Source organism: Eretmochelys imbricata, chromosome 11, assembly GCF_965152235.1.
Source record: "Eretmochelys imbricata isolate rEreImb1 chromosome 11, rEreImb1.hap1, whole genome shotgun sequence".
NCBI lineage: Eukaryota > Metazoa > Chordata > Testudines > Cheloniidae > Eretmochelys > Eretmochelys imbricata.
The window spans coordinates 83333774-83475483 of NC_135582.1; the positions used below are offsets into that span (position 1 = coordinate 83333774).

A 141710-nucleotide genomic window follows, 5' to 3' on the forward strand; every position below is an offset into this window, starting at 1 on the left:
CTGGGGGCAGGAACGGGAGGGGACTCTGTACGCTGCCGTCCCCCCTGCTGGGCTGGAGCCCTCCCCGCCTGAGATCATGTTGTTTTAAATTAGGAAAACACTTGTACATGGGGGGGGGGGCGAACAAAATCTAACAGCCCCGGGCCCCCAGAAGAGAGACTCCGGCCCTGCCAGCGGGCGGTCTTGCCCCGCAGGCAGCAGGCGTGGGAGGCCAGCTGGCTGAAGTGGCGGTACGTGCCCCCGACCTGTCTGCGCGTGTGCACCCTGCCGCCGCGTCTGCTCCGCGGTTGGGAGTGGGGGGCAGGAAAGCTACAAGCTTTTCCATGCGGCGCAGCCCGGGCCTTTGGGGTGGCGGCTTTAGGGAAGCCCTTTCCCAGCATGCCTCTTGGCAGCTGGCCCTTTAAAAGTGTGGAGAGAGAGGCAGCTGGTGGCCCTTTGGCCCGGGAAGGCTGCTGCAGGCCTGGATCAGCCCCTGCCTCGGGGCCAGTAAGTGGAAAGTTTGGTCCTGGTGGTCTCTGAGCTCGTCTCCCTGAGGGGGCTGCCCATCCTGCCTCCCCCAGGGCCTTGTGAAGGGGGTGACGGGGGAGGGCGTGGGCATGGGGGGCAGGTAGTCCCATAGGCTGGGGGAGGCTCAGCCTCCCAAACAGCCAAGCGTGACCCCTCCCCCTGCCACTACTGCTCCCTGCGTGCGGCTCCAGTTCTCTGGCTCCGGCACCCCGCTGGTGGGGCTGGGCCGCCGGCCTTCCCACGCTCTGGGGCTAGGGAGGCTGAGGCCAAGCCCTGGGCGCCCTCCTCTGCTTGCTGGGGGTTGCGCAGGACTGGGCCAGTGGCCGCGGTGCAGGGGCGGCGGCTCTTGGCTCTGCCAGGTGTGGTGCTGGAAGGGCTGGGGCCTTGGGCAGAAGCGGGGTTTCCAGGAGCGAGGAAACAGCTGGCCCCGTGCAGGAGGGCGTTCCCAGGGACGTGTGAGCTCTGGTGAGCCCTAGGAGGTGGGAGCAAACAGAGCGGATTGGCCTGTGAGCTGCTAGAGTTGGCAACACTCCCAGACTGGCCTGGAGTGCCCCGGAGTCGGCATCGATCTCCCCGTGACTCTTGAAAGCAACCCAGGAGATTTTAATAGGATAGTTTAAGAAAATGACACAAAGTCCTGTTGGGGCGTGGGGGGAAAGTCCTGCAATAGCTGCAGTCAGAGTTGGCAACCCCACAAGCTGCCCCCGTGGGGTGCGTGCACGTGAGGCAGTGCCGCATCAGCGGGTGTGGGGGAGGCAGCCCCGCCCCAGACGAGGCCTTGCGTCCGGGGGAGGCGTGCTGGGTTTTGTGTCGGGGGTGGGGGTGGCGCTTTTGTGCAGGAGCAGGCTGAGGAGAGAGGGCTGGGTGAGGGGTTAGTTGGGGGTGTGTTTGGGGTGGGGTGGGGAGGAGGCGTAGCTGTGTGGGCAGGCCGGGGTGGGGGCTGTGGAGCGTGGTGCGGGCGGGGTGGGGCGATGGGGTGGGGAGGCAGGCGGGTGAGAGCTGGCAGGAGGGAGGCGGCATTGATTGTGTGACGGAGGCAGGCGCAGGCTGTGGACTCACTTAAAGAGCGGCAAAGCGGCAAGCAGCAGCATCTACGGCTGTACCCCCCTGCACACGCCCGATCTCATCTGCTCTCGGAAGCGAAGCAGGGTTGAGCCTGGTTTGTCCTTGGGTGGGAGACCTCCTGGGTGCTGTAGGCTTTTGCCTGCCCTTGCCACGCTCCCTGATGCTGCCTGGCTGCAGAGCTCTCTCCACCACATGCTTTTGCCGCCTCCTCCTCCCTTCCTTCGGCAAACGTCTCCCAGGACAAGGGGTTTGGGCACCATCTTCCAGCCCTGTTTTTCTTTTCTTACCAGTGGGCAGGGCCAAAGGAGGTTGGAACAGAGCAGAGTGGATTGTCTGTGAATTGCTAGGGTTGCTGGTTTGGTGGTGAACCTAACCAAAGCATTCATCACCGTCAGCAGAGCCGGTCTATTTACAATACTAGGAAAGATAGGATTCCCACCAACCCTGTAATGGCTTATACGCTCATTCCACAACAACATGAGAGCAAGGAGAACTGTTTAGTTTGACGGGTCCACTTCGGACAGCTTTGAGATGAAAAACGGAGCGAAGCAAGGATGTGTTCTTGCCCTTACACTCTTTGGAGTCTTCTTCTCAGTACTCTTAAACTGTGCGTTTAAGGACATGAAAGATGGAGTGTATTTCCACACAAGATCAGATGGGAAACTCTTCAGCCTGTCCCAACTTAAGTCAAAGACCAAAGTCAAAGAGGTGCTAATCAGGGAACTTCTCTTAGCTGATGATGCTGCCCTTACAGCTCATGATGAAGATCTACCACGAGAACTCATGGACCGCCTTTCAAGTGCCTGTCAGGCATTTGCTCTCATCATCAGCATTAAGAAAACAGTTGTATTAGGACAGGGGGCTTCACAAGATCCTTCACCTTAAAAGCAAACCAGCTAGAAGTAGTCCAAAAGTTCATCTATTTAGATTCAACAGTGACCACCAACCTCTCACTGGATGAAGAAATGTTCACATTGGAAAGGCCGCCGCCACCTTTAGCAGACTAACTAAAAGAGCATGGAACAACTCAAAGCTGACCATCAAGACCAAATGCTAGTGTACGAATCCTGCATCCTCAGCACTCCCATGTATTGTGGGAAAACATGGACAGCTTATGCTCATCAGGAGAAAAGGTTAAAGAGTTTCCATTTACATTGTTTAGGCCACATACTCAACACCAAATAGCAAGATGAAGTCACCATCTCAGAGATTCTTCAAAGGGCAAATTAGCAAGCGTGATAGCCCAGCTCAAGCAAAGACAACCGCACTGGTTGCGCCATCTGAGTAGGTTGGAAGACGGATGCATATCCAAGGACGTGTTATATGTCAGGGGGGATTGTCACAATCAGTGTAACATTCTCAACTGTGTAGTGTGCATTGGCTGAGTCTGGGGCAGGGGGTTGGGGTGCAGGAGTGAGGGGTGCAGGTGCCGGGTCTAGGAGGGAGTTTGGGTGCAGGAGGGGGCTCTGGGCTGAGGCAGGGGATTGGGGTGCAGGGTCTGGGAGAGAGTTTGGGTGCAGGAGAGCGTTCTGACCTGGGGCAGGGGATTAGGGTGCAGGAGGGAGTGTGAGGTGCAGGCTCTGGTCAGGAGACGTTTATCACAGGTGGCTCCCGGCCGGCGGTGCAGCAGGGCTCAAGCAGGCTGCCTGCCTGCCGTGGCCCCACGCCGCACCCAGAAGCGGCCGGTTGCTGGCACGTCTCTGCACACCCCTTGGGAGGAGGGGGGCAGTGGGTCTCCGTGCGCTGCCTGTGACTGTAAGCACCGCTCCCACAGCTTCCATTGGCCGGTGAGATTAACTTCGTTCCAAATACCAGAAAGGGGTCAGTCAGGTGAGGAGGAGGCTTTCAAGTAGCTCCAGCAGGACTGACAGGTCAAGCTGAATGTCTGAAGAGGTATCACCCCACCTGGAGAGAACTAGGCTAATTATTGGCATTGAAAGAGCAACCAATCAGAGAGGGTCAAAAATCATACATAAGGCAGAGAGCTGATAGACTTGAGAGTGTGTGAAGGTGGTTAGCAGTTGGAGCAGATCTGGCGGAGTAGAGCAGAAAACAGAGATTGAAGAAGCAGGCAGAGGAATCCATCAAAGAGCAGAAATCATTTTGACTGAGCAGAAAAACCAGCAGATGGGTCAGAGGGATTGAGACGATGGACAGTCAGTTTAATGATTTTTAAATATAAGGAATGCACAGGTAGAATTGTCAATAAAGTTGGATGAAAGCCACCACCTGCATTCCCGCAAGTGACCGATCACCACTTGTGGAATGTCCTCAGTCATGTCCTTTTAATGGGTCCTATTGTAATGTGGCTTTATCCATATGTACAGGGGATTAATCTATTGTATTGTAATAGGTTGTGTACTGTGTTGTAACATTGGATTAAGGCTTTATATATATATATATATATATATATAATGTATGAAGGGTCTGTGTGTACTGTATTATGCAACACTGTGTCTGTTTTGTGGTTTGTGTAGACTATTGCATTGCCTTACTATGATTGCAAAATGCAATGAAACTGTTTTTTGCTAGGAGTCATGTATCACAGCCCGTTCTTTCTTTGATTATTAAATACATCGTGACTAAATATTTCCTTTAAACAAATGTTATTTTGTGTTTGAAGAATTACTGCTTGAGTGACAATCTTTTGACTCTCCTCTGGGGAGAGGACCACGCCCAGTTCATCTGAACAAGTCGCCGAATGCCAGGCTCTATGAGCGACTGGAAGAGCAAATGAAAGAGAAGTCACTCCTGGGACACTGCCTGGTACCAGACCAGGAAGAAGGGAGCTCTGGCAGAGCAACCAGAACTCAAGGGGGGAGAACAGGACCTACGGCCATGCTCCCAGGGCCTGCCCTGTTATGAGGAGCTGAACTGGGGGTGCCACCACCAAACCTTGGCATAGGAAGTGTCTGGGCAGTGACCCTAGATACTGACTGGGAGGTGGTTTTGCCAAAGAGCTCGCGTATCTCTGCCTGTTTGAGCTGGGATGCTGGGTGGTGGTGAAGTGCCTGAAACCCAGGAGCAGACCCAGCCTAACACTGCTGCAGACGGGAGCTCCACCACGCCGCGTTACGTGCTGTATTGCAGTACAGCTGTACAGAGGGATTTAATAACTTTTTCCAGGGACTTGCGGGGCGCTGCCATGTTGGGTGGATGAGAGCTGGCTCTTTCTCAGCCTGCTCTGCTTCCCACTGCCTGACCCCAGAGTGCTCAAAATGACATTGGCACCAGAGACTTTAAGATCTGAACGGTTTAGTTCCCAGAAATATTAAATCCCCAAACCACTGGCCCAACTGGCCTTCCTGTGCTGCCTGGTGCACCTTCCCCTTCCATTAGTGTCTACGGGTCTTGCACAGTTAGGTTGTAATCAGTCCTGTGACCAGCCCTTTTGCCAGCATCCCGAATTAGGGGGAAGGGGGAGGGACAACATTCCCAGGATGGGAAGGGTCAGGGTCTCGACATCCACATTATTTTATCTTTGTGGGCATTTACTTTTAGTTTCAGGGTCATCAATATTGCCCTTTGTTAGGCATGGATGTTTTCCAATAAGCTCCTGATGTTTTCAAGTCTCTCCACTTCTCCCTTGACCATCTGGTGTTAATGATGGCCTTCATGCTTCTCTTTTTCCCTTTGCATGAATGTGGAGAGTATGTAAACAGTTTTACAGAGAACATACTTTCTTTGTTATAACAAGGCACATAATACAACTTGTAACTCAACCTCTACAATACTTCTCAACAATCTAAAATATCTTGCTATTATCTTGTATAAAGTGTGACCAACCCTAATTAACAGGCCACACACACAGGGTGCTGGGAGGTGCTGTGATGTTGTTACAGTCTGCTGCAAAGAAAATCTCCCTACACTCCTTCCCCACACACCCTAATCCTCCAGGGGCAAGTTGTCTCTGCCAACCTCTCCCACCACACACACCAACACACTGCACGGAGTGTCACTGTTACCATGGACACACTTCTCTGGGTGTAGTACAGGTAAGGGCGGGGGGTGCAAACATTTCTGGTTTTGGAGAAGAGCCGTCAACCAGAGAGAGTGGTGGCATTTTGGGCTAAAGGACCCAGACCTGGTGCCACCAGGGCCTGAGGCGTTGTGATGCTCAGGCTGAGTGTGCAATGAGCAGGAAGGCACCTAAGAATGGGATGCACACCACATTTTGTGATGACAAGCCAGGAACCCTTCTCCTGGAGCCAGGTGGCCCTGGTGCCTCAGCTGTTCCTTGTGAGAACAAGTTCGGAGTCTCCTCACCCCACACCCAGTGGCCGGCGGAGGCAAAGGTGGTGCCCACCGTGTAGCTCTTCTGGGTTAGAGAGCTCAGCTTGGACCTGGATGAGCCAGGTTCAATCCCCGCTTTGCAGCCCAGGAGCCAGAGGAGTTCCCTCTGCCCACTGCGGCCCCGGGGCTGGGAAAGTTCGCGGTCCCTGGCACAGCCCCAGGGGAGAGGAGCTCTCGCACTCTCCCTGCCACAGCCCAGGAGCCTGCGGAGTTTTGTGCCCCTCGCCAGGCCCCATTGCTGGAGCAGTTTGCTCTCCCCCTCCCCAGAGGAGTTTCACATCCCTCGCCAATGTGCCCCACCCCAAAGCAGTAAAATTTAAATTCCTGCACATGCCCCTGCTTCTAGAAATTGCTGGGCACTGCCATGTTGGGTTAGGTTATGATCTACTAAAAAGAAAAGGAGTACTTGTGGCACCTTAGAGACTAACCAATTTATTTGAGCATAAGCTTTTGTGAGCTACAGCTCACTTCATCGGATGCTGTAGCTCACGAAAGCTTATGCTCAAATAAATTGGTTAGTCTCTAAGGTGCCACAAGTACTCCTTTTCTTTTTTGCGAATACAGACTAACATGGCTGCTACTCTGAAACCTGTCATTATGATCTACTGAATCTATTCATCCTATTTGTATGCATGTGTAATTTTTTATTTAAAGTTATGAATATTGACTGTGTACTTGTTTAATTTTAAGTAGCCTCAGTGAAATAGTTGGTCAGCTTCCTGAGAAAAGACTATTCTCAGTAAGTGCCCAATCAAGAAACACTTAAGCCAGCAATGAACTTGGAGACACCAATCCACATCTGGGCTTTCCCAGGAATGTGGCCTGGCTGGTAAGGACTCAGTCATGCATAGACATGTGACTTGCCCAGGTGACTCCAAAACTCCATCTTGGAGCTGAATTCTGGATAGGAGAGAGGAGGAGGTCTCCACCCACAAAAGAAAGTCTATTTAAGCGCCTGGGAGACCCCTCCATTTTGTCTTCAGCTGGCTCAAGAGATAGCCTCTCCGCCCCCAAAGGTTACCTGAAAGAGACTGGAACAAAGGACAGTAACCACAGGGGTGAGAGTGATTGCTGGACCCAGACTAGAAGGAGACTAGTCTGTAAAAGAAGCTTACTGGAACATCTTTGAGAGTGAGATTTCATCTGTAATCACTTTCTTACTGTATTAGGCGTAGACGTGCATGTTTTATTTTATTTTGCTTGGTAATTCACTTTGTTCTGTCTGTTATTACTTGGAACCACTTAAATCCTATGTTTTGTATTTAATAAAATCACTTTTTACTTATTAATTAACCCACAGTGTGTATTAATACCTGGGGGGAGGGCAGGCAAACAGCTGTGCATACCTCTCTATCAGTGTTATAGAGGGCAAACAATTTATGAGTTTACACTGTACAAGCTTTATACGGGGTAAAACGGATTTATTTGGGGTTTGGACCCCACTGGGAGCTGGGCACCTGAGTGTTGGAGACAGGAACACTTCTTAAGCTGTTTTCAGTTAAGCCTGCAGCTTTTCAGGGATGTGGTTCAGACCTGGGTCTGGGTTTGTAGAGTGTCTGGCTCAGACAAGGCAGGGTTCTGAAATCCCAAGCTACGCAGGGAAAACAGGCTCAGAGGTAGTCTCAACACATCAGGTGGCAGTCCCCAAGGGGGTCTCTGTGATCCAACCCATCACAGATACATGTGTACAAAGAGGATAATCATATTCAGTAAATCATAACCTTTGTGATGCTACCTCAACATGGCCCGGCTTGCATAAAATATGTTATGATTATGACACAATTATATCATAATTTTACTATGAAAAATATGGGAAGCAGCATCACAGGAGGCTCCTCCTCCTTCCTTTCAGCCTTCCAAATGCCCATTTCAGTGCAAATCTGCATTGACTCAGAGTAGAGTTAAGCAGCTCCTTTCTCCTGTCCCAGTGCCCAGGACAATGATTCATAAGCCAGAGATGCAGACGGTTTCCCAGAATGACAGGAGTATGAGGTACAAAGGGGTTGAACACCAGATAATATTCAAAGTAAATTTACAAACAGAATGATACAATTATCAAAACTGATAATTAGGAGATTCAAGAATTAGGTGGAATTATTAAGTAATTGCTTCTTATCTGAGTGGTTCAAGGAAAGCAAATGAAAACATGGAATTACTGATTATGGTTATTAATGCATTAAGGAGGTAACCACAAACGTTTACCAAGGATTCTTTTTCCTGTGTATTAAGGGAAGTCCAAAAATAAACAATTGAACTTGGATTTGAAATAGAGAAATGTTTATTTCAGTAATCAACTGGTTTGTCAATTAAGAAACCCGTAATCAATTAAATCAACAAGATGTATGCAAACAAGATACACCAGATAAAAAAGGTAAATAAAACAAGTGATACAATGTAGCAAAACTTAACCCCCTAACTAAACATGACATTCTAAAATAAGACCATGTAAATGAAAAGAAGGTTGGTTAGCTACACTGAATGGACGAGTGGTATAAAATTGGGTTTAACATTCAAAAAACTGTGTGTGATCCATGAGTGTCCCCTAACAGCATCGACAGGTTGTATTATGCTAATTAAGATGAACTAGTAGTTAAGCATTATGAAAATAATTCAACAGCGGACCTTTACGAAGAAACAGTTTCCGGTAACCAAGAATAAGCTCAATGACGTGATTAGATTAGAGCAACTCTAATGCAACTTGGTATTACAACTTTTGAACTGTTTCAGAGTAACAGCCGTATTAGTCTGTATTCGCAAAAAGTAAAGGAGTACTTGTGGCACCTTAGAGACTAACCAATTTATTTGAGCATGAGCTTTCGTGAGCTCACTTCATCAGAGCTGTGGCTCACGAAAGCTCATGCTCAAATAAATTGGTTAGTCTCTAAGGTGCCACAAGTACTCCTTAACTTTTGAACTAAAAACCAAGTTAGAGGAAACTGGATATTTTGGCTAAGATAATACAATTGAAAGGAGGGCCAAGCACACAAAAGCTAACACGGCCATTATTACACTGTTTATTTTTTATTAAAGGCAATGCCATACATCAACAGCTGAACACTCTGTTGCTCAAATACAGAAAGAGAACTACCTCAAAGTACCCTGCTTTTGTTATTTAAAATAGGCAAAGGTAAAATAGAAACCAATGAAATTCCCACCCCAGGACAGGAATGGGGCTAGCGTGGAGTATAAAGTAGGACAACTCTGTAGTTAGAAACACACAACGGCGCTGAAAGTAATGTAGAAGTATTCACCCAACACAAAGGTTGAAGTGAGCCTCAGAAGATGGCTGTTCTCGCTCACACATGCAGAGTGGCGTGCCAAGGGAGAGAGATGTCAGGATGTTTCTCTCACCAGCAGGTTATGCTGTCTCACACATGCAAAGGCAGCACCGGGCGGGTGTGTGTGTAACAGACTGACTGACAGAGTTGCCAGTTCTCAGTAGCTCTTAAAATTAGAAATTGAGTTGAAACAAGGCAACAACAGAAAATTAGCCCCCAAGCAATGGATTTCCACAAACCAAAGATTTGAAGGGCAGCTCGTTTAGGCAGTAAGATCAATTTAGGAAGCCCGCCCTAGTGAGCTGAGCACCACTCAGACAAGGTGGGAGCAGAAACTCTGGCTGTTGGGAATGCAAACGTGGCAATTGAAATTGGCACCACCTCAGTTTTAGTCACAACGTTGCCCGATTCAAACCCTGGAACTTCGTCCGGTGATGTTCTTAGGAGATTTTTCCTCACTGTTTTGTGCAGACTTAGTTGGCGTCTGAACCCACCGCCTGGACCAGGCCCCGTGGCAGAGGAGCATCCACCTTTCCCGCTTTGTCAATCCCAAACGGAGATAGGTTCCGGCAGCCGAGAGGGGGAGGGTTAGCACACACCCGTGTTCCCTCCTTGCTGCGCAGCCCCCCAGCAGTCAGTCAGCTACCAGCCCGCTCTGCCTTGGAGCCCGGGGCCAGCCGGTCCCAGGAGCATCCTGTTTGCTGCGCAGACCGGGGAGGAAGGTGGGGGTGCTGATGTCAGGGTGTCCCCCTCCCCCTGCTCATGTATCCCATCTCCGCAGAGCGGGGGGGGGGGGGGGGACACGTGGAAGGGAGCTGCTGGTGGCTGCTGTTGTGTCTGAACAAGCAGCCTTCAGACTGGTAAGTGCCGATCTACTTAAAGGGGCAGGGCATCTCTCATACCCTCCCCCTGCACGCACACACACGCCTGCACACACACACAGACACACACAGTGTCTCTCTCTCTCTCTCTCTCACACAGTGTCTCTTTCTCTCTCACACACACACAATGTCCCTGCCTCCCCCCTCTCTCTCTGACACACGCACAGAGTGTCTCTCTCTCTCTCACACACACAATGTCCCTGCCTCCCCCCTCTCTCACACACACACACACACTGTCTCTCTCTCACACACAGTGTCTTACTCACACACAGTCACACACACACAATCTCTCTCTCTCACAGTGTGTCTTACTCACACACACACACATCACACACATAGTGTCTCTCTCTGTCGCTCTCTCTCTCACACACACACACACAGTGTCTTTCTCTCTCACACACACACATCACACACACAGTCTCTTTCACACTCACCTCCCAACACATACTTGTATTATTGTTGTGGGTGTTACTTCTTGGTACTTCCCGCAATGCACACTTATTCTCTGCAATTTTATTCTTTCAAAGTGCTGTTGTTTTAGTTCTTTGACTGGTCTGTGCATTTCATACTTTTATTTCTCTCTTACACTTCAATTTAATTCTTTGAGTAGTGAGTTCTAAAATGCCCAACCTGTCCTGGCTGAAGTAATTATCCTATGGTAACTTTTTAAAAAGATAGATTATAGCTAGGTTTTTTGTTTCTACTGGTGGCGCACATCCACACATACCTCAGTGCACATAACAAAATTCATTCCACAAATGGATGCAAAATATTAGCGGGACCATAGCCAGAGAGCTGTGTGCCAATCTCCCATTGATTAGCTTAGGCAGTGCCCTGCCTAGTCTGCTGTCTTTTGTCAATCATACCTCTCTTCATTCATTGTACAGGGAGCCAGTGCCCCGAAATCAGGCTTCATTGCTCCAGTGTTGTTCCTGTGATTTTCTAGGTGCCTAAAAATTTAGTCTTGGCATTGCTGAGTGTCACAGCACCTAAGTCCCTTGGCGGATCCCAGCCTACAGTACTATCAACACTTAATGAGAAGTCAGAGCACATAACATAAGGTTGAGTTTAGGTATATAAAACCAAACATCAATGGAGAACCTCAATGAAAACTGGTTGAAAATTATACTCAGATCCCATCACAACGTGGAAGACTTATCTCAGACTCTTATCATGGAATCATAGACTATCAGGGTTGGAAGGGACCTCAGGAGGTCATCTAGTCCAGTGGTTCTCAAACTTTTGTACTGGTGATCCCTTTCACATAGCAAGCCTCTGAGTGCGACCCCCCCTTATAAATTAAAAACTTTTTTATATATTTAACAACATTATAAATGCTGGAGGCGATGTGGGGTTTGGGGTGGAGGCTGGCAGCTTGTGACCCCCCAGATAATAACCTTGTGACCCCTGAAGGGTCCCGACCCCCAGTTTGAGAACCCCTGATCTAGTCCAACCCCTTGCTCAAAGCAGGACCAATCCCCAACTAAATCATCCCAGCCAGGGTTTTGTCAAGCCGGGCCTTAAAAACCTCTAAGAATGGAAAAGGAGTACTTGTGACACCTTAGAGACTAACAAATTTATTTGAGCACAAGCTTTTGTGAGCTACAGCTCACTTCATCGGATGTATGCAGATTCCACCACTTCCCTAGGTAACCCATTCCAGTGCTTCACCACCCTCCTAGTGAAAGTTTTTTTCCAAATATCCAACCTAAAGCTCCCCCAGTTCTAAACAGCTCTGCTCCAGGCAAGTGATTTCATTTTCTGCTTTAATAATTATGCCGTGTCCTTGTTACATGGCCACTCCAGCCACATCTTGTCTGACCCTCTGAGATTTGCGGGAATTGGCAAAAGTGTTGTTTACTTGGCCCACTGCAAGCCAGGATGCTTCTTGGGTTTGTGTTGCCTGTGGATTCTCTTATGTGTTCTGAGGTTTGAGCTGTGACATAAGGCATTTCCCACAACCAGGGTACTTGTAGGGTCTGTCTCTCATGTGTGTTGTGTCATGTGGTTGAATGTGTGAGATCTGACTGAAGTTTTTCCCACAGTCAATACATTCATTGGGTCTTTCTCCACTGTGAAGTCTCTGATGTGTAGTAAGGGCTGAGCTCACAGTGAAGCTTTTCCCATATTCTGGACATTAAAGGAGTTTCTTCCCTGTGTGGATTATCCAGAGAGAAACAAAGGCTGACCTGTGACTGAAGGTTTTCCGCAGTCATGGCAGTTAAAGGGCCTCTCTCCTGTGTGGATTCTCTGATGTAATTGGAGGTGTGAGCTCTGGCTGAAGCTTTTCCCACAGATAGGGCAATTATAGGGTTTCTCCCATGTGGATTCTCTAATGTGATACGAGGTGTGCGTTCTGATGGAAGCTTTTCCCACACTCATTGCATTTCTAGGGTTTCTCTCCCATATGGAGTCTCTGATGTTGAATAAGGGCTGCTCTCTCATAGAAACTTTTCCCGCAGACAGGGCAGTTAGAGGGTCTCTCCTCCGTGTGGGTTCTCTGATGTAAGAGAAGGGAATATTTCCGAGTGAAGCTTTTCCCACACCCACTGCATTTGTAGGGTTTCTCTCCCATGTGGAGTCTCTGATGTTCAATAAGAGCTGAGCTCTGATTGAAGCTTTTCCCACAGTCAGAGCAGTTATAGAGTTTCTCCCTTGTGTGGATTCTCTGATGTGATAGGAGGTATGTGTTCCGACAGAAGCTTTTCCCACACTCATTGCATTTGTAGGGTTTCTCTCCCGTGTGGATTCTCTGATGTTGAATAAGGGCTGTTCTCTCATAGAAACTTTTCCCGCAGAGAAGGCAGTTATAGGGTCTCTCTCCTGTGTGGGTTCTCTGATGTAAGAGAAGGGAATACTTCCGAGTGAAGCTTTTCCCACACTCACTGCATTTGTAGGGTTTCTCTCCCATGTAGAGTCCCTGATGTTCAAAAACGGGTGAGCGCTGACCAAAGCTTTTCCCACAGCCAGAGCTGTTATAGGGTTTCTCTCCTGTGTGGATTCTCTGATGTAATAGGAGGTGTGAGTTCTGCCTGAAGTTTTTCCCACAGTCAGGGCAGATATAGGGTCTCTCTCCTGTGTGGATTCTCTGATGTGATAGAAATTGTGAATTCTCACGGAAGCTTTTCCCACACTCCAGGCATTCATAGGGTCGCTCTGTTGTGTGGGTTCTCTGATGTCTAATAAGGTGTGCCTTGTTCCTAAAGCTTTTTTCGCACTCAAGACATTCATAGGGTCTCTCTCCTGTGTGGGTTCTCTGATGTGATAGAAGGGCGTTCTTCTGACGGAAGCTTTTCCTGCACTCACTACATTCATAAGGTCTCTCTCCCGTGTGGATTCTGTGATGGAGAATAAGGATTGAGCTGTTCCTGAAGCTTTTCCCACACTCAGCGCAGTTATAGGGCTTCTCTCCTGTGTGGATTCTCTGATGTGATCGAAGGTGTTTCCGACTAATGTTTTTCCCACACTCATTGCATTTGTAGGGTTTCTCCCCTTTGTGGAGTCTCTGGTGTTTAATAAGGGCTGAGCGCTGACCAAAGCTTTTCCCACAGTCAGGGCAGTTATAGGGCTTCTCTCCTGTGTGGATTCTCTGATGCTTGAAAAGGGTTGACCAGTATCTGAAGCTTTTCCTACAGTCAGGGCAGTTATAGGGTTTCTCTCCTGTGTGCGTTCTGTGATGTGATAGGAGGTTTGAGTTCCGACTGAACCTTTTCCCACACTCATAGCATTTGTAGGGTTTCTCCCCTCTGTGGAGTCTCTGATGTTTAATAAGGAGTGAGCGCTGACCAAAGCTTTTCCCACAGTCAGGGCAGTTATAGGGCTTCTCTCCTGTGTGCAGTGTACGATGCCCACTAAGGGTTGACCTGTGTCTGTAGCTTTTCCCACAGTCTGGACACTTGTAAGGGCTTTCACATGTGTGGATTCTCTGATGTCTAATAAGCTCTGATCTGTACCGGAAGCTTTTCCCACAGTCACTGCACACGTGGGGTCTCTCTCCAGTGGGGATTCTCTGTTGAATAGTTTCCTTGACTTTCTTCTCTCCTCTTCTGCTGTGAGTGGATTTAACCAGTGTCTCCTCTGAGTGGTTTCCCTGCTGACTCTCTGTGCGGCTCTGACTCTCACGGGCTTCTCCCTGCTTGGGACTCTGGGAAACGTTCCCTTCATCTCTTCCCGATACCGTCCCATGTGGTTCCCCTTGCTCAGGACCTTCCTGCTGAGGATTCTCCTCCTCGTTCTCACTCACCGTCCCATCACCTGCTGGGACACAGAGAGAACCCAGACAAGAGTCAGTCCCTGTGCCAGGAGAGAGGGAACCTCAGAAAGGGGAACAGGAAAGGGGGGATCAAATCCAAATAACTGCTGGGGATATTGAACTATCAAGAACTGAATCCTGCTCCACCCATATCCTTCTCCAGAGGAGAGAGAAACGGATCAATCCTTCCTCCCCACCCCGAAGTATAGATGACAGCCAGGGCTGAAGGGTCAGACAGGCGTGATGAAAATGCATGAGTAACGTCTGCTAAAAGGAGACAACAACTGGTTTCTGAGTCGGATGATTCCTCACCTCTGTGGGGATTGCTTGGGATTTCCCTCTCCTCACAGCCCGGGAGATCGGGGACCCATGGCTCCTTCCCTTCTTCCAGCCAGGAGATGGTCTCTGGTTTGGAAACTGGAAATCCTGGTAAGGTGCAAGGAAACAAATGTTGATCAGGTTCATTCCATATCACTGTTACTGGTTGTACTTCCCTGGTCCAGCACTCTCAGGATCTGACTGGTGATGAACCAGGGAATTTGCTGGACCAAGGTAGGTCAACATCGGCCGGCCCCTCTGCAGCCAACAGGTTCCTGGCCGCCGGGCTTCACTCCTGGCCCCGACCCAGAGCTCCGCAGCCATCCCCAGCTGTGGTCCCAGCCTGGGGCAGTGAGGGGCGTGGACAGGGTAAGGCTGGGACCACAGCTGGGGGTGGCTGTGGAGCTCTGGGTCGGGGCCAGGAGCGGAGCCCGGCGGCCAGTAACCTGGCGGCTGCAGAGGGGCTGGCAGCTGCCATGGGTGGCTGCAGAGGGGGCTGAGGGGGAACTGGGGCCAGCGGCTGGGACCCCGAGCGGCTGCAGAGGAGCTGGCGGTGGGGACCTGGGGCCACATCTGCGCTTCTGGCTGGGAACTGCCAGCGCGCTCCATCTATGCCAGACAACGGATGTTGCCGGACCAGGGAGTGATGGTTTAGAGAGGTACGACCCGTACTACAAAATCCAGCGTCTGAGCAGCAAAACCCAGAGAGGTTCCTTCCCCTCCCCAACCCCACCCTACAGGGACTGGGCTATAAATAGTACAAAGCCCTTGATGCACTGGTCTGGAGCAAGGGTTCCTCCACTCTGCCTAGGGAATGGCCCCAACTTACTCCCCTGGGGAGCTGCGCAGTGTTGCTACCCTCTCTAGGTATGGGGGGGTACAACTATGTCCCCATCACTGACACTCCCCTGCCCCCACGCACATACTCCTATCCCTCCACAATGCCAGCCAGAATGGGAGGAGATCTCTCTGGAGTGGGGACTGTCTCTCACTACATGTCTGGGCAGCAACTGGCTGACTGGGGCTTTGGTCCTTTATTGCCGCCTCTCGCTGATGCCTAATTTAAGCTGTGAGGAAATCAAGAGAGCAACCTCCACCCCTGGCCTGGAAAGATGATCACTAGACCCCACCGCAGTGCAGCAAGGAGAGCAAAGAACTTCCTTGTGTAGTGTGTGTGATGTGGCATTTCATATGCTTTATGAAAATATGCTTATGACATAACTGAAATATAGTTTATGCAAGATGGCTCTTGCAAGGTATCATTGGAAAGGTTATGATTTACTGAATATGATTATCCCATTCGTATGCATGGATCATTTTTGTAGATGAAGTTAGGATACCTGTGTATCTGTTTTTCATATTTGCTGCTTTGGGTCACTTCCACTGCTGACACTTCAGGTACAACAATGGAAAAGCCAGACAGTGCTAATGGACCATCAGCACTGACAATGAATTGTAAAAGAGCTTCCTCTTCCTTTGAATGTGTGGGTCAGCCTGTGAAGAATGGCTACAGGGGCCTTGCAGAAGCATGGGACCACATCACCGGATGCTGGAACCCACCTGGAATTCTGTACTTTTCCATGAGAAGCGGGGGGGTGGGGGGGGAGGGGGGAGGAGAGAGGGCGGGGTGGTCAAATTAGGAAACAAAGGACTCCTACCTTATGCAAATCTTATTTAAGGGACAGGAGGAGTGTGACATTGCACTCCATATGCTTTATGAAAATATGCTTAGGAATATGATTATGACATAAATGGAATATGCTCTTGTAATATATCACTGAAACAGTTATAATGTACTGAATTTGATTTCCCTATTTGTATGCATGTATCGTTCCTATATCTGAAGTTAGAAATATGAGGTATGAACTTGTATTACTGATGTAGTCATAGCAGGTGAGGGCCGTCAATGGGGCATTAGGAACTTGATGGCTCCCATTTATCAGGACAATTAGCTGCAAATGGCCTTGTTTAACTGCAAGCCTGCCTGTATGCATGTGAGCCAGCCTGTGGGTAATGGAGACTGGGGTCTTGCAGGGACATGTGACCATGTCACCTGATACCAGCATCCATCTTAAACCTTGTACTTTTCCATGAGAAGCTGGGTTATTTTGTCAAACTGAGACAAAGAACTCCTGCCTTTTGCCAAATCTATATAAGGGGGTGGAGCAGGACAAAGGAGATGGTCAGTCACGAGAAAACCCCTGCTTACCACTTAAGATGTCCGCTGGAACTAACAAAGATTGAATCAGGGAAGGACTGGGCCCAGACTAGGAATGAGTCTAGTCTGTAAAAGAAGATTATTGGAACATCTTTGAGGGTGAGATATTACATGCCATCAGTTTCTTAGCGTAACAAGCTTAGCCTTGCGTGTTTGTTTTATTTTAGTTAGTAAGTTACTTTGTTCTGTCTCTTATTACTTATAACCACTTAAATCCTACTTTTTATACTTAATAAAATCACTTTTGTTTATTAATAAACCCAGTGTAAGTAATTGTTCCCAGGAGGGGCAAACAGATTGTGCATATCGCTCTTTCAGTGCTGAAGAGGGCGAACAATATGAATTTATACTGTATAAAATTTTATACAGTGTAAGGCAGATTTTTCTGGGGTTTAGATCCCATTGGGGCTGGGGAGCTGGGCGCTGAAGACAGGTACCTTGCTGAGCTGTTTTCAGTTTAGGTCTGCAGCTTTGGGGGCATGGCCCAGACCCTGGGTCTGTGTTGTAGCAGGCTAGCATGTCTGGCTCAACAAGACAGGGTTCTTCTGGAGGCCCAGGTTGGCAGGGAAAACAGGCTCAGAGGTAATTTCAGCGCATCAGCTGACAGTCCCAAGATGGGCTCTTTGACCAAACCTGTCACAGTGAGGTAGTCCTGGTGGTCAGTTCTCCCCTGCTACCCAAACCAAGATGACTGCTGGAAACAATTAAGATGAACATGAGGAAAGAACTGGACCCACCCTGGAAGGGCATCTGGCCTGTGAAGAAGATTATTAGAACAACATTTAGGGTGAGAACTCACGCGTAACCAGTTTCTTTAGTGTATTATGCTTAGTTTGCAAGGTCTGTTTTATTTTCTTAGTAATCTGCCTTGTTCTGTCTGCTACCTCCTTAACTACTTAAAATACACCTGTTATAGTTAATAAATTTATTTCTGGTTTATAATATAACCCAGTTTATGGCGATTTCTAACTGGGGGATGGGGGTGTGGGTGAGAAATTTTGCATAATCTCTTCCACACTGAGAGAAGAGGAGAATTTCATATAATGTGTGGTTTGTACTCCAAAGGGGGAGTGGACATCTGGGTGTTGTGGCAAGTCCCTTAAGCTGAACAGACTCAGAGCAGATCTCTGTCTCTCTGTGCAGCGGGGTGTGGCCCTGCCTGTGTGTGCTTGGCTGGAAGAGGCTGGGTAGACTAGCCCAGCAAGTCCAGGTAAAGGGGGGCCCAGGCTGGCAGAAGAGTCTGACTCAATGGTGTCCCGGTGTCTCAGGTGACATCCCAACCCGCCACAGTGTGATCCTTTGGGGGTTCACTCAGAGCAGTAGGGGGTCCCTGCGCAGCCTGCCTCTGTCCTGTGCAGCTTGGCTCAGATCTCTGCCACCTGCAGCAGGCTCACAGAGCAATGGTCTCACCCTGGCTTCCACCAGCCTGGGTACTCCCTGCAAAGGGACCCCAACAGCCCTTCCAGACCTGAGTCTCCCCAAAACCATATCCCTGGCCATGCCCAGGCCCTCCCACTTCACCCTCACAGACGTCATTAAGCTTGTTGCATTCAAGGAGACAGAACACACACCAGCCTGGTAGTTTATCCGAATTCCCACACATCAGTTCAATAGAACAGCACTGAGATGCTTTTCTAGTAAAACCAGAGTAAGTTTATGATGACAGAACATAGGTTTAAGTGATTTCAAGGAAGCATGAGAGAGCTATGAAATGTTACAAACACAACATGCTTTCTAGTGATTCAAAGTTAACTGTGTCAACTTACAATCATTGTCTAAGCAGGTTTCTCACCTCTAGTAAGTTCCCAGAGATTTCAACCCCTTTTGACCGACAGATCCCCTTTTCTCAGAAGATCAGAGCTCTGGCCTCTCGTATTCCTCTGGTGATGGATGCCAAGATAGCTCTCTGGCTCTGCTCAAATCTCCCAAAGTTCATCGCCCTGTTTCCAGTGGCAGAAAGGATTCCAGGAGTTGCACCCTCCATCCCCTGCCATGATTGTTAAGTGGCATCTCCCCCACTTGGCAGTTTGATGTACTTCCATTCTTTTGAGCCTCACCTGCTTCAGTTTACACTGGAGACACAGTCAAGCTTTTGAAACAATTTTCCTTTGTCTAGGACAGGCTGGCTTTATGCACTGAAATATGTTTAAAGAACATATTTCAACACACGTTTATAATTATTTATACAGCACTCCTAGGTACATCACTCACTCATATTGATCATGACCACCAGCTTGTTACCAGGTCACCTAGGATTCCTCACATGACCCCTTTTAGATACAGATTATGACAGCAGTGAGCTGCGGCAATGAGCGTGCTAGGCCTGGTGTGAGTTAGACTATGGGGTTACCTCTGCCGGCTGGCATTGAGGGGCTCCATGGGTCACACATGAGTCATGATGGACTAGCACCAAGGCCATACTCCCATGCTGATCAATGGTCATTCAGCCCTTCCCCATCACCCATGGGACCCTGGCTGACACCACCAGCCTGGTGCTGATTCCCCGCACACCCTCAGCCTCCTCCATACAGCACAGACCCAGAGAAGGAAACTCTGAAGGAGAAATATCCAGTCTTCTCCCACATGGGCTGAAATGCGGGGGACGCTCCGTCCCAATGAACAACTGCACGTCCATCTGTTTAGTCTGTCAGGCACCCCTTTGAGCAAAGTACTTAAATCTCAGAGCTTGAGTCCCATTGACATTATCTGGAGTTAAGCATTTTCTGAGGTTTTTTTCTGAACAGGGAAGATTTTTTGGACCTGGGACCTGAATCCAGAGACAAGACTAACAAGTATCCAGGTAACTTACACACCTGCAGGTATAGAACCAGACATTTGATGTCCAAAAGGACCTTTATTTCATTTAGTCTGACCTCCTACACAACTCAGGCCAGCTATTTCTGCGTCAAATCGGCATCATCTCGTTAACCTAGAGCAGGGGCTCTCAGCCACTTTCTTTCTGAGTCCCCCCTCAACATGCTATAAAAACTCCTTGGCCCAGTGACACACAACTGAGCCAGGACTGGGGAGTAGCAAGGAAGGCTCTTCCCTAGGGCCCTGCGCCACAGGGGGCCCCACAAAGTGAAGCTGCTCAGGCTTCAACTTCTGCCCCAGGTGGCAGGGCTCAGGGCTTCAGCTTTCTGTCCTGGGCCCCAGCAAGTCTAACACTGGCCCTGTTTGGCGAACCCCCTGAAACCTGTTCGCCCATTCAGCTAGACCCCATTGTAACAAAGAGATCTCCAGATCTGATTTACATTTCTCAAGCGACGGAAAATCCACCTGGTCCCTGAGGAAGATGTTTCAGTGGTTAATTCACATCACTGTTCTGTATTTACACTTCATCTCTAGCTTGAACTGATCAAGCTTCAGCTTCCAACCATAGCAGCTTCTTTTCCTTTTATTTGCTAGACGGAAGACCCCTGTCCTATTTCCCATGTTAACCTTTGTGTACCAGGATCAAGTCATAAGAACATATGAATGGCCATACTGGGTAAGACCAAAGGTCCATCTAGCCCAATATTCTGTCTACCAACAGTGGCCAATGCCAGGTGCCCCAGAGGGAGTGAACCTAACAGGTAATGATCTAGTGATCTCTCTCCTGCCATCCATCTCCACTCTCTGACAAACAGAGGCTAGGGACACCATTCCTTGCCCATCCTGGCTAACAGCCATTAATGGACTTAACCTCCATGAATTTATCCAGTTCTCTCTATAGTCCTAGCCTTCACAACCTCCCCAGGCAAGGAGTTCCACAGGTTGACTGTGCGCTGTGTGAAGAAGAACTTCCTTTTATTTGTTTTAAACCTGCTACCCATTAATTTCATTTGGAGGCCCCTAGTTCTTATATTATGGGAACAAGCAAATAACTTTTCCTTATTCACTTTCTCCACACCACTCAAGATTTTATATACCTCCATCATATCCCCCCTTAGTCTCCTCTTTTCCAAGATGAAAAGACCTAGCCTCTTTAATCTCTCCTCATATGGGACCTGTTCCAAACCCCTAATCATTTTAGTTGCCCTTTTCTGAACCTTTTCTAATGCCAGTGTATCTTTTTTGAGATGAGGGGACCACATCTATACGCAGTATTCAAGATGTGGGCGTACCGTGGATTTATATAAGAGCAATAAGATATTCTCCATCTTATTCTCTATCCCTTTTTTAATGATTCCTAACATCCTGTTTGCTTTTTGGACTGCCGCTGTACGCTGCGTGGACGTCTTCAGAGAACTATCCACAATGACTCCAAGATCTTTCTCCTGATTTGTTGTAGCTAAATTAGGCCCCACCATATTGTATGTATAGTTGGGGTTATTTTTTCCAATGTGCATTACTTTACATTTATCCACATTAAATTTCATTTGCCATTTTGTTGCCCAATCACTTAGTTTTGTGAGATCTTTTTGAACTTCTTCACAGTCTGCTTTGGTCTTGACTATCTTGAGCAGTTTAGTATCATCTGCAAACTTTGCCACCTCACTGTTTACCCCTTTCTCCAGATCATTTATGAATAAGTTGAATAGGATTGGTCCTAGGACTGACCCTTGGGGAACACCACTAGTTACTCCTCTCCATTCTGAAAATTTACTATTTATTCCTACCCTTTGTTCCCAGTCTTTTAACCAGTTCTCAATCCATGAAAGGATCTTCCTTCTTATCCTATGACAACCTAATTTACATAAGAGTCTTTGGTGAGGGACCTTGTCAAAGGCTTTCTGGAAATCTAAGTACACTATGTCCACTGGATCCCCCTTGTCCACATGTTTGTCGACCCCTTCAAAGAACTCTAATAGATTAGTAAGACATGATCTCCCTTTACAGAAACCATGTTGTCTTTTGTGCAACAATTTATTTTCTTCTATGTGTCTGACAATTTTATTCTTTACTATTGTTTCAACTAATTTGCCCGGTACTGACGTTAGACTTACCGGTCTGTAATTGCCAGGATCACCTCTAGAGCCCTTCTTAAATATTGGCATTACATTAGCTATCTCCCAGTCATTGGGTACAGTAGCTGATTTAAAGGACAGGTTACAAACCATAGTTAATAGTTCCGCAATTTCACATTTGAGTTCTTTCAGAACTCTTGGGCGAATGCCATCTGGTCCTGGTGACTTGTTACTGTTACGTTTCTCAATTAATTCCAAAACCTCCTCTAGTGACACTTCAATCTGTGACAATTCCTCAGATTTGTCACCTACAAAAGACAGCTCAGATTTGGGAATCTCCCTAACATCCTTAGCCGTGAAGACTGAAGTAAAGAATTCTTTTAGTTTCTCTGCGATGACTTTATCGTCTTTAAGTGCTCCTTTTGTATCTCAATCATCCAGAGGCCCCACTGGTTGTTTAGCAGGCTTCCTGCTTCTGATGTACTTAAAAAACATTTAAAGTATTTGAAGTATAGAGAAATTTTGTCTCTGCATTTTGTCCTGAGGTGACATGTACCCAGTCAATATGGAGATAACTGAAATCCCCCACTATTACTGAGTTCTTTATTTTGATAACCTCTCTAATCTCCCTTAGCATTTCATCGTCACTATCACTGTCCTGGTCAGGTGGTCGATAATACATCCCTACTGTTATATTCTTATTAGAGCCTGGAATTACTATCCATAGAGATTCTATGGAACATGTGGATTTGTCATAACCATACAGCTAAAGATAGCCTAGAATTCCTCCTTTCCTGTAAGGGGTTAAGAAGCTCAAATAACCTGGTTGGCACCTGACCAAAAGGACCAATGGGGAAAGAAGATACTTTCAAATCTGCGGGGAGGCTTTGTTTGTGTGTTCTCTGGGGAAAGCAGAGAAGCATCAGGTCAAAAACTCCTTCTCCTATAAACCATCCTGTACAAGTCTCTGATATTACAAAAAGAGTAAGTAAATAAGGGAAGGCGCATTAGATTACCTTTTGTTTTCAACTTGTGAATTTTCCCTTTGTTAGAGGGAGGTTTATCCCTGTTTTTTTTTCTCTGTAACTTTGAAACTAAAGCTAGAGGGGGTTCCTCTGTGTTTTTGAATCTTTTGTTATTCTGTAAAGTATTTACCATCCTGATTTTACAGAGGTGATTCTTTTACCTTTTCTTTAAATAAAATTCTTCTTTTAAGAACCTGATTGATTTTTCATTGTTCTTAAGATCCAAGGGTTTGGGTCTGTGTTCACCTGTACCAATTGGTGAGGATATTATTCTCAAGCCTCCCCAGGAAAGAGGGTGTAGAGCTTGGGGGAATAGGACTCCAAGTGCTCCTTTCCCTGATTCTTTGTCTGAATCACTTGGTGGCACCAGCATACTGTTCAAGGACAAGGTGGAATTTGTGCCTTGGGGAAGTTTTTAACCTAAGCTGGTAAAAATAAGCTTAGGGGGGTCTTTCATGTGGGTCCCCACATCTGTATCCCAGAGTTCAGAGTGGGGAAGGAACCCTGACAGGATTCATTTAAGATTTTTATTTCATTTGATTCTACATTTTCTTTCACATATAGTGCCACTCCCACCCCCGCACCACCTGTTCTGTCCTTCTGATATATTTAGTACCCTGGAATGATTGTGTCCCATTGATTTTCCTCACTCCACCAGGTTTCTGTGATGCCTATTATATCAATATTCTCCTTTAACACGAGGCACTCTAGTTCACCCATCTTATTATTTAGACTTCTAGCATTTGTGTACAAGCACTTTAAAAACTTGTCACTGTTCATTTGTCTGCTCTTTTCTGATGTGAATGTTTCTCGTCTGATCTGGCCCATACTTTATCCTCTTCCAGCCTCTCCTCCTGACTAAAACCTAGAGAATCTCTATCAATAGACTCTCTGAGAAGAGACGTCTCTGTCCGATCCACGTGTGCCTCTGCAGCGATCGGCTTTCCCCCATCTCTTAGTTTAAAAACGGCTCTGCAACCTTTTTAATGTTAAGTGCCAGCAGTCTGGATCCACTTTGGTTTAGGTGGAGCCCATCCTTCCTGTATAGGCTCCCCCATCCCAAAAGTTTCCCCAGTTCCTAATAAATCTAAACCCTCCTCTCTACACCATCGTCTCATCCACGCATTGAGACTCCGAAGCTCTGCCTGCCCACCTGGCCCTGTGCCTGGAACTGGAAGCATTTCTGAGAATGCCACCCTAGAGGTCCTAGATTTCAGTCTCTTTCCTAGCAGCCTAAATTTGTCCTCCAGGACGTCTCTCCTACCCTTCCCTTCGTCATTGGTACCTACACGTACCATGACCACCAGCTCCTCCCCAGCACTACGCATAAGTTTATCTAGATGCCTCGAGAGATCCGCAACCTTCGCACCAGGCAGGCAAGTCACCATACGATTCTCCCGGTCATCACAAACCCAGCTGTCCTTGTCTCTAATGATCGAATCTCCCATTACTAACACCTGCCTTTTCCTAATGACTGGAGTTTCCTCCCCTGGAGCGGTAACCTCAGTGTGAGAGGATACCCCAACATCATCTGGAAGGAGGGTCCTCACTATGGGAAGGTTTCCCTCTGTTTCCATTGACTGCTCTCCTTCTCTGGGTCTTTCATCCTCCTCAACAGCGCAGGGGCTGTCTGACCGACGGTGGGACAAATCTACGGTGTCCCAGAAAGCCTCATCAACATACCTCTCTGTCTCCCTTAGCTCCTCCAGTTCCTCCACCCTGGCCTCCAAAGCCTGTACGCGATCTCTGAGGGCCAGGAGCTCCTTGCACCAAATGCACACATATGCCACCTGCCCACAGGGCAGGTAATCATGCATGCTACACTGAGTGCAATAAACAGGATAGCCCCCACTCTGCTGCTGGACTTCTGCCTGCATTTTCTCCTACAGCTACCTAGGTTAATGATAGGGTTTTTGTTTAAATCAAGAAGTTTTCATTATAGTTTAGTTAAAAGGTTTTAAAGAATGGCAAGTGTATCTCGCCCCCTTCCCACTCCCCTGCCAAACTCCCTCTCGAAACTCCCCTGGTCGCTTGCTCACTGCTTTATAGCAGTGATAGCCTCCTTGATAGCCTGGCCCCCTAACTAAGTCTCAGCCACTGAACAGAAACTTCTAGATTTCAAACCTTATTTAGAAGCTCACAGCTTCCAAATGCTGGCCACAGCACACAGTCCTTCAAACAAACAGACAGACAGACAGACAGACAGACAGACAGACAAAACACAAGCTCAGCACACAGCAAGTAACCCCCAAACACAAACACACACTACAGACAGCCACTTACTCCAAGGGTCCCGTATTTGCTCCTCCTTCACCTGGAGAACTCCCTCTCGAAACTCCGTTAGCGGTCCCTGTTCGCAAAACATCCCCTGGCAAAGAGTTCCACGAGTTGACTGTGCGTTGTGTGAAAAAATACTTCCTTTTATTTCTTTTTAAACCTTCTGCCTATTAATTTCATTTGGTCACCCATAGTTCTTGTGTTATGAGAAGCAGTAAACAACACTTCCTTATCTACTTTCTCTACACCAGTCATGATTTTATAGACCTCAATCATATCTCCCCTTAGCCGTCTCTTTTCCAAACTGAAAAGCCCTGGTCTCATTAATCTCATATGGGAGCAATTCCATACCCCTAATCATTTTTCTTGCCCTTTTCTGAACCTTTTCCAATTCCAATATATCTTTTTTGAAATGGCGCGAACACATCTGCACACAGTATTCAAGATGTGGGAGTACCATGGATTTATATAGAGGCAAGATGATATTTTCTGTCCTATTATCTTTCCCTTTCTTAGTTGTTCCCAGCATTCTGTTTGCTTTTTTGACTGCCGCTGCACATTGAGTGGATGATTTCAGAGATCTATCCACAATAACTCCAAGGTCTCTTTCTTGAGTGGTAACAGCTAATTTTGACCCCATCATTTTATATGTATAGTTGGGATTATGCTTTCCAATGTGCATTACTTTGCATTTATCAACATTAAATTTCATCTGCTATTTTGTTGTCCAGTCACTCAGTTTTGAGAGATCCTTTTGTAGCTCTTCACAGTCTGCCTGGGTCTTAACTAGGGTGACCAGATGTCTCGATTTTATAGGGACAGTCCTGATTTTTGGGTCTTTTTCTTATATAGGCTCCTATTACCCCCCAACCCTGTCCCAATTTTTCACGCTTGCTGACTGGTCACCCTAGTCTTAACTATCTTTACTAATTTTGTATCATCTGCAAATTTTGCCACCTCTTTGTTTACCCCTTTTTCCAGATAATGTATGAACATGTTCAATAGGACTGCTCAGAACTCAACCTTCTCTTTGTTGAGATAAATAGATTGAGCTCATTAAGTCTCTCACTATAAAGTGCCCTCAGAATTTCTTTAAAAAGATGAAAATGTCTAACTCCAAAGGTGTTACATCCAACACAGGGGAACTCTACGGCAGACTTCATCTCCATAGAGAAAGAGGAACTGGAAACAGAACAACAGAAATGTAAGGCTGGCAGTGACCACAGGAGGTCATCTAGTCCAGCCCCCCGCACTCTCCCCCCATGCTTAATGAGGATTAAGCAAACTTCACCATTAATAACAGGTCTCTCTCAACTCCTCTTTAAAACCTCCAGTGATTCCACAACCTCCCCACACCACCTTCTCCAGTGACAATATATCCATTAGCATTAGAAAGTTTTTTCTAATATCTCACTGAAATCTCCACTGCTTCATACCTTTTTGTCCTGCCCCTTGGTGAACATATGATACAATTCATCACCCTTCTCTATTTAAAGGCCTGTTACATACTTGAGGTCTGTTATCATGTGCCCCTACAGCCTTCTCTCTTATAGACTAAACCTGCCCAGTTCCTTCAACATTGCAAAAATTACCACAGTATAAGGATTTTACCCACCACCTATAGAAAAAGAAAAAAAAAATCTGTAATCGATCAACGTTTCATTAAACTCCTCTGTCGTAGCGTTATTATGAGCAAATAGCCTAACTCACGGTACACAGACATTTTGAAAAAGAGATGTTAAAGTATATGAAAGAGTTCACTCCTTCTTTGGTGATACTGCAAAATTCCATTACTTATTTATTTTATTTGCAGTACAATTTATTAACACCTTTCAGTTACAAAGGAGAATTTAATCCAAAGGTAATGCTCAAACATGGCAATGCAGCTCACTCCGCATTGCTCAGATTGCATTTGTTATGTGGAAATGGAACCAACTCTAAACCAAGAATATACCTATATCTATACACACATAAACAGACACACACTTTAGAAAGGTTTCAGAGTAGCAGCCGTGTTAGTCTGTATTCACAAAAAGAAAAGGAGTACTTGTGGCACCTTAGAGACTACCAAATTTATTTGAGCATAAGCTTTTGTGAGCTACAGCTCACTTCAGTTTCACAAAGCTACAAACAACTATGTGGCAAATCTGCTGGGAGAATGAACTTATAACAGACAAATGCAAACGCGTGTGTAGAACTGTTCAATAACATTTCAGTAGATTTCCAAAAAAGCCACAATTCTGCAAAGAAGAAGGAAGGACATATTGTATAGTAAATTAGCCAACAACCACCAGCTAAATGGGAAACAAAAGCATATATATATTAGAAATTGGGAATTGTAGAAAATTGATAAGGGAAGCAAAGTGACACAAAGAAAACTCTCTAGTCTGCAGAATAAAGGAGCATAAGAAGGAACTTTTAAAAGTACATTACTATATGGAAAGGGTAGAATGATAATGCAGAAAAAAGGAGAAGGGGTCAATAAATACTAAATTAACCTGGTATCCTTTTTTGATGAGATTACATGTTTGATTGATAAATAGAGTATGTTAATGTAATACAGTTAGTGTTCATTTACTGTACTCCCAATTGGAGTTGGACAGTTCAATATAGTTAAAATCCGGTCCTCAGACATTTTTCTTGGTAGCTCATGCCATTTTGATTAACAAATCTAGAAAAAACAAAATTAACAAAACTAGAATGATACAAAACAAATGTGGCACACATTAAAGGGGCTAACTGATAGGTCTAAATATGTAATTGCAAACTAGGGTTGTGCTCACAATTAAAGAAGGGTGCTGAAAAATTAGAGAGAGGCCTCAAAGAAGAGCCACAAGAATTATAAAAGGATCGGAAAATGGCCTATAAAGGAGCTCAACCTATCTAGCCTATCAAAAAAAAAAGATTAAGGGGTGACTTGATAACAATCTAAAAGTCCCTACACAGGGAACAGAAATTAAAACAATAGATCGTGCTTCATTCCAGCAGACAAAAGTACAACAAGAGCCAATGGCTGGAAGTAAAAGCTAGAGATATTAAAATTTGAAATAAGTTGTAAAGTTCACGGTGAGGCTAACTGACCATTGGACAAAACTTACCCAGGGCTCTGGTGGTTTCTCCATCACTGAAAATTTTTATATCAAGAATAAAAGGAGTACTTGTGGCACCTTAGAGACTAACCAATTTATTTGAGCATGAGCTTTCGTGAGCTACAGCTCACTTCATCAGATGCATACCGTGGAAACTGCAGCAGACTTTATATATACACAGAGAATATGAAACAATACCTCCTCCCACCCCACTGTCCTGCTGGTAATAGCTTATCTAAAGTAATCGTCCAATATCAAGAATGGAGTTTTATTCCAAAAGAATCACCTTGTTTAAACAGGAATTAATTCAGGTAACTCCTATTGACCTGTGTAACAGAGGAGGCCAGACAAGATTATCACAATGATCCGATTAGGCCTTAAAAACTATGAAACTATAAAGCAGGTTATCTAGTCCTCTAATCATTCTTGTAGCTCATTTCTAAACCCGTGCTAATTTGTCAACATCCTTTCTGCAGTGTGAACACGAGGACTAGACGCAGTTCCCACTAATGGTCTAATTAATGCCACATGACAAACTAATGAGGTGCCCCTCATTACTGCTACTTCATAGTCCTCTGTTTAGCTTCCCCAGGATCACATTAACTCTCTTAGCTACAGCATCACACTGGATGCTCATATTCAGATGGCTTCCACCACAACCCTTTGGCCCTTTCCAGAGCCACAGATTCCCAAAAGCTCCCCGTAGCAGGGGACAGAGACACTGTCTGACATGGTGATAAACCAGGCTCATGGTGCTGGAGACAGTGACAACCTTACAGACAATTCCTCAGACACAGCAGCACAAAACCTCCCCTCAGGTCTGTCCAGCTCATTTCCTTCCAGGAAATCTCTGCTCCCACAGCGCAGCCAGCTACACCCTGGACTGGGCACGGATGTCAAACGCCAGAACTGCCCTTTATAGCCACTCGAGCTACTCTGTGCTCCACAGCCCCAGAGACCCGGAGTAACTTCTCCGCTCACAGCTTTACTCCAACGCAGACACAAAGCCCTGTAAATCTGTTCCGTTCCCATCATGCTTCACTGCTGGAAATTCGTGAACCTCAAACAATGGCAGCATTGACTGAATGCAAACTCCACACAGCCACCAGGAGCAAAAGAATTAGCCAGGCATGACAATCAGTTCCCCACTGCTGCTGTCCACCGTCTGGCACTGCGGAGCCCCTCCATACAGACCTCTGCAGTCCTGGGGCTTCTGCAGCCCCTAAAGCGGGGAGGGAGAACAGAAGAGCATTGACGATGAGGAACCCCAGCAGAGACAGAAAGTTTGGCACAAGAAATTCTTATTATCCTTTGCCACTGCAGGAAGGAAAGAGAGTATCAACTACAGCAGCAGCTGGAATCCCCAGCTGGAATAAGGGCCCCTTTGTGCTGTCAGTGGTACTTATCTGTCTGTCCTTGTACCATTAGCACAGGGTCTGAGGACTACAAGACACCAAACAGAGATCTCTGGCACAGAGGGAGCTGGAGCCGGAGATCACCCACAGCCCACACTTGCAGCTGAGACTCCAAGGCAGAGCGAGACGCCGCCCTGCAGACGGGATTTAGGCGTTTCTTTCAGAGAGAGGGGCAGGGCTAAGCAAACACCCCTCTGTTGGGCATCTCTAGCTGGCGAGGTTAGGGGAGGAGCCACCTAGGCTGCTGGCTGTTGTGAATCCCACCCAGGTGTGCCATCTCTCCTCACTACAGGGAGCGCAGGCATATAATGCAGGCTTTGTGAGTCCCAGCAGCCAGCTAAGTTTCTCTCTGAATCTAGCCCCAGGTTATTAGCATAAGGTCAGGCACGATGTCGGGGCAGAGCAGGGAATTGAACTCGGGTCTCCAGAGCATCAGGTCAGTGCCCCAACCACTGGGTCACCCTTCCTCTGACAGCAGGCCCCCAACATTCACACAGTGAGACACAATCCCTGCCCCAAAGGGCTTTCGCTGTCTCCACTTCACAGAGGGGAAACTGAGGCCCAGAGAGATCACAGCTGGGACTTTCAAAGCAGCATAATGGGAGAGGTGTGCAAGTCACCTCCCTCTGGACCCTTTGAAACCAGCCTAAGTGACTGCCAAGAGCCCAGACAGGGAGTCTGTGGTACAACCAGGGATCTACCCGTCTCCTGAGTCCCAGCCCGGTTCCTGACACAGGAGAGCAGCCTTCCTCTCTTGTGTCTGTGCAGAGAACAGCCCCCACAATTCTTCTGCATCACTCTGGTCGCACACCTCGCTGCTTGTGCAGACCAAGCTCACTGCACACACCGGAGACTCCTTCCACCCCGTCACCCCCTTCCAGGGTGTGTGTTGTGTGCCCCTTTCCCTCCCCCTCCCATAGCAGGGCTCCTCATTCTACTCCATGGCAAAGACTCTATGTGTCCCCATTACCCCCTCTCCTCACCCCCCCTGCCCCCTATTGCCTATACGCCATCTCCCCCCACTCTCAAGTCATCTCTCCCCTGTCAGGGATTCTCTGTGCCCCCTATTACCCCTCCCCCTAACTCCCATTCCCCTCCACCTACCACTTGCCTTCCTGCATCTGTCCCCATCCCTCACCCCCAAATAAATTTCCATTTCTCCCCACAATAATCAGCTTATGGCCACTGAAGTACAGAACATTCCCTGACCCCGGGACAGTATCTTACACAAAGGGGCTGCAAATTACATGGCCTGATCCCCCTGAATTCCGGGGGACCAGTGAAGATTCCTGCACAGACTCTGACCCAGATGCTTCTCACACCCAGGGGACAGGAATCCTTACCCAGCCAGGTCACGGCCTCATAGTTCTCCTGCATGACGTCCCTGTACAGGGCCCTCTGAGCCGGGTCCAGCAGGGCCCATTCCTCCTCCGTGAAACACACAGCCACCTCCTGGAAGGTCACCGGGTCCGCCGCAGCCATTTCCCTTCCCGCGCACCTGGCAGGATGGGACCATCACCAGCGAAACCGGGACGTGATCCTGCAGCCTGGCAGGGTGAGAAGGGAAACCGGAGGTTTCAGAAGGGGCTTGTGTCCAGTGAAACCCTCCATTTCTCCCAGACTCTTCCCCTGCGGGCGGACGGTCCAGACTCCGCGGTCCTACGGAAACGGCTCAGTTCAGACTTGTGAAAAAGTGCTGAGGCTGCCGGACCGGGGTCCAGGTCTGAGAGCCCGGCTTGTCCCGCCTCGGGGTCCGGGTCTGAGAGCCCGGCTTGTCCCGCCCCGGGAGGCTCGTGGTAGAATGCAGAGCCGACGGCACTAACGTTGCTGGGACGGAAAAGAGATTTTTTTTAATTAGAAAAATATTACCCCCCCCCCCGCCCAAACCGCTGCTGTTTTGTACGTGCCTCCCACCTTCCAAGCATGCCTCCCGGGACAGAGGAGTCCAGCCCGAAGGATGCACACCGGGCTGCCTCCACCGGAGATGCAGCTGGGGACCTGGACGGGGGGAGAAGCCCATTCAACAGGCCCCTGCAGACGGAAACGCTGCAGCGGACACTGGCCCGGCAGGGACGGAGCAGGACCAAGGAGCCGCTCCGGGCGACCCCAGGCAGCTGGGACCGGGCAGAGGCAGGACCTGGCTTTTCCTCTCCCGGCCCCCAGGCCAGGCACTGCCCCGGGGCGGGGGGAGCGGAGCCGGGAACCTCCTTCCCCCCCCCCCCCCCATGGCTCCTGCTGCCTCCATCTCTCACCTGCGGGCTCCGGGTGGGGGCTGGGGCAGGCAGAGCCCGGGGCTGGGTCCCCCCGGCCGTGCCCAGAGGGGGGGTCCGTGCCGGGCTCTCCCGCACCCCCCGCGGGGTCCAGCAGCGGCTCCGCCCGGCTGTGAACCCAGCCCACAATGGAGGCAGCCGCGGGCTCCGTGTCCCGTGGAAACGGGTCCCTGAGCAGGAAGTGAATCGGATTCACTGCCGCGTTCAGCCCGGCCCCGCAACCCCGCTGCTGCTGCTGGCCCCGCCCGTGTCCCGCAACCCCCCCGCTGCTGCTGGCCCGGCCCAGGCCCGTCTCCTCGCGGGGACCCCCCGCGCCCCCCAAAGGTGAGCGAGACTCGGCCCCCGCCTGCCGCGGGGAGAAACCCGCCTGCCGGGGGGGCGGGTTATGGGGCCCCCGGGGGGGGGGGGCGGCGGCGGGTTATGGGGCCCCGGGACGGACCCCTCCACAGTCTCTGGTTAAACTGCCCCACGGCTAGGGCCCTGACTTGGACTTCGGGAGAGGGCTGCTGGGGTCTGAGCTCCGCTCCAGCCTGGGTGCGACGCTGGGCCATTCACTGGGCCCGGGGCCGCAAAGGTATTTCGGCTCCTATGGGGGTGGCCAGGTAGCAAGTGTGAAAAATCGGGACAGAGTGTGTGTGCGAGGGGCGTAATAGGCACCTGTGTCAGAAAAAGCCCTGAATATCGGGACTGTCCCTATAAAATCCCACCGTCTGGGATTATTGTCCCCTGATTTCAGTGGGTGATTAGATATTTTTGTGGACCTGGGCAGGCTGCAGACCTGTTTTTTTTTAATGCGACTGGGCCCCGCTCGGCTCTTGGAGAGAGGTTCCGAAATCCTGGGCGTAGGGAGGCGGCACTGCCCCCTGCGTGGGGGTCTCCCCTGCAGCCCTGTCTTGGCCTTCGGGCCTGTGCCGTGTTCGCAAGGAAGAGGCGGCGTTTAGCCCAGTGTCAGAGCGCTCAGCTGGGGTATAAAGCAGCCCTCCTGCGCGTCCCTTCTCCACCGAATGTAGCCTTATTGGGAGCGTTGCAATTAAAGGCATAAATATAGCGTTTATGCCATTTTCTGAGAAAAAATATGGGGATTCTGTACATTTAGTGCAATTCTAAATCAAGTCCAGCAGACAGGTGTTCCTTGTCTTAATGGCAGAAGAATACATTGCTAACATGCATTCTTAGCAAAAGCGAATTTTAATGCAGTCCGTGCATTTCTAAATAGTCATTAAATAATTGACAAAACCTTAGGGCAGGTCTACACCTAAAACCCTGCTTTGGCAGAGATGCAGTACTTTAATGTAAAGACGTTCTAGGCGGAAGGGAGAGAGCTTTTCCATTGGCATAGTGAATCCACCTCCAGGAGAGGAGAAGGGAGACCCTCCCACCGACCTCCCTTTGGCTACTCTAGGGGTTAGGTTGATATAACCATGTCCTTCGGGGTGTGGATTGATGTAAGTCTGTATTATAGCCCACACCTTGGTAACAGCAGCATAAAGAAGTATTAATACATATATAGAAGCATTAGAGAAAAATAATTTTAATGCGGTTAATACAACGAGCAATCCTGCGGCACCTTAGAGACTAACAAATTTATTTGGGCATAAGCTTTTGTGGGCTAAAACCCACTTCATCAGATGCATGAAGTCTGTGGTTAATGCCATTCTAAATAAAGTTGATTAAACAATTTCACAAAGGTGACCAAATATGAGTGATAGAAAGAGAAACTATAATCATAGACCTAGTTACATATTACAGAGGTACAGCCACTTAAAAACCTTAAAAACCTCCAGTGACGGAGAGTCCACAACCTCCCTAGGCAATTTGTTCCAGTGCTTAACTACCCTGACAGTTAGAAAGTTTTTCCTAATGTCCAACCCAAGCCTTCCTTGCAGCAGTTTAAGACCATGTCCCCCCAAATACCCACTCCTCTTTTTTTCTAAGACAGCCCTTCTTTGCAGCACCTTCACTGAAGTTGGCCCAGTAAAAGATATGACCTCACCCACCTTATCACAGGATCGTCGGTCAAGGGCCACAGTTTATCTTTGTGAGGCTGCCTGGGACGACGTGCCTGTGTTAAAGTATAATTTAAACAAATTACAAACGTGCTTGGTACATGCATGTTCATGGGAGGGAGGCCTTTCGAGTGATGCCCAACTCAGCCCAGTTCCGATGACATTGTAGTAAAAATGTCCAGCAACTGGAGGACCTGGGAGCCGGGTGACACCGAGTCCCCCCGCCACAGCGCAGAGGGTGAGACAACTGACATTACAATTCTGTAGATTGTTACAGATGGAATGACACATCTCCTACCTTTCTGTCATTTACTTGCACACAGAATTACACATGCTCCCATACCTTGGGGAGGGGGCTCCATGTGCTCTAGACCAGACTTTCCAACTTGTGGATCGGGACCCAAAATTGGGTCACTGGAATGTTTCGGCTGACAGTGCTTGTGATGGCTGCAGGGAGATTAAAGAACAGGAGCCTGTCTGTGCAGCCTGTTGCAAGGCTTTCTGCTGCCGCCATCTTTGCTGGGATTAACTCCTGAGGCAGAGACCCCCGGGGAGTGAGGGAGAGGTTGAAAGGGCTGGGGATGGGCAGGAAAGTGACTGTCTGCCCCAGGAGCCTCAGATCTTGCACCCTGGGGAATCAGCTCTCTTGTTAATATGTATGTAGGAGGGATCAGAGCCGAGGAAATGGGCAAGGGGGCTGCTGCCTTCAGCTAGGGTGACCAGATGTCCCGATTTTGGGATCTTTTTCTTATATAGGCTCCTGTTACCCCCCATCTCCTGTCCCAATTTTTCACACTTGCTGTCTGGTCAAGGAGCAAACCTGGGAATGGGAGGAAAATAGTGAGAAAGGGATGGCCGCGGGGTCATAAACAGGCCCCCGGAGGGGTTTCTCCGCTGTATCTCTGGGGAGCAGAGTTGCCAGGATGGGAAAGGATGAAAATAAGATGGAGAGAACAGGAAGGAAGGAAGGGGAGGGGAGGGAGAGACAGTTTGAAATGTGGTAGGTTTAACAAGTAACAGGAAGTAACAGGGAGAGGAGAAGAGCAAGTAGCAGAGCGGACACGGGAGAAGGAGGGCTTTATTCCTCCTTTATCTAATCTAACACCCTTCCCAGCCCCTCCACCCTCAAAGCCTGTGTTGCCAGACAGACAAATCTACCCAACATGGAAGTGTTGGCAGTGATGTGTTTGCTTTGTCCTACATGTCAGGCCCAGCATGACGTAGAGCATGTCTGTGTTTATGAACCTTTCCTCACGCACACCTCTTGCTGGGAATAATGCGACTGTCCTTGAAATGCTGCACACAGATCTCTTGGAAGCATCAGGGTCCTGCTCTCCCTCCCTCCCCCCCACATCTGAGCAAACTGACTATTTTTTATTGAGGCCACACACAGAGCAAAGGGGCCCCTTAATAAATCTCTGTTTGACACACCCAGGCCTTAATAGTGGCTTTAAAAATAGTGATGTTTTGCTGGGGAGAAAAGGTGTGTCACATTTCATCCCCAAAGGGAGACATTTCCTCTCCTAGTGTTGGCACTTTCCCTGTCCCCTCCGCATGCTATTTATTAGAGCGACTACACGGTGGCAGAGAGCTCTGATTACAAGTTTAGCCAGTTTACTTAGCTTCTGTTGCTTCCAGCCAGAACAGCGAGTCAGATGGTGTACCCAGGGTTTTTAAAGGTGGCCTGCCGAAGAACAAACTGGCCAGTTTTGTGACCCTTTTTGCTTTTTTATGATCAGTAAAAAGGTCCAAAGGTTTTTTTTCTTCTCCCCTGCTATGTTTGTTTGTAAATATTGTAAGTTCTTGTCTTAAGTACCCTAACGTTCCTAAGAGAGGCTGTGGCACCCTGGAGAACCAGTAGATCTGTAGCATTGAAGAAATAGAATCAATTTTAATTTGCCTTATCTCAGGATTTTTTTTAGCACTAATCCCCGTAGTACCTCAGAGCCAGATTTTCCATCACTGCACCAGAAATCAGTGGTAGTTATGAGTGCTCAGAGCCTGTGAAAATTTGATGCTGTATGACTTGATTGAGAGGAGAAGGGACTTTTATTCAGATAGTTTAAACATTTTTTAATTGGTTTGATTCTAGTAAATACTTGAAAGAAAATATCTGTTTGTTCAAAATTCAGCAATGCCCCCCATTTTCAAGCTGCCCTGATGTTTCTGAAGGGGGTAAAAACAGAATGTTCTTTCTTTCTCCCCCTCCTTCTCTCCCCCCTCTCAAATTCTTGAAGATTATCCCTCTGATGTTGCCTTATTTTCTCACTAATAATACACAACATATAAAAACCTTGGATTATGCGGTGTTTCCTACCCTTTTAATCTGCAACAATTTCCCCTTGTTTTGCAGAGAAAGTGTTGCCCTGAGTTACGATCGCAGATATGTGGAGAGGGCCTGAAGAAGGGGAATAAACTCCCCACTAATCAACTTTCCCCCTCATGTCTTAATCCCCCCACACACACACACTTTATGTACATTAAAATTGACTCACTTGCTGTCTTGCCCCATATGTAGTAAACATCACAGCCGGGAGCCTCCCCCCATTCAGTCTCTGCTGCTCAGTGGTCTGGGCCCAGGGGACCTAAATATCATTTGAAGCTTCAGGAGAAGAGCCATGGTCCACAGCTCCGTTCCTTGGGCACAGCGTAGCCGTGAGCAGGTGGGGTAGAGCTCATTGGGGCTGGAGATAGAGCTTTCTCAGGAGCTGCTCCCAGGCTGTGGGACAAGAGCATCCCCATGCTGCCTTCCCAGGGCCAGGTGCACTTTTTACACCTGCCTTCAGTAATTCGCAGAGACGACAGGCATCACATCCACAGATACACAAATAATAAATTACCTTTTAAAAAACCTCATGGAAATTCCCCTTTGGGGAGAGGAGGGAGCAGGCGAGAATCCCAGGGGATGAATGCGAGACGTGTGGCTGGTGCCCAGCTAGACGGTGCTGGGACCCTGCAGGCATGAGGGGCTGTAAGGACCAAATAGAACAGAACACGGGGGAGTGGTGCTGCCCAGCTGCTAACGGGGCAGTTGGCTGGACCCTGAGTGACTGGGTTAAACTCCCAACTACTCATTAAATACTGATATGAAATCCTCTGCAGACAGTGCCCCATTTCCCCAAATGATGGAATATCAATAAACTGCCCAGCCCATTTGCCACACCCCAACTCCACAGTTCCCCTCAGCCCAACTTCGATCCCCGACCCCAGCTGCCAATCACCGGCCCCTCCTCCATTGCTGGAGTACGGGCCATATTTTTAAAAAGGACTTAGGTGCCTAAACATGCAGATAGGTCTCTAGTGCGGTTTTCAGAAGCATCCATCTGTGTCTTTAGGCGCATAAATATTGCTTAAAAATCTGTCCCTTAGTGTCCTCAACTGAGACGAACCCCAGTTTGCCCTGACCCAATTTGCCAACCCCCTGTCCATGCTCCACACCTGCCGCTCCCAACTGCCCCGGGACCTTCCAGCTCATCCTGTCCCTGCCCCTGTTAAGGCAGCATCACCCAGAGGTCCCTGCTGCCCATGTCGGTGGCTGACCTGGGGCATCAGTTACGCAAGATAGAGATAAAATCTCCCCAGATTTTGTACATTTTCTCTCTAATTATCTCTTACTAATGCTGTAAGAAAGTTGGGGGTGTGGGTGTATTTTTGTTCAAAAGTCATGGCCACGGCTATTTAAAATAGCTGTTTCGGTGCAGTCAGTACCACAAACAGACACACACAAACAGGCCCTAAACTCTTGTTCAGTGTCAGGTGGGCGGCAGAGTCCTGTACCCTCCAAAGGGGATGGATACCGTCCCCCATTCCTCCAGTCCCCACAGAGTGGCAGCTCTGGTGGGCCTGGGCTGGGCCGGTGGAGGGGCACCTCTCCCCACCTGCCTGGGCGGCTCTTGAGAGCCTGGTGCGTGGCCACGCAGCTTAGAGGGAACGAAGGTGGGTGTTGCAACCTGGTGCACGGGGTCGCAACACCACTCACATTTGTGCTGTGTGCTAAAAGTTGTGCTTTCTGCAACAAAGCAATTTTCTTACCATCTTATCTATTACTTACTGAATTCTTCAATTCTGAGTACAGATCTAAATTCCCCTTGAGTCGCCTCTTTTCTCCCTAGTTACTGAATACGGATATAAAATCCCCTCACATTTTTCTCCAGTTATCGACTATTAATATCAAATCTCCTCAGATTTTGCCATTTTCCATCTCATCCTCAAAGTTTGATTAAAAAAAACAAAGCTCCTCACACCTTGCCCCCGTTCCCGCTATTTTAAAAATATTTATATAACATGTTCTCAGATCCCCCTCCCCTCGCATACATACACCTTTTGAACTGAAGGAATTTGTCTGTATTTGGAAAGAAATGTGACTGACAAAGACATACTGCTGAGTGTTTTTAGGATTGTACTGCTTTATAACGGGCTCAGGTTTAAAATCACGGAACATGCTTTGTGAGAAATATTCCGCAGAATCATCAGGTCTCGCTTGTTCTCTTTCCCCTGAGCAGGATTTCCAGGGTTGATGTGGTTTCCTGGTTGGAATGGGGTGAAAAGCCAGGGAAAGGAAAGGGAGCTGCTGAGAGGGTGAGGAATCAAATCACTTGACACAGTTAAGTACCAGCAAGCGAAGCTGTAATTCCCACCAGCGCCTTCTAAATAGGGTTGCCAGGTGTCCGGTTTTCAACGAGAACAACCAGTTGAAAAGGGACCCTGGTGGCTGACAGCACTGCTGACCGGCCGTTAAGGGCCTGTTGGTGAGGTGCAGCAGGGCTGGGCAGGCTTCCTGCTCAGCTCCGCGCAGCTCCCGGGAAATGGCCAGCATGTCCTACTCTCAGGCAGAGGGGTGGCCAGGGGGGCTCCACGTGCTGCCCCCACACAGCAGCAGCTCCCATTGGCCGAGGCTTGAGCTGCGGTCCATGCCCTGGAGGTGACCCTGCCCTCTGTCTCCCCGTCGCCAGCACCCAGGAGCTCAAGGTATCCCCATCTCGGAGTGCTGCAAGGGGCTCTGGGAATGGGGCTGCTGGAGGGGAGGCAGATGTGAGAGCCCCTCTCGGGGCCCTGTGGCCTTCAGGGACTCCTGCACATCCTCCCCTGTAGGGCCCCACATCCTGTCGGTGCTGCGTGCCTCAGCCTCTTCCCAGCTCACCAGTGGGGCCCTTCTGGTCTCGGACCTCTGGCTCTTGCCAATCCTGGGCCCTGGGGCAGTGGCCTGGCCTTGCCTGGGTCTGTGGCCTATAGCAGTGCTACGGGCTAACCCTTGCCACCCCCACTGTGTTTGCTAACCTCTGCAGGCCAGGGAGCAAGCTAGAGGTTGGGGATGAGAATTAAACAAGTGTCAAACCTGTTTGTTAAAGCTGCAAAACTTCCCAAATGAACTACAGTACACAAGAAATTAATGAAGGTCCTGTAGCTGCTGGAATGAAAAGCAAGTTTAATAGTTCCCAGATGTTCTGTCCTTTGGTGTTAAGGGCCCTGTTTGCTCTAGCCACCACAGTATCTGATATTCCTTCCTGAGATTTCCCTTTAGTGTTCAGGCCATATAATTAAAAACATGTCCAAACTTTAAATCCAATCAAGGATTTGGAAAAGTCCCACCATTGCTGAAATTGCCATGTATTTATGAGTGATATTACAAAGTAAAAATCACAGTGAGATTATAAAAGTCCTGTAATTTAGTATTTATGTGCTTAGATGCTACTGTGATGGGTGACACAGACAAAGAAACATAGCTACAGAGTGGAGCAGTCCAGCTCAAAGAACAGAACAATTCAGGCGGAATCATTCAGGATTTCTGTTTCCGCTTCTAAATTTGAAACAGCAAATGTAAGTAAAATTAATGTTCAAAAAGTTGTTTTTAGCACCAAAAGAGACATTAACGTGCAATCATACATGATTAAGAAAATATACATGATCTTTAATAACAACCCTGCTGAAGTACATATTCTGACAGAACTAGGACTTATATGTTTAATTTCTAAAATTCTTTTTGAGGACTCTTGGTAAAGGGAAAGCTCTTTTATAAGGAAAACCTTGCCCACACAAGATATGATAGTGTCTAACTCCCAACTCAGGAGCTAAATATGAACCCTTGTCTGGGAGGAGGTGGCAGCAGGCAGAGGGGTACTTGATAACCAGGTGGCAGAGCAGAGAACATGCTAAGGATGGGTGAGTGAGTAATATGGCCTTGTGGTACAGCTAATTACCTTGTATGCTAGTTCATTCTTGTGAGCTGTTTAGAAGCTGGTAAGTAATTCCAGCTAATTCAGTTTTGTTCTGTAGGGGAGCTCCAGTGGCTGTGAGAAATAGGCTTGGGGGACTCGGGGTCACCAGCAGTTTTTATCCCCCTGAGGTCGACCTGCTGAACCCTTCTCCTCCTTTTTTGAGAATTTTTATTTCCTTGGGATGGAATTTTTTCCAAGGGCCCCTGTTGTCAGTTCGTTTGGGGCCATGTTGGAATGTTACTGTCATGGACAGGCCAGGGGCTGTGAATGTTTGTTTACTGCCCGTGACCTGTCCATGACTTTTACTAAAAATACCCAGGACTAAAATGTAGCCTTATCTGTTAGTGTGGAGAACAGTCTCCCAACAATGAAGGGCTGGGAGATTAGGAGGCTCAGAGTACTGGTTAACGGGAGCCAGACCCTTTCCTCTTCAGGTCAAGGGTGTGAATCCAGCTGTAGGCCAGTAATTAGTCCCATTCGGTTCCATAAGAATATTCGGATGAACAAGGGCTTGCAGCATCACGCCCTAGGTTCAGTCCCACATTTGTGTTACAACTGGCACTCCCAGCAAAGAGACAGAAGTGGGAATCAAGAGCAACAAGATACCTCATGGCTGGGAGGCTCCACCGCACAGCTGAGGCACGTTGGTGAGGGCAACACAGAGAAGCTTGCACTGCCGTTGCTCCCCCTGTCTGTTCGCTAGATCCACCTTTTGTCTCATATGTAGACGGTAACGCCTTTGGGGCAGGGACCGTATGTTACAGATATGTACGTTGCTTAGCGCAATTGTCTGGTGTAAGTGCTACTGTCATACAAATAAATAATGTTTACAACATTACTTCAATGTGTCGAGCACTTAAGGTGGAACCATGTAGCACTTTTTATAAAAGATATAACCTAGAAGATATATCACTGGATTTAATCTAATTCTTTGTCCTCTATACAGCTAGTATTTTTGCACTGGAATGGTGAGACTTTTGGCTGGTCCCCACGTAATAGGAATGTAATTAATCCAGTATTTCAGATCCTTTTGTTTTTTCCAATATAAATTACTCGGTGGTAAAAAGCAGTGAGTAGCAGCTTTGTATCGACTGAGTTATGGAAAAGGTGAGCTGCATCAGCGATTAATCTTGCTTTTTGATTAGTCTGAGTCCTAAAGCGTCTACCCAGTATTTTGCACTAAGGTGGATGTTTAATCGTAATGATAATTAGCTAGCAGAATGCAGTTTGATGTTACTGAAATCTACCTAGGGCCATTTATAACCAATTTTACATGTAATGTACTGTTGTTTTCCTTTATCTATATGTATATAAAACCTTTAAAACATGGCTTTTGGGGTGTGTGTGGGGGGGTGTTAGTTATTACATACATTTTCTCCAGTTAACCGGTGTCCTCTTCTTTTGTACAGCATTTAGCAATAACCACTATTCTAGCAGAGGGTCCAAATCCTATAAATTAAGGGTTGCCTTCACTCCAGATTGTGCAAGTAAACCACCATTTTTGGTATGGCCACAAGTCTCAAGGTTACTTGGCACCCATAAAAATAGCATCCCATTGCAACTGCCCATCACCAATATGGCGATATTTTGAGATGAGGTGACAATGTAAGCGTCAGGACAGGATGATGACCATTGAATATCCCCGTCTTACATGTATATGGCAGATAGATATTTTTCAAACTATGCCCTGCTCTCTTCTGGGTGGGTTTTTTATTGTCTTAAAGGTTAAAACAAAATTCTGACTCTATTATCTTAATACAGTTGAGTTAATATATCAACAGGTTAGTGCCTTGTTTTGTGAATCTTGAGAGCAGCTGGTATCCAAAGTAAATGATATTGTTATCTTATAGCTCTCACATCATTTTGTCATGGCTTAATAAAACTGTACTAACCATGAAAAATGGTGACACTGTAAGCATGCCGTTTTCTGTTTGATGTGCCGGCTGCAGTTTCATGCTGTTCGCAGGGTGGTGCTAATTGAACTGATGCAAATATAGAGAGGTCTTTGCAGAACCGGATGTTACACACGCTGGTCAAAACACCTGTGTTAACTTTAGCTCCACTGAAAACAGAAAATAGCTTATGACAAATTATAGAGGCTAATATAATAGAATAGAATAGAATAGAATAGAAAAAGTCCAGTTTTAAGGGGACCTGTGCAATCAGAAGTATTGACCGGACACCATAAGTCCGGTTACCATAATTTTCTATAGTTTTCTAGTGTGCTGTAAAAGGTAAAACCTGAAATTAGCATAATATATCTGTCAAAACAATATATTTGATTGAATCTTTGAATAACTTTTTCAGTCTACAATCAGAAGCAGTAGGGATCAACTAGCCTTTAAAGAGCTAAGCCAGCCGGCATCAACGGTCAGTAATGTAGTTAGCGTTTCCCCATCCACAGTCAACACTGTTTTATCTATCAGCTAAATTGTGCTGCAGTCACACTAGTGCGAGGTGAAATGGCGGAACCCGAACAGAAAAGGATTCGAAGGCTGTGCTCTTTTAAAGACGAGTGGTTGCAACTCCCAGAGTATCAGAATTGGCTTTCAAAGGCAAGTGAAGAGTCGGGATACTGTTCTATTTGTCGTGTTCAATTCAAGATTCAGTTTGATTCTGTAAAAGCTATCCAGCATCATGCAGAGACAGCGGGTCACGAAATCAAAGTACGAGCACAAGTCCAGTCCAATATAATCGATAAATTCTTCGTATTGCCTGATACCTCCGAAGAAGAACAGGTGTGCACGGCTGAATTGCTCTTAACATACCATGGAGTTAAACACCACCACAACTACCATTCTCAAGACTGTGGAAATAAACTGTACCCCTCCATTTTCACTGATTCCAAGATAGCTTCCAAAATTCACTGTGGAAGGAGAAAAGCGGAGGCTTTGATTGAGAATGTATTAGCCCCTCATTCATTAAAACTGGCTGTGCAAGACATTGGATCAGCATCGTTCTCAATAGTGACAGATGCTTGGAATAAAGGGAACACAAAATTATTCCCAGTTGCCCTCCACTACTTTAATAAAGATAAGGGAAGCTGCACATGTATCCTAGACTTTTTCGAGGATGCAGATGAGACCTCAGAGGCAATCGCAAACAACGTAAGAAGTTGTCTTCAAAATGCTGGTCTGATACATAATAAAATTGTGGCATATGGAGCAGACAACGCATCTGTCAATTTTGGAAAGCACAAGTCTGTTTTGGTGCACCTAAAACAAATGTTGGATTTACCAAACCTTGTGCCAGGGCATTGCAGCACTCACATAGTGCACAACACAGCAAAACATGGCTTGAAAATGCTCTCTTATGATGTAGAGAACTTGGTCATCAAGGTTTTCAGTGAATTCTCGTCCAGTGCAAAGAACATTAGTGAGCTTAAAGAGTTCTTTGACTTCCTGGAGACAGACTATTCGGAAATCTTACGCCATGTACCTACACATTTTTTGACCCTTTTCACTGCCGTAGACAGGATACTGAAGCATTGGCCTGCCCTCAAATCTTACTTTGTGAAGAAAGGAGAGGAAAAAGTGAGCTGCGCAATATGGGCCTTTCTCTCTGAGCAGGAGGATGCAGTATCCGATGATGACATTGTTACACTTCCCGAGCTGTACGTCTACTTTGTGCACAACATTCTGAGCCAATTTAACAACACCGTAAAGGTTCTTGAAAGTGATTACATTCAGGTAACTGAACTGTATGGCGTATTCAACAGGCTGAGAAGAGAGATTCAGAATCGACAAGAGCAAGGCTTCTATGGGTACAAGGCGACACAGTTCTTGAAGAAACTGCCGCCTAATGAGCAGAATAAATTTGTTGGAGATGCCCAACGGGCTTACACACGCATGCTGCAGTACCTAGAAAAGTGGTTTGATTTCAGCGAAAACTCTTTCTATCTGCTGTGTGCACCGCTCAATCTAGACGGACCTCTTGAGCTAGACAAACTGTGTGCTTTGACTGCAAACTGGGACATTCAAGTAGACGGAGATGAACTATTTACAGAAATGTGCTCACTGAATGATGCGCTACCAGCCCTAAAGAGTTTGACAAATGATGCTGAATTGCCATTGTCCCCCCAGCAACAAGAGCGCCGCCGTCGAATCAGTGTCTCCGAGGTGTGGGTAGAATTCTTTAAGCGCTGGGAGGCCCCGAACTTACTTAAAATTGTGCAGCATGTGCTTGCTGTACCACCCACCAACGCCTTTGTGGAACGCGTTTTCAGTGTTATGAAGAACTTGAGGACTGACGAAAGGAATCGGCTCCGTGTGGGCGCGGTGAAAGCTGAGCTATTCGTGCACTTCAACTACACAATGACGTGTGCCGAGTTTGCTGGATTTTTGAAGACAAAAGCAGCGAAGGAGCTTGTGGTGGCAGCGAGACAAGAGCAGAAGTATGAACGTAAGTCACTTCACTGGCCACGCTCATTAAACCTGGTTTTGTTTTATTTTGTTTGTATCTTCGTTGCATTGCAGACGCAGTTAAAAAGTAGTGTTTAAAATCTCTCCCTGGTGAGGCGAAGGCTATGTGAGTCACACGTTCCGTCTCCCACATTCAAACTATTGCAGCTCCTCGCCTTCTACTGGTGCCTGCTCGGACCTTGCAGTGAAAATGAGCGAGTGAATGAAGGTGGGAGAGAGCGAGTGATGGAGGGAAGGGGGTGGAGTGAGCAGAGGTGGAGACTTAGGGCAGGGGGCGGGGCAAGGGTGTTCGATTTTCTGCAGTTAGAAAGTTGGCAACCCTACTTCTAAAGCCCCCCAGGGTCTGCTTCATCTTAGCCAGGTCAGAGTTGTTCCTAGAACTCTAGACACTTGGCAGTAGCGCCCTCTCTCCTGCCCTCACTACCTCTGATTTTTCAGATGGGATGTGGTGTCCAGATTTGTCCCTTTCTCTCTCTCCCTTGGGAAAAGTTTGGGGAGGATTTTGTTCCTGATTTTTCAGATTCTCCAGTGCTATTTGGGTTTGTTTCTCTCCTTTCCTCCTCCAGCGCAGGGAATGACTCATGTTTAGATTCTCTTTCTCTCTCTGTCCCAGCAGGTGAGGGAATGGTGAGTGAGAATGTGGAAGAGAACCCTCAGCAGGAAGATCCTGAGCAAGTTGAAACTCACGGGACGTTATTGGGTAGATCTGAAGGGACTGTGTCCTGGAGTCCAGAGCACGGAAAAGCCGGTGGGTCTCAGTGCAGGCCAGAGAGACAGCAGGGAAACCAGCCAGGGAAGAACGCGGGTAAATCCACTCAACGTGACGGTGGTTCGAAGAATCTTAGTAAAAACATGATGCACCAGAGATCCTCCAAAGGGGAGAGGAAAAACACATGCACAGAGTGTGGGAAAAGCTTCAGTCGGAGTTTATACCTTATTATACATCGCAGAACCCACACAGGAGAAAGACCTCATAAATGTCTTCAGTGTGGGAAGAGCTTTATTGGCATCCCAACCCTGAAAAAACATCAGAAAATCCACACGAGAGAAAAACCCTATAAGTGCCCTGACTGCGGGAAAAGCTTCGGTGAGAGATCACACCTTATTGGCCACCAGAGAGTCCACACAGAAGCAAAAACCTTCATATGCTCTCAGTGTGGGGAAACCTTCTGTAACTGGTCATCCTTTCTTAGACATGAGAGAATCCACACCGGAGAGAGATCTAAACCTCATAAGTGCCCTGAGTGTGGGGAGAACTTCCGTGATAGGACTGGTCTTATTAGGCATCAGACAACTCACACAGGAGAGAAACCCTATACCTGCCTGAAGTGTGGAGAAAGCTTCAGTCGGCGCTCAAACCTTACCAGGCACCAAAAAGTTCACACTGGGGAGAGACCCTATAAGTGCCTCAAGTGCGGGAAAAGCTTCAGTCAGAAATCAACCCGCAGTAGACATCTGAGAACGCACTGGGGAGAAAGTGAATAAGTGCCCTGATGAGGGCTGGCTGAAGTGGGTTAGACCGGAGCAGTTGCAGTTAAAGTTGAGACTAGCTTCCTTTTTAACTGCCAGTTTTCCTGCGTGCTCTAAAACCCACATGTGGACTTGGATTGTCTTGAAAATTGCCGTGCCTCATCTGGGCCGGGGGCAGAGCTAGTGGTGGGAGGTTGTGGTCGTTTGGTCTCGGGGTTCCTCAGATACAGCCTCCCAGTAAGGAGCTGCTTTTACCATTCAGATTGCTCTGAAACCCTGTGCAAACTTAACCCCCATGAAAAGCAGGAAATATTACATTAGAGTAAATGCTACCCCCACAACATAACCTTAACTCTGCCCTCTTTGAGTGAAGTCCCAACATACCGATAACACACATTTGCTCTCTACCTTTGCAGATGTGACAGAACACTTCAGGAACAGAGCACTGATGAGCAGTGTAGGACAAATTCGGCCACCTTCTGTTGCTAAGGGAAGACTCTGGGGTAGGTCAGGCACAGTGAGCAGCTCTCACTTACACTCAAAAACTGAGCGTGCCCCACACAAACCACCCCAGAACGACAAAATGTTCCCATGTTCCCATGGCTTCACCCTTGCCCTGAGGATTCCCTGGGGGACATGGCTTTCACTGGCAGAGTTAAGGTTGCACAGTGGGAATGACATTTACCTTAATTTCTTGGATTTTAGAGGTGTAAGTTTAGCCACTCTCCACATTGTGGAAGGGCACAAGGCAGCACCGGGCAACCTTAGCTCTGCATTAACTAAGGTTTTGGACAGTTAATATATTTGCTGATTCCACAAATGTCGTCACCGTTTGACTTTTCAGAGTCTGGTTACCCATCTCTGCTGTTAGGAGACAGCAGCCCTCCTCTGGCTCTGCCTGGGTCAGCAAAGGAAAAGGCCCAATCAGCCCGTCCACCTTCCCAGCTGCTGGGATTCCCTGCCTCAGCTGGAATCTTCTCCCCCATCTTGCCTGGTTCCCCAGCCAGTGTCCTATGGACTGGGTATCCGAGGAACCTTTTGTGCCCTTTATTCACAAAGACCTCCAGGCACCTGGAGCGATCCAGTGTTTAGGGACTAGGAGAGATGGGTGTTGGGCGGGGAAGAGCCTAAGTTTGAGCACAGGGGGATGGGAACCCAGGGACTGAGTGTGTGAATCAGTGAGTGATGGTGAGAGCGCTGAGACTGGAGAACTTGTTGCACTAGCAGAGCACAGCTCCTCCTTGCAAAGAGGAGCAGCAGCCACAGCCAACACCCAGAGAAGATAAGACAGCATTTGCCCAGCTGCAGATGGCTCATCGTTCCAGTCTAAAGGGATCTGGCAGCCCCTGCAGCTGCCAGCGGCTTGGAGAGAGACAGGCATTCAGCTCAGGGAGTTCAGCCAGAGCCCTAACGCGTTCTCTCGCGGTTGTAACCTTTGGTTAAGATGCCAGCAGAGTGCAGTGAACTCAAAGGGAAATTAACGAATGGCCGGGGTTTTGCCTCCTGAAGAAATGTCAAGAGCAATGAGGGCACAGTTCTACAGTAATTCTCTGCAATTGGCATTGGGCATGTGGTGTCCTGTGTGTGTGTGTTTGAAAAACAGGATCTGGATTATATAAATGGATGGAGAGGTACTTTGGACATTTAAATAAAACACAGTTACTGTTCCCTTTCTTTTCAGTCCCTCACTATAGAAAACAATCCCCAGCGATAGTTAATTTGTCTTCCTTGGAATCAGCCTGATGAAACTCCTTAGGATGCCTATAAATGACGTGCACATGGCTGGTGATGCCTTTCTCCAAATACAGGGCAGCGCTCAGTGAGGCTCCTGCGTGATAACACGCTGGTCACAGGGTTCAACGAATGGAGTTATTCTTTGACACATGGGGCCCGTTTCAGGTGACGTTTTGCCCCCTCTACTCCGGGTCGTCCTTCTCTCAGAACCATCATCCAGCCACTCCTGTTATTTCTCTTTATGCTTCGTTCTGGTGAAGGAAACCTGCAGACACAGACACATCTGGAATCTGTTTCTTCAGTCCCCAACCCATCTATGAGAGGAGCCGGGATTGTTCATTCCAGCCATGCAGCCCTTGGGATTCAGATCCAGATTCCTTACCTCCCACCTAGCTCCTCTCTGCCCTTCTCCCCACATCCTGCCAGCCCTTCCCCTGCTGTCTCAGACACCTCCTATCCAGTTCCAATTTCTTCCAGCCCCCCTAGGGATAAAAAGATTTGCCACAGTCCCACCTTGGTCACCTATTGCTGGGGCTGCTGCAACCACTTCTCTGAATTCCCCCTATTGCCTTGCTGTCCCCCAGGCCCGACCCCAAAATACCACAGCTGGGCCCCTCCCCTTTACAAATCCCCTGCTTGTATCTCCTGAGATATTAAGTTCCAGGGCCTGGTCCCGCCTCACCCGCACTGGCATCTGGCTGAGTCTGGAGTCCTGGGGAGACGAGAACAGGAATCACACTGGAGTCACACGAGGTTGGTTCCTCCAGGGCTCCATCCGGAGAGCAATAGAGCCAGCAAGGAACTAGCCTGTGTCACCAGAAGGGGCCCCAGGCCAGTGCCTAAGGGTCTTGGTGTTTTCCCATCTTCCCTGGGCCAGGAGACGGGGCTCAGCCCTCGGGGATGCAGAACCTTGATGTAGGTATCACACGGTCGTCAGTGGGCGGGATAGAACCTGGGGCCTCTGGAGCTTAGGGCCGGAGCCTCTGCCACATGAGCTAAAAGCCAACTGGCCGTTAGCTAAGGCTAAACATAGAGCAGACTCATTTTACCTCTGTCTCATAGAATCATAGAATATCAGGGTTGGAAGGGACCTCAGGAGGTCATCTAGTCCAACCCCCTGCTCAAAGCAGGACCAATCCCCAATTAAATCATCCCAGCCAGGGCTTTGTCAAGCCTGACCTTAAAAACTTCTAAGGAAGGAGATTCCGCCACCTCCCTAGGTAACGGATTCCAGTGTTTCACCACCCTCCTAGTGAAAAAGTTTTTCCTAATATCCAACCTAAACCTCCCCCACTGCAACTTGAGACCATTACCCCTTGTCCTGTCCTCTTCTACCACTGAGAATAGTCTAGAACCATGCTCTCTGGAACCACCTCTCAGGTAGTTGAAAGCAGGTAGTCTCTCAGTGGTCTCGGTGCCCCTAGATGGGCCAGAACCCCACACCCAGCAGGTGTGTGGGGGTTACATAGGCACCCAGCCCATTGTCATCGACCTGTCCCCCCCATGGGGGTCATGGCCTGTAAACCTCATTTCTAAGAGTTACACTCAGACAATCAGGGACCAGGAATTACAGCTTGTGACAAGGGTCAGTCAGAAACGGTTCCCACATTCAGATTGTTTCCAGGTTTATTTGGAAAAACCCTTGGAATAACGAATAAGTCCAGGAGCACTGTGCTCCGTGTCTGAGTGAGTAATATGTAGGGAAAGAATCTGAATTCCTGCCTCTCGTTCACTGCACGCTCTGTGCTCGGCGATGCTGGGAGCCCTTTTCTCATCCCCTCTCTGGGGTTCTGCCTCTTCCTGCCTTTTATTCCCCCTTTGCTCTGCCTGGGACCCATGAGCAGGGCTGCGGTTCCCACCATGTGTAGAGAGAGCCCTGGACAGGCCAACTAGAACTGTGGTTCCCACCATGTGCGAGCTCACAGACTTTTGCGCTGCCGGCAGGATTACTGTGATTCTTAATATCACTGGCTGCAGCCCAGACAGCCCCACAGACATGGCCCTGCCCAGGGAGCTCATGCACTGCACAGCCCTGGGCACTGACCCGTGTTTAAATGCTCCGGGCACAGAGGGAAGGGCTGAGTGTTCCCTAGAGAAGAAGGTTTGAGGAGGGGCGGGAAGGAGGGTGGAGGCTGGAGGAGCAGGGTCCAAGGCAGAGGTGAGGAGGTGTGTGTTTGTGTGGCCAGGGGTGAAAAGTGGGCCCATTGCTCACACAAGCCCTGGGGCTGGGCTCTCACTCCCCTTCCCCTAGTCCAGCTACTGAAACCCCTTCCCCAGCTCTTCCCACCCCTCCCTCCATCGCGCTGGGACCAGGTCCCCCCCAGTGCGGCTGAGTCTGCAGCGCAGAGCAGCCCATACAGCAGGGTCCCGGCGCTCTCACTCCTGCCCCCGCACTGCCCCTGTGGCCATTTTGCTCCCCTCCATGGGCGGAGATTCCCCCGGGCCAGGAAATGCCGGGACATACCTGCCGCTCACTGGCCCCCATCGCACTCACTGGGCTCCTGGGTTTGCCTTTTCTTTGGGAGTCTGATAAGGTAGTTAATAGCCCTGACAGGACCTGGAAATCCCCCAGTTCACCCCATCACCACCACCAGGCAATGCTGAGTAGGACCCTGTCAGGGGTAGATAAAGGTCTCTGTCACGCTGGTCCTTGTGTGTAATGGGGGTGAATTCAGTTCAATGGGCCTAGGGTGATCAGACAGCAAGTGTGAAAAATCGGGACAGGGGTGGGAGGTAATAGGCGCCTATATAAGATAAAGCCCCAAATACTGGGACTGTCCCTATAAAATCGGGACATTTGGTCACCCTAAATGGGCGTGAAGCACATGCTGAGGGGCTGTAGTGACTTGGCGAGTGGCTAGTTGCCATTGGTCCCCATGCTCACGGTTTCCTCTGTTCAGCCCCGGCTGGGTGGGAGCGTTTCTCTGACTGTCATTCCCACTTATTTAGAAAGAATGGGATCTGAAACATTTGCAACACGAGACACATATGCCTCACTTTTAACCCCTTTTAAACAACATTGGGTAGTGGGTGCAGGGCAAAACTGAAGTTTGGGCTCCTTGCAGTGAGGGGGTCTGAGATGGTAGGGCGGGAGAAATCACTGAGGCAGAGGGGCCCATCTGCCAGCAAAAGCCCTGTCTCCCCCAGCAGCCACCATGTCTCCTGCTACAGAGAAATCAGACCTGGGGTGAAGGAGTGGGGGGTTGAAAACTTCTTGTCCCTGGCATTTCTATGTTGCACGACCCCATTGTAACTCCCTTATCTCTGTCCCATTCTCTCTCTTTCTCTCTGCTAGTTGGCTGCCCCCCGTTGCTGGTCACTGCCCCTTCCCCAGTGTTGCCAACGCTCGTGATAATGGTTGTTTTCCTTAAAGCCCCAGCTACTGGAGTCAAGTGAAGAGGTGATGATTTCAGCCTTCATTCTCAAAGAAAAAGAACTTTCTTGCCCTCATGGCTGTGGAGGAAGCTTCAAAATGTGACCCCCAGTGCACCCTAAAGGCTCAAAAAGCAGAAGGGAAATAAAATGAACCCCAAAGCTGTTGTCCTTACATAATCTCATGATTTTAAAGCCAGTCTTCTGGGTTTTGTTGAGCCTGATTCATGATTGTTGAACAGTTGGGTTGGCAATCCTGTTTCCCCATCAGTGGCCTGTTCTCCCTCACCCCTCCCCGTCTGTGGGCCTGTTTGCACCATCAAACCACCAGCCTCAGAATCTGATCCCTGGACAGAACGACTCTGGCCCGGCTAACACCTGAATGGGGTTTGCAGTAGAACCCAGTTCTGATCCACATTCCCCTTCCCTCAAGTCATGCAGGGTTCTGAAGACCCCCCTGGGGTGGTGCAGCTCAGGTCTCAGATGGGAGCTGGGTCAGTCCTGTCTACACTGCGGCACCCTCAGGGTGTTGGGAACCACTATGCACTTACTGGCACTCCCAGAACAAGAGTGAGAATGCAGGCAGGGCCCAGACCGCTCCCACACCCTTCCCTCCTCCACGTCCCGCGCTGCTTCCTGCAGCCCCCATTGGCTGGAACAGTGAACCACGGCCAGTGGGAGCGGCAGGTAAACAAACTGGCCCAGCCAGCGACTGGATTTCCCGGATGGGCCGCGTGCCAAATGTTGCTGATCCCTGGTGTAGACATAGCCTTAGATCTAAAGGTGCTTATGCCAGTATAATATATTTCTGCAAAGGAAGGGGAATAATCCATACTGGCATAGGATACCTCTGTCCTGATTCAACTATGTCCTCAGTAGAGATTGTATTGATTTAACTATATCATATAAAATCACCCCTGTGAATGACGTAGTTTCCCAGGGCAAGGACTGGGTGTACACCAGCTCTTACTTTTCTTTAAAAAATGAAAGCTGAGATTCCCCTGTAATTACAAGACCTCCAAGAATAGGGGCTTAAAGAAAGACCCCCAAATATCGTGAGAAATATTCCATCAGAACAGGAGCCATTGGGTTTGTCCCAGCCAGTAAAATTTCTAAGTCCCCAAAGCTGCCTGTGTGAGTGTGTGTGAGAACGACATTCGGCGAGGGTTTCAAGTTGCAGTGGGGGAGGTTTAGGTTGGATATTAGGAAAAACTTTTTCACTAGGAGGGTGGTGAAACACTGGAATGCGTTGCCTAGGGAGGTGGTGGAATCTCCTTCCTTAGAAGTTTTTAAGGTCAGGCTTGACAAAGCCCTGGCTGGGATGATTTAATTGGGTATGGGTCCTGCTTTTGAGCAGGGGGTTGGACTAGATGACCTCCTGAGGTCCCTTCCAACCCTGATATTCTATGATTCTATGATTCAGCGTGGGCGCAGGGAGAGCGGAAGCCCATCTGAATACTCTTCTATCATGACAAATTTCCCAGCAGCCAGTCCTCAGGGAAAGAACTTGAAACTCATTCCATTCGCTGCTTGGAATATTGTGCTGAAGCTGCTAAAAACTCAGTCTCGGTACAGAGCCGTGGTCTGGTTGTGAAAAAGGAAATATTCACAATGGAAAAGCCCCTCCACGGTTGAAAGCGATTCATAAAACCTTTCAGTAGCAAATCTACCTCTGCTCTGAGGGACGAGCAAACAAACAGAGCGGAAAGTGGTAGGAATGATTTGGACTCGTGTGATATCAAACAATGAAAAGGATGTGAAAAGTCTGGCAAAAATCTGTCAGCCTTGTTTGATGTTTGCCTGCACTCAGAGGGTCTGGACAGCTGAAGCAACGTCTACGCTAGGAGCACGGTGCTGGTATAGCTTTCCCGGTACACCCTACTGGCAAACAGCCATTTATACTTTAACCGGTGTAGCGCATCCTAGCCCCCCAGATGAAACAAGCTCATCAGTCTTGCTGGCGTAGCTGCATCTGGACTACAGACTTCTGCCTGCACAGCTCTGTCGCTCAGGGACCACACCTCTTCATACCCCTGAGCAACAGCAGAAGTCTACCGAGTAGGCCTGGGCTGAGGTCTTTTTTGCTTAAGTAAGCAGCTCTTTTTGTAGAATGAGCCTGAGACATTATGTGAAGCCAGGAGAATGTTATAAATCCATCCATGAATTCTCCTTCATAGACACCTGTCCCAGATCCACAGAATTGATACAACACCCTAGCTTTTAAGCCATCCCTAGGAGGAACCCCTTCAGTGTGTCAGACCCTGAAGTGATCTCATTTTTCCTTCATGGTGGGCCAAATGGCCTCAATGCCTCCAAGGCTGAGCCCCTGGGCTCCAGCTCCCCCCTGCTTCAGACCCAGGGCCGGCCCACAACATTTTGGCACCTGAGCGGGGGAGCTCAAATGACGGCCCCATGCCCCTCACCTGGGCCAAAACTTTGAAAGGTCTCAATTCTGCCTTCTTCCTGTTCTACTCCTCTCATGGTACTGCTCTGCTACCTACCCCAATAAAGGAGAACTAGCAACTTAAAATGCCTTGTTCGAAAATTTTAAGTAACACTTAACTTTCAAATGCCTGAATGGCAAATGTAACTTTTCTTGTCTGCATAGTAAACACAGGCATTTTTATATGTTTGAATAGTCAAAGTGGTGCTTTCCATGCCTTCCTGGTTGCAAAGATTTGAACTGCTTCCTGCTGAAGGTCCACAGTCTGGGCCAGCTCATGCTCTATTGAGCTGGTTGCAAGGCCGACCAGCCTCTCCTCTGTCATTGCGGAGCATAGGTGTGTTTTTATTAATTTCAGCTAGGAGAAGCTGCATTCTCCACTGGCAACTGTTACAGGAAGTGTTAGAAGTATGCACAGAGCAACAAAAGCATTTGGAAAGAGGGTGGTCATCTTATTTGTGCACATATATTCCAAAACAGCCTTTGGAGTTGATCCTGCTGAAATGTATCTTGAAAGGGCTTTCAGTTCATCACCTAAATCACTTGCATCAATATTGCACATGTCATTATGTGTCAACACTGTCTCTAGTGCCCTGCATTGCTGGCGTAGGTCTTCTTCAGGTATAGTGAGGAGTTTTGGAATATCATACAACATCCCAAATATACTGCTGTGTTCCTTGAGCTGCATGAAATGTTCTTCAACTGACTGTATTGCACAATCTAGCACCTGGTTAAAGAATTCAACTTTGAATTGTTGTTTGGGGTCTCTTATGGGATTATCTCATGCCTCATAATCAAAATGTCTTCTTCTTCGGTGACTCTTGTATTCTTGAATGGGTGGGAAAATAGCTTCAGAGTGAAGTTCCTCTGCCAACTTCTGTGGACTCTTCAGAACGTTTTGAAATCCCTCATCTGACCGGTAAGATTGTAGGTATGACTTTGCTTTGTCCAGTTGTTCCATTGCTCCAGATATATCAAGATCAACACCTTGGAGTCTCTTGCTTACAACATTTATTTCAAATTGTCAAGGTTCCTTCCCCACTCTGAACTCTAGGGTACAGATGTGGGGACCTGCATGAAAATCTCCTAAGCTTACTTTTACCAGCTTAGGTTAAAACTTCCCCAAGGTACAAACTATTTTACCTTTTGCCCTTGGACTTTTGCTGCCACCACCAAATGTCTAACTGGGTTTATTATTGGGAAAAAACTGTTTGGACACGTCTTTCCCCACAAAAACCTCACCAAAACCTTGCACCCCCCTTCCTGGGGAAGGTTTGATAAAAATCCTCACCAATTTGCATAGGTGACCACAGACCCAAAACTTTGGATCTTAAGAACAATGAAGAAAGCATTCAGTTTCTTACAAGAAGAATTTTAATAGAAGAATAAGTAAAAAGAATCATCTCTGTAAAATCAGGATGGTAAATACCTTACAGGGTAATTAGATTCAAAACATAAAGAATCCCTCCAGGCAAAACCTTAAGTTACAAAAAGACACAAAGACAGGAATATCCATTCCATTCAGCACAGCTTATTTTCTCCAGCCATTTAAAGAAATCATAATCTAACGCATATCTAGCTAGATTACTTACTAAGTTCTAAGACTCCATTTCTGTTCTGTCCCCGGCAAAAACATCACACAGACAGACCCAGACGCTTTGTTTCTCCCCCCCTCCAGTTTTGAAAGTATCTTGTCTCCTCATTAGTCATTTTGGTCAGGTGCCAGCGAGGTTATCCTAGCTTCTTAACCCTTTACAGGTGAAAGGGCTTTTCCTCTGGCCAGGAGGGATTTTAAAGATGTTTACCCTTCCCTTTATATTTTTGACACAAACAGTATGTCATGCCACAACACTAAACCACACAGAAATTGGAAGTTATTTATGTTTCTGGTGATTCCATTTCCCTCTGCCACTGTTCTCCCATGAACAGTTCCTGTCATAGCATTATCCTCCATAATGGCAACTATGGCATCATCTATCTTCCCAATTTGGTGTTTGATAGGTTTTATTGCCTCCACTCGACTTTCCCATCGTGTGGCATGCAATGGTTTCAGTGTCAGAAAGGATGTTCCCAGATGTTGATTCAAAATTTGCCATCGATGAGTTGATGCAGAGAAAAATACATCGATGCTTTGAATTATGTTAAAAAATTCAGCAGCCTCGCTCGAAGCTGATGCTGCATCACTGACCACCAAGTTCAATGAATGAGAACTGCATGGGGCAAAAAAACCTTGAGGGTTTAACTCTCAGATCCGTGTCTGCACTGCTCTGTTCTTTCCTCTCATGTTGGCACCATTATCGTAGCCCTGACCTCTCATGTCAGCTATGGCAATTCCCGTATCTTCCAGCTTTTTAAGAAGCACATTTGTCACACCAACTCCTGTAGTATCATCAATGTCAATAAATTCTAGAAAATGCTCTCTGACAGTCACCACTGCAGGGACATTTTCACTAGGTTCTGTTGTTGTTACAAAATGCATCATGAACATCATTTGTTCCGTATGGCTGATGTCAGGTGTGCAGTGCAGAATAACAGAGTAATATTTTGCTGACTTCAGATCTGCCCCAATCTTCTGTTTGACTTTTGTTGCCAGTAACTGTATGGTCTCATTTTGAATTGTTTTTCCAAGGTACTGGTGTGTGTACATTTCATGGGTGGTGACTCTTCTTCGATGCTCCTGGAGTACAGCATCAAACGCAGCCATCAGCTCCACAATTTTAAGGAAGTTTCCATTGTTTGGCACATACGGCTGATCTGAAGTGCCACGCAGTGCGAGGTTTTGGGTTGCAAGCATTGTCACAATGGCAATGAACCTTTTCAGAACATTTTGCCAGTAAAGAGACTCTAATGCAATCTTCTCTTGTTGCTGATCATCTATGATGGCCTTTAACCTTAATCTCATCTCAAGCTCTTTCCACCTATGGAATGCTCTCTGGTGATTTGCTGCCTTCTCATGGCATGCCAGATTTCTAGCCAGATTTTTCCAGTCCTTTGTTCCTGTAGAACCCAGTGTGGCTGGAACATTAGACTGGCAGTTTGCAACAAAAACAGTATGCGGCATTCTGGGTTTTTGAGTACATAAGCCATGGCCTCTCTACTTTGTCACCACTGGGGATTTCACACCAGTAATGTGTTGGATGGAAACTTCTATTTTCATTGTCTTTGGGGAACATGAAGTTTTTCACTTGCTGTGGCCCACGCAGTACAAGGAAGTCCCTCAGGCTACTGCTCAAGTGGGTCCGCAGTCCTGGATCATCTAGACTTAAGGAACTAAACTCAGCAGCAGCTGTTTCTTGAGCCTCAACCACACTCTTCTCTGATCTACACTTTTCTTCAGGAATGTGCATAGTTACATCCATTTGAGATGGAGATATGGATGCTGCAGTAGCTGCTAGGTCACCTGCACTCTGACTAACTGGAAGATCAGGCATCTCCTCTCCACTCACATCCTCACTGGGGCCGGAAGGCTCACCGTGAACATTTGTGTCTATGTATCTCAGGAGAACTCCTTCCTGCTTAGATAGAAAAGCTTCCTTTGCTTTCTTTCTTTTTGCTGAATGCTGCCCCAGAGGGGCGTTTTCTTCTTTCACTCATGGCTGCTGTTCTGGGCCAGCTATAGTGGCTCCCGGCACTCAATTGAAGGGGACAAATAAGCAGGCTGGTAGGAGGGCCTGAGTGAGGGAAGATATCAGCGTCTTAAGGGCCTAACTGGCTCCTACTACTTCAGCTGACGGCCTGTTCTCCTCAGGTGGGTTCAGGGAAGTAGCAGGAAACAGGAAGCTCCCTGAGATGCTGGAGTTAATCAGTCCAGGCTCCTGGGGTGCTAGAGAGGTACATAAGAGGCTCCTTCTCCTCTCTCTCCCTGTAGCTCTGCTGCTTTCTGTTATTCCCTGTCACCTTTTCTCCTACATGCCTGTTATGTCTCTTGTGCCCTCCTTCCTCCAGCACAGCACTCCACCCTCTCTGTGCATCTAGAGCAGAGAGAATACAGATACACCAGCAGCAGACAATTTTCTACACTCTGGGTCCTAGTGGCGCCCCCCCCACAGTCTGGCACCTGAGGCGGCCACCTCAGTTTGCCTCATGGTAAGGCCAGCCCTGTTCAGACTGTCCAACTTCTATCACACTCCTTATTCTCTGAAGTGGGAGGATGAGCCTTGTGTTAGGAAAGTGATAAATACACAACTTACGCTCAAAAGTCTGCCCCAACCTGGACAGGGACCTGCCAGGCCCAGAATGCTGTCACTGCTCATGAATGGCCGCAGTGCACAAGAAGAGACCAGCTCCGAGGGACACCTCTCGCTCATTCAGCAAGAAAAGCACACACAGCTTACCTGTGCTAACAATCCAGGGATGCTCAGCAGCACTTACAGTGTGGGTTCGTTTTCCGACCTGCTGGGAATGCCCTGCGCGATGCCCGCACTGGGATACCTTACAAGGCCTGCTTTGTATGTAAGACCGCGCTCATATAAAAATGAGGAGTACTGTATGGGGGTTCTGGGACTCTCCCCCAAGGTATAGAATGTTACACCCTTGTTCATGGCGTGTGTTCTGGATTAGTTCCCTCCCTCCTTTTCTCTGGTGATAAATATTCATAATTAATAATTGGGTTGTGACAATCAGGGTCCAGACACCACAGGGGGCAAACAGCGGGTCTGAGCCCCAAAGAATAAGCTGTCGGGATCAACTGGCTGTATACAATATTATTGTGCTGTTAAAGTGTGTGGAGTAAGGTATCCTGTGTAAAGGGGTCCGGTTCTCCCGCAGGGTAACCCAGTTTGTCACATGGCGTACTTGTCTTGTCTTTAATCGTGATGTGCCCTCAGTGATGGCAACAATCCCAAATTCACATCCCCGAGCTGGCGCTGAGATTAGGCCTCTGCCATTTCTCTATACTATGATGTGGGAGGAGAAAACCACTTGGCGCTCAATGCCCGAACACACCCCTCTGTACCCACAACCTGCAGTGGTCACCGAGCCATGCCAGTTAGTCCATGCCCTGGGATCTCCTCCTCCTGCCCACTAACACAGTGTGTGTCTTGGGGAAGCGCTCACCGTTCTGTAATCAGAGATGCCGTTTTGACCCCTGCCGTTGGAGGGAAGGGAGAGAAGTTGTCCTCCATGGGAGGCGTGGGGGAAGAACCCTCCACAGCTGCAGGAGGAGCAGAAGTGGGGCTGGGGGTGAAGGACAGATGTGGGGCTGGTGGGGCAGAATTGATGTGGGTCTGGGAGTCGGGGCAGATGCCAGGGTGGGAGGGGGGCACAAAAATTCATAAGGGGCTGGGGAGACCTAATCAACGAATAGGCTGGGGATGGACAGATGTGGGGCTGGGCGGGTGCAGAGTTAATTGATTGGCATTTGGGGTGGGGGTGGGGAGAAGCCGGAAGCTCCACACTTTCCGGCAGCCCTTTGTACAGTGTTGTGCAATGGGACCGCAGTTCGGGTGTGGAGGCCAAATTCCCTTTACTCATGATATGTCAGGGAGAGTGTGTAGGGAGCACACACAGACACACACACGGCAGTGGGAGCTCAAACTGAGAAGACAGACCAAAAAAATACGCCACCCTATACACTTCCTCAAGGCATGACTTTGGGGCAGCCTCATGCTTTCTGGGGGGAATCTGAGTCGTGATTTTGAACGTTTGGGGTTGGCCACGCTGAGCTCACACACTAGGGCAGTGCCAGCCATTTGGGTCTCTCTGGGGCATGCGGTTGGGTGCCCTATTTGTCAGTCAGGATCTAGATCCAGTTCCCCCCACCCCCGGCAAGGCTCTGTGTGTGTCCTTCGAGGCTAGGTATGTGCCCCCTCTTTAAACTTCCACTCTGTCTCTGCTGCTTTGCCCAAGCCCCAAGCTGGCGACACAAATAATATGTCAGCTTTGGTTCCATAAAATCTCTCCAGCGAGCTCCCAGAGGAACAGAAAAGCCAATGTCCCCCAAGGGTTCAGTGCACCAAATATCTATTCAGTTCGCAAAAGTTCTGAGTATTTCACTCATTCCAGCCTTGCACCAGCCCACAGTTCTTATCCCCAAAGGAGTTAACAGGGACTCTCTGGATCCTTGCTGCAGAGAGGAACCCAGAACAGAAAGTTTGGGGCATGGTGTGATCATTTCAATGGCATTAATGGGCCCAGAGAGTCAAAGGTGTTAACCTAGCCCTGTCACTGTACAGCAGGGACACATGGTGAGTTCTATCCTTGCAACAAAGCCCGTTGCCAACTGTGTCCACATATCTATTCAGGGGACACCATCATAGGGCCTAATCACATCAGCCACACGATCAGAGGCTCCTTCACCTGCACATCTACCAATGTGATATATGCCATCATGTGCCAGCAATGCCCCTCTGCCATATACATTGGTCAAACTGGACAGCCTCTACGTAAAAGAATAAATGGACACAAATCAGATGTCAAGAATTATAACATTCAAAAACCAGTCGGAGAACACTTCAATCTCTTTGGTCACTTGATTACAGACCTAAAAGTTGCAATTCTTCAACACAAAAACTTCAAAAACAGACTCCAACGAGAGACTGCTGAATTGGAATTAATTTGCAAACTGGATACAATTAACTTAGGCTTGAATAGAGACTGGGAGTGGATGGGTCATTTCACAAAGTAAAACTATTCCCTCCCCTCCGCCCCACTGTTCCTCACACATTCTTGTCAACTGTTGGAAATGGCCCACCTTGATTATCACTGCAAAAGGTTCCTCCCCCCCGCCCCCCCCTCTTTCCTGTTGGTAATAGCTCACCTTACCTGATCACTCTCGTTACAGTGTGTATGGTAACACCCATTGTTTCATGTTCTCTGTGTATATAAAATCTCCCCACTGTATTTTCCACTACATGCATCCGATGAAGTGAGCTGTAGCTCACGAAAGCTTATGCTCAAATAAATTTGTTAGTCTCTTAGGTGCCACAAGTCCTCCTTTTCTTTTTGCGGATACAGACTAACACAGCTGCTACTCTGAAACCTGTCATGGTGAGTTCAGTGACCGTGGCCTGCTCAGAATCATGACAACACACTAGAAAATCCATGCCACAGTTTAATAATTGATTGATTAGGCTACACATGAGAAAAAGGATTGAAAACAAAGCACAAATCATTCTGGGACTGAAATGGAGCATTAAGGAAGAGAAATTTAATCGAAGCCTCTGCAAGCCCCTTTTTCAGAGGGAGGATATTGGTTAGAGTATCTCGTCCCGTTGGGATACCCTTTGTACTGGGGACGAAAGGACTAGTTCTGTGGTGGGGCTCTGAGCTGATTCCTGTGAATGACGGTTCCCTTTCCTGATCTTGACAAGGCAGACAGACACAACGGGGGAGACGAGACAGCACAGTATGAATGGGGGAAATACAGCTTTGGTTGATGCTGTCAGGACACCAGGTGGCTGGTCAGTCATGGATGTAGGCTTTGGCTCTGGGCTGACAGATTGGCCATGATACCTGTTGCTCTTGCCCCGGCTCGCTACGCTGGTCAGGGACCTCATCTGGCTGGTCTGGCTAGGCCCCTCTCCTTCACTGGTCCTTACTGGAAAGAGCCTCCTGTCACGCTGGCGCCATGTTGTGCAGCTGGCTGCAGGGTCGGGAACAGCTGAGAGAGAGAGATACGAGGGGAGGAAGAGAATGGAGAAAGGAAAGCGATACGTGAGGAGAGGGCAGACAGAGCAGGAGCTCACCTGTATCAAGCAGGGTGTTTGCTGGTCTAGCAGTGATGGCCAGGTGTCCTCGTCAGGGTGCTGGCCTGGATGGCCTAGTGATCCAGGCTCACCAATGAAGGACAGAGTCTCTGAAGCAAACCAGAGGCCTGCTGGCTTTTCCCCCAGGAGTCCACTCCACACTTTCTGGTCCCCAAAGTCTCCTTTTGAAGCTCTAAAAAGGATGAGTGGGGGAGGGGGAATGGAGAATCCCCTCATTAGTTCATTCACTAATTATCCTGATTTCTGACACACCATGTTTGGTCAATTGATTTCTGAGTCTGTCCTTCCTTGGTTTATCAGTCACGATCCTAATACAGTGCTGGGGTTGCATTTTTGTTTGGACGAATCCTGTCTTTCTGATCCCTTCTCGTAACCCTCCTATCTATCATCACTGTTACAGGTTATTGCAATGTTTTCTGAACTTCCACCCACGCCACGTCCCTGCACGTGATCTGACAATTAGGAGAGATCTGCAGGTCCCAGTTACTGCAAGGGTATCTTGGTAAAAGCGGATCAGATTGATAGATTAATATACATCAATGAGGCAGAAAGGAACTTTCTAACCATCATGTCTGAGCTTCTGGGCCACACAAGCCAGAGACCCTCACCTAGAGATTCCTGCACTGAGGCCAGTATCGTGTTGTTGGATGAGAACAGATCTTTTACCACGATATCCTAGACCTAGCCTGATTTAAAGACCTGAAGTGACAGAAAATCCATCACATTCCCAGTACATTGCTCCAGTGGCTAATCCCCTCACTGCTTAAAATTTGAGCCAATCTGTGGAAAATTCCTGCACAAAAGGACTTTTAAAAACTATCTGAATGATGCCATCGTCGACTTTTCCCAACCAATTCTGATGGCAAAGCTTAAATGCCTGTGTTTTGGGTGCACAAAATGAGAAGCTTTATGGGGATAAATTTCAAACCACCTAGGAGATTTAGGAGCACCACTTCCAGTGACTGCTAATGAGACTTGTGCTCCTAAACTCCTGAGGCATGTTTAAAAATGTCCCCCGACGGTGGCTCATTTCGGAGAGGCCGGGTGCTCAGCACGCTGTGCAAACCACCCTTTTTTAAAGTGTCTGAAGTCGGTCATCCAAAGTCTGTAGTTGGTTTTAAAGATGGAGCCCAGTCCTATTGCATGGAGACCTTCGAACCCAGGGCAGCCGGTGGAAGAGACTCTCCTGTGGAAATGGCTTGAAGGTGCTGTCTAAGATTCTGGGTGGGAGGGAGATTTTTTTTTTATGACATTTTAAAATCTAAAGAGACAGATAGAGGAAATGGGTGGAGTCTCTGCATCCGTGGGGCAGGGCCTATAGCACTAATAGATTAAGGTAGCTGGTTCATTTCTTCTCTGCTGTGGTGTGAAGGAGCCAGACAAGCACCCAGTTGCCCCTTCCCTCCCCAGTGGGCATGTCACGGGGTGCACTGCCTCCAGGCTGCCTTTGGGTCCTGGCTGTAACACCACTGGTAGTCAGAGCTGTGATACCCACAGTAGTGCTGGGGGGAGCAGCAATAGTCCCAGTTGTCTCGATAATCTGTATAGCACCAGAAGTAACTTGTCTCGTAAAGGCCACAGGGATGGTCAGCCCGACAGGCCTTCCCAGAGACGGTCACCGTGGAGTACTGGGGTGAGCATTCCGTGGTGGAACCATCTCCTCGTGGGCACTCGTATCGTTTAGACCCCGGATCCACTGTGCACTTCTCCGTACAGCAGTAATCCCAGTCATTCTTGTAAGACGTGTAACACCAGGTGTATTTGTATCCATGCTCGCCACAGGTCTGCCCAACACAGCTCCACCCTTTGGCTGTTACACCAGAGTTCGGCAGGTGTTTCTGCTCCTGGAGGGTGCAGACTCTGTCCGAAATCCCAGAAGCCTTTGCCACTCCAGCCACAGCAGGGGCCAGCACACAGGCCAGGTTGTCCTGTTTGTACGTGTTCTCAAACTGACTGTGCCAGTCTGCCAGGCTGGAAATACCCATCAGGAACCCAATGCTCGTCAGCTGCATCTTGTTCTGATCCAAGTTTGTGCTTGTCATCACCTGGGTGGTCTCCCTGTCCAGTTTACTCCTTTTCGCCAGTGGAAGGAGCTGGGAGTAAGAGTCTATTACAAAGTTCCGGAAGCTGTTGTACAAGGCTTTCTTTACTGCTGACAAAACCTGTAGTCCTTTCAGGCTCCTGGAGCCACAGTCATCTGCAAAGACCTTGACTGGCTCAGAAGTCTTGTACAGATGTGAAAGGTTTGTGTTTAGCTGCTCCACAGGGATGATTTGAAGACTGGATGCCTCCTTGTTCTCTCCTATGAAGGAGAAGGAGAATTTGTGGTTGTTGTTCCAATGGTCGCAGCAAACAGCTGTCCAGATGTGGGTGGGCACCGAGACCCGGTTGTATGGCCGGTTACGGTCCCCTTCCTTGTCCTCCCCCTCTATGGGGATTTTCTTACTGTCACTGGGAACAGCCCCTGTCACCAGGTAGGGGGTGCCTCCCACATTTCTGCAGCTCCCAGTTAGCTGTGTCTTGAGGGTTTCCTCCAGCCTGTACCAGTGGATCCGGTTGAAGCAGGGGTCCATGGGGGCGGCGTTGGTGAGGGTGAAGGTGGCTGTGCGGCCATCATTACACTGGAAGGCGTTTGGGTTCAGGTGCCCCCGGTCGTATGACGTGTCTTCATAATCCTCATTGACGGCCTGGCTGGATCTCCGCTCGTCCAGGCTCAGTGCTGACTCAGCCTCCGTCTTCATTTCTGGGGACTTACTCGGATCAGCCAGCTGGAGACACACAAGGTCAAAACATCTTGGCTTTGTTTGGGCTTCCCCTTCCTCTCGTGGGATCTCACACAGACCCTGGACCCGCCTCTCCCCCAGAATCTCACCCCTGTCCTTCCCTCCCTAGGGTCTTCCTTCCTTCCCTCCCTCCTTCCCCCAGGATCCCCCCCTTCCCATGCCTCCCCCCCTCTCCTCCCTCCTCCAGGAACATCACTTCCTGCCCCTCCCACCCCCAGGATCTCACCCCAGTGCTCCCATTCTCTGGAATCCCACCCACAGCCCCAGTGTGACAGAATTGGGGATTTTCTGTAATGGTTTTCTGAATGCTGTGCAGGGCAGTGACTTACGGGACTAGGGATTGCTACCCAATGGCATAGAAGCATCAAAATGCCAGGACATGAGGTGTGTGTGTGTGTCACGTAGCTGTCTGGGGAGGAATGACTGGGTCACGGAGGGTTTGGCAGAGACAGTGGAAACCCTAGTGGCTGGGACCTTCACACCTCATGACCCACAGCCAGGAGGAAGGAGATCCCCTCTCTTTCTTCAGGGAAGCCCAGCAAAGGCCTGAGATGGAGAACAAAGGGGGAAGGTGTCACCTGGAAAGGTTATGAACTGAGTTCACAGAGACACAGGGCTTATGCCTTAGACTGATGGATAAAGATACAGAGAGACAGGGCCAAAGTGATTCCTTCCTACACAACAGCGTGGCTGGGTGCAGAGCTGGCTGGGCCAGGGTGGACCATGTCTTCCTCTTTGCTTCCCTCTGCTAACCTGAAGACTTCATAGAATATCAGGGTTGGAAGGGACCTCAGGAGGTCATCTAGTCCAACCCCCTGCTCAAAGCAGGACCAATCCCCAACTAAATTATCCCAGCCAGGGCTTTGTCAAGCCTGACCTTAAAAACTTCTAAGGAAGGAGATTCCACCACTTCCTAGGCAACGCATTCCAGTGTTTCACCACCCTCCTAGTGAAAACGTTTTTCCTAATATCCAACCTAAACCTCCCCCACTGCAACTTGAGACCATTACTCCTTGTTCTGTCATCTGCTACCACTGAGAACAGTCTAGAGCCATCCTCTTTGGAACCCCCTTTCAGGTAGTTGAAAGCAGCTATCAAATCCCCCCTCATTCTTCTCTTCCGTAGACTAAACATTCCCAGTTCCCTCAGCCGCTCCTCATAAGTCATGTGTCCCAGTCCCCTAATCATTTTTGTTGCCCTCCGCTGGACTCTTTCCAATTTTTCCACATCCTTCTTGTAGTGTGGGGCCCAAAACTGGACCCAGTACTCCAGAGGAGGCCTCACCAATGTTGAATAGAGGGGAACGATCACGTCCCTCGATCTGCTGGCAATGCCCCTACTTATACATCCTAAAATGCCATTGGCCTTCTTGGCAACAAGGGCACACTGTTGACTCATACCCAGCTTCTCGTCCACTGTAACCCATAGGTCCTTTTCTGCCGAACTGCTGCCGAGCCATTTGGTCCCTAGTCTGTAGCAGTGCATGGGATTCTTCCGTCCTAAGTGCAGGACTCTGCACTTGTCCTTGTTGAACCTCATCAGATTTCTTTTGGCCCAATCCTCCAATTTGTCTAGGTCCCTCTGTATCCTATCCCTACCCTCCAGCATATCTACCTCTCCTCCCAGTTTAGTGTCATCTGCAAACTTGCTGAGGGTGCAATCCATGCCATCCTCCAGATCATTAATGAAGATATTGAACAAAACCGGCCCCAGGACTGACCCTTGGGGCACTCCACTTGATACCGGCTGCCAGCTAGACATGGAGCCATTGATCACTACCCTTTGAGCCAGACAATCTAGCCAGCTTTCTATCCACCTTATAGTCCATTCATCCAGCCCATACTTCTTTAACTTGCTGGCAAGAATACTGTGGGAGACAGTGTCAAAAGCTTTGCTAAAGTCAAGGAACAACACATCCACTGCTTTCCCTTCATCCACAGAACCAGTTATCTCGTCACAGAAGGCAATTAGATTAGTCAGGCATGACTTTCCCTTGGTGAATCCATGCTGACTGTTCCTGATCACTTTCCTCTCCTCTAAGTGCTTCAGAATTGATTCCTTGAGGACCTGCTCCATGATTTTTCCAGGGACTGAGGTTAGGCTGACTGGCCTGTAGTTCCCAAGATCCTCCTTCTTTCCTTTTTTAAAGATGGGCACTATATTAGCCTTTTTCCAGTTGTCCGGGACCTCCCCTGATTGTCATGAGTTTTCAAAGATAACGGCCAATGGCTCTGCAATCACATCCGCCAACTCCTTTAGCACTCTCGGATGCAGTGCATCCGGCCCCATGGACTTGTGCACGTCCAGCTTTTCTAAATAGTCCCGAACCACTTCTTTCTCCACAGAGGGCTGGTCATCTCCTCCCCATGCTGTGCTGCCCAGTGCAGTAGTCTGGGAGCTGACCTTGTTTGTGAAGACAGAGGCAAAAAAAGCGTTGAGTACATTAGCTTTTTCCACATCCTCTGCCACTAGGTTGCCTCCCTCATTCAGTAAGGAGCCCACACTTACCTTGACTTTCTTCTTGTTGCTAACATACCTGAAGAAACCCTTCTTGTTACTCTTAACATCTCTTGCTAGCTGCAACTCCAGGTATGATTTGGCCTTTGTGATATCACTCCTGCATGCCCAAACAATATTTTTATACTCATCCCTGGTCATTTGTCCTGTCTTCCACTTCTTGTAAGCTTCTTTTTTGTATTTAAGTTCAGCAAGGATTTCACTGTTAAGCCAAGCTGGTCACCTGCCATATTTACTATTCTTTCTACACATCAGGATGGTTTGTCCCTGTAACCTCAATAAGGATTCTTTAAAATACAGCCAGCTCTCCTGGACTCCTTTCCCCATCATGTTATTCTCCCAGGGGATCCTGCCCATCAGTTCCCTGAGGGAGTCAAAGTCTGCTTTTCTGAAGTCCGGGGTCCGTATTCTGCTGCTCTCCTTTCTTCCCTGTGTCAGGATCCTGAACTCGACCATCTCATGGTCACTGCCTCCCAGGTTCCCATCCACTTTTGCTTCCCCTACTAATTCTTCCCCGTTTGTGAGCAGCAGGTCAAGAAGAGCTCTTCCCCTAGTTGGTTCCTCCAGCACTTGCACCAGGAAATTGTCCCCTACACTTTCCAAAAACTTCCTGGATTGTCTGTGCACCGCTGTATTGCTCTCCCAGCAGATATCAGGGTGATTGAAGTCTCCCATGAGAACTAGGGCGTGCGATCTAGTAACTTCTGCGAGTTGCTGGAAGAAAGCCTCGTCCACCTCATCCCCCTGTTCCGGTGGTCTATAGTAGACTCCCACCACGACATCACCCTTGTTGCTCACGCTTCTAAAATTAATCCAGAGACTCTCAGATTTTTCTGCAGTTTCATACTTGAGCTCTGAGCAGTCATACTGCTCCCTTACATACAGTGCAACTCCCCCACCTTTTCTGCCCTGCCTGTCCTTCCTGAACAGTTTATATCCATCCATGAGAGTACTCCAGTCATGTGAGTTATCCCACCAAGTCTCTGTTATTCCAATCACATCCTAATTCCTTGACTGTGCCAGGACTTCCAGTTCTCTCTGCTTGTTTCCCAGGCTTTGTGCATTTGAGTATAGGCACTTGAGATAACTTGCTGATCGCCCCTCTTTCTCAGTATGAGGCAGGAGCCCTCCCCTCTCACGTGCTCCTGCTTGTGCTTCCTCCCAGTATCCCACTTCCCCACTTACCTCAGGGCTTTCGTCTCCTTCCCCCGGTGAACCTAGTTTAAAGCCCTTCCCGATGCTTCATTCCAGTTGACTAATAACCCTTCTGGTCTGTTTGGAAAAGGCTGCCGGGTGTCACTGCAAATATCTGCCGAGGTGCATTGATCCCTGAAGAGGGGACAAGTCTCTGACCAGGAATCTACCTCAACTGGATTTGCTGGGCAGAGCTCACGGTGTGAAGCTGGAGTGCTGGACCCCAACAAGGCTCAGTCTCAGTGGCACTGAGGCTGTGGGGATCGCCCTTAAGGAACAGTGGGACCCTTGGTGGGAGGGGGGTTGTCTGGCCCATTAAAGGGGTATCTTCAAGAGATTATTTAAAAGCTGGGGCATAGCACAGATCCTGGGGAATCCATGAGAGTGGGTGCAGAGGGTGGGACATTGAATGCACCAAGAGTATTCTGCAATAATTAACTTGCAGCAGTAAAAAGAAGTTTAGTCCCAGAAGACAGCAAGACATGACATACATCCACCTTCCTGAAACGAGCATCACTGAGCTGGGTGGGAGGAGAGGGGTACGTGCTGGGAAGTTAAACGAGCTGCAGAGGATTGCATCGCTGGAGCAGGATGATCAAGCCAAGATCTAGGGTCCAGACCCAGACAGAGATCCAAGAGAGTCCAAGAACAATGAAGGCAGCAGCAACTGGGCGTCCCACGGCCCAATTCCCTGTGCGGCAGGGCGTCCCACGGCCCAATTCCCCGTGCGGCAGGGCGTCCCACAACCCAATTATCTGCGCGACAGAGCATCCCATGGCCCAAGCTCTCTTGAAGAGTGACCCCTCCCCTTTTCCTTCTCCACCCATTTCTCCTTGCACCCCCTTATTCATGGGCTGCCTAAGCAATTCCGACCCCTGGAGTGCATTAGACAGAGCTCTGGGACTGACCTGGGGCTCCACAAACCACTGGCTCATCTTCTTGGCCTGCCCTGGGCAGGCAGCATCACCCAGCTTGTACGCCGACCAGCACGGGATCCGGTTGGCCCTGTCATAGAGGGTTGCAAAGTAGTATAGATTGTTGTACTTCTGGCAGATCTCGGCTGTGTTAGCCACGTCCAAGCCCTGTGGCTCAGCTCTGTGGTAGAAAAAGTTTCTGCAGTCACTGAACGACCCCACTTCAGCCAGCGCCAGCCCCACCCACAGCGAGACGCAGCCCAGGAGCATCAGCAAGTCCATGGTTCTGTTGTGGAACAATGACCACGCGTTGTGTTTGGATCAGAACCAGCCTGAGGCCCACTTATTTCAAGCATGTGCATGCAATTGAGAGACAGCCAGGGCACGCTGCTTTGCCAAATACAGAAACACAGGAGCGTATATAGCTTAAAACCACAACCGGTTACACTTCCGCATCGATATTTTGCCTTATTAGGAATCTATTAAAACAAGCGCCCGTATTTGGGCTATAGAAAAACAAGCTTTTTCCTGTTATTCACAAGTGTTTCTCTTGTGGTTTAACATCCTTTCTAACACTACTGTTGTGGTTATACTTTAACATGCCTGTCTATTACAAATTGTTCTGCTTAAAATTTTCCATTCTGCCCCCCCTCCTGCCCCTTATACACAGGAACAAGCTTGACTACTGTCTAAGGGCTAGACAGGCTTGACCAAAGTCTGAGGTCTATTAAATTATCCTTCTCAGTTCGGTGAGACACCAGCACTGAGTGCTGGGCACCTGCAAGTTGTCACACTCTCGCTAGGTCCCCTCCTATTTATAGGATCCTGGGAGCTGTGTGTGATTTTGTTCTTTGCAGGCTCCTTGCCAGGGGCTAGCCAAGTAAACACATCCGATGAAGTGAGCCGTAACTCACGAAAGCTCATGCTCAAATAAATTGGTTAGTCTGTAAGGTGCCACAAGTACTCCTTTTCTTTTTGCAAAGACAGACTAACACGGCTGTTACTCTGAAACAAGTAAACACAGTGACTCAGCCTCTCCCAGGCCTGCCTCATCTGTTCTCAGATCAAGGTGAAATCTGAGCATGCCAGTTTTTGGAGCCAGCATTAACATGCACCCAGGGATGCTGGGCTCTCTCTGCCTGCCCAGAATGCAGCTGGAGAGATGTTTTTCAAGGATGGAAATGGATTGTGGGACCAGCCTTGCTCGCTGTGGGCAGGCAAATCACAAAGAGTTTTAAGCAATGGGAGATGTCTGAGATGGGATTAGAGCAGTGCCATGGTGGAAGAGGGGTTCCTTGGAGGCGGGGTGTCATGGATCCACAGGATGGGTGCTAGCCCCAGCTTTTAAACAGTCTCTTGGAGTATTCCCTTCAGTGGGCCAGACCCCGAAGGGGTCCCACACTTCCTTCAGGAGAGGTAATGCAGCCTCACCGCCTCCTGGATTGAGACTGAGCCTTTGGGCTCCAGCCCTCCAGCTTCACACTGCGAGTTCTGCGTAGCGAGTCCAACTAAGCCCAACTTCTGGGCAGAGACCTGCCCGCCCTGCAGGGACCAGTGCACCTCAGCCAGCATTTGCAGGGACACCCGGCAGCCTTTTCCAAGTAGAGCAGGGTTTCTTAGTGGGCCGGGACCCAGCATGGGGAATCCCTGAGATCAGCAGAGAGAAGCCACAGGTAAGATTAAGCCAGGCCTCCCTTGGGCCCTGCTGCTGTAGGAAAGATCTCTGCTCTCACTGCCTTTGTCTGTCAGTCCCAGATGCAGAGCTCTGTGTGTCTATGAGCTCAGCACTTAGCCCCTCCCCGACACCTTTGCCCTTTGTCCTCCTGTTAGGGATCTTTGCTGGGCTTCTCTGCACAGAGGTGGGGGGGATCTCCTTCCTCCTGGTCCTTGGCTGCTAAGTGTGAACATCCTGGCCAATGGGAATTCCTTTGTCTCTTCGGATCCCCCGATCCCTTGTGTGCACTCTGCATGTTAACAACTCTGCTCTCCAACGAGGTGCGCGTGTGTCACACCCCTTGTCCCTTCCCTTCACACTCAGTGTATAGCTGTGCAAAGTCCACAGGAACCTGGAGAATATGACCAATATTCCTATCTTTGTCACATCTCTTCCCCCTTCAAGACCAACTGAGCAAGGTCACTTTTACCAGTGACCACGGGCAGTTCAAGGCCACAAACGCCATCCAGCGATGCCAAAAACAATTTCCCATCCTGGTGGTGTCTGGCGTACTAGGCACTTTCAAGATTCTTACAGTCCAGTTTCCAGTTCATGGTTCAGAGCAGTTTTATGTCCTCCCCTGGGTCTGGGCTGTCAGATGACACTTGTAGGGTGCACATGGGGAGTTTTCATGTGGCTCTTTTGCCACCTTATTACGCTGGCAGACCAGGTGCCAGCTCATGCCAGAGCCCCAGGCCAAGTCATTTGTGTATTAGAGAGCAAAGTGATTGTTAAATATATGAGTGTAGCTGGTGTTTCAACTTCATGAAAACTAATGGGCTGTTAACTTCATTGTTTTCATTTATCTGTGGCGGATTATGGTATGGTCTGACAGGGCCTGTGCCCAGTAGCCCTGGTCCACTTAAGGGCCCCACAGGAGTGCCAGGACTCTGGCCCCACCCCTTGCTCCTCCTTCCCCTCGCCCCCCAGACCCTCAGCCCTGCTCCTTCTCTCCCCCCTGAGACCCTGCCCCCAGGCAAGCCAGACAGTGAATGAATATATCCCCCCACACTCTCTCCCTGCGTGGATCCTGACCCAACCCCCCTCTCCCTTCCCCTCCCAACTCCCATGTGGAGCCTGGCCCGAGCCCCCTCTCCCTTTCCCCCAGAGTAGGGATTTCCCTACACCCCCTCTAGGGAGGGTGTACACCCCCCTAAAATTTCCACAACACCCCCACCACCCAGTTTTGTGAACTAGTTACATGCAGTGTTGCCAATTTAGTGATTGTTTGGAAAATTAAAACATTAATACACCCTTTAAAAACATATAAAGTGTATGATAAAATACATGTATCTGAAAAAGTATAATAGATTTGAAAAGTATGAACACAAACTAGCTTCCTTATACAGCTGTTGTTTTTTATGACAATGTCAGTGCATTCATGCCGGTGATGTTGGCCAACCTAATAATTTCAAATGATGATTTGTAAGCAAAGTCTAAATGAGCTCTCCCTGACAGCTAGTGATGAGCTGGGGGCTGGGGGGAAAGGCTTCAGGACCAGTTGGTATTTACATTCACACCTATCTACCTAGGTATCCAGCAAACAGAGCTGTGTTGCCCAAGTGATAGATTTTGGCTGGGGTTGGGTTACAAATCCCTTGAACAGGGGGGTAGGGGAAGAAATGTTGTTGTTCTTATTGTCTGAGTAAAAGGCAGTAGAAGTGCACTTAGCCTGTGCTGACTGAGGGCATCGAGAGAGCGGGTGGGGACAGGTGTTTTGCTTGATGGTCTGCCTGAGTCACAAGTACTAGTTGACCTGCCCCTCTCCACTGTTTAAAGACAGAGCTGATTAGGCTCCATAGAGGGTCTTTTGTTCTGTTCAGTGACCATTGCAGCTGAAATCACTGATAAGCAGGTCTAAGCACGTAGACCTGCTGTGGGACAGGGTTTCTGTGGAAGAGACGGCCCAGTCTGCACTAGCAGCGAGGTTCCCCCACTGAGAGCTCAGCTGAAATCACTGAGAGCCGGTGGAACCTCAAGAGACCCACTCGCAGAGGTCACAGTGGAGGTGGCAGCAGAAGGTGACGGCACAGGACCACTGGCAACAGAGCGATGGAGTGAACGGTGGCACAACGAACAACAGTGGCCAGAGCGAACACTGAGCAGCTGGAGGAACGACCAAGGTGCCTTCTTGACCCCCACCTGGGAGATGAATTCATGTGAAAGCACCTCTGAACTCCGAGTCTCCACTGACCAAGGACAACACCAGTGAAAGTTAATGAGGCTGTTAAGAATGCTGGAGACACAACGCAGTTCATGTGACCAAACATGGCTGTGGCATCCTACCTTCTATTTAAGCAAGAGATGCCACAAAACTACAAACTGGAGACCAATGTTAAGTGAATTGACACTTGTTCATCCTGAAGTTGAACACTGGTTCCGAACAAGACCAGCAAATGCTCACCGTCTTTCTGCAAGAAACCAACTGACTGGCTAGACACATGCGGTGCAACAGCGAAAGACTCAACAGTTGAAAAAGTGAAGAACTCTCTCACCACATTCAAAAAATTTGCATGCATGGCTGATGAACGCACCGATGCAAATGGTCATAAAATATTAAGTCATTGTGTACGTTATCTTGATGTCAGTGGTAGGCCAGTAGATGCATTTCTAGATGTTCAAGTTATAGAAGACACATTGGCGGCATCTGTGACAACCCACATCTTAGAAGAGTTAAATGCTTGTCAGCTGGACCCCAAACAGATGGCTGCTTGTGCATTTGATGGAGCTGCAAACTCCTCTGGAAGACATGGTGGAGCACAAGCTTTGCTCAGAGAAAAGTGTAACCCTAATCTCTCCTATACACACTGCAGAGGCCATCTACTCCAACTAGTGCTAATACGAGCTGCAGACTCTTCAAAAAACATTTAAAAAGCTACAAATTTAATGTCTTCATTATACACTTTTTTCAGAAAGAGTCCAAAAAGACTGAATATCTTGGAAAACATAGAAGATACACTGGGACTGAAGTTCAGATTAGTCCAACCTGGGAAAACCCTCTGGCTTTCTCATGAGCGATCCTTGGCTGTTGTCTTAAAATTATTCCAGCCGGACTGGCTTTGGAAAGTATCTACCAAGATGAGATGGATCTAAGTAGTGAGGCTGGTGGATTACTTTTGCGACTACATTCAGAGAAGACTATTGCCATTTTCTCTCTCTTGTAAGTCTACTGTTGAAACCACTTGGGCCATTACACAATGCCATCCAGGCATCTGCTACAACAGTAGTAGATCTTTGTCCAGCAATAGAAGATACATTTGGATCAATCCGAGAGCTAGCCATTGAAAAAGTACTGGAAGAAGCAAAGATTTCAGTCCAAAAGTTAACTAATGAAGGCATTTATATTGAATCCTTAAGTGAAGAGGACAGGAAGTGTTTGTCCTGAAAAAGTACTGAAAACTGAAAAAGTACACAGACTTGTTTTGCGTGGCAACCCGGGGAGCCTTCCTCCCAGGGTCCCGCGTGGAGCCTGGCCCAACCCCCCTCTCCCTTCCCCCCAGGGTCCCGCGTGGAGCCTGGCCCAAGCCCCCGCTCCCTTCCCCCCAGGGTCCCGCGTGGAGCCTGGCCCAAGCCCCCGCTCCCTTCCCCCCAGGGTCCCGCGTGGAGCCTGGCCCAAGCCCCCGCTCCCTTCCCCCCAGGGTCCCGCGTGGAGCCTGGCCCAAGCCCCCGCTCCCTTCCCCCCAGGGTCCCGCGTGGAGCCTGGCCCAAGCCCCCGCTCCCTTCCCCCCAGGGTCCCGCGTGGAGCCCGGCCCAAGCCCCCGCTCCCTTCCTCCCAGGGTCCCGCGTGGAGCCCGGCCCAAGCCCCCGCTCCCTTCCTCCCAGGGTCCCGCGTGGAGCCTGGCCCAAGCCCCCTCTCCCTTCCTCCCAGAGCCCCGCGTGGAGCCTGGCCCAAGCCCCTTCTCCCTTCCTCCCAGAGCCCCGCGTGGAGCCTGGCCCGAGCCCCCTCTCCCCGGAGCCCGACGTGGAGCCTGACCCGAGCCCCTTCTCCCTTCCCCACAGAGCCCCCAGCGGAGCAAAGCCGATTTATGGCAGCTGGGGATCTGGGGTGGAATAGCTGCCCCTCAAAAGAAGAACTGGTTTTATTGCAGCTGCAGAAATAATCCACTGCCCCAGATAACACAGACGTTGCCGCCCAGAAAATCAGCCGTTGTGTAATCTCTCCTGTTGTTCTATTTTTGTATTTATTTGAACAATCCACATTGCACTTTGCTTTGTAAAGGCTCGAATTCCCCGAAGTGGGGTGGTTTACAGTCCGGAGCACTGGCGCAATCTGAAGCTGCGGGCACAGAGTATTTCCAAAAGAAAACGTGACCCACTGCATCTGCCATGAATCGATTGCCCAGAAAAATGAACCCAGGGTGGAGATTTCAAAGGAGCTCAGCTGGGTCCTGCAGTGCCTGAGAGGACCACAGCCTTCCTCTGATGGTACCCAGCAAAGCCTCTCTTCAAGGGGACCCATCACAGCCTGTCTCCAATGCCAGTCTTGAAACTGGGCCATGCATCCTCTCATTGGCCCAGCAGTAGATTGACACAGACCATCACTGGGTAGCGGTTTGTCCTGGCTGGACATGGCACCTGTATCACCCCCGATCTCACATTTGGGCCACTCCCACGGCCAGACACCCCGGAGGGAAAGGGTGACCCACACCACCAGCAGGGCGCTGTGAGTCTACTGAGGCCTCAGGCCTGGTGTCAAGGCCATAGCCTGTTTGAGATGTTGTTGACTGGGGAGAGAGGGGGGAATTAGAGAATGCAGGAAGGGAGATGTACTGTACTGTGGGCCTGTCTAAAACGAGCCCTGTGTAGTGCCCGCAGGGCTGTCTCACAGGAGCTGGACACGCTCCGAGCTGCATGCTCAGAATCTGGGAGCCATCTAGTTACGTAGCTAATAGAGAGAGCTCTGGTTAACCTCTATGGCAGAGGTTCTCAAACGGGGGGGGTGAGACCCCTGGAGGGGCACAGAATGTATTCTGGGGGGTGGCATGCAAAACTTTAGGAAACAAACCTTACTGTGCCCGTTCAGAGCTGAGCTCCTGCAGAGCAGCAGCTGCTGGCTGGGTGCCCAGCCGTGAAGGCAGCGTCGTCTCCAGCAGCCGTGGAGAAGTAGGCACGGCATTGTAGGGTATTGTCACCCTCACTGCTGCACTGCCGCTGTCTGCCATGCTGCCTTCAGGGCAGGGTGCTCGCCTGGCAGCCGCCGCTCTGCGCTCTGGCTTCAGAGCTGGGCGGCTGGAGAGCGGTGGCTGCTGGCCGGGTGCTCAGAGTGGGCTGGGGAGCGTAAACTACTGCAGCGACAAAGAAGGGCAGAGGGCGCAATCCTTGCCCTAGATCCCTGGCCTCCTTCAGAGTTCCTAAAGCACCAAGGCTGCAGCAGACTCACAAGGAGATTGTCTCAGCTGCCTGGCCCTGCTGGAAAGCCCCACAGAGCTGCCCACTCTCCTCTCTGTCCCCTCTCTCTGCCTGAGCAGCAATGCATTGCCTGTCCCCAAACCAGCCCTTGCACAGTCTCCAGTGCTGCTCAGTTTTTGTATTTGTTTTAACAGGGCACTTTGCTCTTAGGGCCTGGGCTTCCCCGAAATGCTGCAGCTCCGAGGAGCCATGTTGCTTTAAGCTCAGGAGAACGGGCACAGTCTGAAATTCCACCCACCGGGTATTTGCAAAAGTGAGCATGGCCCGTGGTGCCCAGGCTACAGTGCGTCTGCCAGGAAGGGCGCGCTCAGGAAAATTCAAAGGGGTGCAGATGGGTCTCGCAGTGCCTGAGATGGTGCCCAGCCCCAGCTCCACTCTGCCTCCAGCACAGCTCCTTGGGCTGCTTGTCTGGCTCTCTCTGGCTACTGCTCCCATAGGCGCCGACTTCTGCTTGCACCCCTGGGCGCTCAGCCCCCCACCCTGACTCCACCCTGCCCTGCCCCATTGCAACCCCTTCCCCGCCTCCTCCCCTGAGCGCGCTGCGTTCCCGCTCCTCCCCCCTCCCTCCCGGAGCTGGCTACAGCTGTTTGGCGGTGACAAGCGCTGGGAGGTAGGCGGAGGAGCGGGGACGCGGCGCCCTCAGGGGAGGAGGCGGAGCGGAGGTGGGGCGGGGGGAGGCGGGGCAGGAGCTTGGCTGCTGGTGGGTGCAGAGCACTCACTAATTTTTCCCTGTGAGTGCTCCAGCCCCAGAGCACCCACGGAGTCAGCACCTATGGCTGCTCCCCTTAACTCAGCCCCGCTCCGCTCAGCCACCTCCAGCTCAGATGAAGGACAGGACCCCATGGTCCTCACTGCCTCATTGGCCTGCCTGCCTTGTCAACCAGGTTGACCTGGAGTGTTGGCTTCCCCCCTTTCGCCTTGGGGACTGTCAGTTTTAGGGTCTTGATTTCTCATCACCCCTTCCCCATTTTTCTGGTGCCAGAAGAGGGCAAACCAAAAAACCCCCAGTCCATTTCAGTAAGGGGACACAGGACTCAATTAATAAAGAATTAAAGGGAGGTGGTGTAATTATGCAAATCAACAAGGGTTTATAGAAAATACATCCTGTCAAACTAACTTGATATCTGTTTTTGATGAGATAACAAATTTGGTTGATAAAGGCAACAGTGTTGACATAAAGAAAAGGAGTACTTGTGGCACCTTAGAGACTAACCAATTTATTTGAGCATGAGCTTTCGTGAGCTACAGCTCACTTCATCAGATGCATACCGTGGAAACTGCAGCAGACTTTATATATACACAGAGAATATGAAACAATACCTCCTCCCACCCCACTGTCCTGCTGGTAATAGCTTATCTAAAGTGATCATCAGGTTGGGCCATTTCCAGCACAAATCCAGGTTTTCTCACCCTCCACCCCCCCACACAAATTCACTCTCCTGCTGGTGATAGCCCATCCAAAGTGACAACTCTTTACACAATGTGCATGATAATCAAGTTGGGCCATTTCCTGCACAAATCCAGGTTCTCTCACCCCCTCACCCCCCTCCCAAAAACCACACACACACAAACTCACTCTCCTGCTGGTAATAGCTCATCCAAAGTGACCATTCTCCCTACAATGTGCATGATAACCAAGGTGGGCCACCCCCAGCACAAATCCAGGCTTTCTCACATAATATACATATAAATTTCTGACATAGAAACAAGAAGTAATGGGCTAAATTTACAGCAAGGGAGAATAACTAACCCTAGGTTAGTTATCAGAAAAACCCTTCAAATTTTTAAGTAGTTAAGCTGCACAGACACACGGTGACCCAGATCAGGCCCCTGTCGCGCCGGGCGCTGCACAGACATACGGTGACCGAGATCAGATCCCATTGGAGTCAATGGGGCCAGATCCCAGCTGGTGTAAATCAGTGTTGCTTCACTGGAATTAATGCCAGTTTACACCAATTGATTGTCTGGCCCAGTACTTTCTGCTCTGTAAAAATATACTATTTGTTGCCATGGACAAAGTGCCTGGATGGTTCAAGGTAATACAGAAATACACATACCGACCGGATTCTCCACTCCCTCAGGCCGGTGGAAATCTGGAGTAACCTCACTGGAGTCACTGGGCTGGTTATACAACGTAGCTTCCACTGGCCCCACGAGGCTATTTTGCAGCATAGTGATTCTCTTCCAAAAACTGCCCATGTCACCTGAAGCCTCCATGCTATCTGTACTTGACTCAACTGTACTTAACTCAGAGGGGGCTGTGAGGGTGAACTCATCATGCTCAAAGTGTGAGATGTTCAGACACGACAGTAATGGGAGCCAGATAAACACTGAGAGCTCCATCCGTCAACAAAACCCAGCCCCCATTGCTCTAACGAACCAGACCCCACTCCCCTCCCAGAGCCGGGGAGAGAACCCAGGAGTCCTGGCTCCCAGCCCCCCTCGCTCTAATCCACTAGACTCTACTCCCCTCCCCTCCCCGAACCAGGCATGGGCAGTGGGTGAAGCTTCCACTTGGGAAGGAGGCAGTAATTCCCAGCCCGCCTCTTCTGCCTTTGCCCCCGCCCATACTCCACTCCTGCTCTGCCCCAGGCCATGCCCCTTGCTCCGCTGAGGCTCCACCCCCTCCCCACTGTTCCCTCCCCCTCCCCGCCACTGCGTGCTTGTCCCCTTCCAGCCAAATTCCTGAACCCAAGTAAATGATATTTGAAAAAAAAAACCCCTCCACTTTTCTGCAATTTCTTTCTAAACAAAATGGAGTATATTCTCCACTCTGTGCAGATGGTGTGTGTGAAGACTAGACATGCAGCAGGTACCTAATTAAAAGCACTAATCTTGGGAATAAAAAATGTCAGTCATAGGTTTTTTTATATGCGGATAGCGGACATGCGGGCAGCCTGCAAGTGCCCCAACCCCTTCTCGTTGATCCTGGGGAACATATAATGGCAAGCAGCAGTGAAAGCTAATTGAGAAAGCTCTGCCCTTTCTTCACACAGTAAAACAAGGTGCCGGGCCTCACCCTGAGCTGGCATTTGCCCCCTGACAGGAAGAAATAGCTGGAATCAGATGGCAAAAGCTGCCCCCTCATTTTCACTTCACACAGACTAAGCTGGAGCACTTCCCGTGTTTACACGTTCACCAGCAGCAAGTGCCTCAGGCAATGAATAAGAACTGCCCAGAGACATGGCTCCTGGCAGGAAAATAAAGGCTGGCTGCTACTTTAACAACGACACCCGCTCAGCTCACAGAACCAAGGAGGCAAAAAGTCCCACGGAGGCAGCATGGTGGTGCCAGCTTTATGCACCAGACCAGCAGACACTATATTCCGAGGGGTGAAGGAACCAAATCCCCAACCCCATTCTCATGAGGAGCTGGCCACCAGGCAAATGCAATCTCCCATCCACTGAAAAGAGTTGAGTCCTATCCTACCAATACCTCCTCTCCCCTCCACCACCATGTCCTTCCTCCCTCTGCCCCCTTCCTTCCCTCCACACCCTTCTCCCCCCCCCCCCGAGGCTGCTCCCACTCAAGCTCTCCCCCCCCCGTGCTCCCCCTGCCCATTCCAGAATTTGAACAAATAAAAAACACCTAATTGCCCCCAGCGCATTGCTTATCCATGGGAATGCTCTGAAGGACTCTGGCCCAGGGGGATCCATTGCTCCTGGCCATTTATTGCTCAGCCTCAGCCGCCCAGTCCCACTTAGCTGGCAGTGGCCCAGAGGACAGGACAGCATCGGGTGTCTGGTGCCATAAGTGATCCAGCCCTCCCAGCAGCACACTGACTGGGCTGGCTGGCCTGCCTGGCCTGCCTGCATCTTTGTCTAGCCCTCCCGCCTCCTACTTTGAAAGTTATGATGGGAGCAGACCTGGCCGGGCCCTGCTTCCCCGCTTCCGGCAAGCTGCTCCAGCATCACACAGTAGGAGGAGGTGTCATCCCATGAGAGTGACCAGACAGCAAGTGTGAAAAATCAGGACAGGGGGTGGGGGATTGTCAAGGTTCCTTCCCCACTCTGAACTCTAGGGTACAGAGGTGGGGACCTGCATGAAAACCCCCTAAGCTTATTTTTACCAGCTTAGGTTAAAACTTCCCCAAGGTACAAACTATTTTACCTTTTGCCCTTGGACTTTATTGCTGCCACCACCAAGCATATAACAGATATATAACCGGGAAAGAGCCCGCTTGGAAACATGTTTCCCCCCAAAATCCTCCCCAAACCCTACACCCCCTTTCCTGGGGAAGGCTTGATAAAAATCCTCACCAATCTGCATAGGTGAACACAGACCCAAACCCTTGTATCTTAAGAACAATGAAAAAGCAATCAGGTTCTTAAAAGAAGACTTGTAATTGAAGAAAAAAAGTAAAAGTCACCGCTGTAAAATCAGGATAGTAAATACCTTACAGGGTAATCAGATTCCAAACACAGAGAATCCCTCCAGGCAAAACCTTAAGTTACAAAAAGACACAAAACCAGGACTCTACATTCCATTCAGCACAACTATTTTATCAGCCATTTAAACAAAACAGAATCTAACGCGTATCTAGCTAGATTACTTACTAAGTTCTAAGACTCCATTCCTTTTCTGTTCCTGGCAAAAGCATCACACAGACGGAGAGAGCCTTTGTTTCTCCCCCCTCCAGCTTTGAAAATATCTTGTCTCCTCATTGGTCATTTTGGTCAGGTGCCAGCGAGGTTACCTTTAGCTTCTTAACCCTTTACAGGTGAAGGGGTTTTTCCTCTGGCCAGGAGGGATTTTAAAGATGTTTACCCTTCCCTTTATATTTATGACAGGGGTATAAGAGCCTATATAAGAGAAAGACCCCAAAATCAGAACTGTCCCTATAAAATTGGGATATCTGGTCACCCTACGTCCCATAAAGTCTCAAACTGAAATTCTCCTGTGATCCAGGAGGAGGGCCTACTGCATGAACAAAACATAAAGGTTTGGGAATTGTAAAAAACACTTTGAAAAATTGCACTTCTAAGCACTTTCCATTTGAGGACCTCAAAGCACCTAACCAAAACCAAGGAATTTACACAAACTCCTGTGAAGCAGGCTTGTGTTCTTATTATCCCTGTCTTTCAGATGGAGAAATTGAGGCACAGGCTAATTAAGTCCCCTTTCTGCTGCCTTTTTAAATCAATGGAAAGACTACCCTTGAGATCAAGCCTTAAAAGACGGGTCCAACGTCACACTGGAAGTCTGTGATGGTGAGGAGGGGCATTAATAAAACCCCAGCTTTTCACATTTCTAGCAGTGGGGAGCACAGGCCACCAGCTGCACTGAGGTGGGCAATCAACTTGAAGCCCCCACCTCCTCCAGTACAGCGACTCAGCAGTGAGGCTGCACCCGACCCTGACACATGCAAGAGCTGGGCCTGCCCCAGAAACAACCCAGAGCCCTGTCCCCCTGTGCCAGGCGCACCAGGTGAGGGCGGGCTCAGCCCAGCAGGATCCAAGTGTGGAGGGATCCAAGTGTGGGGCGAGAGGTTTCTGTGTGGGGCAATCTGGGTGTGGGCAGCTCGGTGGGGGGATCTGGATGCACAGGGGCTCGTTGCTGGGTTCTGGGTGTAGGGGCCATGGGATTCTGCGGGATCCAGGTGATGGTGGTTGGGCTCAGCAGGGGTGTGGGGGGGTCTGGTTGTGAGAGATGGGACTTGGTGGGGGGGTCTGGGTGCTGGGGAAGTGGGGCTTGATGTGGTGGGGGTCTAGGTGCAGGTTGTTGGAGCTCAGTGGGGTGGGGATCTGGGGGTGGGAGGCTCGTCGGAGGGATCCAGGTGCAGGGGGCTGGGGCTTGTCCGGGAGAGGGTTCAATGGGCCTGCTTAACGGGGGAGGCCCAGCAGCTGCTGAGGGGATGCCTCATGCTGGGCTCCTACTTCCCCCTGCGATTCCCCTTTTCTTCTCCGCTCCACTCCCCTCCCCTCACTCCCACCTTCCCCTCCCCACCCTATTCCACCCACTTCCTTCCCCACTGCCTCTACCCCCCACCCCCACCACCCTTCCCTCATTTCTCCCACCCCTCTACCCAGCCCCACAGGAAACAGGAAGGCTCCCAGCACGCAGAGGGGCAGCGCGACTGGTTCTAGGACCCAGGGGGCTGTGTTCAGCTGCTGGGTCTGTGGAGCCCCAGACAGCAGGGCAGCTCTGCGTATGGGGGGGGGGGGGTGGCATGTGACCCGGGTGCCCTCAGACAGCCCCCCCCCCCCCGCCCCGACCTGGCTGCAGCCCCTGTGTGGGAAGGCAATGCCTCCCTGTGCCTCAGATACGCGCCCGCCCATGGAGCCAGGGAGAGAACCCAGGCGTCCTGGCTCCCAGACCCCCTGCTCTAACCACCAGCCCCCACTCCTCTCCCAGGGCTGGGGAGAGAACCCAGGCGTCCTGGCTCCTAGTCCCCCTCCCTCTAACCCACCAGCCCCCACTCCCTTCCTAGAGTCAGGGAGAGAACCCAGGAGTCCTGGCTCCCAGCCCCCCTTGTTCTAACCCACCAGCCCCAACTCCCCTCCCAGAGCCAGGGGGAGAACCTAGGCGTACTGGCTCCCAGCCCCCCTGCTCTAACCACCAGCTCCCACTCCTCTCCCAGGGCTGGGGAGAGAACCCAGGCGTCCTGGCTCCTAGCCCCCCTCCCTCTAACCCACCAGCCCCCACTCCCTTCCTACAGTCAGGGAGAGAACCCAAGCGTCCTGGCTCCCAGCTCCCCTGCTCTAACCACCAGCCCCCACTCCCCTCCCAGGGTCGGGGAGAGAACCCAGGAGTCCTGTCTGTTACTGCTGCCTCCATGCGCAGAGGCACAAGCCGCAGCTATCTCAGCGCAGGGGATTAGCTGTCTCCTGCACCCAGGGTTGCCATATCCCAAGCGTGATTAGAGGTGACCTGTGACTGGGACAAAAGTCCACCCTCCTTGTCGCGTCACACTTTGAGTTGTTTTCCAGGCTGCTGGCAGCCCCTCGGAGGGAAGAGGACTGAACCCAGCAGGGTGGGAGATTGCCTGGCCCCCAGCCCCGAACCAAATTCCAACTGCCCAGCACTGCTGAGGGCAAGGCTGGGCACCCAGCCTCATCTCGGCAGGCGCTTCAGGGGCTGGGAACACTTGGGGATTGGATAAGCAGCCCCCAAAGGATCTGTATGGGCCAGCAGGGGTCAGGCAGCAGCTAGGCCTGAGCAGGTAGGAAGGCATGAGGCGAGTCCCTCACAATGGGCAATTCGTATGGGTGGACTAGGTGGGTCAGCGGATAGGACACTAGGCTGGGAAGCAGGACTCCTGGGGTCCATCCCTGGTTTGGAGAGGGGAGTAGTGAGGTCTAGTGCAGGCCTGGGATCCAGGACTCCTGGGGTCTATCTCTGGAAGGGGAGTGGGGTCAAGTGGGTCAGAGCAGGGGGGCTGGGAGCCAGGACTCCTGGGGTCCATTCCTGGTTTGTGGAAGGGAGTGGGGTCAAGCAGATTAAAGCAGGGGGAGCTGGGGTCAGGTCTCCTGTGTGATCACAGTTAGTCTGTCTATGCCTCAGTTTTTCCTCCATAAAATGGGTGTAGTGGTCCCATGCCCTTATAGGGGGGTTGTGCGGATAATTTAATGTTGGCTAAGGGAGGTGGGATAGTCTGGCAATGGGGTGGGGTGGCTCAAAGGTATACCGACAGTCCCATAGAAAGGACAGTCCCTGTGGGATGGCGGCACAGAAGCTGGAAGTTATGTCTGGCACGTTCATTCCACAGCAGCAGAGATTCTCCTCCAAGGATCCACTCCGGACAGCTGCTTTAGCTCCTGAGCCGGAGGCTGGTTGGTCACTGCAGATCCCATATCCCCCTTTGGCTGCTCACATCCTAGCTGTCCTCCTGGGCTCTGATTCCTTGCGGGGTTACCTCAGGATGAAGGTCTACAGAGAAAAAGGTAACTACTGCATGGTTCCCAGGATATCAAAGAAACAGACCCCTGCAGGCCCCGGTGCAACGTCACGGGGCCCTACGCACCAGCTAGCCACACCATCGAGATACCCCATTCTCCCATCCTCTGCAGGGAGACGGACAATCCCCACACCCCTCTGCTGCCCTGTGCCCATGATACTGTATAGCCACCCCTTCCCCACCCGACCCTCTGCTGCCCTGTGCCCATGACACAGTATAGCCGCCCCTTCCCCACCCCACCCTCTGCTGCCCTGTGCCCATGACACTGTATAGCCACCCCTTCCCCTTCCCCACCCGACCCTCTGCTGCCCTGAGCCCATGACACAGTATAGCCACCCCTTCCCCTTCCCCACCCCACCCGACCCTCTGCTGCCCTGTGCCCATGACACTGTATAGCCGCCCCTTCCCCACCCGACCCTCTGCTGCCCTGAGCCCATGACACAGTATAGCTGCCCCTTCCTCTTCCCCACCCCACCCCACCCTCTGCTGCCCTGAGCCCATGACACAGTATAGCTGCCCCTTCCCCTTCCCCACCCCACCCTCTGCTGCCCTGTGCCCATGACACTGTATAGCCGCCCCTTCCCCACCCCACCCTCTGCTGCCCTGTGCCCATGACACAGTATAGCCGCCCCTTCCCCACCCCACCCCACCCTCTGCTGCCCTGTGCCCATGATACTGTATAGCCACCCCTTCCCCACCCCACCCCACCCTCTGCTGCCCTGTGCCCATGACACAGTATAGCCGCCCCTTCCCCTTCCCAACCGACCCTCTGCTGCCCTGTGCCCATGACACTGTACAGCCACCCCTTCCCCACCCCACCCGACCCTCTGCTGCCCTGTGCCCATGATACTGTATAGCCGCCCCTTCCCCACCCCACCCTCTGCTGCCCTGTGCCCATGACACAGTATAGCTGCCCCTTCCCCTTCCCCACCCCACCCTCTGCTGCCCTGTGCCCATGACACTGTATAGCCACCCCTTCTCCTTCCCCACCCGACCCTCTGCTGCCCTGAGCCCATGATACTGTATAGCTGCCCCTTCCCCACCCCACCCGACCCTCTGCTGCCCTGTGCCCATGACACTGTATAGCCACCCCTTCCCCACCCCACCCCATCCTCTGCTGCCCTGTGCCCATGATACTGTATAGCTGCCCCTTCCCCTTCCCCACCCCACCCTCTGCTGCCCTGTGCCCATGACACTGTATAGCCGCCCCTTCCCCACCCCACCCCATCCTCTGCTGCCCTGTGCCCATGATACTGTATAGCCACCCCTTCCCCTTCCCCACCCCACCCTCTGCTTCCCTGTGCCCATGACACAGTATAGCCGCCCCTTCCCCTTCCCCACCCCACCCGACCCTCTGCTGCCCTGAGCCCATGATACTGTATAGCCACCCCTTCCCCACCCCACCCGACCCTCTGCTGCCCTGAGCCCATGACACAATATAGCCGCCCCTTCCCCACCCCAACCGACCCTCTGCTGCCCTGTGCCCATGACACTGTATAGCCGCCCCTTCCCCTTCCCCACCCGACCCTCTGCTGCCCTGATCCCATGACACAGTATAGCCGCCCCTTCCCCTTCCCCACCCCACCCCACCCTCTGCTGCCCTGAGCCCATGACACAGTATAGCCGCCCCTTCCCCTTCCCCACCCCACCCGACCCTCTGCTGCCCTGTGCCCATGATACTGTATTGGCCAAGAAGGCCAATGGCATTTTGGGATGTATAAGTAGGGGCATAGCGAGCAGATCGAGGGATGTGATCGTCCCCCTCTATTCGACATTGGTGAGGCCTCATCTGGAGTACTGTGTCCAGTTTTGGGCCCCACACTTCAAGAAGGATGTGGATAAATTGGAGAGAGTCCAGGGAAGGGCAACAAAAATGATTAGGGGACTGGAACACATGACTTATGAGGAGAGGCTGAGGGAACTGGGATTGTTTAGTCTGTGGAAGAGAAGAATGAGGGGGGATTTGATAGCTGCTTTCAACTACCTGAAAGGGGGTTCCAGAGAGGATGGTTCTAGACTATTCTCAGTGATGGAAGAGGACAGGACAAGGAGTAATGGTCTCAAGTTGCAGTGGGGGAGGTTTAGGTTGGATATTAGGAAAAACTTTTTCACTAGGAGGGTGCTGAAACACTGGAATGCGTTGCCTAGGAAGGTGGTGGAATCTCCTTCCTTAGAAGTTTTTAAGGTCAGGCTTGACAAAGCCCTGGCTGGGATGATTTAATTGGGTATGGGTCCTGCTTTTGAGCAGGGGGTTGGACTAGATGACCTCCTGAGGTCCCTTCCAATCCTGATATTCTATGATTCTATGACTTATAGGTGCTAAAGTTTTACATTGTTTTGTTTTGGAGTGCAGTTATGTAACAAAAAACTTACATTTGTAAGTTGCATTTTCATGATAAAGAGATTGCACTACCATACTTTTATGAAGTGAATTGGAAAATACTATTTTTTTTAACATTTTTACAGAGCAAATATTTGTAATAAATAATAATATAAAGTGAGCACAGTACACTTTGTATTCTGTGCTGTAATTGTAATCAATACAATTGAAAATGTAGATAAAAGAACATCCAAAATATTAAATAAATTTCAATTGGTATTCTATTGTTTAACAGTGCGATTAAAACTGTGATTAATCACAAATAATGTGATTTTAAAAAATTTTTTTTAGTTAATCGCGTTAGTTAACTGCGAGTAACCAACAGCCCTAATTGTAAATGTTTTTATGTTCTATGAGAATCTCTGCCCAGGGTCCTCCCTGCTGTAGTTAGTTTCCAGAGCCTGGGAAAGGGGAATGGATGAGCTCTTGTTTGAGGTACTGCAATAGGCTTTGCTGCTTCTATCTGTAAGCCTAGGATCTCCCCTCCTGGGTTGTCTCTCTCCACAGAGGATGTCTTTCTGGACCCAGACACAGCTCACCCCAGTCTGACCCTTTCCAAGGACCGGAGAAGTGTGACAGCCACAAACACAAGGCTGGCTCTGGCCAATGACCCGGGGAGATTCGACGTTTACTCCTGCGTGCTGGGCTCTGATGGCTATATATCAGGGACGCATTATTGGGACATGAAGGTGGCTGACACAGGGGGCTGGGCTCTGGGTGTTACTAAGGAGTCCGCCAGCAGGAAGGGATGGTTCAATTTCAGTCCCGAGCAAGGAACCTGGGCCATCCAGCTCTCCATGGGCCAGTACCGGGAAGTCACTGCAGATTGGAGCCCGCTGGACCCGCCCCAGAGCCCCAGCATGATCAGAGTGTATTTGGACTATGAAGGTGGGGTTGTGTGCTTCTATGATGCAGACACCATGGCCCCCATCCACACCTTCACTACCTCCTTCAAGGGGAAGATCTACCCATTCTTCTGGGTCTGGTCTGTAGGGACTTCCCTTAGACTGTGTCCCCCCCCCCGCAACTCTCCAATAACTGAGGGCACGGTCTAGAGGCTGCTGCCCTTTCTAAGGACATCAATGGACATTGGATGGTGTTTTGTCTCAGCCAGAGATTGAAGTGTGATCAGGGTAATGCGTCTGGATTTTAGCCTATGACGCAGCATCTCCCGTAAACACCTCTGTTCTGCCTGCCACGCTGCCCTTTGTGCATGGATGGGAAATGCTCCCTAATAAAACCCAAGCAGCCGCTACCTCTTCCTTCCCCTTCTTAATTGCCGTCTCTGCCACAATGCCTCCAGAACTCAGGCTGGTGATCATGGCTAGGCAGGTGATCTGCTGTGACTGACTCTTCTTTATCTTTCCTATCCTACTCTACCTCTACCTCCAATTGAAAAGAAATACACCGGGTCCCCCTGTAGCTAGCTAAGCTGGTCCAATTCTTCCCTGTACCATGGAGAAATGAGAATTCTGGCTTAGCACAAACATTCAGTGTTTTGTTCTAGAGGGAACTGATGAAGATAAGATGGCAATGCAGGTCTTTCCTTCTAGGGGTATAGGGTATAAACTGGCAATAAATACACTGAAGCTGGAAATAAGGAGGAGGTTTCAATTCTAACCATCAAAGGAGTGAGTTTCTGGAACAGCCTCCCAACTGGAATCAGATGGAGTGGGGGGTGGGGGGGAGCCGGGGGAAACAACCTATTCAAGGAGGGATTGTGAAAAGTTTGTGAACAAGATTATATATGGGTTTTTTTGCGATAGCACAGACTGAACTCTGTCACCCAGAAGGTCCCTTCCAGTCCTATGTCCATAGGTGAAAAGAAACTAAGACAAGCCATGACCTTTAACACATTGGCTTCCTCCCTAATTTTCTTACCTGAGGCAAGGATGCAACCACCTGTCATGGGATAATTACATTTCTGGCGTGTTGAGACGGTATGTGTAGGGTGAGAGCAGAGATGCTGGGTAGGCCACTAGCTGTTTTTAAGAAACTACATAGGCTCATAATAGATGCTGATGGAGGCTAGAAGAAGTCCCTGTCTTCTCCTATTTTGAGCTTTTGAGAAAACATGGCATATGGTTGCAATGGCAGATCTTTCCAGGGACCAGTCACCCCGAGCAGGACTTTCCAGAGTGATTGAACTCACTCGCTCATTTGCACTGTGCTGGGCAGGACAGGGGGTTGAGTTGTGGGAGGAGGTGAAGGCTCCGGCTGGGAGTGCGGACTGTGGTGTGGGTATGGGGATGAGGGATTTGGGGTGGAAGAGGGGGCTCCGGGCTGGGGCTGAGGGGTTTGAAGTGTGGGAGAGGGCTGGGGCTGGGGCAGGGGGATAGGGCATGGGAGGTGGTGAGGGGTGCAGGCTCCCAGAGGTGCTTACCTCAAGCAACTCCCGGAAGCAGACGCATGTCACCCCTCCAGCTCCCAGGCGGATGTGTGGCCAGGTGACTCTGCACGGTGCCCAGTCAACAGGCACCACCCATTGGCCACTGTTCCCAGCCAATGGGAGCTGCAGAACTGACGCTTGGGCAGGGGCAGCATGCCGAGCCCTCTGGCTGTCCCTGCACGTAGGAGCTGGAGGGGTAATGCCCAACGCAGGCAGAGAGCCTGGCTTAGCCTTGCTGTGTCGCCAACTAAAGGCCGGAGCTGCCAGGGTCACTTTTTGACCAGGAGTTCCAGCTGAAAACTGGACGCCGACCTGGGAACCCAAACCCCTTTAAAAGTCCACACTGGGAAACGTGCCGGTAATAAGTCCCTAAACTTCTGCCCGCAGTCCCTTCACTGGTTCTGCCTCTGCTAGGGCGGCCAGCTTGGGATGGGGTATTCCTGGGGGGTCCATCACACGACACGATCTTTAATTAAAGATGAACCTTGATTCCTGGAGGCTGGCGCCCCTGGGAGCGCTGAGCGGAGCTGCCATGGAAACGTCCTCCTTCTTTTGCAAAGTACTCAGCAGACTTGTATGTTGCATGCTGTGCGGGGCGGAGGGGGGATAAAAGGGATCCCGGTTAAAGTTGCTCCCCCACTGAGGGGGCGCCCCTGCCTTGCCCATTGTCTGCGCCCCCGCACGGGGGGGGGGGGGAAGCCCCGCTGGAGCCCGATCCTGCCCCCCTCCAAGCCCTTTGGCTGCATTTCCTCCGCCTGAACCATGAACCCCCCCCGCAGAGCTCGCCCCGGGCAGGTGGGAGCTGAGCGGGGGGAGACACCCAGAGGCCTCGTGTTTGCGCCCCCCGCCCTGCAGCGGGCGTGTTCACCACTAGGGGGCGCAGCGTGGGCTGAGACAGAGCCTTCAGGGCTGCAAGCGGCAGCCAGAGACGTCGGCCGGCGGGCCGAGCAGCTCGGCGCTCCGCTTGTCAAGCCTGGGTCAGGCGGCGAACGGGCTGGAGGGCGGGGCTCGGCCTGGCGGCGCGCGGGGCGCAGCCGTTGCGGACCGGTGAGTGCGGCCCTTCCCCCCCACCTCCCACTCCCCTGCCTGACAGCCTCCCTCACAGACCCCGCCCCGCGCCCCGCCCGAGGAGACTCCCCCACAGAGCCCGCCCCCTGCCCCTCCCACAGGGAGAGACCGCCTCACACAGACCCTGCCCCGCCCCCTCTCCCACAGACCCCGCCCCTGCCCCTCCCACAGGGAGAGACTCCCTCCCACAGACCCTGCCCCGCCCCCACTCCCCCACAGAGTCCGCCCCCTGCCCCTCCCACAGGGAGAGACTCCCTCACACAGACCTTGCCCCGCCCCCCCGCCCGAGGAGACTCCCCCACAGAGCCCGCCCCCTGCCCCTCCCACAGGGAGAGACCGCCTCACACAGACCCTGCCCCGCCCCCTCTCCCCCACAGAGTCCGCCCCCTGCCCCTCCCACAGGAAGAGACTCCCCCACAGACCCCGCCCCTGCCCCTCCCACAGGGAGAGACCCCCTCCCACAGACCCTGCCCCGCCCCTACTCCCCCACAGAGTCCGCCCCCTGCCCCTCCCACAGGGAGAGACTCCCTCACACAGACCCTGTCCCGCCCCCCCGCCTGATGAGACTCCCCCACAGACCCCGCCCCCATGGGGAGAGACCGCCTCCCGCAGACCCTGCCCCGCCCCCTCTCCCCCACAGACCCCCCACAGACCCTGCCCCCTGCCCCTCCCACAGACCCTGCCCCCTGCCCCGCCCACAGACCCTGCCCCGCCCCATCTCCCCCACAGACCCCGCCCCCTGCCCGTCCCATGAGGAGAAACCGCCTCACACAGACCCTGCCACGCCCCTTCTCCCACAGACCCTGCCCCCTGCCCCTCCCGCAGAGAGAGACCGCCTCACACAGACCCTGCCCCGCCCCCCCGCCTGATGAGACTCCCCCACAGACCCCGCCCCCATGGGGGGAGACCGCCTCCCGCAGACCCTGCCCCGCCCCCACTCTCCCACACAGACCCTGCCCCCTGCCCCTCCCGCAGAGAGAGACCGCCTCACACAGACCCTGCCCTGCCCCCCCCGCCTGAGGAGACTCCCCCACAGACCCCGCCCCCATGGGGGGAGACCGCCTCCTGCAGACCCTGCCCCACCCCCACTCTCCCACACAGACCCCGCCCCCTGCCCCTCCCACAGGGAGAGAGACTGCCTCACACAGATCCTGCCCCGCCCCCTCCCCCACAGAGCCTCCCCCCTGCCCCGCCCACAGGGAGAGACTCCCTCCCACAGACCCTGCCCCGCCCCCTCTCCCCCACAGACCCCGCCCCCTTCCCCTCCCACGAGGAGAGACCGCCTCACACAGACCTTGCCCCGCCCCCCACCTGAGGAGACTCCCCCACAGACCCCGCCCCCATGGGGAGAGACTGCCTCCCACAGACCCTGCCCCGCCCCCTTTCCCCCACAGACCCTGCCCCCTGCCCCTCCCATGAGGAGAGACCGCCTCCCGCAGACCTTGCCCCGCCCCCTCTTCTCCACAGACTCCGCCCCCTGCCCCTCCCATGGGGCAAAGACTCCTGCCCACAGACCCTGCCCTGCCCCCCACCTGAGGAGACTCCCCCACAGACCCCGCCCCCATGGGGGGAGACCGCCTCCCACAGACCCTGCCCCGCCCCCTCTTCTCCACAGACCCTGCCAGACCCCAAACATTTTTCACACCGCAATAACAATAGCGACAATAATAAGGAAATAGAAAGATTTTGCGATCCATTCAAAAGCTTCTGGTGGGTCCAGATGTGGTCCGTGGTCCACCTATTGACTGCCCCTGAGGGGCAGGGCGGGAGTGTTGGTTTAGTGGCTTCCCATAGAAACCAGGAAATCAGAGGCAAAATAGACACTCATGGCCCCCCAAAATGTGGCAATCCCCTGCGAGGTTTCCATGTGCGCAAAGCTTTTGTGCCACAGACGCCATCTGCACGTTCACCTGGGGGATGGGCAGGAGGGGAATGCCTGGAAAATGATGGTGGGAGCAAGTTCACAGGATGATCCCGGTCACCAGTGCAACTGAAAAGAGGGAGGATTTTCCCAGCGTGAAGAGTCTAAGTGTCTGGCTTTGTCTACACTGACAGCGGCAGCGTTTTAATGCTATAATGTGGTCGCGGCGCCAGCGCTGTAGGAAAACCACCTCCACGAGGGGCGTAGCTTCCAGCACTAGGAGCCTGTCTACACTGGCAAGTTACTGCGCTGAAAGTTGCTGCGCTCGGGGGTGATTTGTCACACCCTTGAGCGAGAAAGTTTCAGCGCAGTAACTTGCCAGTGTAGACAGCCCCCCAGTGTGTAGGGCCTGGGCAGTGGAATCAGGGAGTGAACTGAAGCCCGTTCTGCAACCTCTTCAATGCCCTTTTCACCCTGACAGGCTGCAGAGTAACAACCAGGTTTCGCTCCAGATTCACTCCAGATTGTCACCTTTTCCCAAGGGACGGGAAATGGATTCTGTGAAGCCAGCTCAGGTAGGGGATTGTCAAGGGGTTGTGGAAGCAGGGCCTTTGCCTGACTGTGCAGTGGAAAGGGGAGGGAGCAGGACATGCAGAAGTTGGGGAGACCATTTACTGGTCATGGCAGAGGGGCCATGTACATTGGCCAAAACGGACAGTCTCTACACAAAAGAATAAATGGACACAAATCAGACGTCAAGAATTATAACATTCAAAAACCAGTAGGAGAACACTTCAGTCTCCCTGGACACTCAATTACAGACCTAAACGTCGCAATTCTTCAACAAAAAAACGTCAAAACCAGACTCCAACGAGAAACTGCAGCACTGGAATTAATTTGCAAACTGGATACCATTAAATTAGGCTTGAATAAAGACTGGGAGTGGATGGGTCATTACACAAACTAAAAACTATTTCCCCATGCTAATTTTTCACCTGCTGTTATTGACACCTTCTTGTCAACTGTTTGAAATGGGCCATCTTGATTATCACTACAAAAGTTTTTTTTTTCTCCTGCTGATAATAGCCCACCTTAATTGATTAGTCTTGTTAGAGTTGGTATGGCAACCCCCATCTTTTCTTGTTCTCTGAACATATATATCTTCCTACAGTATTTTCTACTGCATGCATCTGATGAAGTGGGTTTTAGCCCATGAAAGCTTGTGCCCAAATAAATTTTAGTCTCTAAGGTGCCACAAGTACTCCTCTTTCTTTTAGCTCTGAGGTAGTGGTGAATACTGAGCATCTGCAAATGAAGTAATTGCTTCCAAGACTAGAAAGGTATACTAGATGAGAGCCAGCATGCAGAAGGGTTTGGATTAGAAAGAAAGAGAGAGTCAATCAGGAAAAGTGGGACAGGCAGGGAAGCCGGAGAAGAGCTACTGGAAACATATTAAAAAAGGTGCTTCAGAGAGAGAGAAAGAAAAACAGAGCGGAGCAAAATTGACTGACCAGGAACTGAAAAGCAATAGCGATTAAAGAAAAATACCAAAGCATTTATAAGAGCGATTTAAAGGGATACCAATGGACTTATAAAGTAAGCCTGCTATTCTTTTAATTATAGTAGAGAATAGACATAGTGTAGGATAGTATATAGGATTTGTGTCTTTGAGTTTATAAGAATGCATACATTTGTGTTACCGATTGCAAGCTAACTATGCAAACTTGAAAGCAATTTAAGAAATGCTGTCAGCAATTTGTTACAAACTGGCCATTTCTAGCAAAGTGCTTTCCTTAGAATCAATTAAACTGTATGCTGTTGCAGTTTCAATGCCTTGTAATTTGTAGTAAGGGATTTGTTTGATTCCTATTTCTAGATTAGATTGTAGGAGGCATTGTTACTTTAATAAAAGGACACTGTTGTTTAGGAAAGAATACTGCCTGTGTCAATTACTTTATCTGAAGGTTATATTGTGTCCTTTAGTATTTGCCTTAACAACCCTGGGAATTTATACCTTGGGGAGGACAGATTAAGAGAGCAACAGGCAGGTCATTACCTTGGGGCACCCAAAACCTATTTTGGGGTAACAAGTCTGCTGCCTATTCCCTGAACCTCCACACCTGCAGCACCTTCCTCAGCTTGTTACCCAACTCCCTGCCACAAGTAACCCCCCTGCATCCTCTTCATTCTGCCTCCCGTATCCCATCCACTACTGCTTATCCTCCCCTCCTCCCGGGGCCTCTTCCAGCTACCTCCTGCCAGTTCCCCACAACACATGAATCCCTGTGTGCCCTTAAGGGTCAGTCTGCCTCCCCACCTCCCACTTACCCCCCATGCATCCTCCTGTCCAGCCCTCGGTCTGCTCCCACCCCTTCCCAAACACATCCCCCTGTGACCTCCTTCATCTGCCTCCTGCCCACGCTCACACTTCCTGTCCGATCTTTGGCCTACCTCCTACCTTCACCACCCTGCACACAACTTGGTCTGCCTCCTAGTGGCTGTCGCAGATCCACAAGATCCATGCTACCCCCCCAGCTTTTAAAAAGCTCCTTGGAGGATCCCCTTCAGTTGGCCAGACCCCCAAGTGGTCCCACTCTTCTGTAATGGCCTCACCGCCACCAAGAACGAGGGTCTGGGCTCCAGCCTTGCTGCTTCATGCCGTGAGCTCTGCCCAGCAAGTCCCGCTGAGCCAGGGTCCTGGGCAGAGACCTGTCTGCTCTGCAAGGACCAGTTTATCTCAGCCAGGATTTGCAGTGACATCTGGCAGCCCTTTCCAAACAGAGCAGGGTTTACTACTGAGCCGGGACCCAGCATGGGGAAGCCCTGAGATTAGCAGAGAGAAGCTATTGTTAAGGTTTAGCCATAGCCCGTCCTGGCCAGGCCAGTGCAATCAGCCAGCCAAGCTGTGATGGATTCCATTACCGGCTCTGTCTCTTTGGGTGTGTCTACATAGCAACTAGACACCCGCAGCTGGCCTGTGCCAGCTGACTCGGGCTATGGGGCTTAGGCTGTGGGGCTGTTCCATTGCTGTGTAGACATCGGGGCTGGAGCCCAGGCTGTAGGACCCTGTGAGGTGGGAGGGTCCCAGAGCTGGGGCTCCAGCCCAATCCTGGAAGTCTACACAGCAATGAAACAGCCCCTCAGCCAGCGCCTCATGAGCCCAAGTCAGCTGGGACAGGCCAGCAGCGGGTTTCTCTTTGCTGTGTAGACAGATTCTGTCAGTCCAAAGTGAGAGCTCCATGTCTCTCCAGAAGGCAGCACCTAACCCTGCCACCTGACACCTTTCCCCTTTGTTCTCCAGTTGGGGCCTCAGCTCATCTTCCCAGTCCAGCCATGGGGGAGGTTGGGGGGGAATCTCCTTCCCCTGGGTCGTTGGTTGCCAGGGGTGTGTCCCAGCCACTGGGGCTCCCGCTGCCTTTTCAGATTCTCCATTGATCTGGGGGTTGGTTTCCAGCAAGCCCTTTAATGGCCCAGTCATTCCACCCCAGACAGCAAGACGACCACACCCCCACACTCCCGGCCCCCTGCATGTCTTCTGTGCTGCTTCAGAAGAGGTGTTAACCCTCCTGCACCCACTGGGTAGCTATGCAAGGTAGAGAGGAAAACTGAGACATGCACACAGGAATCACAGAAAATATTAAAGAAAATTTCCACTTGGTCACACCTCCCCCAACACGCATCCATCTGCACCCCCTCAGCCTGCCCCCACCCCAATGACCCTGCACTCTTCCTGGTTAAGCTCCTCCCCACACACATCCCTTTTCATTCTATTTTTCACAAATCCTCCTTCCCCTGCCAACTGGCTCCCTGTTGTCCCCCTCATCCCTCCTCAGTTTGCCACCCCAAATATATGCCCTCCTCTGCATCCCGCCCCGCCACACACACGTCCCCTGTGACCTTCCCAGTCTGCCAGCTCACCCCACACACACACGCCGTCCACTTGTTTCTTCCTCTTCCCGCCTCTAGCTCTGTACTCAGTCTGCCAACTCCAGAGCCCCAGCCACGTCCCCCCAGGAGAGCCTGGCTTCAGCCTCCGTGAAAACAATGGTAGCTGGTGGCCACCTTCGCTAGGCGAAGCCTCTCTTCCACACGTCAAATGGTGGGGAAATGGCGGCCATCTTGAGTAAGGGCATCTTGGCATCAGGCTCTCCACTATCACAAAAGCAATGGCAGAGGCCAGCCATGTTGAACATGTGCGATTTCACTGCCAGGAATGCTGAGACCACACATGTCAATTCACAGATAAATATTGTGATACCCACGATAAAATTACTGGAGTCATGGTTTCACCACTGTAACAGCATGTTTTTAAGCTAATCTTTCAGAAATTACCCCCCTCCCCATCATCCCCAAGGACTGTTCCTGCTCTCTGTGAACGTTCCCAGCTCTTTCTGCGACTGAGCTGGGGCGGGGTGGGCTGTGGCTGGGACAGCAGGTTGTAAGTGGGGGATGCTTGTTATTGATACAGATGCCGGTGACCTTTGAGGAAGTGGCTGTATATTTCACACAGGGGGAATGGGCCTTGCTGGACCCGGGTCAGAGAGCCCTCTACAGGGACGTCATGCAGGAGAATTACAGGAATGTGACCTCGCTGGGTAAGGATTCCTGTCCCCTTGGTGTTAGAAACTGGGCATCTTTGATGTGCCCAGGTCGGCTTCTCCCCAGGGTTCTTCCCTGATCCCTTAGATTTCAGGGGAATCAGTCCCATAGTCCCAGGCTCAGTAGGGTTAGGAAGGTGTAAAGAGTTTGCACAGTGATGCTGTACCAGAGTCATAAAATCCCGCAGTGAGTGGAGATCCCAGAATCCCTTTCTGCCCTCCCCAAAGGCTCTCCAGGAACACTTCCCATCCCTTTGGTTTATACAAGGGCACCCATCCACCCAGCACACTGGAAACAGCTGTCTGAGAACAACGGTAAAACTCAGCTCTCACTTCATTTCTTTTCCCGGAGCAGGTTTTCCAATTCCCAAGCCCAGCATGATCTCCCAGCTGGACCGAGGGGAAGAGCCATGGGTGTCCAATGTCCAGGGGTCCCAGGTTAGAGAGATCCTGAGAAACATCCCCAGAGGTGAGAAATTGGTTAAACGCATGTGGAAACCGTCTGTCATTGACTTACAGTGCTGGGATTCCCACGCAGGCCCCCTGAGCTCCTCCGATTCTAACTCAATGCCCCCAGGTCAGGACTGTGCCTAGCATGTGTCGTGTCCTGCTGGCAGACGTAATTCATGGCTTTCCACTCACTCTGACAGACTCCTGACAGTAGCTCCCTGCCCCCTGAGTGTTCAGATGGGATGTGGAGGCAAAATTGGCTGTTCTCCTTCCAGGTGTGTGAGAGCTGAGTGACCTATAGCCAGAGAGTTTTCCCTGGTGGTTCCTGTCAGTTTGCCATGCATGTCTTCATGTATCCAGGCAAAGGAATAAAAGGTGGAGACACCCAGCACCCAGACAGCTCCTTCTCACCTGCAGTGGCTGGTGGTCAGACCTCTCCATCGGCTGTTGTTCACGGGTTTCCTTCTTTCTTCCGAGGAGACTTTTTTCTGTAAATAGTTCTAGTAACTTATTGTGCACCCATGTTTTTCCCACTAGAGATTTGGTTCTTTCTTATTTTATAAAGTTGTTTTTTCTTGTTTTTCTCTGCGGCTCTATTACCTGGTACCTAGGGGCTTGGTTATGTCAAAGTCTCCTAGAGTTCAGCACTGTCTCACTTGCAGGGTGTCTAATCCACTGAACAACCCTCACAATCGGTGAGGGGCACATTAGAGACAAATGCTCTATTTGTAGATCTTTCAAGAAAAGAACACAAAAATATAGGGACATAAGGTGGAGTGTGCTGTACATCTCTTTTCAGACCTCAGTCATCTGGAGTCCAGTACTTTGTCCTAGGCCAGGAGTTTTCCTATGGATCTTTGTTCCCCTTATCTCACCATATCCTGTAAGAGCTGTAAGTCAGTCTCACAGCAAGACTTCACTTATAAATCAAAGAGCTTTTCTTCTTCAGAACTGGACCCTGGGAGCTGAAAAGCCTCAGCAGAGTCCCCATGGGAACTCTCAGGTAACAAGGTTAGAGAGCAGGTAGAGATTAGCTGCTGCCCAGTGCTGACAGTCAATCAGAACAGGATATCCAGCCATTGACTCCAGGACCAGAGCATGTTTCCTTGAGAATGGCTCTGACAATTGATAAAGGCATCAACTTCAGTACTGCCAGAAACATTATTGTGACCCACAACACCTGATGCTCATGCAATGTCATGAGATTTGCTCTGCCTGTGGGTGCAGGATTCCCCTTTGGTGCAACAAGGTCCAACTCTGACTACTCATAGGGACAGCCTTTATTACAGTTGGAGATGCCCTCATCACTGGCTAGAACATGTGTAGGACCAATACCATCAGCCATGGAATTCTCGGCCTCTTCAAAGCCTCCCGTACCGGTTTCTTCTACACAGATTGTTCCTATATGACTCAAGCCATCAGTACCAACATTAAAACCTACCGCCAAGAGGCACAGATCCAGAGGCTGTACTCTGGTGAGTCCTCCTAGTATCATACCACCGATGGCCACCGACTGCCCATATTCATTATCAGATTCAGAAGAAGAACCCTATACTTCTTGTTCTAGAGAGGGAGATCTAGATTCTCTCCATTACATTTTTTGGTGACAAAATAGAGCATTCAGTGGAGATACCACAACGGTAGATCTAGACATAGATCTCAATGATGTTGCCGATAAACCCCGTGTCATATGAGTGCATGCAATAGCTGTACTAGAGCCTATGCAGCATCCCTCCAACCTCTGGGCTGGCTTCTCCAGACTGTTTTTTAAGAGAGTTTTGTGTGGGCGGGAGTTGAGTAAGGGGTAAGACTCACCTTATAACTCAGGCTAATTGTGCAGTGAAGACACACTCTGCCAATAAGATTTGTGAAAGAAATAACTAGTCTTTTTTCTCAAGTTACGGTGCCAACAACCCTGAGATTAGAGATTAGTATTGTCTCCTCCCCAGGATCTCCCTTTGAGCCTATGGCTTTTGTCCTCTTCAGTACTTAGAATCATAGAATATCAGGGTTGGAAGAGACCTCAGGAGGTCATCAAGTCCAACCCTCTGCTCAAAGCAGGACCAACACCCACAAAATCATGGGTGGCCACTCATGCAGTCCCGGAAAACAGGACATTCTGGTACTTCCTAGAATGTCATGAGCCTGTTCTTGCTGACATGACCCCACCCCACCAGTGTGACTTCTCATGCATGGTGTGTGTGAGTTCACTGCACGTGGGGGGTGGAATTTTTAAGAACACGCCACCCCACACTCACCAGCATGCAAGGACACACTGTCAGGGGTAGAGCGATGCGCTCTTCAGTATGGCATCTCCTGTCTGATACGGGACAAAACCAGTTTTGTCTGAGTACCGGATGGGGAAGTGCTCTAGAAAAGCAGGACTATCTGGTTCAATACCAGACCAGTGGCCTGCCTGATTTATCAGCTAAGATCACCTTTCCAGTGGCAGTTACTTCTACTAGAAGGGTTTGAAAACCACAAGCATGAATTTCATATCACTCCCCGCACCCCTTGGTGTACTCTTTTTATAAGAATAAAGTTGCTTTAAGGCTTCATCCACAGTTCTTCATCAAAGGCGGTTACCGATTTCCATCTCAATCAAACCATCTTTTCCCCTCCCTTTTCCCCCAAACCATGTTCATGTAAGGTTGAGGAGAAACATTTGCTGGATGTCTGCTGGCCCTTGCATTTTATCTGGACAGGACAAAACAGTTTCAGTCTTTGCCACAATTCTTTTTTTCCTGTGTGGAGAGAATGAGAGGACAGGAGGTTCCCATACGGTGAATTTCTGGGAGGATCACCTCTCATTCACTACAAGTTATGATCTTGCAAAGTTAAAACCTCCTTCCAAGCTGACAGCACCTTGTGTGAGAACCTCGGCAGCTTTCCTACAGGATATTTCAATCCCAGATAACTGCAGGACAGCAACCTGGTCTTCAATTCACACTGTTCCCAAGCACGGTGCCCCTTCAGCCACTTCCAGAGACTGTGCTAGCTTTGGAAATTCTGAAAAGCAATTACAGAGCAGCTAGACTTCAAACCCTTCTCCATAGAACACTGTTTGGGAGTCACCTGAAGTGGACTAGGAACACAGAATCACTCAAAGAAAAAAAATACATACCTGTACTGGTTGTTTTCCAGGGCATCTTGCACATATCTATTCCAGCACCGGCCCTTCTCCTTCAGAGTCCATTACGACAGGATGCTGGTGGGAGAGATAGCTCAGTGGTTTGAGCATTGGCCTGCTAAACCCAGGGTTGTGAGTTCATTGTGAGTTCATTCCTTGAGGAGGCCATTTAGGAATCTGGAGCAAAAATTAGGGATTGGCCCTGCTTTGAGCAGGGGGTTGGACTAGATGACCTCCTGAGGTCCCTTCCAACCCTGATATTCTATGATTCTATGGTGCAAATGAACTGAGATGGTGCAGGGGGAGCTCTGTCCTTCATGTCCTCACCTGGATGCATGAGGGCATGTATGGCGCATGTGCCACCCCAGTGGGTACCACTACAGAAACTCTCCAATTACAGTGCATTCAGCATTCACACCCATAAATTGGAATAGACATGAAACGGAACAAACATGTGCAACATTTTGAAAACATCAAATACAGTGCATGTAGGTAGCTGATTTTCCCCTTCTCTCTTTCTTCATGGAAAGGTTTTGGGTGGGAGGGGGCGGGATGCAAGGACACACTGTCATTGTTTTGTCATTGTTCCCAGCAATTATTTTGGTTTGTTTCCCCACTTTCCTGTTCTCCTTTTCTGACCTCACGTTCCCCCAGCACAGGGACTGACTCCTGTCCGGATTCTCTCTCTGTCCCAGCAGGCGATGAGACTGTGAGTGAGAGCAATGAAGAGAATCCTTGTCCCACAGGTCCTGAGCGAACGGAACCAAAGGGCACATTGCTTGGAAAGTGTGAAGGGGATGATACACAGAGTCCTGTGCAGGCCAGAGAAACTCAGTGCAGACCAGAGAAGCAGCAGGGAAACCCCCCAGGGAAGACATTGAATGAATCCACTCACCGAGGGGGACGTTTGGAAGATCCCACTGTGGCCACGATCCAGGCGAGAACCTGCACTAAGGAGAAGCGGTTTGAATGTGCTGATTGCAGGAAATGCTTCACTTCTGGATCACACCTCATTAGACATCAGAGATCTCACACGGGAGAGACCCCCTATAACTGCCCTGAGTGTGGGAAACAATTCAATGACCAATCAAACCTTATTAGACATCAGCGAACCCACACAGGAGAGAGACCCCATAAGTGCCCTGACTGTGGGAAATGCTTCAGTCAGAGATCAGGCCTTATTGTACATCAGAGAATCCACACAGGAGAGAAATGCCATAAATGCCCTGACTGTGGACAAACCTTCACTCAGAGTGCACATGTAACTAGACATCAAAGGATTCACACGGGCGAGAGACCCTATGGATGCCCAGAGTGTGGAGAAAGCTTTGCTTGTACCTCAGACCTGATTATACACCTGAGAGTCCACACGGGAGAAAAACCCTATAGCTGCCCCGACTGTGGACAAAGCTTCACTCAGAGTCATCACCTTACTGACCATCGGAGAATCCACACAGGAGAGAGACCCTATATCTGCCCCGACTGTGGGAAAAGCTTCAGACAAAAATCTGGTTTCAATGTCCATCGGAGAAGGCACACGGGAGAGCGCCCCTATCAGTGTTCTGTCTGTGAGGAAAGGTACAAGACCAAGACTTCCTTAATATTCCACATGAAACTCCACATAGACTAGTGCCGGCCATTTCCCCTCCTCCTCTCTCTGTATCTGTAGCGATCGGAGGAACGGGGGGATAATAAACAGTTGCCCAATGCCCTAGGGAGCCAAGTGGCACCACCGTTGACGTGTGTGCTGTGTGTCTCAGGAAGATGGAAGCACCGGGAGCTTGAGATTATTATTACAGTATTGCATAATTCTCTGACCTTCTCCCATTCCTTCCCGGCGCTCTGTGTCCCAGGGAGACTTTTACCGAGCCAAAGGGTTCAGCTGGGTTTCCTGTTTTCAGCCAGGGGCTCAGTTCACATTGTTGCACACTGGGATTATTCTGGAAATTGCCGCCCTGGGAGGCATTTTCTCCCTGTTTCTGCATGGTGGAGATGAGGAGAGGTCTGAAATTTCTGGAAATTCGGATGTCTGTGGAGTCTTTATGGCTCATTGAATTATTTTCTCACTATTACTTAATTATGTGTTTTTTATCCCCAAATAAGATGCAAATAAAACTTTTCTGGCAAATCCCATTTTCCTGAGCAGCCTGGGAATTTCATTGGTTCTTGAGCTCTGGGAGGGGGAGAGGCCAAGTGTCCCAGACTGGGCGAGTTGTTTGCCTCAGCAGGAATCACTCATTCCCCCATGTTCAGCCCTTTCACTGATGTCCCAGCCCATCCAGCCTTAGAAGTGGGAATGCAGGTACATCCGTGTCTTTGCTCTTGCAGCTCTGCTGGCCTCTGAGCTTGATCTTTGGGTCTTGCCTTCCCCTCCACAAGGGTTCAGGTGTACTCTGGTAAGCTTATGAGCATGCATGAAGGCTCGTTCATTATTTTCAATATGTTTTCTCTGGAGTTCTTTTACGTGAAGACTAAAATAGGGTTGTATAGCAGGAACTGTGTGGTGACACGTAACTGCTGACAGTCACTGTTTTCAGTCTCTGAAGAGACACTGTTTTCAGTCTCTGAAGAGACAGCAAGCAGGTGCCCTGGGGCAGACTGTCTGAGCTGGGAATAACACAGGGAAGGCAGGGAGCTTTGCGGCCTGGAAATACTCCACACAGAAATGTAATGGCTGCGGAGCAGAAGCCTGAGATAGGTCCCCTGGCTGCATAGACAGCTAGTGCCTCCCTAGGCGGGGCGGGGCACAATCTAAAGGGGAGGAGGACACGTGACCACCCCATGTGTCTCCCCTGCACAGTGCCACCCCCCACCCCACCCTGCATACAGCCTCGGGCCACAGCTCTCTTCCTGCCTGACATTACCTGAGGGGAAGGGAGTTTACTCTCTCCTTCTCTCACAGCGCCTCCCCACCGCACATTTGGCCACTCTCCCTGCAAGCTGGGTGGGAACGAGGATGGAGCCACTTCTGCCTGAGAGAGCCTGGCTGGGAGGCAGCAGCGGCCCGTTTCCTGCCCAGGCTCAGCAGCCGGGGACAGGGGCCAAGCTAAGCTCAAGCTCCCCCCTCCCAGCAGCTAATTGGGGGCAATGCCAAACAGCTGGTAAGTGGCACTGCCATCGGCAGCTTGGGGGAGGGTGGAGACCAGTGAGCAGCCAGTGGGGGCCGTGTGGGGATGGGAACAGGCGGAGTGAAGGCAGGGCCCTAGGAGATGGGCCCTCAGTGCAGAGAGAAGGTAGAGCACCCGGGTGTGGGGGAAGTAAAAGTCAGCATCTTTGCTTAGCCTGTCTGGATTGAGGGGGGCACCTTCAACTGAAATGAACTTGCTAAACCAGAGGCTCGAAGGCTGGACCCCTGTGAAAATAAGAAGGGGTGGGGACAGGTGTCCCTGCCAGAAGGTGTTGGCTCTGTCTCAGAATCCCAGGCATGGTTTAACCTGCCTCTCCCCACGGTTCAAAGATAGAGCTAAGTAGGGCTCCATTTTTTTAAGTGCTCACTAAAGCTGAAATCACTGGTTGTGGGACAGCATTTCTGCCCAGCCTGCTTCAGCAGTGAAGTTCCCCCCCTCAAGAGCTGATAATCACTGAGAGCTGAAAGTCACTAATAGCTGGGGGTGGGGGGAACTTCAAGAGGCTGACTTGCAGAGGTCACAGTAGAGAAGCAAGTGGCAGCAGAAGGTGACAGTGTGCAGTGCAGCAGCTGGTAGAGTGGCCAGTGGAGTGGAACGGCAACTGGCGGGGCGGCCAGCCAGAGCAAGTGCTCAGAGGGCAGCACAAGCCCTTCTCCCCACACCCCGAGGTGGGAGGTGACCTCACACAGATGCACTTCTTCACTCTGGGTCCTCACTGACCACTGTGAGTAGGGTGTGATGAGGGAGTAGAGGGGGGCATGGTAAAGGAACTTTTGGTTGTAGAACTCAAGAACCTGAGGCAGAAGACTCTGCTCCATGGACTCTGGGATCAGCGTCCTGCTCACAATTTCATGAGTATGAATCCTGTTTGCAGCATTTTCCCTAATTAATGTCAAGTGACTTCCCTCCTTTCAGTAAAAGTTTCTTTTCTACACTGAGACTCTGTGCTTGTGAGAGGGGAAGGATTGCCTCTAAGAGGTGCCCAGAGATAGTGTGTAATTTTCCCAGTTACTGGATGGGGGCTTGAGCCAGTTCTGTGTTCTGTTGTTGAAAGGGAACCTCTAGATATTGAATTGGCCTGGTTGCTGCTGACTGCACATGGCAGAAGGGTTACACATACATTAGTTTATTTTTTAGCTGCCTAGTGTCACTCTCTTATGGGCAGGTGAAGCATCAGATTATGCAGTTTTTCACTGGTACATTTTAGACAGGCCTAAATGTTTCCACTCCATGGCTTCTGAGAATACGGATGGCAGCGTATGAATATGAGCTCTCAAGGGATATTTTCTCATATTTCCACGGGGCACACATAGCTCAGGTATTTCATCTTGTCCCAAAGAATGAACAATCAGCTTGTCCACACATTCATCAGGAACTTAATATCCATATCTGTGAAACATAACTTCATCTGTATCAATCACTCTTCAAAAACATGTCTTCCTTACCAGAGGATCCGCCTTTGGCGAAAGATACCTTCTTTGTGGATCCATTTGTATTGATCATAACTCCAGTCATCTTTTCTAACCTTTTGCCTTTCATCGTTGTACAGAAACAGCTTTCCATTTTGGGGTTTAGGGGCTGGGAGAGTCTGTGACGGGATCCCTGGGGTGCAACCTGGAAATAGGGTATCACTGTGCCCCCTTAACTCTCCAGCCTGGGCTGTCTCTCACAATGCTTTGCTAGTGACAACCAGCAAACACCTCCATACGCTGTTACTCAGCACAACAGCATGCGGAGTCACACACCCAGCTAGATTGCATGAATACCCCAAAGCCACTCACAAATCATACAGAGAAAGGCACCAGCCATTACCCCCCAGCTTTGCACAACACAGCTGTACCATCCTGCCCTGGTCAAAAGCCTGACCGGTGTAATTTTATTTTGTGGTCCGTCCCTTCCTCGATGTGGAGAGGATATGCAAAAACATTTGTAAACCTTTGTAAGCTGAGGTTTCCCAAGCTCTTCAAGCAAAATACATGGTTTTAGGTAAAGTATAAAACCGATTTATTAACTACAGAAAGATAGATTTTAAGTGATTATAAGTGATAGGCATAAAAAGGTTGGAGATCGTTACCAAAGAAAGTAGAAGATAAATGCACAATCTAAATCTTAAACCTTATTACACCAGGCAGTATTTACAGCAGCAATTTTCCTCACCCCTCTGGATGTTACAGTTCATAATACACAGGTTTCCTTCTTTCACCTAGACCAGTCTCCGTAGGTGAAGTTGTTGTGTTCTCAGTGTTCCTGTTGATTCCAGAGTTGGGGGGGGAGCAAGACCAAGACACAATGCCACTGTCCCTCAATTTATATTCTCAGTCCATGTGCATGGGTCGGCAATGTGTCTGTACACTGAGACAGGTGTCCACCATAAAAATGTTTAGGTCTGTGGGCTCAGGGCAGGAGGGAGCTGGGGTGGGAGAGGCTGCATGGCACAGCCGGGTTCTGGGAGGGAGTTTGAGTCCGGGAGGAAACTCGGGGTGGGGGCTTGGGGAGGCTTGGGGTGCCGCATGGGGGGCGCTCATCTCTGGCAGCTCAAGCAGCTCCCTGACCCCGTCCCTGCTGCTGTAACTGGTGGGAGTGGCGGAGGCACAGCCGGACGGCTCTGCACGCTGTCTCTGTCCCCGCTCCCCAAGCGCTGACTCCATAGCTCCCAGCCCATTGGCTAGGCCACCGGGAACTGTGGCCAATGGGAGCTGCGGGAGGCGGCACCTGCAGATGGAGGCAGTGTTCATGACCTTCACAGAGTTGCCTGGCCAAGCCTCCGCCAGCAAAAGCAGGCTCGGCACGGGTTGCTGCTTGTGGGGAGCTGCTGGAGGTGAGTGCTCCCCCACCCCATCCAGCACCACGCCCCCTCCCCCGCACCCCAACCCCCTGCCCCTGTCTGTTTTGGAGAAGGGAGGTTGAAAGCATGCATTGGGGCAGGCACTTTGTCAATGGACTTCTAGTGGAGTAAGTGTCTGTTCAGCTTGGGGAAGGGTATCAAAATCTGAGTTGCCAACTCTCATGGTTTTATCACAAGCCTTGTAATATTTGGTGTTTTAAGCACTTGGTTAGACTATACTGGAATCTGGTTATTAGACTATAAGTTGCTGAGGGCAGGGAGCCTCCTCCTGGTCCTAGACCCAAACTCCCTGCCACAGCCTGCGCCCCCCCACCCCCACTTGCAACCCCCCCGCACAAAGGACTTCAGTGTAGCTGTGGTGGTGAGGTACATTCAAAACCGCTAAAGTGAGTTGAATTTATGATTATTATTGTTATTATTAGCTAGCTAGCTAGGTTACTGGGGTTTTTCCGTGTGGAAAATTGTGTGCTATTTTGCGGGTTGAATGACTGAATGACATAACCACCCTCCAATGTCTGTCATTAAGTCCAGTGATTTTGTCAAGGGTCCATCGTGCAACATGGTGGTGCCGACCCCTGTTCATGTGCCTAGAAGACACTTGCCCAGACATATCCCAGATCAGCCATGAACGAGTAAACCCCCATTGTGCAGGCTTGTGCAACTGAGCCATAAAGTTGATCAGTGGCTGATTAACACCCACCTGGCAGTAGAGATTCTCGAACTTACAACGTGTTTCAATACCAACCATACAGCAAAAACTCATAACTGCATACACATTAATGATATGCATAATGGGGCAGACCAATGAGTTTCAGTAGATCATGACTTCTCATACGATACCTTACATGGCATGCTTTTTATGAAATATCACAGCCATTTATGTATAATGAATATGGGGGTTACAGGGTGCTATTTTGAGGTACATCAGGTCACAGAGTCCAGTGCTTCTTCATAGAATATAAGGGTTGGAAGGGACCTCATCCAGTCCCACCCCTGCTCAAAGCAGGACCAATCCCCAATTTTTGCCCCAGATCCCTAAATGGCTCCCTTAAGGATTGAACTCACAACCTTGGGTTTAGCAGGCCAATGCTCAAACCACTGAGCTATCCCTCCTCCCCTCTTTCTTTTGGTGAAAGTGGTCCCCATTTATTCATATAAACTAATCTACTCATGCTGGAGAAAATAAAAACTAAACCATGTATTTTACTACAGTTGTGCACTTTATGAACTGCAGGTTTCATTAAAGCTTCCTCAAAGCTTTGCACAAATCATGCTTTGCACAGTGAAGAGTCAGACATGCTGCCGGCTGGACAGCTGTCAAGAGGCAACCGATCATAGAGCAGGGTGAGTAAAAGGGAATACTGTATTGCAATTACGTGGCACTCACTACCAGCTGAACTATTGGCAGCCACAAAAGGGACCTAGAAATTGAGAGGCCTATTCTGGAGCTCTTTACTCCACATATCAGTTGCGCCCGTGGGATTTCCATACCCGCTCCGTGGCTTTGTGCATTTTTGACACCGACTGAAAGCTGCAAGCCGGCGGGAAATGCCAGGGCTCCATACTTCAGGGGAGCACAGATGAAAATACTGGGTAAGCAGCAAACTGTAGTCAAGAATTAGTTCTAGAAGAGAAATGGTTTCAGGAATGGTTTTCACTGACTAAACGGTACCAACCAAAAGCAGGTGCGAATTTTCTGCATGATCAGAAATAGTGGTAAACGTTGCCTAAATCTGGTACAGTATCATGATGGACGTGTAGCTCATGTCTGTGTGTGGAAGAGAAACAAGGACATTTATGCCTCAACAAAATTACCATCTCTCCCCCACCCCCCCACACACACCCCCTACCAAAACTCCCTCTCTGAAATCGTTACAATTTGTCTCATGGGATGGAAAACCTGCCAGAGTTAGACTCAGAGGAAAAGGGTGGGAGTTATACTTTGTTTGATGGATTTCTTTTTTGATTGGGAGAGTAGTTTCCATCTCTCCCTGAGCAGTGACTTCCTAAGTTGCAGACACCAGAGAGATGGCTGAAAGACAAATCTAAATGGTGGTTCTAGCAATGTCACTCTCTCCCACCGCCACTCTCACTGGCCCACTGGAAGCAGTCACTTTGCCCCCACAGCTCCCTCCATATAAGCAGTGCAGCTGGCTGGAGAAGAAAATGCACATTCTCCTGGGTCTGTGCCTGTGCCCTTCTCCCCACACACTTAGCTCACCTTTGCACGTATCCTTCCCGAGAGCAGGAGAACGAAAGGAGGCAGTTGATTCCACTGCCCCCTTACCTGTGCTCCACCTGTCCACACGGGTTGCAGCATTCTTATTCTGCACAGGCAAGGAGTAACCTCTCTCTGCCGGACCCAGTGAGCCTTACCATGGCATCTGCTGGGGGCAGCCAGAACAGCAGTCCTACCCTAGCAGCTGAGCGCTTTCAACAGTGGCGTCTAGCGGCAGCATCAGCTATAGCTCAGCCAGGCGCCGGAGCTGCCGGGCCAAACAAAAAATTTAAATGTCACCCTGCCTGGTGCATGCCTACGCCTCCTTAGGGAGGTGGGCCCCACAGCTTGAGAACTTCTGCCCTGCTCCCTTCCAGGGCACCAAGAGACACCAGCTTTCCTTGAGCATTTTGATCTTTATCAGATATATACAAAGGAAGAGACAGGTGTTGTTCCTAGGGAAACTCTCCAGCCTCCACGCTGTCTGCCGGATCTCTATTCTGAACAAGCAAGAGCTACTTCACGCTAAGATGGGAACTGCCACTCCTCAGCGGATAGAAAACTAGGGTGCCCATGTGCTCTGTTTTGCCGGGACAGTCCTTTTTTTAAGCCTTGTTCCGGCCATCCTGACTTTTTTTTTTTTAGCAAAAATGGGCATTTGTCCCGTTTGCTCTTGCCGATTGAACAAGTTTCCCACTTTTGTCCAAAATGTAGGGTGCAGAGGAACAGGAGGGAGGGGAGCAGCTCAAGTGAGCAGCAATGCCAATGCTAGCCTCACATGGGGGGCGAGCTGCGACACCAGCTCCAGCCTCGTGGGGGGGGGGGGGGCGGGGGGAGCGGCTCAGGCCAGCCCCGCATAGGGGTGGAGGGAGGGCTTTGGCTAGCCTCACACGGTATCCCATTTCCCCTTTGGGAAATATGGTCACCCTACAGAAACCCCGGAATTTCTAAGATGGCAAAATGCTGTGTGTGTGTGTAGGGGTCGGCAGAATCATTACCCAGAGGTAAACAACGGCCAGCCTCTGCCAGGCTAATGGCTACTCTGCATGTGTGGGATGAGCGGTGAGGTCAGTAGCTGACTGGTCACAGCCTGCTCAGACGGGTTACAACTAGTTCTACAGGTCAGTGCTGTCCGTCATCGCTGGGAGAGAATGGCTGATACTGAGCATCTGCGAATGAGGTAGTGGCTGCTAAGAACAGAAAGACCTATGAGGAAGGAGCCAAAGTGCAGAATTAAAAAACAGCTGCCAGGAAGTAGATTTGGAGAGAGCGCAGCTGCAGGGAGATGGAGGGAGGAATTGACAGTCAGCAAGAACTGCTGGAAGAGCTGCCAGAGGGAGAGAGCGCCGGGCCGAACAAGAGGGCAGAAGAACAGCTGGAAAGACAGTTTCGAGGTCTGAAGGAAGCTGAGGCAGCAACATTGATACAGTAACGAACGCAGGACAGAGTGAGGAAAGCGGCTGCGAGCAGGGCAGAGAAGCAGGCAGCAACTGCAAGTTAAAGGGGTACCCATGGATTTATAAAGGAAGCCAGCTGTTTTAAATTATAGAGCAGGATAGTATATAGGACTGGCGTGTGTGTGTGTGTGCTTATAAGAATGCAGAAAACTCTGTTATTGATTGCAATGGACCTATGTAATCCTTAAAGCGCTTTCAAAACCTGCTGCCAGCGATTGTTTGCAAACTGCCGATTTGTAACAAAGTGCTTCGCTTAGACTCGTTTAAACAGCGTGCCATTGTAGTTTGAATGCTCTTTCCACTTGCACTAGGCGATTTGGGTAAGGGTCTTTGTGCCTTGTTTAGGATTTTTAGACTGTAGTGTATGAGGGATTACTAGCTTCGTTAATAAAAGGAGACTGTTTTGGAAAAGAATACTGCCTGTATCAATTACTTCATCGGATTGTTATATCCGGGTCCTTTAGTGTTTCTCTTAACAGCCCTGGAAACGTATACCTCCGGAAGGATCAGCCTAAGGGGGCAACAGGGAGGTTTTTCCTGGAATGGCCAAGAATCCATTTTTCGGGGTAACAAAATGAGTCAATATGGAAGGCTGTGGAGGGGCTACAAATTCCTCATTTACACAGCTCCAGAGGCTCAAACACCCTGACACTTCTCTCTTCCGCTGCCTTACCTGGAGTGTCAGGTGTAGGGCCCTGCACGCAAGTGTAGGTATTGCAGATTCACCCTCAGGAACTAGAGAGGTCCAGCAGGGAGACATTAACCTTCTTCTTCAACCCAGGAGGATGCTTAGCCCTGGTCTACACTGGGTGGGGGCAGATATGCAAAATAGCGTAGCTGAAGTTGGCGTATCTTAGGTCGATTTACCTGGCCGTGAGGACGGCGGCGAGTCAACTGCTGCCACTCCCCCATCGTTTCCGTTTCCACCTCTCATAAGCTGGAGTTCCAGAGTCCACGGGGAGCACGTTTGGGGATCAATTTATCATGTCTAGACGCGACACGATAAATCGATCCCCGATAGATCGATCACTACCTGCCAATCCGGCGGGTAGTGAAGGCCTGCCCTGATGTTTTGCTGTTCTTACACATTAAAGAAAAGTGTGTGTGTGTGTAAGCCTGACACAGATATGTTTTTTCCCCTGCAGATTAGATTTTTGGCCCTTTCTATAGAGAAAGTTGAGCAATCTGGGTTTTTATCTGATGCTGGGTTCAAGGTCTGTGAAGGGCAAAGTTCATATGAAATCAGAGCGGGATTTATATGTGTGGGTCTAGAAATAGCCCTGGCAGAAAGTGTTTCAACATGAGCTTCTGTTTCCCTATTCTCTGAGACTACAGACGATCCAAACGTGGATGTGACTGGAATGGGCTAACGACAGTGCACTATTAATCAGTTCTTATTAGCGAAATGCTCTCAAGTTTGGCTAACTGTATTTGCTCTATTCTAAGTTAATTTTAGTTATGAAAATGTTGCTGTGGCTCATTCTGTTATATTTTTGTTTCTCTGTGGCACTTTGGTTTTATTAATAAAGCTAACCAATTTATTTGAGCATAAGCTTTCATGAGCTGGAGCTCACGAAAGCTTATGCTCAAATAAATTGGTTAGTCTCTAAGGTGCCACAAGTACTCCTTTTCTTTTTGCGAATACAGACTAACACGGCTGTTACTCTGAAACCTGTCATTAATAAAACTGTATGCTGCCCAGCATGGGCACTTGAAGATAGGCTCAGAAGCGGTTTTCTGCAGTCTCGTGTTCTTCTGTTCATTATAAATATATCAGCGTGGTTCCCAAGCTGCCTCGGAACCAAGTGTTCTGGGTCCTTTTGAAAGGTTCTGGGCTGGAATGGGCTAATAACCGTGCGTTGTTAGTGGGTTCCTATTACTGAAATGTTGTTCTTAGGTGTCTGTAACTTGATCCAGTGTTTTTGTGCAGGTTTCAGAGTAGCAACCATGTTAATCTGTATCCACAAAAAGAAAAGGAGGACTTGTGGCACCTTAGAGACTAACAAATTTATTTGAGCATAAGCTTTCGTGAGCTACAGCTCACTTCATCGGATGCATTTTTGTTTTTGTGCAATAATTGTATTTATTAAAATGCCATTCTGGCTTTTACGCCATGCCAATAGATGCACAGGGGAACACTGACTCCCCTAGCTAAGGAGGAGAACAGCTTCTTGTGTGAAAGTCAGTGATTCTGTGTGCTCTACAATCCTCGTGCAGGTGCGTATTGGTTTGAAATGTGGTGTGCCCTTTAAGAGGAAGCAGATTCTGAGATCTGAGGCTGCAGGGACCTCTGAACTAAGGGCAGCAGCTCTGGAACTCACCGAGATGGGGTGAGGAGGGGCGGTTTGTGCAGAGTCCAGCTTTCTCCTGCCAGTCCCCTGCAACAAACAAATCCCTGTCACCCTCCTCAGCCTGCCTCCCTACTGCCCACGCATCCCCGTGTCTAAGCCTTGGTCTGTTCCCATTCCTGCACAAAGACATCCCCCTATGAGCTCCTTCCTCTGTCTCCTGCCCTCCCGACATCCCCGTCCAATCTTAGGCCTCCCTCCTGCCTCCATCCCGCTTATCCCCCTGCACCCTCCTCAATCTGCCTCCTAGCTGCTGTCACAGATCCACAGGATCGGTGCTACACCCCCTAGCTTTTAAACAGTCCCTTGGAGCAGTGGTTCTCCACCAGGGGCACACATATCCCTGGGTGTACACAGGGGTCTTCTAGGTGGTACCAATTCATCCAGATCACTGTCTCTCAGCCTGGTGATTGCACCCGCCCTGGTGGGGTCACAGGATGGTTTTAGGGGGGTCCAAAGGGCAGGGCTGGCATTAGGAGATGGCAAGCGGGGCAATTGCCCAGAGCCCCCATACGAAAGGGGGCCCTGCAAAGCTAAGTTACATGCTTCAGCCCTGGGCAGTGTTCCCCGGCATTCAGGAGATGCTGGGAGGGAGGCGAAGGAGTTGAGGGACGGGGAGGAGTTGATCCGTGGGGCCCGTAGACCCCCTGGAGTACCCTTGCAGATCCCCAGGGTCCGCAGACCCCAGTTTGAGAAACGCTGCCCTAGAGTGATCCAACTCTGCTTCTTCATGCTGTGTGCTCTGACCAGTGAGCCAGGGTCCCGGGCACAGACCTGTCCACTCTGCAAGGCCCAGTGCACCTCAGCCAGGATTTGCAGTGATACCCAGCAGCCCTTTCCAAACGAGAGCAGGGTTTTTTTAGTAGGGCTGTCAATTAATGGCTGTTAACTCACGTGATTAACTCAAAAAAATTAATTGGGATTAAAAAAATGTGGATTTTTTTTACATTTTCAAATATATTGATTTCAATTACAATACAGAATACAAAGTGTACAGTGTTCACTTTAGATTATTTTTATTACAAATATTTGCACTGTAAAATGATAAACAAAAGAAATAGTATTTTGCAATTCGTCTCCTACAAGTACTGTAGTGCAATTACTTTATCATGAAAGTGCAGCTGACAAATGTAGATTTTTTTTTGTTACATAACTGCACCTAAAAACAAAACAATGTTCAACTTTAGAGCCTACAAGTCCACTCAGTCCTACTTCTTGTTCAGCCAATCGCTAAAACAAACAATTTTATTTACATTTACAGGAGATAATGCTGCCTGCTTCTTATTTACAGTGTCACCTGAAAGTGAGAAGAGGCATTCACAAGGCACTGTTGTAGACCACATTACAAGACATTTACATGCCAGATATGCTAAACAGATGTATGCCCCTTCATGCTTCGATAGCCATTCCAGAGGACATGCTTCCTGCTGATGATGCTCATTAAAAAAATAATGCATTAATTAAATTTGTGACTGAACTCCCTGAGGGAGAATTGTATGTCCCCTGCTCCGTTTTACCGGCATTCTGCCATATGTTTCATGTTATAGCAGTCTCAGATGATGACCCAGCACATGTTCTCATAGACTCATAGACTTTAAGGTCAGAAGGGACCATTATGATAGTCTAGTCTGACCTCCTGCATATTTGGAGTCGGGAAGGAATTTTTCTCCAGGGCAGATTGGAAGAGGCCCTGTGGGTTTTTCGCCTTCCTCTGTAGCATGGGGCACGGGTCACTTGCTGGAGGATTCTCTGCACCTTGAAGTCTTTAAACCATGATTTGAGGACTTCAATAGCTCAGACATAGGTGAGAGGTTTATTGCAGGAGTGGGTGGGTGAGATTCTGTGGCCTGCATTGAGCAGGAGGTCAGACTAGATGATCATAATGGTCCCTTCTGACCTTAATATCTATGAATCTATGAGTGCAGGGGACTGGACTTCATGACCTTGCGAGGTCTCCTCCAGTCCTACAATTCTATGATTCTGTGAAAACAATGGGAGCTGGTGGCCACCTTCACTCGGGACAGCCTCTCTTCCACATGCCAAAGGGTAGTGAAATAGTGGCCATCTTGAGTAAGGGCATTTTGGCATCAGGCCCTCCCTCACAATGGGAGAAGGTGGCCATTTCGAATAAGGGAAAATGTGCGATTTCATTGCCAGGAATGGTGCGATCATGAGAAATTTTTCAAATCCCAGATAAGCACTGTGAGATCCAGGATAAAATCACCAGAGTTGGCAGCTCTGGGCATTTCAGTTTCAGCATAGTAACAGCGTGCTTTTCATCTAATCTTTCCGAAATTTCACCCCTCCTCCCAGCCCCCGGGACTGTTCCTTCTCTCTGTGGCTGAGGGGGATGTTCCCAGCTCTTTCTGCGACTGAGCTGGGGGGACTGTGGCTGGGACAGCAGGTTGTAAGTGGGGGACTCTTGTTGTTGATACAGATGCCGGTGACCTTTGAGGAGGTGGCTGTGTATTTCACCCAGGGGGAATGGGCCCTGCTGGACCCGGGTCAGAGAGCTCTCTACAGGGACATCATGCAGGAGAACTATGAGAACGTGATCTCTCTGGGTAAGGATTCCTGTCCCCTGGTGTTAGAAACTGGGCATCTTTGACGTGCCCAGGTCGGCTTCTCCCCAGGGTTCTTCCCTGATCCCTTAGATTTCAGGAGAATCAGTCCCATAGTCCCAGGCTCAGCATGGTTAGGAAGGTGTAAAGAGTTTGCACAGTGATGCTGTACCAGAGTCATAAAATCCCCCAGTGAGTGGAGATCCCAGAATCCCCTTCTGCCCTCCCCAAAGGCTCTCCAGGAACATTTCCTATCCCTTTGGTTTATACAAGGGCACCCACCCACCCAGCATACCTGGAAACAGCTGTCTGAGAACAACGGTAAAACTCAGCTCTCACTTCGTTTCTTTTCCTGGAGCAGGTTTTCCAATTCCCAAGCCCAGTGTGATCTCCCAGCTGGACCGAGGGGAAGAGCCATGGGTCCCCAATGTCCAAGGGTCCCAGGCTAGAGAGATCCTGAGAAACATCCCCAGAGGTGAGAAATTGGTTAAACGGATATCATTCTTCCCAGCCATTGTTTTGGTTTGTGTCCCCACTTCCCCGTTCCATTTTCTGACCTTCCCATTCCCCCCACACAGGGACTGACTCCTGTCCGGATTCTCTCTGTCCCAGCAGGTGATGAGATGGTGAGTGAAGAGAATCCTTGTCCAGCAGGTCCTGAGAGAATGGAACCAAAGGGGACGTTGTTGGGAAGGTGTGAAGTGGATGATCCCCTGAGTCCTGGGCAGGGACAAGCCCCAGAAACTCAGTGCAGGCCAGAGAAGCAGCAGGGAAACCCCCCAGGGAAGACACTGGGTGAATCCACTCACCGAGGGGGAGGTTCGGAGGATCCCAATGAGGCCACGATCCAGCCAAGAACCTGCACTAAGGAGAAGCGGTTTGAATGTGCCGAGTGCAGGAAACGCTTCAGTTGTAAAGAACACCTTATTAGACATCAGAGATCTCACATGGGAGAGACCCCCATCACTGCCCTGAGTGTGGGAAACAATTCAATGACCAATCAATCCTTATTAGACATCAGTGAACCCACACAGGAGAGAGACCCCATAAGTGCCCTGACTGCGGGAAATGTTTCAGTCAGAGGTCAGGCCTTATTACGCATCAGACGATCCACACGGGAGAGAAATGGCATAAATGCCCTGACTGTGGACAAACCTTCACTCAGAGAGGGCATGTGATCAGACATCGGAGGACTCACACGGGCGAGAGACCCTACGGATGCCCCGAGTGTGGAAAAAGTTTCGCTTCCACCTCCGACGTTATTGTGCACCAGAGAGTCCACACGGGAGAGAAACCCTATAACTGCCCCGACTGTGGGAGAAGCTTCAGTCACAGCCATCACCTTACTGACCATCGGAGAATCCACACAGGAGAGAGACCCTATATCTGCCCCAACTGTGGGGAGAGCTTCAAAAGTAAATCTGGCTTCAAAGTCCATCGGAGAAGGCACACGGGAGAGTGCCCCTATCAATGTTCCATCTGTGGAGAAAGATACAAGACCAGGACCTCTCTAACACGCCCCATGAAACGCCATATAGACTAGTGCCGGCCACTTCCCCTCCTCCTCTCTCTGCATCTGTAGAGATGGGAAGAATCATGGGGACAATGAACAGTTGCCCAATTCCCTAGAGAATCAAGTGGCACCACTATTGACGTGTATGCCGTGTGTCTCAATAAGATGGAGGCACCAGGCGAGTGACATTATTATTATTACTGTATTGCAGTATTCTCTAACCCTCTCCCATCCCTTCCCGGCTATCTCTGTCAGGGGCAGGCTGAAGGATTTAGCTGAAGTTCCTTGTCCCTGTTTTCAGCCCGGGGCTCCGTTCACATTATTGCACACTGGGATTATTCCTGAAATTGCCGCCCTGGGAGGCATTTTCTCCCCATTTCTGCATGGGGTGGCGGGGAGAGGTCTGAAATTTCTGGGAAGTCAGATGTCTGTGGAGTCTTTATTGCTTATTGAATGATTTTCTCAGTATTGTTCAGTTATTTGTTCCTTCCCCCAAAATAAGATGCAAATAAAACTTCTGGCAAATCTCATTTTCCTGAGCAGCCTGGGAATTTCATTGGTTCTTGAGCTCTGGGAGGGGGAGAGGCCAAGTGTCCCAGACTGGGCAAGTTGTCTCCCTCTGCAGGAATCACTCATTCGCCCATGTTCAGCCCTTTCACTGATGTCTCGGCCCATCCAGCTTTAGAAGCGGGAATGCAGGTACATCCATGTCTTTGCTCTTGCAGCTCTGATGGCCTCTGGCTTGATCTTTGGGTCTTCCCTTCCCCTCCACAAGGGGTTGAATTGGGGCAGGAGAGAAACAGCCTCAGAAATAGAATCCAGGAGCCCTGGCTGGGTGGCAGCCTTAGAGGACACACAGCTGGAGACGATGGGTAGATGGACATTGCCAGATGGGGAGCAGCCCATCTCTGTCTCTCCAGCAGCGTCTCCAGCATCTGTCCCAGCTGCTGTGTGACTCCAGGGCAGAATTGTGACATTTCCCGTGGACACAGAGCAGCTGCAGGGCCAGAACATCCTGTGTGTGTAAGATGGCAAAGCTGGGTAGGTGGGGGTGAGAATAATTTGCCATGCAGAGACCGTATGGGAGGGCAGACATGGGCAGCACGACTGGCTGAGGGAGACTGACAAGAGGCCGGGAGTCGGAGCCAAGGACTCAGGAGTTTTCCATGTGATAAAACATCAGCAAAGGCCAGTGTGATTCTCAGGCAAAGGCAGCCCACAGAGTGGAGCAGGGAGGGGAGAGTCACTCTAGTCTCTGCACAGCTCTGGAGACACCCACCTGGGAGCCTGGACCCAGCTGGCTGCCCTGGGCCCTGAACTGCCAGGATCCTGATATTCCTGTTTCATGGCTCCCATTCTGGGGGATTTCTTAATGAAACAGGACTGTGCCCAAAGAACTCCTGAGAGGGGAAAGTTGCTTCAGGCACTCTTCTGTGGGGCTGCAGAGAACCGGGAATCTCCCAGGTGTTTGCCAGATCAAATTCATTAGTGCCGTATCTTCGTAATTTACCATGCTGCTCATGAAATATGCACACTTTGCAACAGCAGTACAAAAGATAACATGGATAGAGATCCAACCCTGCTCCCAAATGCAAATTACACATAGAAACAGCCCATGAGACAATAAAAATACACCTACAGAAATTAATATGTGGATCCATTTAGTGCATAAAGAAAATGAATTTCACCCAGTTCCTTTCCTGGTTTAGTCACTGACCCGGCAAATAGAGCAACTGCCCGTGTCACTGAAACGGACCAATGTTCTTCTTTTTGAGCCAACAAGGCAAAACACATCTGTGCCAAGGCTGGAGAGAGTTGCTTATTGCCCTCCGGTAACAATGAAAATTACAAAATAATGTGGCAAATCTTTACCCTGGTGAGACCTGCTTAGGCATAAATGGTTGGGCCTCTTCAGTGCCAGGATATTCCCCCTCCTCCTGAGTGAGCCGACAGCCTGGTTTGGAGACTTTGCTCTGTAAATGCCCTCCTTAGGTTATTACTCTTCAGCATTTCCAAATATTGAACGGATGGGACCATTTCAAACAGTTGCTGTTGGTTTGTGCTTGTAGGGAACTCTTTTCATAGGTTTTATGCTACAATATAATATTTTTAAATAAAAACAGAGTTTTAAACATAGCTTTACTTTTTCTTACAATGGAGTATAGTTAGGCCCTATTTCTGAAAGGCAGTGATAAACTCATTTTATTTACACTCTTAAGCCTATATTGCAAAGGTCTGGAATTGGTGGTTACCTATTAACTGCAATTGTTTGCTCTAAGTTTAAACAACGTCTGATTAACACACAACTGTAGTGCTACAAAAGTGTCACAACATTTTATTGGCACATACTTACTGCCCCATTAGTGTCATAAATTTTTTTTTCCCCCTTGCAATTCAAAAACTTTTCTAGGGCACTAGCAATCAACCAGTTGAACTGATAGAGAACCAGAAAGAATGACTGAACTCTCACTGGCTTAAGAATAACCATAAAAAACCCCAGACGTGCTATCAGGAGCCATTTTTCCTTAGATCTCTAAGGGTGTGTCTACACAGCAGTTAGACATCTGTGGTTGGCCCATGCCCTGTGGTTGGCTCTAGTTCCGGGGCTGTTTAATTGCAGTGTAGACTTCTGGACGCCAGCTGAGACCTGGGGGGCTGTGAGGTGGGACAGTCCCAGAGCTCAGGCTGCAGGAAGCTTGGAAATCTACACGACTCTTAAACAGCCCCCAGGTTCAGTCAGGTGGTACAGGCCAGCTATAGATGTCTAACTATAGTGCAGGCACTAAGGCTATGCCAGTGGATAGCTGGATATTGGGTTGCATGTCTGAGAAGAGTATGTTCTCAAGTTGAGAAGGGTGAAGGCAGGGGTTCCCAAAATATGGGCCATGGCCCCCCACTCCTGGGTGGTCCACTGGTGCAACTGCATGCTCCAGTCAAGCTCTTAATAAATGTTTAATACCGTGTGACTCATATAAGCTAAGTAAACGCTACATAAATGTTGTGTTTTGAGCTGTATATGTTGGACAGAACATAGAAAAAACTCTTTCTTTCTTTCTTTCTTTCTTTCTTTCTTTTCTTTCTTATTTTTTTTTAAAGAAGCTGCAATATGGCCAGTTTAATTCTTGTGAGTACAGCGGTGCATATTACTGCAAAGTGACCTAGCAACGTACACACAAGTCTGCCATTTACAACTGTAAAAAACAGCCAGCAGTATTTCAGTCTAATCAGGGGGGTCACTTTTTTTTTTTGGAAAAGGTTTTGAGAAGAGTGCATGGGTGGAGAAGATCATCAAAGTCATGGACCAGCTACAGCAAAACGAAATGAGCCAGCCAATAACATAAAGTAAGTGTAAAAATGTAAGATGAGACATAGTTGAAGTTTGGAGTCTTCTTTATGGGGTCAGATGAGAACCCATTGCTTCAGTGTGTTATAAAGCAAAAGGAAACCTGCACATTGTTTAGTCACAGTGTTATAGTTTATATCGATGTAACAGTTAGGATTATTTTTCCTCCAGAATTGTGAATACTGGGCCACTGTGCCTATTGCAGCTGCACAGGCAACCTCGGGGGAAAAGTTTGGGGACCCCTGGGTGAAGGGCGTAGGCCACCATGTAGAACAAGTGCATAAAATCGTTCATGATGAATTTCTTGTAGTGTTGAATTCAACTTTTGTAAAACTATTAGTGGGCAAAATCCTGAACTTCAAGAATGAAAAACATTATTGACTTAAATACGAAAAGAAATCATTATCAAAGAGTTCAGGGCCTGCCTGGCAGGGCAGCTGATGGGGGGGGGGGGGCAAAGAGGGCAGCTGCCCCAGGGCCCAGTGATTTAAAAGGGCCTGGGGCTCCCAGCCCCTGCCGCCGCCACAGCAGTAGCGGCAGTGACTGGAGCCCTGGGCCCTTTAACTCATAGCAGGAGCCCCAGGTGCCGTGCGCTGGACGGTGCTGAAAGGCTGGCTGGGGGAGGCTAGCCCCCAGCCCCGCCACTTCTGCCTGAGGCCCCGCCCCTTCCAGCATACGTGGGGGAAGAGAAAGGCCGAGCCATGATGCCAACATCCCTCATTTTGTACCCTCAATCCATGTGCCTGTATGTCACTTGCCCAGACATGTCTTGGTGAGCTTCGCTGTGTCACAATGCTGGACTAACCCCCCATTTATATTTACATATCTGACAAGACATACAAGTGCGTTGTCACTAACAATTTACAGCATGCGGTGTCATTAAGAGATTGCTGGCAATGTTCATTTTTAAATTTCTAACTATGAATGGGCTCCCCCATCAGTTCCTGCAACCCTGGCTGGCTGGCAGACCTCTGTGTGAATTAAGCAGCAGGCAGTCTGCCAGGGAACCTCCACCAAGTGTCTCTATTACCCTTTATGGTGCATCACAACCTAGCAGCAGTTATGTGGCCCCACCTTCCTGCTCCCTGGTTCAGCCTTTTATACTGCTGCTTTCTTCTCAGCGCTGAACTAGTGACCTCATCAGGCCCCCTACAGGTGCCAGTGATCCCCTCTGTCCTTCCAAACCCAAACTACTCTGTCCCTCCTCCTCTAACTGCACCCGGTGCCCTGGGTGCGCTCAGTGACCAGGGTGCTGGCTTTCAAAGGGCTCAGCTTGTAGCTGCTAACAGCCCCGTCACAAGGCCATGATTGTGTAGGTGACCATGCAGTGACAATAACACCAAATGTAAACTGTTACCTCGTTATTATATTCAGAACCCAGATCTGCCAGGATCTGCTCTGGACAGCCATGCTGATATATAATTTTCACATGTTCTCTTTCTACCTCATGTGCTGTCAAGTTGGAGCGCATTAAATCAGCCCTGGGCACTCTAAACTGGAGGTGTGCACACTGGCAAGGTACTTAGAGCGCCCTGACACCACGGCTGGAGCACTCCTGGTAATCCACCTCGGCGAGAGGCGTAGAGCTTTCTGCGCCCGGGCCAAAGTGCCGCCTTTCCAGTGTGGATGCCCTGCTCTTTTGCTGCACTCTCATCGGCCTCCAGGACATGTCCCACAATGCCTGTTCTAGCCACTCTGGTCATCGGTTTGAACTCTACTGTCCTGGCCTCAGGTGATCAACTGTCAGACCTGCCCTTAAAATTCTCTGGGAATTTGGAAAGTCTCCTTCCTATTTATTCAGCAAGGCGTGGAGTGCTCTCTGCGCATCTTTCCAGGTGACCATGCCTCCACGTGCCAGGCGATCCACAGCTGTTACCAGATGTGCCCGTTACTTTGGAGTATGCTCATTTATTAGGGTTACTTTTCGGGGGGGGGAAGGGGGCAGGGTTCTGTAATTCTATCGATGTACTGCTTGTGTTTTCATATGGAGCTCTACTTCTCCTTTCTGCAAGTCCCCCCCCAATGGAGCGATCCTGCAGGACCTAGGTTCCCCAGGGCTGGGTTCCTCCAGCCCCAGAACCAGATGAACACACACACACATTAACAGAGCAAGTCTGAGTGGACCGGGTCAATCAGCACTTTCAAGCCAACCCCTTATATGCCACAGGTACCGCACAGGAATAGAGTAAGCCTGAGCAGGCGGGGTCAAACAGCACTTCCAGGCTGCCACCCTTGTATGCCCCTGGACTCAATAGTCTGGATCGAGCAGCACTTCCCAGTTGCTACCCTCGTATGTCCCAGGTTCAGCACGTCCCTATCCCCACTTTCATGTTACAATTGTTCTGGTCGTAACCCACTTGATGAGCAAACCCCACAGGATTTTTGGGCGCTACAGAGATCTTTAGCTTAGATAAGAAAAGCGTTGCTGCAGAGTAAATGAGGAAGCTAAAAACACGAAAGAGTGAAGTTCAGAGAGAGAGAGAGAGAGGGAAGCAACCAGCTTAACCATAAAAGTTATTTATTGAATAATAGTGATAACTACAGAAGGAGAGCCTAAACAGACAGAGTTTGGATCCATGCATCAGAACACTTACTTGAACATAGGTAGGAGGTTTTGTAGAGAAACAACAATGGTTCAAGGGAGAACACTAGGTTTGTTTATGGGTAAACTGATGACTCAAGGGTTTTCTTTAGGCTAGACCAGGGGTCTCAAACTCAAATTACCAGGAGGGCCACATGAAGACTAGTACATTGGCCCGAGGGCCACATCACTGACACCTCCCCCCTGCTGCCCCCACCCCGACTCCACCCCTTCCATGAGGCCCTGCTCCTGCCCCATCTCTTCCCACCCCTTCCACGCCCCCATTCCAACCCCTTCCCCAAAGTCCCCACCCCAACTCCGCCCCCTCCCTGCCCCTATTACAACCCCTTCCCCAAATCCCCGCCCTGCCCCCCCTCTTCTCCACCTCCTTCCCTGAGCACGTGACTCCCCGCTCCTCCCCCCTCCCTCCTGGAAAGGGCTAAGCGCCGCCAAACAGCTGTTTGGCGGCAGGAAGCACCTGGAGGTAAGTAGAGGAGTGGGGACATGGTGCACTGAGGGGGCGGCGGGGGAGAGGAGCTTGGTGGCCACAGCAAATAGCTCCGTGGGCCACGTGTTTGAGACCCCTGGGCGAAACAATAGGAGCTGATCACTCTTGGCTATGGGTGGTGTTCCTTCCAGGGAACTCACAATGCAATTAGTCTCCTTCAGTATTTTGGACATCAGTCAAGGATTTATTACTAGAATTGGTCTGATAACTGCTGAGCTGGGTGTGTGCAGGCGTAGGTTCATTAGCATTTGGAGCAGAGATCCCCCATGATGCCATGCTTCCCTGCTTTTCTGCTCCCAGAGTTCAGTGCGGTTCCTGCCTTGGAATCTCTGTTCTCCATTCTATGTGCTAATGGAGATGCCTCCCTGTCCCATCTCTGATGCAGATGAGGCTATGGGATTTGCCTTAATCTTGTCACCATTGTCAGGAGGGGTCTAGGTGTCTCCCGCCACCCTTCACTGCTCTCTGCAAGTCTTTTCTCTGATTGATTTTGGTTCAAGCAGAGGCTGGAGGGGAGAGGTGGGTGTCCTTCGTGGGTCAGACAGGCAGGATACTCCCCAAGAACACAGAGCTGACTAGTAGCACAGCATGGAGCAATGCCGAGGTGCTAGACCTCTCAGCATTTGGGGAGAGGAGGCTATGCAGTCCCAGCTGCACTCCAGCCGTAGGATTACGATACCTATGGACGATATCAAGGGCCATGACCGAAAGGGGCCATGACCAGGACGCAGTGCAGTGCAGTGTGAAAGTGAAGGAGATGCGGAATGCGTATCACAAGGCGCGGGAGGCAAACCACCACTCCAGTGCTGCCCCCACGACCTGCTGGTTCTACAAAGAGCTGGATGCAATACTTGGGGGTGACCCCACCTCCACTTCAAGGATCGCCATGGACACTTCACAGGCCATGCCAGCCTAGAGTGCAATGAGCCAGGAGGAGGAAATCGGGAGCGAGGGTGCTGAGGAGGAGTGGAGCCCAGAGACAGAGGATCAGCATCCATAGATGTATGCAGCCAGGAGCTGTTTTCAAGCCAAGAGGAAGCTAGCCAGTCGCAGCAGCTGGAACTTGGGGAATCGCAAAGATCAGAGGAGGCACCCTGGTAAGCACCTTTGATTTTGGGAAGTGAGTTGTTGGGGAGAGGAGGGTTGGGGGGCAAGGAGAGTTGCAGAAAGCAGGTTTGGGTCTCTGTGATCCCTAGCAGCAGAACAGGGCATTGATGCACTCTCTCACATCTTGGTAATCGGCCTCACAGATTTCATTAAAGATCTCATGTAGTGTCATAAATATAAAGGGAAGGGTAAACCCCTTTAAAATCCCTCCTGGCCAGAGGAAAAATCCTCTCACCTGTAAAGGGTTAAGAAGCTAAAGGTAACCTTGCTGGCACCTGACCAAAATGACCAATGAGGAGACAAGATATTTTCAAAAGCTGGGAGGAGGGAGAGAAACAAAGGGTCTGGGTCTGTCTGTATGCTGCTTTTGCCGGGGACAGAACAGGAATGGAGTCTTAGAACTTTTAGTAAGTAATCTAGCTAGATTATGATTATGATTTCTTTAAATGGCTGAAAAAAGAACTGTGCTGAATAGAATGACTATCCCTGTCTGTGTGTCTTTTTTGTAACTTAAGGTTTTGCCTAGAGGGATTCTCTATGTTTTGAATCTAATTACCCTGTAAGGTATCTACCATCCTGATTTTACAGAGGGGATTTCTTTACTTCTATTAAAAGTCTTCTTGTAAGAAAACTGAATGCTTTTTCATTGTTCTCAGATCCCAGGGTTTGGGTCTGAGGTCACCTATGGAAATTGGTGAGGATTTTTACCAAACCTTCCCCAGGAAGTGGGGTGCAAGGGTTGGGAGGATTTTGGGGGGAAAGACGTGTCCAAACTACGTTTCCCAGTAAACCCAGTTAAAGTTTGGTGGTGGCAGTGGAAATTCCAAAGGCAAAGGGTAAAATTAATTTGTACCTTGGGGAAGTTTTAAGCTAAGCTGGTAAAAGTAAGCTTAGGAGGTTTTCATGCAGGTCCCACATCTGTACCCTAGAGTTCAGAGTGGGGGAGGAACCTTGACATGTAGATACTGGACAATCTGGTTCCATAGGTTCCTTGGCAACGCTGCTGTGTTCATTGTCCCATTAAGGGTAACATTCCCACGCCATTGTGCCAGTCTCGTCTCGTAGCTAGTATGCGTGGCGATATCATCGTTGGACTCCTCATCGTCACTTTGTAGTTTAAGGAGTAACTGGATTGCCATTTGTGAGGTGTTAGTGAGACCCATCAGCACATTCCTCACCAGGTCAGGATCCATTCCAACAGACCGAAGTGGCAGACAGAGTGCACAGTACAGAAACCATTGAAAGATGGCGCCAAATGGAGATGGAAGCAGTGGGGCTGCTGGGATGTGAAGAGATGAATGTTGGGGCATTGGGACAAGACCCAGGATGCCCCGTGATCCCCCCTTCTGCCTTCCCACAAGCCCTTAGTGGCAGAAGGAGAAGAGGTGCTCTGTGGGATAGCTGCCCAGAGTGCACCGCTCCGAATGCCACTGCAAGTGCCGCAAGTGTGGCCACGCAATTGCGCTGGCAGCGGACAGTGCGAACACACATCAGCGCTTTCCCTGGAGCGCTCTCTGATGGGTGGTTTAACTCCTTGCACTTTACATCTGCACATGTAGACATGGCCTCACTGGCTTAAGCTACACCAAAATAAACCACTCTGGACCACGATAAGCGCTTTGTTGTGCAAGTGTGGTCTTGCACGCGCTCCCTGTGCTCCTGGTAATCCACCTCCACGAGGGGAGTCGATCAGAGACTGTCCACACTAGTGCCTTAAAGCACTTAAACTTGCTGCGCTTGGGGGGTTGATTTTTCACACCCCTGAGCCAGCAAGTTAGAGCGTTTTAACTTGCCAGTGTAGACATGGCCTGAAATTGTTGTTTAAACCAATTTAGTTAAACCAGAGCAAACCCCTGTGTGGATGCTCCTCTTATTTCCTTTTAAATGCATCTTATGGAGGTTTACAATGACCTGATTCCTAGCTGTAGCTCACGAAAGCTTATGCTCAAATAAATTGGTTAGTCTCTAAGGTGCCACAAGTACTCCTTTTCTTTTTATGGCTGATTCAGAAGACGTTGCAAATGGTTTACCAGCCACACACACTATGGGGGTCATGAGAGCCTCACAGACATTCACTTTCCTTTTTTTTTTATTTATGTAACCCTTCTGCCTGTCAGAGTTGGCAGCAACAAGGGCCAGGTTCAGTATCTAGGGGTTCCATTCCAATAACACAATAGTATCTAGGGGTTCCATTCCAAAACCGGCTCAAGCCCCCACCCAGTGACCTGGGGCAAATGTATACCACCCCCGCTGCGCTCCTCCAAGAGGCAATACTTCCCTTCTCGCAAGCACATAGTCTGAATGTGACAAAAAGCCTTTTAATAACAGAGAGAAACAATGTGGCATTATGTTGGGGAAACACCACGAACAGGATTCATAACACAACCCAGGAGCAAAAAACCCACCCCAAGCAAATTGGGGCATGTCCTTTCCCTTTAGTTCTTGAGTCCAGCAACCCAAAATCATCCAAAGTCCCAAAAGTCCAACGACCCAAAAGTCTCTGTCCCTGGTCAGGGCAGCCCCAGAGTCCAAAAGTTTATCTGCAGAGTTTTACCTCCCAACCTGGGTGGAGATTGGGGAGGTTAAGGGGCACCTTACGTGGTCCAAAGCTGATGGCCCCACCCCTCCATGGGGCTCCACTCTGCCAGCTGCCCCATGGGCTGCTCTAGGCCTCCAACAAACTGCTCTGCTCCACCAGCCGCTCCGCGTCCCGCAAACTGCTCCACCATATATCTTCAGGCTCCCCCGTAGTTAGCACAACACTCAGTGATTGCAGCTCTTAGTAAACAGAAAAGGAGTACTTGTAGCACCTTAGAGACTAACCAATTTATTTGAGCATAAGCTTTCGTGAAGTGAGCTGTAGCTCACAAAACTTATGCTCAAATAAATTGGTTAGTCTCTAAGGTGCCACAAGTACTCCTTTTCTTTTTGCAAATACAGACTAATACAGCTGTTACTCTAAAACCAGCTCTTAGTAAGTTTAGCTCTTTTGTGATTTCAGCTTGTAGTAGGGGAGCCTCAGTTCTGGTGCACCATTAGCCCAAAGTGAATTCAGCTCAGCAGCCTGTAACTAGACTCCTAATGGAATCAAAATTAGCTCTGATGTTCCACAGTGGAGAAAGAAGAAAGTGCAATTAGCATGTAAAGCCCTCACGGGGGGGGGGCCATGCCACTAAGTATTAATACCTGTTCCCAACTTCTCTCAATTCACAGAGTTTTGGAACCCATGTCCCTTGCCTAGCGAGTGCTACTTAGTTGATGCCGAGTCCCTCCATCATAACAAAAGGCCAAGTGCAGTTCCACTGTCCTTGTTTCCCATAATCAGGGTAATAACAATTTATTCTTCCTGCCCCAGTAACAGAGACACTGGGGATCCCACAGCAGCCAAAGTGACCATTTGGGCAGCTATGGCTTCATTCTAGGCGGGGTCGGTGTGTCTATGCAAATGAGATCAGCCCCTGAAGTTCTTTTCCACAACTTGCCACACCTCACCACCAGATGTCAGGGTGGAGCTCATCCTGACTCTGCTTACATTTAAATCAGATTTTTGAGGAAAAAACCTATCTAAAGATAGTTTTAATTAAGATGTATTATATCTCATCATGGAACAGGGATTATAAATTCTAATTCTATAGTATGAGTTGTCTCATACTATTGAGACAACTCAATATACAACTCATACTATTGAGACAACTCATATATTCATGCCATGTTTAAGAAAAGTTTTGTAAATGAGTTCCAGTAGTTCATGGAGTAGGGACCTAATCTTATGGGGTTCCACAGGCTTCTGTATAGATTATTTAGGTTAATCTTTCTATCTACCCAGTGGGGCTCAGTGCTCAGTCTAGAAGATACCATCAGAGATGCTTAGTTTTGCTGTTCTCAAACTGTGGATTTGTGTCTCCAGAGATAACATGCTTGTTAACAGCAAAAATGTTTTTAAATAAATAAATAATATATAGAGGTGAGAAATAACATACCTCAACTCTATTGTCCCTCTGCAAATTTGTGTACACAGAGTCAATCCCTTACCTCTCTTTAAAAGTGAAAAGTTTCAAAAAGTTCAATGAATAGAAGATTGTTGGGGGCAGAATAGATCTGGACAAGGAGAAGAAGTCTGGAGATAAATGTGAGAAGCGAGGGACATATGCTTTTTTGTTAAAATATTATGTTTGCTGTTGAAGAAAAAAATCAAGAATACTTAACGTTGTTGTTTTAGTTAAGTAAAACAATTTAAATGTCTGTCTAGTGATGTTCTCCTCCTAATACAGCCTGGCAAGAAAATCCTCCAAATATTAATGATTAACTTGTTGAACTGGAGATAGTTCACCTCCCAGTGACTTCATAGATATCTGCTTCAATTATCTTTAGTAAATGAAATAACCAAACAATCATTCATTTTCTGATATAGCTGTAAAACTCATCTGAAAAGTTTTCAAAATAGATCACGGTTTAAAAATGTATAGTGTGTACCTTCTAAAAATGAAACCTACATCTATCTCTGAGTTGTGAAAAATATGTATTAAGGTTATAACAACCAACAAGAATGCACTTTTATGTAGAAAACCATGATTAAATCGAGTCTTTCTGACCAGTGATTTAAATTGTGATTTAAATCAAATCCACCTTGCCCGCTGTGCTCTTGCCCCTGGCCTCTTCATTCCCCAGGGGGGCCCACCAATATGTTTGGCACCGGGCCCACAAAAAGTTAAACCGGTCCTGCTTAGAGCTACTTCCAGTCACTGCACACAGAGCACGGCAGGCACCACATCCACCAACGGATAAACAGATTTAAAATCCCTGCCACTAGGGAGAGAAGGGAGCAGGAGAGAATCCCAGGGACGAATGTGAGTTGTGTGGCTGGTGCCCAGCTAGACGGTGCTGTAAGGACTGAATAGAACAGAACAGAACATGGAGGAGCGGTGCTGTCTGGCTGATAACGGGGCAGTTGGCCGGATCTCGACTGACTGGATTAAACTCCCAACTACTCATTAAATGCTGATATAAAATCCCCTGCAGCCTGTGCCCCATTTCTCCAAAAGATTAAATAATTAACTCAACCCAGCTGCCAATCACTTGCCCCTTCCCCACTGCTGTCTCCCCCAACTCGCCAAAGGAGCTTCCTGCTCCATCCCGCTCCCTGCCCAGGCATCACCTACAGCACCATGTCAGTGGCCGGGCTGGGGCATGGGGGGGCAGGGTTAAGTGCAAATTTTCAGCCACTCTGTGCCCTGCCTGTGGGGAGCAGGGACCCAGTCACACACAGAGCATCCCCCCTTGGGGGAGGGGGGAGTGACCCCTCATCCTGCTGCATCTGGGACTAAAACCAGATCAGGTCTGGCCAAGTGTCCCACTAGCAGCTGGGAGACCCCGTTTCCAAATGGGGAAGGCTCCTGGCTCTGATGGTCACCACTGACAGGTCAATTCTAATGAGTGTAAAGGGGGAAACAATTTGATTCTGAGACATGAGGGGAAAGTTGGTCACTGGCGGGTTTGAGCCCCTTTCCCTGCAGCCCCCCAACATGGAGAATGACTCAGGGCAACAGCTTCCCTCCAGAAAAGGAGAAGTTGCTGCACTTAAAATGTGAGGGGGGAAAACCCCTATCTGAGAGAATTTTCTGTCAGTAACTCATAATTATATGGGAAAGAGCAAAGCCAGAGGAGATTTTATATCAACATTCAATTATTAAAGAGGAAAGGGTGGGGGTTTAATTGATGTAAAGGTGGAAACAATCTGATGCTCAGACATGAGGGGAAAGTTGGTCCTTTGGGGGTTAGCTCCCCTCCCCTGCACTGGGGTAATGACCGAGGGCAACAGTTTCCCTTCAGAACAAGATGTGGTGGCAGACAGGGACTGGGGAGCCCAGAGCCGGAGAGGATTTTACATCAGTATTTGAGAATTAGACAGAAAGTCTGAGGAGATCTTATATCAATCACCAGTAACGAGAGAGAAGGGGCCGAGCTGAAGGGTGTTTTACATCTAATTTGGGAATTCAATAGGAAATGGGGGAAATCTTTGGGGGTTTGGTCAATATTGGGTTATCAGAGAGAAAAGGTCGAAATCCAAGGGAACTTTCCATCCACACTCAGGGATGTGCTGGGTACCTCGGCCCTGCCATTGACGCGGGCAGCAGGGAGCCACGCCGCGTTACCAGGGCAGGGGGGGCTGTAACCCCCTGACCATAAGGGGGGCGGTGACACTTACTGGGGCCCAGCCAGGGCTGAAGTTTAGATCCCCGCCGTTGCTGCCCCCTGCCAGGTGACCCCCCACCCCTGAAGCAGGGAGGAGGCTGGAGGGACGGCGCTGAAGCAGCAGCTGCCTCGTGAGCGGGGAGCTCTGGGGGGTTCCTGACCCCACAGTCCAGGTGCCAGGGAGGAGCCATCCCCTCCCTCGGGTGACAGCTGCCAGGAAGGAGAGGGCAGCGTGAGCCAGAGAGCAGGGACCGTCCAGCTCCCTGCACTGTGCGGCTGTTCGGCTGTTCCCAGGTCTCAGCTGGGAAACTCCCTAGAGCTGGTCCCCACAGGGCCTGGCCCAGCGTGGGGAAGGGAGGGACGGCCCCATGGGAGCTCAGCTGGCCCCTGCCACTCAGCTTCCAGCCTGGTCACTGACAGTCCCTCAGCCGCAGGACGAGTGGGAAGCCGAGAGCTAAGCTCGGGACCCTGCGTGAGGAGGATTCAGAGAAATCCTGGGAGTGGAAAGGCTGCATCAGACCCAGCCGGCTCCGTGGGTCACCGGCCCCCTCAGATGAGACAGACCTCAGAGCACAGCGCCCCACCAGCCACAAGCGCCCCACCCACAGGGACTGGCCTGGGGCCTGACGTGTTACCGGGCTGGCTTAGCAGCTGGAGCAGGGACACTTTGCGGGGCCATGTTAGTGACCAAACAGACACCAGAGAGGTTACGGCAGCCTCGGGGGGTGGCCGCACAGAGACGGTTCAAACCCCAGTCCCCTCGGGTGTGTGTATTAGAGTCACTGGCTCTGTGCATGGGGCGTGTCTGCCATTGCTGGGGTTTCTGTCCAGCTGAGTGGGGCTGTGGGGCGGTGTGAGAATTGGGCACGTACCTAGGCAGTGAGCACAGTGTGGGGGGTGGCCCCCATTAGCTCCCAGGAGCCACTGCCCTTGGAGTAGCAAAGAGCCCGGCTCACCCATGGGGGGCGGGGGGAGTTCAGCAGGGAGACCCACCCTGGCAGCGGGACCCAGGACCCGGGAGGTAAAGCCCCCGCACTCCCCACTCGCTAGCCTGTACCGGCCAGGTGCCAGGGGCTATGGGGAGCTGGGCTTCGCATGGCAGTTGAGAGGGGACAGCAGCGGGGGAGGGGCAGGTAACTGGCAGTTGGTCGGGGGATGGGGAGCTGGGCTGGGAGGGGGCAGCAACTGGGACAGGGGGGCCTGGGGCTGAACTAGGGTTGCCAACTCTCCTGGACTGGGTGGACCGGACACTACTGGCGCAAACAGGGACGCCGTCGCTGCAAAATGGCATCCGGTCTGTCCGGTCCGGGAGAGTTGGCAACCCTAGGCTGAACAGTTTCCTTTGGGGATATTTGAGAGTTAGGGGGGAAATGGGGCAGAACCTGATTGGGGGGTGGTCATAGATCAATATTCAATAATGTGAGAGAAAAGGGAAATCTAGGGGGATTTTTTTCTCCATATTTGATAATTAGAGACAAAAAGAGGCAAAATGGGAGATAATTTTCTTTTCAATAGTTCAAGTGACAAAACCTGAGGTGATTTTATTTCCAAGTGAGAGAAAATGGCAAAAACTCTAGGTGACGACACGTGTCCAGTAACTTATAAACTGGCCGTTCCTGAAGCTGAGCCGAAGAGGGGAGAATAACTAGGGGGCTGAGCCCCTTTGTGCATCTCTCGGGGCACAGGGGAGGCCTGACAAGTTCCTGGAGCTTTTCCATCCTGAAAAAAAGAACCATTCTGTCGTTTGTCTGTTTCCCTCCAGCAGCCTCCAGGCAGTGGAGCCTGGTCTTCCCTGCTGCTTCTGGGGCTGGTTGGGGACCCCCACTTATGTCAGAAGGTTTCTTATTGGAAATGGAGAGGCTGAATCTGGAACAAGCAGATCTTTTCCCCCAGGTGTTCTGCAGTTGAATAAGTGTCACAAAAACAAACAAATAAAAAAATCCGCTTGAACTGACAGAATGAAACTAACTCCCTCTCTCAGTCCATTTAAGGCCACGCGTTTAAAAGTATGTAGGCACCTAAAGATGCAGATAGATGCCTAGTGGGATTTTCAAAAGTGTCTGGGTGCCTAATGACCATTAATTTCTTATGTATTAACAAGCACCTATAACTGAGGGACCTTAGCGTTGTAGCAACCCCGGCAGTCTGTAGCAAAACTGCAATTGTCCCTGCCTCAGTTTCCCTTACCTGGTTCAGGGATTAAACCTAGATCTGTCAGTCTTTAGCTGTAACTCCAGTCCTCCGGCTGATTTACTTGAGTCTTTTTGCTTTCAAGCTGAAAGGAGTCTTGCCCCACCCTGAGTGCTCCTGGCTCCTTTAGTGGACCTTTGCTCAAGAGACCCAGAAGTTTGGGCCTTTGTCTCAGGGCCTCTCCTGACCCCTTTTCCGCTACTCCTCCTGTACAGATTTCTTCCCTTCTTACTTCAAATTACAGAAATACAGTAAATTACAGCAGGAACACAAAGGCAAAGTTCACTATTCCTGTTCCTGTTACCACCTCTGGTCAGGGTTCTCAGCAGTCTCTACCACATCCGTTCCTAGGTGGTAGTGGGACCCAGGCCCATCCTCTCCTCTGGGTCCCAGCTCAGGGAGCCTGAGTGATGCAGTCAGGGACTGTATTTAAATCACCTCCTGTCTCAGGGCCTTGCACGCACCTCCTGCCTGGTAACCTTCTCTGGTTCTGGCAGAGAACTGCTTTCTGTGGGCAGGGCTGGATTAAGACCTTTAGAGGCCTTACGCACTGAAAAGATTATGGTGCCCCCCTATATGTAATTCAAAATAAAAACAATACCATACTGTAAAATAAAATTGTATTTTTCGAAATGACACTAAACTTACACGTATGCTGAATTTAAAATAGCTTCTTTCTAGATTTTCTGATTGCAAGATTCTGGATAAGCTCATCGAAGCTGACTCGATGAAGCATGTCCGCTTCCATACACAATCGGGAAAGTGAATCAAGTCTGTCCTGACATGTTGTTCTCTGAGGGTTTTTTATTCTTTTCAGCTGAGAAAAAGAGCTTTCTGCAGAGCAGTTAGTTATCATCAATGTTAGAAAAACACGTCGTGCGATCTCTACATTGGGAAATAGAATCATAGAATCATAGAATATCAGGGTTGGAAGGGACCCCAGAAGGTCATCTAGTCCAACCCCCTGCTCAAAGCAGGACCAATTCCCAGTTAAATCATCCCAGCCAGGGCTTTGTCAAGCCTGACCTTAAACACCAATAAGGAAGGAGATTCTACCACCTCCCTAGGTAACGCATTCCAGTGTTTCACCACCCTCATAGTGAAAAAGTTTTTCCTAATATTCAATCTAAATCTCCCCCACTGCAACTTGAGACTATTACTCCTCGTTCTGTCATCTGCTACCATTGAGAAGAGTCTAGAGCCATCCTCTTTGGAACCCCCTTTCAGGTAGTTGAAAGCAGCTATCAAATCCCCCCTCATTCTTCTCTTCTGCAGGCTAAACAATCCCAGCTCCCTCAGTCTCTCCTCATAAGTCATGTGTTCTAGACCCCTAATCATTTTTGTTGCCCTTCGCTGGACTCTCTCCAATTTATCCACATCCTTCTTGTAGTGTGGGGCCCAAAACTGGACACAGTACTCCAGATGAGGCCTCACCAATGTCGAATAGAGGGGAACGATCACGTCCCTCGATCTGCTCGCTATGCCCCTACTTATACATCCCAAAATGCCATTGGCCTTCTTGGCAACAAGGGCACACTGCTGACTCATATCCAGCTTCTCATCCACTGTCACCCCTAGGTCCTTTTCCACAGAACTGCTGCCTAGCCATTCGGCCCCTAGTCTGTAGCGGTGCATTGGATTCTTCCGTTCTAAGTGCAGGACCCTGCACTTATCCTTATTGAACCTCATCAGATTTCTTTTGGCCCAATCCTCCAATTTGTCTAGGTCCTTCTGTATCCTATCCCTCCCCTCCAGCGTATCTACCACTCCTCCCAGTTTAGTATCATCCGCAAATTTGCTGAGAGTGCAATCTACACCATCCTCCAGATCATTTATGAAGATATTGAACAAAACCGGCCCCAGGACCGACCCCTGGGGCACTCCACTTGACACCGGCTGCCAACTAGACATGGAGCCATTGATCACTACCCATTGAGCCCAACAATCTAGCCAGCTTTCTACCCACCTTATAGTGCATTCATCCAGCCCATACTTCCTTAACTTGCTGACAAGAATACTGTGGGAGACCGTGTCAAAAGCTTTGCTAAAGTCAAGAAACAATACATCCACTGCTTTCCCTTCATCCACAGAACCAGTAATCTCATCATAAAAGGCGATTAGATTAGTCAGGCATGACCTTCCCTTGGTGAATCTATGCTGGCTGTTCCTGATCACTTTCCTCTCATGCAAGTGTTTCAGGATTGATTCTTTGAGGACCTGCTCCATGATTTTTCCAGGGACTGAGGTGAGGCTGACTGGCCTGTAGTTCCCAGGATCCTCCTTCTTCCCTTTTTTAAAGATTGGCACTACATTAGCCTTTTTCCAGTCATCCGGGACTTCCCCCGTTCACCACGAGTTTTCAAAGATAATGGCCAATGGCTCTGCAATCACAGCCGCCAATTCCTTCAGCACTCTCGGATGCAACTCGTCCGGCCCCATGGACTTGTGCACGTCCAGCTTTTCTAAATAGTCCCTAACCACCTCTATCTCCACAGAGGGCTGGCCATCTCTTCCCCATTTTGTGATGCCCAGCGCAGCAGTCTGGGAGCTGACCTTGTTAGTGAAGACAGAGGCAAAAAAAGCATTGAGTACATTAGCTTTTTCCACATCCTCTGTCACTAGCTTGCCTCCCTCATTCAGTAAGGGGCCCACACTTTCCTTGGCTTTCTTCTTGTTGCCAACATACCTGAAGAAACCCTTCTTGTTACTCTTGACATCTCTTGCTAGCTGCAGCTCCAGGTGCGATTTGGCCCTCCTGATATCATTCCTACATGCCCGAGCAATATTTTTATACTCTTCCCTGGTCATATGTCCAACCTTCCACTTCTTGTAAGCTTCTTTTTTATGTTTAAGATCCGCTAGGATTTCACCATTAAGCCAAGCTGGTCGCCTGTCATATTTACTATTCTTTCGACTCATCGGGATGGTTTGTCCCTGTAACCTCAACAGGGATTCCTTGAAATACAGCCAGTTCTCCTGGACTCCTTTCCCCTTCATGTTAGTCCCCCAGGGGATCCTGGCCATCCGTTCCCTGAGGGAGTCGAAGTCTGCTTTCCTGAAGTCCAGGGTCCGTATCCTGCTGCTTACCTTTCTTCCCTACGTCAGGATCCTGAACTCAACCAACTCATGGTCACTGCCTCCCAGATTCCCATCCACTTTTGCTTCCCCCACTAATTCTACCCGGTTTGTGAGCAGCAGGTCAAGAAAAGCGCCCCCCCTAGTTGGCTCCTCTAGCACTTGCGCCAGGAAATTGTCCCCTACGCTTTCCAAAAACTTCCTGGATTGTCTATGCACTGCTATATTGCTCTCCCAGCAGATATCAGGAAAATTAAAGTCACCCATGAGAATCAGGGCATGCGATCTAGTAGCTTCCGTGAGCTGCCGGAAGAAAGCCTCATCTACCTCATCCCCCTGGTCCGGTGGTCTATAGCAGACTCCCACCACTACATCAGTCTTGTTGCACACACTTCTATTCCATTGTATTCCGTCTTTCAGTATTGTGTCATGAAGATCAATGTGACTGAATTTCATTTTTCCTGCTTCATTAAACTTTGCATGCATATAACAGTGGAACTGCCGTACTTCTCCACAGAGATTCATGTTCAAGTCAACAGAGTATGAGTCAACTATCTCCTGGGAACCTTGTGAATATTGTTCATCAGATAAGTCCATAGCATTTAGAAAAGAAAATCTACTTGATACTTCTTTGTACACTTCACTTCTCCTCTTCATATGAGCTTCAAGTGTATCAATTATAGTGTAGTAAGTAGATACACGAAATTTGTCTCTAGAATTCAATGCTGTTTCTGTTGCACTGCTATAATTTGCTTGTTTTTTCCTGATTCGCTTGTGGGACTGGGCTTTTTGTAGTTAGTATCAGGCAAGATATCTTTTGATATGTCTTCAAATCTTTCAAAATCATTCCTCAAAGTGTGTAAGTGGTCTGCTAATGATTGACAGAGGTCTGCACATGTTTTCAAATCCAATTCTTTTTCTTTGAGAGCTTGACTTGTGTGGTAAAAGTGTTGTAAAATTTCATTCATCATGGTCAACATGAATACAAACTCTAGTTCTTGCATCTTGTTTGCAATATTTCTGCCTCTCGTATAGTTTCTCCCTTTTGTGATTGGTCTTCAGCTATACTTTCTAATGCATCCACAGTCTTTGAGTAGGACTCCAGAATTGCACTTGCTGCCACTGCATGTGCCTCCCAGCAAGTATTAGAAAGAGATTTCAACACACCATCATTGCCCAAATATGTTTTAAGAATTGCCCATCAGTGTGTTAAGGCAGAGAAAAAAGTATAAAGTAACTAGACTGTTGAGAAAAAAAACTTACTGCCACTGGACAACAATCAACAGCACTGCGGCCAACAAGATTGAGAGAGTGTGCAGCACATGGTATGAATATGGCATATTTGTTCTGTTCTAAAAGCTTCTTCTGCATTCCTTGATAACGCCCTGACATGTTGGCAGCGTTGTCATAAGATTGACCTCTGCACTTTGAGAAATCTATTTTGCAAACTTGGCACAGATAATGCAGTACTTGATTTGCCATTTCTTCACCAGTGTGGCTTTTCAAATTGAGGAATGTTATAAATTGTTCAACTGGTTTTCCATCTGTGGGAGACACATATCTTAGTACAATACTCAATTGATCAATATGTGAAAGATCAGGTGTAGAGTCGACAGATAACTGAAGTACCCAGCAGTACTTATTTCATCCACAATAGCTGAACTAACTTTGTCACTCATTAGACCAATGAGCTCATCACATACTGTCCTGGATAAGTATGATGGGTTACCTTTGCCAGCGTTCCCATATTTTGAGATATGGCCTGCTAAAAATGTGCCAGACTGAGCCACAAGTTCCAACAATCCCAAGAAATTTCCATTCTGCAATGATCCAAATGTGTCATTTGATCCCCGGAAAGGCAGACCATGTTCAGCTAATGTTTGAACAACTGCTATAACACGCTGCAAAACATGTTGCCAGTATTCACACTCCCCTTTAATTTGTTCTTCCAATTTTTGTGTCAATCCAAAGCCCTGTCTTTGATTTAAACATGTCAACATTGAATCTCTGTCAGTAGTGCTATTTTCATGTTGTTCAATTAAAACAGTATTCCACCAGTCACTAAATCCATCTGCCGCAAACCAGGATGTTGAAGGGTCATATGCAAAAAGTTTGCAAACAAAACAGTACACAGACCGCATTGATGGTGAATACAGTAGCCATTCTCAAGTATATTTCTCACTATTCGCTTTCATGCTGAAAAATATTTTTTGTGGACAATATCTTGTTTGTTTGCCAGTGGTAAAAGTCCGACATGATTTCTCAAATGGCTCAGTGTGGTATTGACAGTCATTTGGTCCACGATCTATCTAGTAAGCTACATCATCGGTTCTGAAATCAACCCACATCCCAGGATCTTTTCTCCTATTATTTACAGCATGAGCAGATTCAGTCTCTGACACATCCACACCTTCTAGAACAATGTCTGTTTTACCACCAGGAGTAGGATGATCAGTTACAGTCTCTGACACATCCACATGTTCTGGAATGGTGTTTGTTTCACCAATAGAAGAAGGGCCAGTTTCTGAGTGTGTAGTGGAGTGTAAGGAAGTCTAACAAAGTTCTGATTTTTCCCATGATGACTACTTTAATGCTTTTTTTGAAATATCAAATATCAAATTTTTAAAAAAAAAAAAATCTAATTTTTTTTGATGCCCCCTGCTTTGCTGGTGCCCTAAGCACGTGCTTAGTCTGCCTGTTGGGTAAACCAGCCCTGTCTGTGGCCAGCTCCCTCCAGGCCTCTCCTTCCCTGGGTCTCCCTGTAGCTCCCCCAGGCAGATCCTGAGCAGAGCTGAGAGCTGGGTGAGGGCAGCAGCTTCACTGATGTTCACACAGCTCAGAGCCCTCCTGCAGGCACACGAACAACAAAGGGCAGATTCCCAGGGGCAGCGAGATCAAAGGCTCCTGGGGCCCTTTGTGCAGTTTTGCTTTCGTGCAGGCCCCAGCACTTTCCCCCAGGTCTCTCTCACCACCTAGAGCCTCCAGCTCAGGAGCTGGTGTCAGCAGAGCCAAGCGCTGCCTGGGGGGCTGGTTCCAGCCACAGGAAACCCATCCTGGGCTGGGCACAGAAAGGGGCTTTAATGAAGGTCTCTCCTTGGCACAGACCCCCCTGGGGAGCAGCAGCTGATTAGCCTGGGATCCCAAATCACAATGAAGGCAGCAGCATCATGTAACAGACTTTATCACTAACTCAGGGCTTGTCTACACTGGCAAGTTTTGTCACCAAAAACTGCCTTTTGGCGACAAAACAGCAAGAGCGTACAAACTGAAATGGGACTTTTGTCGGAAAAAACGCGCAGTTTGGCGACAAAAAACTTCAACCTCTGTGAGAGACTTTTGTCTTTTCCCCTCCCTTTATTGTCAACAAACAGCCAGGGTAGACAGCACGCCTTTTTTTGCTTTTATTGGCCTCCAGAAAGTGTTCCACAATACCCATGCTGCCACTCTGTTCAGCAGTTTGAACTCCGCTGCCCTTTAGGCAATCCACCTTGCAAGCCCTGGGAATTTTAAATCCCATTTCCTGCTTGCTGGCTCAGTGTGAAGAGGTGTCCTGGTATCTTCCCAGGTGTTGCTGGCACAGAGTGCCCGAGGCAAGCAACAGCAGGGTTTGTTGCCCGGTGTGCATCGCCCAATAATCACAACGGGGTGGAGAAGCAGAAAAGTTTATTTGAAGCTTCAAGTGGTACAGGGAGACATTAATCTCAAATCCTGCACACAGAGCAGGAAGTTACACAGACTTTTATACATCCTTTTTTTCAGCATACTTATCCAATAGCAAGCTGCCCTAAGTATCCATATAGCCAGCCAATCCGGTATACCAGCTAATTCCCTTTTTCTTTGTAGCATCTGTTAAACTATATATGGAGTTGTTTTGTTCAGCATTGTTTTGCCATATCTGCCCTGTCTGACCTTGTTCGGTTTTGGACAGTCTGCACTTGCAACATATTGTTGCAAGATCCTCAGCATAACTGCTGCGAGTGCCTCCAGGTGTGTGGGGGGGGCAAGGTCACTTGGGCCTAGTGCGAGGGGGCTTCATCGACACTCATGGTCTTCCATCCCCTCAAGTTACCTAGTGGCCATGCCCAGTGTTCTCAACACAGGTAAGCATGGCTGGCTATCGTACTGAACGCACTCCCACTTGGACCACTGTGGAGCTGTTGGATCTGATCAGTATATGGGGAGAGGAGTCTGTTTAGTCGCAGCTGAAAGTGACCCCGTAGGAACTGGGACACATATGGGCAAATTTCTTGAGGCTTGTGTGAATAGGGCTATGATCATGACATGCAGCAGTGCAGAGCGAAGATAAAGGAGCTAAGGCAGGCCTACCATAAGGCGAGGGAGGCAAACCATCGCTCCGGTGGTGCACCTACGACCTGCCGCTTCTATAAGGAGCTGAATGCTATCCTTGGCAGTAACCCCACCTCCATCGCTGATAGCCCCGTGGATACTTTGGAGGCAGCAGAAAGAGGGGCTAACCTGCAGTCTGAAATTCTTGATGAAGAAGTGGAGCTAGAAGAGGATGAAGAGCGCCCAGCAGGATCTCCTGGTAGGGCAGGCAGCCAGGAACTTTTCTTCACTCCAGAAGTGCTCTCCGGGGAGCAGGAAGCAGATGAGACGCAGTGTAAGTTGCTGTGGCTTGTGTCAGGAATAGAAGAGTGGGAGGCAGGTTGTGTTTTTATGAGAGCTGGACATTGCCCTGTGTAGCTAATCTGCATGGCCAAGCAGGGTGTCAATGGACATCGAGATCTCCATGGAATTCTCCAGAGAGAGGCTCTGGAAAATTTTCAAGAGATACTTGTTAATCCTCTGCCGCAGATTCCAAGGGATTGCAGCCTTGTTAGTTCCTCCATTGTAGGAAACTGTCCCCTGCCATTTAGCAATCACTGGAGCTGGGACCAAAGTGGCACATAGCTGAGCTGCATATAAATCAGGGTGAAAGCTGCAGGAATGCAGTAGTTGCGCCCTAGTTTCCCTGATTACCTGCAGCAGTGAGATGTCAGCTAGAGATGTGCCCACCTGTGGAAAAGTATTTGATAATTTTTAGAATGAGTTCCCTGGAAAGCTGCACTGCAAGCCGTGACTGTTTTGTCCATACGCACGACCACTCTCCCCCCAGTCCCGACACTCACCGTGATTTGGGTGCTTGTGGAGCTGTGTGCCTGCCTAGAACCAGTGATAAAGTGATTGCTACTAGTTGCAAAAGGCCCTTATTACCAAAATGTTTCAATCATTTGCTGGAATGTAAAAACATAAGACCATAAGAACGGCCAGACTGGGTCAGACCAAAGGTCCATCTAGCCCAGTATCCTGTCTTCCAACAGTGGTCAGCACCAGGTACCCCAGAGGGAATGAACAGAACAGGTAAACCTCAAGTGATCCATCCCCTGTAACAATCCCTCTTCTATGTATTGTCCACAGCAGCCGAGACCTTGAGGAACACACCCTGCCGACTGGCTTCAGCAGATAAGGAAGAAGCCAAGATGCAGCAAAGAAGATATGTTCAGAGAGGTGCTGCATCGCTTTGACTAGGGAACACAAGAGTGCTGGGAAGCCAAAAGGCAGGACAGAAAAGAGAATCAAGCGACTGAGTAGATGTTAAAATTAATGGAGGATCAGACAGAGATGTTCAAGCCTTTGATCCAGCTGCAGACTGAGCAGATCCGTGGTCAACCTCCACTGCAGCATGTGTACATGCACAATTCTTTGCCAACCCCACCCCCTTACGCCCACACATTCCTTTTCACTTTATGGTGCTCCTCAGTTTCCCCATCACTCCACCCCTCTCACAGCTTGGACAATGATGGCTGGAGCTACACACAGTTGTGAGGTTTTACCCTTTTTAACAATAAACAAAGGCAAAGGTTTCTAATGGTACAATGTGTTTATTCTGTGTTCTACAAAATCATATAGCAATCAGTTCAGCATCAGGAACAGGCTTCTAAAGCATTTTCTTGCACGGATCTTGGGCCTCAAAATTTAACATGGATGCACCAGGGAAGCACCTCCAAAGCAGACATGTGTTAGTGCCCCTCATTGTCAAAGTGGTTCCTCAGAGCCTCTCTGATGTTAATAGCGGTCCTCTGGGTTCCTTTGACAGCCCTAGCATCCGGCTGTTCAAACTGTGCAGCCAAGTGCTCTGCCTTAGTGCTCCACAACTGAGCAAACATTTCACCCTTAGATTCACACAGCTTATGCAAAGTGCAGCACGCAGCTATGACCATGGGAATATTATCCTCGGTAAGGTCTAACCTGCCATTGAGACACCTCCAGCGAGCTTTCAAATGGCCAAAGGCACATTCAACTATCATGCTGCACCTGCTCAGCGTGTTATTATGCAACCCTTCTGGCCGTCAAAGTTGGCAGCAACAAGGGCTGGGTTCAGTATCTAGGGGTTCCGTTTCACTAACACAATGCAAAACCAGCTCGAGCCCCTGCCCAGTACCTGGGACAATTACATACTACCCCCCTGGGCACCTCTAAGAGCAACACTTCCCCTCTCGCAAGCACAGAGTCTGTGTGTAGCAAAAGCCTTTCAATAAAGGAGGGAAACAATCATAGAATCATAGAATATCAGGATTGGAAGGGACCTCAAGAGGTCATCTAGTCCAACCCCCTGCTCAAAGCAGGACCGATCCCCAATTAAATCATCCCAGCCAGGGCTTTGTCAAGCCTGACCTTAAAAACTTCTAAGGAAGGAGATTCCCCCACCTCCCTAGGGAACGCATTCCAGTGTTTCACCACCCTCCTAGTGAAAAAGTTTTTCCTAATATCCAACCTAAATCTCCCCCACTGCAACTTGAGACCATTACTCCTTGTTCTGTCATCTGCTACCACTGAGAACAGTCTAGAGCCATCCTCTTTGGAACCCCCTTTCAGGTAGTTGAAAGCAGCTATCAAATCCCCCCTCATTCTTCTCTTCTGTAGTCTAAACATCCCCAGTTCCCTCAGCCTCTCCTCATAAGTCATGTGTTCCAGTCCCCTAATCATTTTTGTTGCCCTCCGCTGGACTCTTTCCAATTTTGCCACATCCTTCTTGTAGTGTGGGGCCCAAAACTGGACACAGTACTCCAGATGAGGCCTCACCAGTGTCAAATAGAGGGGAACGATCACATCCCTTGATCTGCTGGCAATGCCCCTACTTATACATCCCAAAATGCCATTGGCCTTCTTGGCAACAAGGGCACACTGTTGACTTC

At 49.6% G+C, this 141710-nt stretch overlaps 5 protein-coding genes and 1 long non-coding RNA gene across 13 annotated transcripts in view; 3 read left to right on the forward strand and 3 right to left on the reverse strand.

Moving 5' to 3' along the window:
• Positions 1 to 12273: 12273 nt before the first annotated feature.
• On the reverse strand, positions 12274 to 31893 carry LOC144271986 (uncharacterized). Its single transcript, XM_077829724.1, has 4 exons — positions 31760 to 31893; positions 30851 to 31334; positions 14589 to 14702; positions 12274 to 14281 (listed from the first exon to the last, which is right to left on the reverse strand). Exons 2-4 carry the CDS (start codon positions 30987 to 30989, stop codon positions 12414 to 12416), a joined length of 2121 nt encoding a protein of 706 aa, XP_077685850.1. The 5' UTR covers positions 30990 to 31334; positions 31760 to 31893; the 3' UTR covers positions 12274 to 12413.
• Positions 27061 to 28139, reverse strand: LOC144272000 (uncharacterized). Its single transcript, XR_013347476.1, has 2 exons — positions 28102 to 28139; positions 27061 to 27674 (listed from the first exon to the last, which is right to left on the reverse strand). It is a non-coding gene; the product is annotated as an uncharacterized LOC144272000 (long non-coding RNA).
• Positions 31894 to 31962: 69 nt separating the features above from the next.
• LOC144271985 (uncharacterized) lies at positions 31963 to 101562 on the forward strand. Of its 6 annotated transcripts, XM_077829722.1 has the most exons (7): positions 31963 to 32101; positions 39469 to 39600; positions 83384 to 83558; positions 91752 to 91845; positions 95739 to 95865; positions 96224 to 96337; positions 100147 to 101562. In XM_077829722.1, exons 4-7 carry the CDS (start codon positions 91822 to 91824, stop codon positions 101076 to 101078), a joined length of 1197 nt encoding a protein of 398 aa, XP_077685848.1. In that variant the 5' UTR covers positions 31963 to 32101; positions 39469 to 39600; positions 83384 to 83558; positions 91752 to 91821; the 3' UTR covers positions 101079 to 101562. The 6 variants fall into 6 exon arrangements, with proteins under 6 accessions (XP_077685848.1, XP_077685845.1, XP_077685846.1 ...); XM_077829719.1 differs by lacking the exons at positions 83384 to 83558; positions 91752 to 91845; positions 95739 to 95865; positions 96224 to 96337; positions 100147 to 101562 and adding exons at positions 40433 to 44399; positions 45036 to 47562; XM_077829720.1 differs by lacking the exons at positions 83384 to 83558; positions 91752 to 91845; positions 95739 to 95865; positions 96224 to 96337; positions 100147 to 101562 and adding exons at positions 42425 to 44399; positions 45036 to 47562.
• Positions 60489 to 68938, reverse strand: LOC144271990 (uncharacterized). Of its 3 annotated transcripts, XR_013347473.1 has the most exons (3): positions 68547 to 68938; positions 61124 to 63912; positions 60489 to 61038 (listed from the first exon to the last, which is right to left on the reverse strand). XR_013347473.1 is itself a non-coding variant. In XM_077829728.1 (2 exons), exons 1-2 carry the CDS (start codon positions 68832 to 68834, stop codon positions 62563 to 62565), a joined length of 1638 nt encoding a protein of 545 aa, XP_077685854.1. In that variant the 5' UTR covers positions 68835 to 68938; the 3' UTR covers positions 60489 to 62562. The 3 variants fall into 3 exon arrangements, 2 of the variants coding, with proteins under 2 accessions (XP_077685854.1, XP_077685855.1); XM_077829728.1 differs by having other exon boundaries at positions 60489 to 63912; XM_077829729.1 differs by lacking the exon at positions 68547 to 68938 and adding an exon at positions 67630 to 67907 and having other exon boundaries at positions 60489 to 63912.
• Positions 101563 to 113844: 12282 nt separating the features above from the next.
• On the forward strand, positions 113845 to 114720 carry LOC144271997 (zinc finger protein 621-like). Its single transcript, XM_077829737.1, has 3 exons — positions 113845 to 114008; positions 114367 to 114480; positions 114584 to 114720. The coding sequence occupies exons 1-3, from the start codon at positions 113882 to 113884 to the stop codon at positions 114622 to 114624; spliced, it is 282 nt and encodes a 93-aa protein (XP_077685863.1). The 5' UTR covers positions 113845 to 113881; the 3' UTR covers positions 114625 to 114720.
• LOC144271891 (uncharacterized) overlaps positions 114629 to 141710 on the forward strand; it is a 132176-nt gene continuing 105094 nt past the window's right edge. Inside the window, exons 1-2 of the mRNA XM_077829493.1 lie at positions 114629 to 114980; positions 115040 to 115393. Of these exons, the coding sequence (XP_077685619.1) occupies positions 114629 to 114980; positions 115040 to 115393 (706 nt within the window). The remainder of the gene's footprint in view (positions 114981 to 115039; positions 115394 to 141710) is intronic.

Bases quoted from the DNA above. Each gene is read 5' to 3' on its own strand.
- LOC144271990 (XM_077829728.1), bottom strand. From the start codon at position 68,834: ATGGACTTGCTGATGCTCCTGGGCTGCGTCTCGCTGTGGGTGGGGCTG. The intron at 63,913-68,546 runs GTCAGTCCCAGA...GTGTGTCTCCAG, and splicing joins AGTGGTTTGTGGAGCCCCAG to CTGGCTGATCCGAGTAAGTC.
- LOC144271985 (XM_077829717.1), top strand. From the start codon at position 42,461: ATGGCGGAACCCGAACAGAAAAGGATTCGAAGGCTGTGCTCTTTTAAA. The intron at 44,400-45,035 runs GTAAGTCACTTC...CTGTCCCAGCAG, and splicing joins ACAAGAGCAGAAGTATGAAC to GTGAGGGAATGGTGAGTGAG.
- LOC144271986 (XM_077829724.1), bottom strand. From the start codon at position 30,989: ATGGCTGCGGCGGACCCGGTGACCTTCCAGGAGGTGGCTGTGTGTTTC. The intron at 14,703-30,850 runs GTAAGGATTCCT...GCACCTTACCAG, and splicing joins TGAGGCCGTGACCTGGCTGG to GATTTCCAGTTTCCAAACCA. The intron at 14,282-14,588 runs GTGAGGAATCAT...TCTGTGTCCCAG, and splicing joins CCCAAGCAATCCCCACAGAG to CAGGTGATGGGACGGTGAGT.
- LOC144271997 (XM_077829737.1), top strand. From the start codon at position 113,882: ATGCCGGTGACCTTTGAGGAGGTGGCTGTGTATTTCACCCAGGGGGAA. The intron at 114,009-114,366 runs GTAAGGATTCCT...TTCCTGGAGCAG, and splicing joins TGAGAACGTGATCTCTCTGG to GTTTTCCAATTCCCAAGCCC. The intron at 114,481-114,583 runs GTGAGAAATTGG...CCCCCCACACAG, and splicing joins CCTGAGAAACATCCCCAGAG to GGACTGACTCCTGTCCGGAT.